Source organism: Camelus ferus, chromosome 26 (assembly GCF_009834535.1).
Source record: "Camelus ferus isolate YT-003-E chromosome 26, BCGSAC_Cfer_1.0, whole genome shotgun sequence".
In the NCBI taxonomy this organism is placed as follows: Eukaryota; Metazoa; Chordata; class Mammalia; order Artiodactyla; family Camelidae; genus Camelus; species Camelus ferus.
The window spans coordinates 13,977,407-14,113,787 of NC_045721.1; the positions used below are offsets into that span (position 1 = coordinate 13,977,407).

A 136,381-nucleotide genomic window follows, 5' to 3' on the forward strand; every position below is an offset into this window, starting at 1 on the left:
CTTAAGAACTGCACTTGGAAGGGAGGGTCCCCAAATCAAACAGACAGAATAGGGTACCTGTTCTACACGGCAGGTGGGAGCTTCCAACAAGCTTCAGGATTCCAAAATGCCTTCATTGAAAGATTTGTTGCAAAAGGCTAATGAAAAATTAAAGACACAAAAGGTCCCTAAAACAAAAGACAATAAAACTGGCGTGACTCTTATGGCTCCACTCCTTCCCGTTACTTGAGTACTCACTCATGTGCTACTAATTCTCTACCTGAATTGCCTTTCTACTCTGAAGACTATTAAACAGTTACCTTCTAAAGTAAGGACCCCTCCCGAAGCCACAGGTGATCCTCTTTTCATTCCTTGATCAAAGACCAAACCAAGGGCCATAGTTAAGAAATTTTCCAAACCCAGAGAAGGATCCCCAAAAGTTTCCTGAAGAATTTAGAGTCCTTATTGAGGCCTATGACTCTGGGGTGCCAGCTCTTTATCAGCTTGCTCACATGCTGGTCAGAAGTGGGGAAGCCCAAAGAGGGATGCAGGGAGTAGAAGGGCAGAACCCTATGAAGGTATTTGAGATCCTAGTCTTCAACACACTCCCCCTACAGACCAGAAAAAGCACAAAAAAACCAGCAACTGATATTTCAAAAGCCATTCCCAGAGTCTTCCCTGTCCACGCTGATTGGTCTATTATTCAAACCTGCACTCAAAAGAAAGATGAATCTGTGGCCAACTTTAAAGCTAGTCTGGAGGCTCTCTTCCCACGGCATTCTGGGTTTCATATGATAAATGATGTCACCCAACCTACTCTAGCTGCCCTATTTATAAATGGATTATCTCTTGAGGTTCATGGATTAATTAAAGGGCAGAAAATAGGATGGGAAGCCATCAGTTTGACTGAACTCACAACCATACCTGAGCACTTGGGAAGAACCTTGGAACAAGACCATAAACCAAAGTGCATCAAGTTATTAGCCTAAAAGCTGAAACAGCTTCAAGGCAAGAATGAACCTCCCCAACTGCACTCTTCTAAGGGTCCATCATAAAAGTGCTGGCCTAGGGGTCAGTGCCTTATTTGTAATCAGCTGGGACACTGGAAAAAAAAGATTGTCCTCAAAGGTTTTATGCCAATCCCTCAAAATCAACTCAAATACTCTCAAACCTACCCTCAAAGGAGGCCCTCCATACAGGCCCCTCCCAGAGATGATGGGACTCCAAGGGATTGTTCAGTAAATCAGTTTATTCCCTTAAACAGCCAAGGGGAAACTAAAATGAAAATGATGGATTAAAAGTGAACACAGATTATTAGCTACTCCTTTCATCATAACTGGATTGGGTCATGTGATTTGATTTGGCCTAAGGGACATTAGTAAATGTGACACAAATTAGAGGCTTAATGAGCATTTGTACTTTGGGACTTGTCCTCTTCGAACTCTGTCCTGAGACCACCCTGATGTTAAGGAATCAGTCTTACCTCAAGAAGGAAGAGAGGAACCATGTGGAGGATAGAAGCGATCCCTTTAGCCCACTGTCAGCACCAACAGCCAGACGCGGGCATGAGTCCCTCTTGAACCATGCAGGATGTCCAGCCATACTCTGATTGCAACCACAGGGACATGCCCCAGCCAGACTAATATCCAGCCAACTCATATATTGATAACAAATAACAGAACATTCTTTGCTGCAGCCACTCAGTTTGAGGTGGCTCATTAGGTGACAATAGCCAGCAGAAGCATCATCTCTTCCTCTCTGTGTCGATGGCCCTACCTGAGGCTCACCAAGTCCTTTGTGGGTTTTAGAAGTAGCAAGATAACCAATCTCCCTAACTCTTATATCTCCTCTTCCAATTTTTCCAAAACCACTATCTTTATTACATTCACATATAATCATATCCTTCCTATACTTAGAAACTTTCAATAAGCACATTGCTATGAATAACTGCCAAACTCTTTAACATCTGTAATGCCCTTTATACTTTCTATCCAACTTACTTCTCACCACATCCACCTTCTACTCCTGGAGGATTTTGCACATGGTTTTACTGCAGCTCTTACCATCTATTTACATACTATCTCTGTATTTAAGCATTTGTTCCACCATCCATAGTAACTATAGGTGACCACAGTACCTAAAACGCAAGATGTTAAATTACCTCTTATTGAAAGAATACTGTACAATGATCAGAAAACTTGGTTTTATTTTCTTTTATTTGAATTTCAGTCTTAAAAACAAGGCAGCTTTAAGTCCATTTTACTGATGAGGAAACAGATTAATAAAATTTATGAGCCCTGCTCAGGCCACTAGGTCCTTTACTAAAAGTGTTGTTATCTGTTATCTGATTCCTTGCAGAGCATGCTTTGCCCTAATTAACTACTCTGTATCTACAAAAACAGTATGTATTTGCATATTTTGAAAAAGAAAATTTAAATAGAAAAAATTACTCTATCAAAATCAAGCCGCCAGTGCTTTATAATTCTATGTAATATTTCTTTGATTCCATGCTATAAATCTACAGTGAATCCCTTTCCTTCAGCTGAATGTACAGTTGCATGGTAATAAAATCTTTAATTACTGTTTCTCATTATGGTCAGCCTTTAAATAGCCCAACCTCCTTTTCCAGTATCTTCAGAGAAAGCTTATCATTCCAGTAGGGTCAGCTTAGCAAAATCAACATATTTAATCTTCCTGTGTAATAGTTGGCTGAAAGCCAGTGGAATCAAAAGGGCAGGTGTGAGCAAAAGGGAGAAAACAGGCAAGTGCAGACGAGCACAGGGGTACAACAGCCCTTTTATAGATGCAGCAGAAAATGTGCTCTATTCTGTAGGAAATGAACAGCTCTGATGGGCTGAATAAGCCACTGATTGCTTCTCCCACTTACTTGATTGTGACCTTGGCTCTTTTACTTCATTTCTCTAAGTCTTGATGAACTTGTCTGGAAAATAAAACTAATTATGCCTGGCAAGTTTTGGTGAGGGGGGGGAGTGGTTAGCTGAAATAGTACACATAGAGCACATTGCACAATGTCTGGCATATAGCAAGTGAGCAATAAATTGTAATAATTATAATTGTTGTCATGTCTGATAGTAAGATTTTTTAGGTTAAATAGAGTAAGTGTTCATGATCAGTACTAGAGTGTTGAAATAACACTCCCAAATCAAAGCTATTTTGTTAACTCTGATAATGTTTTATTTAGAAAGTTAGTGTTACCCTAAGTCAAGACTGGGAGGAATAAATTAGCCAGAATGTATAAAATACGTATGGCTAACCCAATCACATGACAAGGTGAATGAGATACCATGATTGATTTGAACAATATCAGTTCAGATCCTTAAGAGGCTTGACCATATCACTGAAAAAACTAGGATTCCGTGAGCACTGGGGAAGTAGCTGTTAGGTAGTCGACCAATGGTGCCTACCACGATTGTCTCTACATCCTTTCTCTACTTCCTCATCTCTCTTTCGCTCTTCAACCCACTCCAATATAGTATCTGTCCCTCTTGTTCTTGAAGTCACCTCCTAATGTGACCATAGACTCCCATGTTCCCAGATGTAATCCATACTTTTGAGCTCTCCTCTTATTTGACAGCTTAATAACATGCAACACGGTCAGTTGCTTCTTCCCTCTGGAAAAGCTCTTTTCTCGGTCTGTGTGATACAATACTGATTTTCTTACCTAGCATCTCCCTCCCTCTCTCTAGATGACCCTTTCCTTTTCAAGAAAGGAAATTCAAATTCATTAACATCCAGCTTCAAGTTTCACTATCAATAATGAATGAAAAATCTCTAATCCAATGAAATCCAGTGTGTACCAATAAGCATGTAATAATAAAATCCCTGTATGCCTTTATAGACCTCTGTCTTGTTCTTGATTTTAATGTATTAGACCGCTTCAATTAATCTATGTCAATTATTTTAAGGGAAATAATATTGGTAACATCGTGTCTTTAACTTCTCAAATAGGAAATCCCCATTAGTGTAATAAATAATGTATTTGGCAGGAAACTGGAAGGCACCTTAGTCAAAAAACTTCCTGGCTGACAATCACACAAAACTGAGACCATAAAGCATATCTTAAATGTTTCAGCACTTGGATTTTCCTAAATACTTCTTTTAAGTTCCTTCTGAACAACTTGCACAAAGATCAAAACATACTGATTTCATCATTGCTGGCCAAAATCATAAAAGAAACTTATAAAAGCATATGGTATATTAACCAACTTATGAATAACAAAATGTTTCATGACTTTATTGAAAAGAGTCAATAAGATAAAAGATTTTCCTCATTTATGAAATGGAGAGATTGAACTAGACGAAAGCTATCTTCAAGCTCTAAAAATTCTAATGTTTTTGTTCTCAGGTTAAATAAATGGAACATACAGTACTATATAGTACATATTTTCCTCTTCTTACAAGTTTCACCATTTCTGTAGTTTTACCTTATATTTATTAATGTGTAGTGTATTGAGCTGATTGATATACCAGAAGATGTTGGTTTCAGCCATGCCTCTCTGAGAAGTGAAAATACAAAAGGAGAACATTGTCACCGCTTAGCTTGAACAAACAGCTCATTTGGAGGACTTTCTGCCACCCTATCACTCTCTCCTTTTATGCCCCTCCTCTCTGTTCCAATCCTACTAAACACACACTAACACACATCCCATCAGGATATCCTTTATGGATAAAACCATTTCTGATCTGTTGAGGGCAACAGAAAGCATCCTCAGGAAACACAGCATAGAGACCACCCTTCCTAGAATCCATTTCAAGTATCTCCCCTGACATCTCAGCTAGAAACGCTGCCCTGTGAAGGGAATTCATTCTGATCCTGGTTCATAGCCCTTCAGAATGCTGCTGAAAGGGAATAGAGTTAAAGTCAGATCAAATCAAAAATGCCCCTAAGCAAGTGAGAGATTCCAGGAATGCCTGTGGCTGTCCAAGCTGTACCCTACCACTTGAACCAACAGACCATCTTGTTTGAGAGATATCGGGGGGGGGGGGGGCAAAAACAAAAAACAAACAAACAAACAAAAGAGCCATGTGTAATTTATGGGAAGTCCCAGTAGGTAAATCACAACACTGCCCCCTGTGGAACTGGAGCAAGGTCACACAATTTGCAATAGAAAATATATGTCTTTTGAAATGCAACCCTTGACATGGTACAAATTGAAAGCCTGATTATGGGACACCAAGTGACCATATGGTTTCATGAGCTGAATCTTCCTCCACCCATCAACTCAGATAGCCCAGACTCCTGTCACCCACCACGATTGCACCAGCACCTCTTCCTCAACATAATCCCATCGCCCAGAAGGGGGATTTCTGAGGACTAGCTGATGAAGGGAAGGATGAAAATTCCCAAGCTTGGTTTACAGATGGGTCAGCTCAGTATGCGGATGCAAGCCACTGTAACCTAACTCAGTGGAAATCCTCCCAATTAGCAGGGTTTGGGACAATGCATCTGGTTTTCTACTTCATGTGATAAAAGAAGTGGCCTGAGATTAGAACACATAAACCAGATGTAGTCTGGTTAGCTGATCAAGACCCTAGAAGAAAAAAGATTGGAAGATCAGAGACAAAGAGGTCTGACATAAAGCAATATAGTATATGGATAAATGGGAGTGGATATGAAATGTCAAAATCTTTGTATTAAAAGTTAACATCAATCCAAGAGCTCCCGCCATGGAAGTGGCACTAAACAACCAAGTCGATAGAATGACTCAGTCAGTTGATGACAGCAGCTGTCATTTATCAGTCCAATGCTGGGACAATGGATATATTTTAAAGTGGCAATGGTGACAGAGATAGAGGTTAGGCATCAGCCCAGCAGCATGGGCTCCCACTTCCTATAGTGAATTCAGCTACTGCCACCTCTGAATGTCCCACCTGCCAGCAACGAGCAAGACCAAGGCTGAGCCCGTAACATGACACCATTCCTTAAGGAGACTATCTGCCCACTTGATGGCAATTTGTCTACCCTAGGCCCCTTCTACCCTTAAAAGACCTGTGACTGACTCAGATAGGGGATAGACATTTTCGGTATGGATTGCGTTTCCTGCCCAGGGTCTCAGCCAGTATCACTACCCACGAGTTTGCTCCACCCGCACAGGATCCCACACACAGCAGAGCAGGCATGAGAGTAGGTCCACGACAAGGGGATACACCAGTCACATCACATTCATGTAAATGGGGATTTGAACAACAATGGGTAGGCTGTTATGGACATGGAGATTTGTTGTCTGCATGCCTCCGCAAGGAAGGAATTACGGCTCCCACGACCCTGGTGTTGTCGGCCCCTTCAGAAATTGCCTCTGCCACAGAAAGCTCTTCTTCCTGTGGTGACCCACACCCAGCAACTGATCCAAGCATGAGAAACATTTTCAGCCAACTCATCCCAGTGAGGTAGGGCCATTTTAGCTTCAGAACTCAACCAGAATGGCCAAGTCTGCCGTTACGTCTGCATCACTGCTCAACTTCTCCTGCCCAATTTTATTTCCTTGACTTTTTTCCACATTTGTTTTTCACAAGAGCAATGCACCTAATGAATGTCCTATTCTCTAAACTCAATCTCAAAGTCTAAGAGAACCAATCTGGATTGTATTTTCTGAATGAATCTCAGGGCACAGAGTGAGCCATGGAATGTCCCAGAGCATATTAATATCTCAAGACACTTTTATGAATCTATAAAATGCCCTGTCATGGGTATATATTTTAAAATTTCTCTTATACTTGGAGCCTTATGATAACTAGAGTAGCATATAAATAAATTCTCAAATCTCTTTAGCTGATACACATAAAAATGTGCATAACATCTCTTTGAAAATTCTAAAAATTTCACAGGCAAAAATAATCTGAAAATGGACCGTAGACCTAAATGTAAGAGTTAAAACTATAAAAAAAAGGAGAACACATAGCCGAATTTCTTAGTAACTTTGGGTTTGCAGAGATTTCTTAGCTACAAAACAAATAGCATGAACAAAAAAAAATTCATAAATCAGACTTCATCAAAATTTAAAACTTTTGCTCATCCTGTTAATAAAAGAAAAGATGTCACAGACTGAAACAAAATATTTTCAAAATATATATTCAAAAAATGTATATTTGAATATATATTCAAAAAGGACGTACACCTAGAATATATAAAGAATTCTAACAACTTAATAACAATATGTGAATAACCCAATAAATATGGGCAAAACATCTGAACTAATGATTTATTAAAGAAGATGTACAGATGACAAATAAGCTCATGAAAATATGCTCAACATCATTAGTCACTATGGAATTTAATTAATTAAATAAAATGCATTTAGATGCAAATTGTATGCAAATTAAAACTACAAAAGGTATCACTAGAATTTCCAAAACTAGAAAGATTATTCATACCAAGTGTTGATGAACACGTAGAACAACTGGAACTCCTATCTGATGCTCTTTTGAATGTAATATGGTACAACCACTTTGGAACACCAGTTGGCTGTTTATTACATATACAAACCAACAATTCCACACTAAGTATTTATCCCAGAGAATGAAAAATATATGTTCATAGCAGTTTTATTCATAATAGCCCTGGAATCAACCAGATGTCCATCACAGCTTAATCTTTGTGTGTGTGTGTTGGGGAGTGGATAATTAGGTTTATTTAATTTTTAGAGGAGGTACTGGGGATTGAACCCAGGACCTTATGCATGCTAAGCATGCACTCTACCACTTGAGCTATAGCCTCCCCACTCAGATGTTCATCAACTGTTGAATAGATAAACAAATTGTGTTATAGCCTTACAGTGAACTCAGCGATAAAAAGGAAGTTACCTCTGATATATCCAACACTATGGGTAAATCTCAAAAACATTAAGAGTTCATAGTGAATGATTCTATCTACACTAAATTCTAGAAAGTAAAAGCTAATCTGTAGTGACAGAAAGTAGATCAGGGGTTTCCTTGAGTTGTGGGTGAAGGAGATAATGACCACAAATGGGCATGGACAAGCATTCCGGGCTGATGGCAATATCCTATATCACAAGTGTAGTGGAGGTTACACAGGTATAAATATTTGTCGAAATCCATTAAACTCTACACTTAAAATCTTTACTCTATGTGAATTACACCTCAATAACATTTTTAAAAGAACATTTTAAAAATTGTTTAAAGTATGACCAAAAGAAATACAAGTGGGCACTTGAACAATTATTTCTATACCCACGTTCATAGCAGTCTTGCAAAATATCCAAAAGGTGGAAACAACTCATGTGTCCCTTAACAGATGAATGTATAAACCAAATATAGTATACACATACAATTAAATATTATTAAAAATCTGATACATGCTACAACATGGATGAACTTTGAAAACTTTATGCTAAGTGAAATAAGCCAGTTACAAAAGGACAGGTAATGTATGATTCCACTTATTTAGGTTCTTAGAGTAGTTAAATTCATAGAAAGTAGAATGGTAGTAGCCAAAGGCTGAGAGGAGAGGAGAATGGGAAGTTAGTGTTTAGTGGATCAGAGTTTAGTTGGAGAAGATGAAAAAGTTCTGGAGGTGAATGGTGGTGTTGGTTGCACAACAATGTGAACAAACTCAATGATACAAAACTGTACATTTTAAATTGTTTTAAAAGGTAAATTTCATGTTTTGTATATTTACCACAATTTTGATAAAGGAGTGGTAGTGAATATAATATATGAGAGGAAAAATTGGACACTCCTTTGAAATGAATGCTTTATTTCTGTGGGTGGGAAAAGCATGAAAACCAAGATTGTCAAGGAGTAGTAGCAGAGCAAACCCAGCCATGGAAAACCGACAAACAAGGGATCAAGGTGATTAGAAAAAAACAACTCCAAACAGCGACCATTCTGAACAACAGGGTAGGGGAACCCAGCAATCCAGATGATTATCTTTATGCTGAAAGGCAAAGAAATGGGCTTCTTAAGTCTCTCCCAAAGGGTTATGTTTCTACTCCCAAAAACTTTTCATGGAAGCATGAACTTCATGGGCAATTGCTGGAAAATTGGCTAATGGAAAGATCTGAATTTGGATTGGGGCCGCTGCCTGCACAACAATTTCCCTGTGGGCTAAGACAAAAGGTCATTAGATTTGGAATAGCATCCCCCAATTCAAAAGGGGAGCACTAGCAAGTTGCTAAGATTCCGAGATCAATAGGAAAGAAGAATCAGCTAAATTTGCAGGCACGGCAGCCATGGCAACAACCTTGGCAAACCTTCCACGCAGATAGCAACAAGCCACTTCAAAATCACTGGGAGCTGAGCCAAGAGACGGAACAGACACCAGGACTTCGTAAATCCTAAGGATAAACTCCCCGCACATGAAAAACAAAGGACAATTTCCAAAGCATCTCCTTTGATTTCTTCTGATCTTTCTTAATTTAAGAACCCTGGCACTCAGGCCCATCTTTCAAAGGGAAGAACAAATTGCCCCAAAGTCCTTAACATCAGGTCCACTAGATCTGCGTGGAGAGACTCTAAACCCTGAAACTTGTTTTCAACAAGGGATAATATTCAAGAATATCAGGGACTTTTAAATACATGATCAAATATAACATTGATTCTGGGAAATTTGAATATATGGAGAGAAATTATTTTAATTATTGAAGGATATGGAGGAGAAAGTAGCTGAGGTGTGATAATGGCTGGACACAGAGGACCAAAGATATTCCGGGGTGGTATCTCCTTTCCCTGAGGGTGTAATGGAAAGGGGTTTATTGCAATTCTAGGGATGGAAAGAGCCTTCCAAAGGTTAAAGAGTAGGACCATCAATTGGGCACGCCAAAAGGGAACCTCCAGAACAACACTGTTGCAAATGTGGAACGGTAGGACTCTGCCAAACTATATAGCAGGGATGTTGAAGAAACGGGGCATAACCCCACATACCACTTACACTTTTAGCTCTGCTTTGACTAGTCCAAAACATAGATAGACATTGAATCAACATTTTAGTAATCTGTGGTCACTGATGTAGCAAATGCATTCTTTTAGATCCCTGTTCATTTAAGTCACCAATATAGTTTGGCTTCATTTGGCCAGAATTATACCTTTATTTTCTTACTATAAGATAAATTCTTTAGCACTAGGTTATGATTTCGTAAGGTAAAATTTAAACAGGTGTCCTTGATCTGATTCAAGTAGGAAATGTACTTATTTTATAGATGGCACATTGAGTAGCAGTTGGAAATAATTGTATTTGGAGCTCTGCCTCCCCTTCCTAGTTTGATGACTAGAGAAGATAGAACGATATAACAAAAACACTTAGTTCAAGGGCCCTTCACAAAACAATAACTTTTCTGGGAGTGTTGTTATTTGGAACAAACAAATTATGCACTGAATAGGACAAAAATTTTGTCCTTGAAACTCACATCACTAAACAGGATGCAAAGAAAGTAAGTATTGACACATTGGGGTATTACATTGAAGTATCGTCAGTGGATCACATGGCTTTCTGGAAGGCAGGTTTCTTAAAGATTACAGAGATGACTTCCTAACCTCTCAGCCCATATAACCAAGACATGACCCCCCAGTGGACTCTCCAGTGATCCCTTGACATGGGAGCATTAGCAAGTCCCTAAGGAAATGACAGAGTTGTCATGTCTGTCAAACGGTGTACCCATTTTTTTGTACAAACCAGTTGCCAGCCACTTACTAGTCCATAGCTAAAATAGAGCAACCCGAAGAAAGCTCATCAAGTCCTTTTGCCACCAGCATGAATTTGATTATATCTGATACCCAAGTGGTCTCAAGGGAAAATGGGCAAATGCGATCTCTATTGTTAAATGGAAGCAGTAGACCTGGGGTAAAGTAACGCCCTTCCCAGCCACGTGCTGCGCTCCTGGAAGCCAGCCCTAGGTAAGGGCGCCCTTACTGATTCCCAAAGTACACTGCTGCTTCTGAGAAACACTGTTCTTGACCGCAGCACTCTTCAATCTGACACTTCCAAGACAATTACTTTCAAATGCCACAGGATGTGATAGCCATCCAAATCCCAGTTCAGGGGCTTACAGTGTGATTGGAAGTCGAGTCTTCTTCAATTTAGTGAGTTATCTTCTCTGTAATTGCTCCCTTCACAATGATTACTTCCTTCACAATACCACCTTGCATATAATCCATGCCCCATGGCAAAGGAGATGGTCCCAAAGGACTAATTGTATCCAATCATACAGGGCAATTTCTGGGACCTGTGGAGAACCCTCAACCAGGAAAGAGATCAAACTGTTCTATTTTAGCAAGTAGAAAAGCTAACTGATGCTAATAGAAGTTGATTTATATACATTTTAAGATTGTCTCTGTGTGATTAATATATCAACATAATTAATAAGAACAATAGAACACTTCCAGCAGCATAACGGTGTAAATTAAATGTTTCTATTTATTGGGTAGAATATTCAGTAAATGTTTGTTGTGACAAGTTCAAGGCAATGCACCTGCACCATGTAACTGGAACATTCCATTACAGGTTGACGAGGTTTTGGGCATAAGAATATGAAATAAGATGACCATTTAGAGTCTCCTTAGATCTATTTGGCCCTGAGGTCATACCGAGATTAATCTGACACTACCCAAATATTAAGTATCTTATGGCATTTGGAAATTTTGTTAAGCTGGAATAGAATTGTATTAACATGCCTGGTCCCTGCAGGAAAGTCAGTTCTGCCAAGAGAAGGGGAAACTCTAACAATACTATAGCCAACCTCACAACACTCACAATAGGCTCTCAATAGGATTTCTAAAAGAATTAAGCCCTAAGGGACCCATTATGTGTAGTGCATTAACTTGCGTTCTGTATATCTAAAATGGTAGCAGATATGTTCCCTGGGAGAATTAAGAAATACTCACATTATTTTCTATAGGACTTAATTCTCTCTTAAAATCCAATTGAAAAAACTAACCAGTCAACATAAATCCACTCTAATGAGTCAGATAGCAATGTTTGTGCCCCAAGAGCTAAAAAGTTGGGCAGAGAAATCACAGGAACAATGAAACTTGCCCTACCATGATTAGAAAACAGTGGAAGGAAGTGTTTTAAAATGAATTATGTTACACACTTTCTAAGTCCACACTGGAAGGCAGACTGGTACTAAGTATAAACATTACCAGTTTAAAATTGTTCCTTGAGTTCCACGTTAGTATTTACACATTCACGACCATGTAAAAGAAAGATAACTGTTAAAGAAGGTAGCTGTCCAGGTGTGACCTGCAAAATTGTTCTGTTCAACCAGAAGTGAATGGTTCACTAACTGAATTAAATTATGTAGCTACCTCACTCCTTGCAACTTCTTTCGTGCTTCCTCTGAGCGCTACTAAGATGTAGTAGGTTTGGTTAGTAGACTCAGCTTGGGAACTTTGGAATAGTGTTAGTTGTAGGTTCTATGCAAAATACGTTTTTTTAAAAGAACTAGGGGAGTCATGCTAGACCCCTTCTCTCTCAGTAGGAAGAGACAATTCTAAAACTGGGTCAAGAAATTCGACCCATGAGAATGCAAGATTCAGTGACTCGTGAGTCTTCTGAAAGTTTATAAATCATTTGCTTCCATCATATTTTGTATTTCCAATTATTACAGGTAGCTATCACCATAAAAATGTTAGATTATATTCCTGTCGTATCTCCAAAAAAGAAAGTTTGATTGAATAATGATATTCATTGTGAGCCATCTTTGATCAGTATACTGTCTCCTCCACAGTTATAAGTTTAGACACCAGCCTTATTTTACAAGACTTGAAATACTTGCAAAATGCTTGCTTTTGGACACATACTTTGAATATAGGTGTCAAGCATTGAACCAGAAGTTGTTTTTTACTTTTATTTAGAAATAAGTGTAAAAATGGGAATGATTTTATTCTGAAGATTATTAAAGTATCACTGCTGAATCATTTTTTTACTATTTTATGTATATATAAATAAACTATATATATATATAGTTTGACAGATTTGTCCTTTAACCAGCCCCGCAGGTGGTTTTGTATGTACATTAAAGTTTGAGAAACACTGTTCTAGACTAGTGGGTTCTTAAAAGTATGGTCTGCAGACTAACTGCATCAGTATTACCTGTGAATCTGTTAAAAATGTAAAAATTTAGGCCCCTCCCCAGACGTATACACAGAAACTCCAGGGCTGAAGCCCAGCAATCTGTGTTTTATCAAGCCTTCCAGGTTGGTAAGTGGTGGCAGCTGCTACCATGATGATTACCACATCCCCAGTGATGACTGCTACATCTAAGGGTGGTGACGCTGACAGCTGCTGCGTGGGAGTACATACAGCTGCAGAAGGGTCTTTAAGAACCTGAAGGGTCTGTATCTGTGTGGCTTTGTAAATGTGTATGTGCCACTCTCCCAATTGGTCACTAAACTCCAGCCGCAAAGCTCTTTCTCAACTTAGGGATTCCAGACTCACTGTTTCCTCTTCCTTTAAGGTTCTTATTCTCCTCTTAGCCTGGCTGACTCTTTCTCACCCTCTAGAGCCCATCAGAAATGCCACCTCTGTAGAGAAGCCTCTGACTTATTCTATCTAAATGTGTTCTATCTTTTTTTCTGTGTCTGACCCTTGTTTTTCTCATAGAGCACATTGCAATTCACAGTTATGATGTCTGTCAGTTTCCCCTCCTAGACATTAAGCTGCAGAAAGCAGGGCCCACCTCTGTCCGGATTACCACATTTTCCTTAGTGCCTAACGGTATCTTCTGCAGAGTAGGCTTAATGACTATTTACTGAAAAATAGAAGATGTAAAGGAAAAGATATCAGACCCAAACAGATATATGGTGCCGTAGTATTATTAATAATGGTGCCAGAAAGACTAATTCTTTCTGTGATCATAGTGGGTAAAAGAAATGGGCTTTGCCTTACTAAATCAAGAAAAGAAGTAAGCATAAATTGCTTATAATGTCCAATAATTTCCAGCATTAGAAGTTCTCTAAACACCAAGTTTTTCTCTAGGAACTTAGAATTTTGTCATTTTAGAACTATGTTATATAAGTAGAATAACTTCACCTGAAAAGGAATGAAACCAAAACACTAAAATAAAAATATTTAATTCCCTTTTTGAAAATGTGTTGAATTCAGTACAAATCAATAAAGTATTTTTCTAGGCCAAAGAAACCAATGTTACATTTAGAAGGCAACTGACTGCAAAAAAATATATAATCTATGCTATACTTTATTTTCAAAAAGAAACTCAAGATCTTGTTCTATGTTGAATGTGTAGCAATAATGATGTCTTCTTTACAGCCCAAGACATCACAACAAAGTAATGGCACAATAAAGGAATTTTTGTTGGGGCTTTTTTCTCTTTGTTTTATCTTCATATACCAGTAAAAAATAGACTCTTTAATAAATAAATATATATAATAAATATTTGCAAATTGAAAATGTATAAATAGGTCCATCCTTTTTAAAAAGTTCCGTCTTGGTGTGGCACGTTTCATAGTCCATGTTTCACCCAAGTTTTTCACATGTAATGCCATAACCTGCAAAATCCTAGAAGGTCCTCAGAATTTATGTAGCAATAATATTGGCCAACTATGTCAATCCATCTCTTCAACATGAAGTATCTACTTTTAACGTAGCTTTTAAAGTAAACATAATCCAGAGAAGCGAGGCACCAGCAGCAAACTAGGTGGGGTTCCCATTATCCAGAGTTTAACAGATTTCCAGCTTCAATCTACTGGTAAGGACTGAGCCAGTGTACCTACGGGAACTTAATCCACTTATAAAGAAAGATCATGATCTACTTCAAGTCAGAATATTTTTTGTTTGTTCTCAATTTTGTTTCCAAATCCAGTCTCCCAGTGGAGTATAGGCTCCATAACGTTCTGAATGTCTTCCTGGGTTATTATTTTATGATGGGAACTGTGATAAGAAAGAATAGTCATGTTTTGGTTCTTCAGTAAAGACATTATCACTTTTCAACTGTACATCAGTAGGTCCTTGTACAATTCAGGAACTCTTTCTGGATCCACTGGTCTAGGCAGGAAATGTGTAAATTTCTGATGTCTTTTGGACCTGGCACCATCTCTTGGACTTCCATCTTTGTTAAGTGCCACAAAATACCTGCGGCCAGTGTCTCCATGTTTATATATGTTGGATGAATACGTATTATACCAGTTCTCTTCAAACTGCTCCCTGAAGATGCACTCAGAAGTCAGCTTCTCCTAAACAAGAGAAGATAACCACCATTAAAAATATACATCTTTAAAAGAATTTCCTTAGAAAAGTCTCAAGTCTATATTTTTATTTCTTTGTCCATATCCTTGTCAAAGAAGGGAAAAGGTTAAAGTGCTTTTTTTGCTTCGTTCTGTTTTAGTTCTCATGTTATCTGGAATTCTTTCTCTCAGGTGACTCCATCCAGCAGCAAAGTTCAAAGAACTTCAAATGTCAATTCTCAATTTTATTTTCAAATACTTAGTAAGCGTTCTAAACTTGCCTGTGCTGCACGTTATCTCCCTTTCATCACCATCGCCACCAAATACACCTGTGGTTTATCTTGTTCCATCACTAGATGCCAAAGTTCTACACGGCAAATCTCTACTATCTTCTTGAAACATTTCAAGACCTTGCTCACACTCAAATTCCTAATTCGAGATCATCACTCCAAATCATGTATCTTCCCTTTATGAATTTACTGTTTGATGATACAATCCCCATGATTAACTGTTATCTCAATGTTACTATTAGGTAAATGTAGTAAAAGCCCAGTGATCGCTTGTCTTTTCAAGGTGGACTGTATATTATCCCCAGGGATAGACTACTGTTGCTTTTTTAATCCAGCACATACATGAAGAAGGAAGATTTACCTGCATGTTTTGCTCTTTCAATTGCAAATCTGCTCTTATGAGATTTACGCAATGCACTGTATCTCTTTCTTCTGAGCTGACAGAAAGCTGGGAGAGGGCAAGTTTTGCCCTTACAAAGGACGGATATTAAGTGGAGTACCATTTACAGAAATACAAGAACCAATTTTCCTCAGGGTATATTGAGATTCTCACTGTATATTGTGGTCTCAACTGAGATTTTAAGAAAAAAGAAGGTACCAGATAGTGTCAGCTGCTATATCACAAAAGGTAAATTCTCTTTGGAAACAGCTACGGAGACTTCAACTTTAAGAAGGGATTTCATATGAGAGGATTGGGGGAGAGTGGCACACATCAACAGTTTAACAACTTTCTTAAAATTATGTAGGCAACTGTCAACAAATAAAAGAAGGTTACTAGTGAAAGACAAGGATCTACATCGTACTGCAGGTCGAGTTTTACATTATCCTGTTACTCTAATTCTTGTGCTGTTGTTGCTGTTTTGTTGTTAAAAAAAAAAAAGAAAGAAAGAAAGAAAAGAAAAAAAAATTTAAGCTGATGAAAATTAACCTGAAAAGTTTACTTTAAGTTCCATATTTAAAACATTTAAAGTAGATGTACGGATGTGTGCACTTATCCCCAGCGATGAGACTAACATTGCCTAATGCAACTCTGAGTAAGCACATGGCTACTGTAATTGTCAAGACTACACATATGGTCCAGCTAGGGTGGTTGCCGTTTCCTGTTGTTGTTTACAGTATCCTAAGATTTCATTCACTCATTTTCTATGTGCAAAGGTCAGCAAGTCAGTGATGTACACTAAGCTATGAAGGTAATAATGGGCAGAGAAAATTTACATTAAATGAATGTAAAAGTGAAAAGAATCTAACATGGCAGGAAGAAAATGTTCCCGTTTTTCTGTCTCTGGTCCCAGGATAACGGGCAGAAAGAATTAGTGTGCTGAAAGCAGTAACGGTTTGGGGTTTAAAAAATGAAAGTGAGTTACTATACTCTCACCCACACACATGGAAACTTATCAGGATACAGATTTTTAATTTCTACATAAGTAAACTTATATATGTCCTCTGATATGCATCATTAGTAAACTCTTTACTTAAAAAGAAGACAGTCATTATTTTGTGAATTACAAAATTAAAAAATAAATACGTACTGATCCATAGAGTTCTCCTTTGTCATTCATTCCAAGGTAAAGACCACTGTCCACACCTCTAATACTGACCAGTCCCACTGCCACACTGATGAATTCCAGGATACCTGAATTTATAAATAAAACAATGATTTGTATTTATTAAAGGACATACGACTAGTGAAAATCTTCCAAATAGTAGTAGATCAACATTGCAAAATAAAATGATGTATGTGGAAGTCCCTTGTAAACTGAACAGTGCTATACAAATATCTTATTATGATGAGCCTCCCATTTTGTAGACTAAAAAAAAAACTAAAAAGAAAAAAATTGTTCATCATGATACAATGTTAAGGGCATAAAATCTTAAACCAGACTGGGTTTGAATCTAGTTCAGTAACTTACTGGTTAGTCTGACTATTATGTCACTTGTCTTCTTTTAATTTCAATTTCTTCACATGCAAAATGGGTAAAAGGCTTCCTTACAGGACAGTGGTAAGGACTGACACATTTAGGCTTTCAACAAATGGAAGCTATTATTATCATAAATCAGTATATAATAGAGGTACTCTTAGTTCTCCTTGATTTCATTAATTATCACCATATTCTACTCATTGTTTTGCTTTATATTTGCTTACTATGAATCAAGAAAAAATTTTTCTAGCAACAGCCAGTATACCTTATATGGGTGTATTAGCACTGTGTAGCTTATAAAGGGCTTCTACTTTTACTTTCTATCCAGTCCTCAAAAACAATCTCCTAAGATAAGTATGGAAGATATTATTATCCCATTTTACGTACAAAGAAACTGAGGTTCAACCAGTCTTGACTAGCTTAAAGACATGATGCTTGTAATTAATAGAACAGATACTTGAACTCACATCAACTGAGCCCTAATCCAATGTTTGTGCTTCAGAACACTGTTTCTTGAGGACAAGACAGTAGTTTCAGAACTTTATAGATTATATAATGTGCTGTTTCCTATCACTTGATTCTTAAAAATAAATGTTGTTCAAAGAAGTAAAAGGGCTTTATAATTCATGAAATGTGATAGCCAAATATGAAGAATTTAGCATGCAAGTAGATTTCACTTTCAATAATTTTCCAGAATCATTTCCATTTATATATAGGAAAATTAGTATTAAAAATTCTCCACTTAGTACTCAATACATGATAATAAAACAAAATAAAACAAAAAAACTTAATGAGTCCCTCTGCATCATTCTTTTTCTCTGCACACACTAACCTTTGGACTAAAGTCCTTGTTTTGTTCTTCTCTTTAGACTCCTTGCTGAAAAAGTATATAAACATTCTTTGTATGCTTGGAACTGCCTTTCTCAATAGCTTTCTACCTTCACCCCTTCACCCCCTCTTAAGCTCTACAAACAGCATAAATGTGTACCATTTAGACTGACTCTTGCTCTTAAGTCATTTCTTGATTTATCGTACAAGTTCCTGTTTGGACACGTGACTTCCCAAAGCCAAAGGAAAGTATGGAATCTGGCTACTTGCATATATGGAGGGCTTTATTCTGTCCAGATCCTGGTTCACTCTTTGGCAGAAACATGGATGCTTAAGCTCTACACATAGATTCTTAAGAGCTCAAATGAGCTCTTTCAAACTATTAGGAGATCAAGTAGAATATTAGAGCTAACAAGGATCTTACAGCAACAAGATAGTGCTAAATAGTCTGTAAGCGGCTTGAAAGAGTCAGTGTCCCTAACGGAGAGCCTAAATCAGGGAGAAGATAAGATATAGCAAGAAGACACAGACCCCATGGAATAGCCATTATAATGACTAATATAGAGGTGGGAATTAAAGGAAAATTGGACTTACTGCCAAGCTCATTATTGAGTGATTCCCGTTAGAAACAAAAATATAGACCCAAAACATTTTTGGTAGGAGAAGCTACATTAATGGAATTTCATCCAGGATATACTTACAAATGTATAATTACTTGAAGTTGTATTGAATGGTACATTCAAGTTGAAAAGTGTACTGTGGCTTATTTGTAACTTAATTCTCTTTAAGTCTCTGATTTACATTAAGATGCTCTTGCCTTTCAAAGAACAGGAACCGATTAACTGATTAGAATGTATAATAGAACCAGTTATCTAGAACAATGGAATGTAAGTTTCATTTCCATATAAACCAATTATGAAACAAATCTTAAAAAGTATCCATTTTTCTTGCAAAACTAAATGGTAAACCACCTATACATTAATACTCATCTTAAAGTAATGCTGTTATCTTGTCAAAAATATATAATTGTAGAAAGAGAGGAAAATTACATATATTCTTGGAATAATTATTTTCAGAAGTTACAACTTTATTAACTTACTTCCAAAACTTCACGTACATATAACTGGATCTAAATAATTTTGCAATGGCTCATGGGGGCTGATGGGAAAAAAGGTTATGTGTTTTTCATGTTCCTCTTAAAGATTTTAGCCACACTTTTAAATTCTGATCCTTTTTCTCCTCAAGGAAATAGTATACCACACAGTAATTTGTAATCATTTGATTCTTAAATGAGATTTGACAAGTCTTTCTTATTTATAATATGAGGTGGCAACTAAGCTAATTCCTTAACAAAGAGTAGACATGAAAAACTTTCCTTAAGAGGTAATCACAGATTTTAGATAGATTTTCTAATGCCCAGTGTCCCATAAAAAGACTTGGAGGTGCTTTGTCTTTCTGGTATCATTTTCAAAGCCAGCCCTTTTAAAAATCATAATAAACAGGTGAGTCAACCCACAATGCAACCACATCAGACAAATCTATGGAGAATAGGGGAGAATAAAGGAAAAGCCTTTAAAGGAATATGTTTGATCTCAGGCTAAACTTTTTTTTAAGGTAATGATTCCATGTTTACGTATTAGGTAAAATCTTCCTACTGTACTACTATGGAGAAAAACTATTAGAAATACAGAGCTAACTCAGAAAATTATTTAAACCTCACTGGGACCTTTTTGTTTATATTCAGTTAAAACACAGTATTCTGAATTTTTTATTTAAGCGTGGCCAAATTAGTACAAATTATCAGAAGTGTTGTTTACTTTAACATCTCAACTAGCACATCTTAGGCTTTTTCAAAATTCTTTGATGACACAGAAATGAAATTTTTAAAGATAAAAATCATTTCATAATTAATCATTGAAGCACAAGGGAAACAAGGGAAATATAGAGAGAAGCATATAATATTATACACGTTGAACATACACTTCCTTCTCACCTATACTCCCTTGGAGTAAATTATGATGTTTCAGCTATCAAAGGCCACTAGGATGCACTGTAATGCATCATAGAGGTTGTTACTCCTTTAGGCTACCAGACTACCCTGGGTCATCTTTCCTTTGTGTAACAGTAAATGTTTTGTTCCGATTATGTACCCTCACACCATAGACTGACTCAACCCAGCACAATATCGGTCCAAGTCATATTTTTGCAATTACTAAGTAAGTATACAAAATTTTAGCCAAAAAATTCTACTAAGATGGTAATTCTAATATGCAACATTTATTTACTAAGGAATGGAATAAAATACCAGTTATCAAGTCTATAAATACTTACTAATCTCTTTCCAGAGAATCAATCTTACAAAGACACACAAAGTGGAAGAAGCAGCTCTTGACATTGGGGAGATCACAGCTGAATTACAAGTGTTTTAAAAGTAGAATTTCCAAGGTTACACTATGTATCACAGAGTGGGTGTGGGGGGGAGTTTGAATATTACCTAAGCTTAATTTCTACCTTCTCTGCTTATAGACATTAGCACATTTGCGTTCATCTCTAAATCTTTCTGATAGCTAGAGGGGTTTTCTACAATGAAGGGAGTGTAGTAATTCTTAAAGGCAAGAGAATTGAGCCACCTGGTGTCAGCACAGTTCTTTAGAATCTGAATCTCAGCCTCCTCAATTTAGAAACCACTTTCCGAAAGTGACCCCAAGGTTGGCCACTAGGTCATGACACTCTGGACTCATAGTCAATGGGAATTTGGAAGAGATCAGTGGGAGCTGCAAACATATGGGTTTTAAAAAGTTAATTTTCTAAGCCTTTAAGTGCTACCAAATGACCACCACATGCTCATTTCTACATCTAGAGTTACAAATGCCCCTCAAACCGAGATTTACACTTGTCCAAAGTTTTAATGAGTACTACAAGTCAGAAAAAGAAAGCCAAGTAAGAACAAGGGATGAGGACAAGAGAGAGCCATTCAGAGATGAGGTTCTCAAAGAATTCCAGTGCTAAGTAAGGAAAAGGAAAACTGACACCATGTCGAGCCCTTTCATATTGCTGCTGACAGGTAAACGGTATCATCAAAAAAAAAAAAAAAAAAAAAGAGAGAGAGAGAGACAATGATTCCTTCTAATGATGCCCCAACTTTGACTCCTTTGAGAACGCTGGCCAGTAAACTCTAATACGATGAAAACTCCCACAGTGTGGGAAAGATTTTGGGCCTTTAGAACCGAAGAGCATCTCAAACGGACACCTAAATTAACCCCATCATTGTACAGACAAGAAAACTAAGGCTCAGACCGGTGAGGGCACTTGCTAGTCACACAGCTAGTTAGGAAGTAATTAACAGTAGAGATCTTATGGGTTTCCCAATCTAGTTTCTTAACAATCTGCCTTAATAATCATTTGGTATTTTTTTTTCCCCTTTTAACCCTTTGTGCTTGCAGAAACTGCTGGAGGTATTCTGAAACACGTCCTTTGTGTTCCCACCCGTATCTTCTTTCCCTTCCCCACTTCCTCTTACCTACGGTCAATACCAAGATCTTTGCTTTCGGATTTCACAATTTCTAAAGAGGATCTTGGATTGAAGGACTGGGCATGCTCAGTAGCTGGACAGGCTTTTTTTTTTTTTTTTTTTTTCTCACCCAAACTTTAAGAGCGCTGAAAACTGCAGGCAGGTGAGCCTGACTGTAGCAATGGTGTCCGCGGAAAGTTAATGTTACCTTTTCAGGTGAACATTTACCGTTCTCCAGGCAGATTCGTAAATGCTCACATCCTTTGAGCAGCAGCCACGAATGGGTTATCAACTGCATAGCTGTAGGGCGTGTTTAAAAAGAGGCGGGAGGCTTCCTGTTGTTAATTTTTGTTAAGTGGACGGTACTGGGGGAAATGTGAGAGGAAGTAGAAGAGAATAATAGGGATTTTCAAAATAAAAACAAACAAACATACTGCCTGCGAGGTAAGGAGTGCTGGAGAGATGTGACTCCGAGTCCAGGTCTCGGTGTCCCAGGCAGCAGGAAGGGCAGGAAAGCCAGGTGCGCGCGGAGCCCCCACGTTTCCCCCTCCCCCGCCCCCAGCGTTGGGGGCAGCAGGCCTGCTAGCGACCGAGGGGGCCAGCTAGCAGGAAAAGTCCTCCGGTCCCCAAGCTGGCCGTCCTGCAGCCCCAGCCCGCACCTCGCACTGAAAGGGTCCCGGGGGCTCCCGGCGCCGTGCAGCCCTGACTCCCTCCGCCGGCGAGGAGGGAGGCGCGAGGGGAGAGGAGCCGGAGCTGGGGGGTGCCAGTACGTACCGAAGAGGCTGTGGTCCTGCCTGGTGCCCTGCACGCTGCCGTCGGGCAGGATCTGCAGGTGGAAGCCGGTGCGGCAGTAGAGCTGCCGGCGGCGCAGGATGCCGTGCAGGTGCGCCAGCTCCGCAGCCCCGGGCCCGCCGCGGGCGCCCCGCTCCGCCGCGCCCCGGCGCTCGCCCAGCAGAGGCGGCCGCTCCCCGGCAGGAGGCAGCAGGAAGTGGGAGCCCACCTGCTGGCCCAAGCCCTCCAGGCCGCCCAGGAAGCCCCCGACTTCGGCTAAGGGAGCCATGGAGCGGCCAGTGGGAGAGGCGGAGGTTCCGAAAAACAAAAGATCACCAGTAAAAAAATGTAACAGGAATGGAGAGGTGAATGGAGAAAAATTATAGCCAAACAAGCGCAAAAAAGTTAAGGCCCTGGTGACTCCTGCGAGGTCGCTGAATGGACTTTGCACTGAGAGCGGGGAAGCTTTCACTGTCTTAGCGCGATCTTCTTTCCTTGGGTAGGTGGGAGCCGGCTGCTGGCTCTGCAGAAACATCTATTGCCGCCGTGGCCAATACTAGGACTGGGCCTGGGGCTGGGGCTGGGGGCTGGGGGCCGGGGCTCCAACTCAGCAAAATGATCAGATCAGAGTCCTGTGTACATACACACCGAATATATATGCGGGTCCTCTTGACATATGCTAATCAAGTCCTTTCATGCGCGCTGGGGAGGTTCTGTTTGAAATCTTAAACCGGCCTCCTCTCAACACGTTTTTGCTCTTCGGAAGTGACCAAAAGGGGCCCTTGACGGCTCTCTATCCGTGCAGTCGCAAAAATCATTCCCACACTTGGCCACAGCCAGCCAGCAACTTCGGGGAGGTGCAGTCAAGGCCCCTCTTTGGGTTGTCTTTGGAACAACCGTGATGCTGTTCGGCTGCGGCAGTGCCGTTGCCTTTGATGTGAGCTCCTTTGCGGTGATAGATCGCTGCTAGCAGGAGCCCAGCTTGGCAGGTATATTGGAGAAGGGAAGGGGGGAAGGGAGGGAACTGGTTCGGGGGGCGGGGGTGGGGTGGGGTGGGAGGAGGGGAATGGGTAGGAGGAGGAAAAGGAGAGGAGAATTGGACTCCTTGGGAGCCGCTGGGAGCCTGCAGTGGACAGGTGCAAAGAAAGGTAAGAGAGGGAGAAGGAAAAAGGGCGTTACCTGAGGCTTAGACCTGTCCAGACACACATGAAAGGAAAATCAAAGCTTTGACAGTTTAACTCACTAATTTTAAAACACTAATAAAATGTACAAGCATTACTCTTTTCTTTTATCATTTAGATGGGGGATTTTCTTTACATAATCAAGGTTAGGTTAGGAACACACATACCCCCCTTCCCAGGTTCTCTTTAATGTTTATCTTTAGTCAGATAGCACGTGATATAACCAAGACTGCTTTATATCTACAAGGAAGTTTCAAATTGTATGCTACATTTATGGACTTTTAATTAACATAATATAATAACAATATAATTATGAATCTAGGAATTAAACATAAATCCAAGTAGGATGAAAAGAGATGGTTTACATTCTTATATTTGCCACAAATAAAAATGAATACCTGTAATAGTGATAATAAATGATGAGTGACCTCTGGGCCCTTATCCAATCTGAGAGTGCCTCCCTGTTCTTAGTTGCATTTTTTTTTAAGAGTATATTTCTCTTCACATTTAAATTATAAGAACAACTAAATGGTGTTGATTCTTGACGTGTTTTTGAGAGAGAAGTTGCTGGTAAAATATGAGTGCCTGTGCATAGTTGTAAAGTCAAAAGTCATTGAATGGAAGGAGTTGGACACATGCCCATTTAAAACCTAAAACTTTGGTTTTGTACTACTAGTTAAATTTAAGATCTTTAAGTTAAAAAATTTTGGAGGCAGAAGAGTTGAGCATCCTTTGGCAGATTTATGCTTCCCCTGAGCAAAGTTTTAGGGAATCACTGAAGATTAGTTTTTCAGTCTTGTTTCATGGCCTGTTTAGCAAAGGCCTAAACTTGGGAGCGCAGATGGATGTGACTGCTTTATTTTATTTGCTCTAAAGAGATTTTTTTGCTAATTAATTGGCAGGTGCTTTAAAGTAGGTAAAGTTACACCTTTTCATCACTCTGGCCCTAAGTACTGACCCTTGTGCAACCAAGTTATAAAAGAGTCCTTAAAGCAAGTGATTTACTGTTGATAGATATGAAATAAAACAAAAACACTGGCTAAACACAATAAACAGATAAATTACTTCAGAAATGAACACAGCTAAGTCTGTTTTAAAGGTTATACCAGGTAAATGTCATGTTATTTCAACTTTCAAATAACAGCAATCTGTCTTGTGGTAGGACCCCCAAATCCACCATAATCAAGATTTCAAAGCACATCTGTGTAAACATTATCACATCAGTGGAAAACATCAACCAATGAGCTTTTACTTTGAACCAAATCTTCTTAATTGCAGTGTTAAATCAAAGAAAGTTAGATCAAAGTTGTGTGAATCTCATAGCGGGATAACTAAAGTAGCCAGTACATACATTGATCACTTTTAAAGAAGATACTTAAAGGTTTAAAACTAAGATCAAGTACCTTTTAATAAGGTTTGTTTCAAGGTCTAACTTCTGTACAATACATAATGTTGTTAATTACGCCACAGTGGATATAGAGCATCATCACTTACTCCTAGAGGTACCAGTTTAGTCTATAAAATATCTCCTCACATGAGCACTTTAAGTCCTGCTGTGTGATCTGTATCTCTGAGACTGTCTCTTGTATTTTTTATATATATATACACACATACATATATAAGACTTAAATTAGAGAAATTTTACCTATAGTCATGAAAGCCCTGAAACTTTAATTATAAAACTATCATCTCTTTGTACAACATTAGCATTTTCAAGTCCATTGCCTTATTTGATCACCACAAAAACGTTATGAAATAGGCACCTTTTACTTCAAGAAGGGAAAAAAAATAAAAACTGTCCTGGTTTCTAGTTCAGGGTTTAGTCCAGAGTCCTAGGGCAATTTTCTTAAACTCTCTAAATGTTTCCTCTTTTGTAAAAGAAGTGCAATATAACTCCTGCCTGGTTCGCTATGCCAAGGGTTGGTATGAGACATAAATGCAAAATTATCTAGGAAAACGGTTTTAAAACTATGACATTTTCTATGTATATAAAATGCTAGAAACCTTCCATTGTTGGGAAATTTTTCTTGTTATAATTTAGCAAATATAATTCATTTGAAATACAAAATAAATCTTTTTTCCTCAGACCCAGCCTCTGCTGTGTAAGTTTTGAATGGTGCTTAATGCCATTTTATAAAGGGCCAGAATAGAAACAAAAAGATAAGGATTTCTTTTGTTTGCACTAGTCATGTGACAGGAAAAGATAACACTAAAGTTTTTTTTTTTTTGCACATGCTGTGATGATATCATGGGAAGTTAAATAATTTTGAAGAGTGTTTTACAAGAGTGCATTATTCAACTTTTAAGTATACACTGCAATCTAATCAACTTTACCTATGCTTCCTAGAGACCACACTTGCCTCGCTGTTGTACAAATATGTGGTACAATTTCTACTTCCACAAAATGTAGTTACAGTTTTCCAGACTACATAATTCCTATATAGCTTTTCAGCAAGCATGGTGCGATGAATCTTTGTTTTTATAGATGAAAAAGGAGTTAATGCCTTTTGATACTTCCATATGTGTTTAACTTGAGAAAAAGAAAAAGAGCTTATCTAAAAGTCATGACTTATACTCTCAAAAAAATAAAAGTACATTTGCCCAACATACCTAATATTTGTAATTACAAATTATTGGTAACAACATAAATTTCCACACATAGGAAATAGAATGAATAAATGATGGTACACTCACAGAATGGAGCATTATATAGCTGGGAACTAAAGACTAAGATAACTCTCTATAAACTAACATGGAATATTTCCAATACTATTAACCAAAAAGAACAATGTTTTAGCATGCTTTATATATAGTGCACACCTTTTCTGTAAGAAAAAAGAAAAACAACTTTTACATGTGTGTGCTTCTTTTTCTCAAAAATAAACGGGATGGGTAAATCAAAAACTAATGAAATTCATTATGTTGTTAATTGTTGATCTGAGTTGGATGTGAATGGAGTCAAAGAGATGGGTATTAGAAGAGTTCTTTGAGGACTTTTTGTAGAGTTTTGACTTTTAGAGGAATGTTAATGTTTTAGATTTTTTTAAGTCAAATAAAATAAATACTTTTATTTGGGGAGAGGGAGGATGGAATAAAACCAGGAATAAATGAACCTAACTGAATTCAAGTGCATAACATAACCACACAGAGGGAACAATATTCAATATCTTGTAATAACCTTTAATGAAAAAGATATGAAAACGAATATACATATGTCTATGTATGACTGGGACATTATGCTGTACAGCAGAGATTGACACATTGTAACTTCAATTAAAAATGTATTTTTTTAAAAACTAAGTAACTTTCAAATACAGTTCTTTTACTATATAATAAAGGTCTAAAGATTAAAAAACATATGAGCTCTGTAGTATTGCATTGGAATTGCACTTATCAGTATTAATACATAGTGGGGGTGTGTGTATGTGTGTATCCTAGCTCTGTCCACTAAAGGAGCCTGGAAGCAAAGATACACGAAGGGCAATTGATCACACTTAGTGCCTAGATCTTAGTTTCTCAATTCAATTTCCCACTAAAATGACCCACTGATCCCTGGAAAATTTCTGGTTCTGGGACTGAGAATTTTTTTTCTTTTTCAAGACTGTTTTTAGAGACATTTTATGTTCATAGCAAATAAGAGGAAGGCACAGAGATTTCACATATAACCCCTACCCCCACACTTGCATAGCCTCCGTCATTATCAACATCTTCCACCAGAGGGTACATTTATTGCAACTGCTGAATATATACTGATGCATTATCGCCCCAAGTCCATAGTTTACATTAGGGATCACTCTTGGTGTTGTAGGTTCTGTGGGCTTGGGCAAATGTGTAAAGACCTGTATCCATCATTATGGTGTCCTACAGAGTATTTTCACTGCCCTGAAAATCCTCTGTGCTCTGCCTATTCATCTTTCCCCTTCTCCCAAGCCCAGGCATCACTGATCTTTCTACTGTCTCCATAGTTTTGCCTTTTTCAGAATGTTATATAATCATATTCATACACTATACAGCCTTTTCACAGCTAAGGAATTTCTTTCACTTAGTAATATGCATTTACACTTCCTTCTTGTCTTTTCATGGCTTGATACCTCACTACTTTTTAGCACTGAATAATATACCATTGTCTTGATGTACCAGTTTCTTTCTCCACCTACTGAATTTGGAAATTTTGGTTGCTTCCAAGTTTTGGCAATTATGAATAAAACTGCTATAACATCCAGGTGCATGTGTGTGTGGACATAACATTTTCAACTCCTTTGGGTAAATACGAGGAACTGTGACTTCAGGGTGATATAATAAGACGATGTTTAGTTTTGTAGGAAAATGCCAAATTGTCTTCCAAAGTAGCTGTACAACTTTGCGTTCCCCCCAGCAGTGAACAAGAGCTCCTATTGCTCCACATCCTCACCTGCACTAGGTATTGTCAGGGTTTTGAATTTGGCCATTCGAATGGGTGTGTAGTAGTATCTCAATGTTGTGAAGGGTCTCAGTCTGCATAAAATCTCAAACCTTGAGCAGCATAGGTTGGATATTTTTTGTGGATCGTATTACACTTTGAAAAAGGAATATTAATTGACCATGAAGTCACATAATCTACAGAACCAAATTCAGGCAGAATGAAAACTTGATACAAATTGAACATCTTCGCTATTGCCTACTTAGTTCAGGAATGTCAGCTGCTATAATCCAGCCCATTCCTCACTTTACCCACCACAAAGAGCAACAAGAGTAATAAACAACAACATAGTTTGATTTTTGCCTTGTATTTTTTTCTTTCCAACTCACCTCAAAAGATACAGGCAAGATATTTGCCACTCAATGGCTATGAGACCCTGGGAAAATCACACTACCTCCCTGGAGCTCAGTTTTTCCTTTATAAAATTGGGATAGTAAAGTTATCGTATCTAACTTGCAGAAGTACTATAGGAATTATATGGATAAATGTATATGAAAATTCATTAGTGCTATAACATCTAAATGATTATTCTAATGACGATAATCATTATCTACTTTCCCTGGCTTTTGTTCCACTTAATATTCCTTGTTCTGCTCTAAGTTGCAAGAGAAAGATGGTTTATAGGATTTATAGTCTCATCCAATCTAATGGCAGTCCTTATGTGGAGCCCAGAAAAATGATTGTTATGCTTCCTGCAAAGAAATTTTAACTAAGAGTAATTTGAGATAAATCTGAAAGAAATATACTTCTAAAACAAGTTCTTTTAGAAGTAGCCACAGCATCTGGCTAACTATGTATCCTTCATTTGTCTTTCATAAGATCTTCCATCATCATTTGAATGTATCATAAAATTATAATGTAGTATTTTCTATTGTTCATCTCTTGGAAGGAATTTGCCAGTTACCTCAACCAAACAGCTTCATTTTACAGATAAGGAAGATGTCTTTCAGAGAAATGCCTCCTAGTTAAAGGAAAAATCATAATTTTAATTAAAAATACTTCACATCCATTTCCAATGCTGTTGCCACCAAATAATGCTGCCAATACCCAAATAGTAGTAAAAACTGATTCTCTAGAGAAACTGAAGTGTATGCCTTTTTTAGGGGGAGGGGAGGTAATTAGGTCTATTTATTTCTTTATTTTTAGAGAAGGTATGGGGGACTGAACCCAGGACCTTGTGCGTGCTAAGCATGTACTCTACCACTTGAGCTATACTCTCCCCCTATACCTTTTTTTAAAATGTGGTTCAAATTAATGTTATTGCTCATACACAATACTTTATTTGGTTGCTCCCAGAATCAGCAATTGAATAGTAGATTGGAGGAAATAACTACGTTTGGTATTTTTTCATTGCTTTATTACCTCCTCACTATGGATGTATTCACAAATGCCATGAAGCCTCTTTGTTTTTAATTTCTCCATTTTCAAAGTAAATAAACAATATTTTAAATTAAATGTGCTTCATCCTACTGAAACATAATGCCACACAACCACTACAAGAATATCTTATTATGATAAAAATGAAAATCAATATTCAAATAAATTGAATTTTCAGAGGACATAGACTTGCCATCTGACTTTTTTAAATGACACTCTTTCAAATTAAAAAAAAATACATTCATAAAATTTAGGAAATCAATAGATTTAAACAATTAATAAATTTGTTCATTGTTTCTCCTTAGAATTAGTTAGAAATACAATCATAACAGGAATGGAGATACAAGTGTTTAGTTTTTCATTACATCAATAATATGGGTGAATTACATTTCCTTTAAAAGTCAGGAAATGGGAAGGTAATTTATAAAATTACCTTGAAATCTCACGTCTTTCAAGCGCAATAATGGATAAGAGTCACGAAAGCCTTATTTACCTGGTTTTCTCCCCTAATTAGAGGTCTGTTTTTGCAGAACTGGAGTCTAACTCCAGGCGAAACCTGCTCATGAGGGGTTTAGCCAAGTGGTAGATGGGTCTTCACCCCTATGGGAAGGAGATCTGGAAGAAGTGGACTGGAGAAGACTGAAGGGCACTGCTCACATTTGGCACACAATTTAGGAAGACATACATATGTCTCCATTATGGTCACCCCAGAGTGAGAAGATTAGTACCTGGGAGCCAAGGAACCCATTTGTATGGCGAGGTGTGACTGGGGCTAGTGCCAGCTATGTAGGTGATGCATTTGCCTGCAGCTTGCCCTGAAGGCAGGTTAGAGAAGCTAACACAAACAACAACTACACTATTGGATGCTAAAAATACAGTTCATAATAGTGTAGTTATTGAAATACATCAGGTTTACAAGTAGCCTGGTTTGAACGTTATCCTAAGGAGAAATACATTCATTATTGCTATCTTCACACTAGAATGTGTGCTCCATGCAGGCAGGGTCTTTGTCTATTTTGTTCATTAATGAACACAAGGGCCTACAACAGTGCCTGGCATGCTTCTTATAATTGATCAGTATCTGTCAGTTGATTGATATACACTTTAAGACTTCTCAGAGACCTGAAGTACTTGCTTTGATGTTTGTATTTATTTTTCTATTTCGTGTAAGAATGGTTCTAAGTCATAGAATGTTTACTCAAAGATGTAAAATTTGATTTGACTATTAGACAACACATGCACACTAGGAAAAATATCCTGCATCTTAAAAAATAATCACCTCTGGGCATAAAAGCCATCCTCTGAGAAGGGAAGTCGGCCACAGAGGTGCAGGGCTGGCAGGTCTCTCATGGGGCCAGCCACTAGGGGACACCAAGGATATGGGCACATTCACTGCCAGACCCTTGATAAGGCCAACAGGGACCTTGATAGACAAGAAGGAATTCTGCCAAGTTTCACTTCTCCAGCTTCTAGTCATGCTGTTGGTAAATTCCTCCTGTAAATCTCACTTCCAAAAATGAAAACAGAAAAACAGCACCATTATGGAGAGGAGGTCCTTGGCAAAGGAAAAAAAATATAGGAAAATGGTGAAAATGACCATCATCTTGATGGGGAATAAAGCACAGCTCAGCAGATGCCGTGCAGCTGTCAAGACACCGTGGAAGTGTTGACGCTGAAACTGTTTGACTCAAGAGCTTCCTGCAAACAAGGCTATGAGTTTCTAGCTGGCAAGGAAATTGGGAAATGAGTTCAAGGACAAGCTGCTGAGTCAAGTAAATGAAATAGCAAGGAACTGAATTCGGAGTGGTCTGCGGTCATACAAAGCAAATAAAAAGAGCATTTCTCCTTTGAGAACTGCGTCATCCACAAATCTGCATGTACCAGAAAATACAACATAAAAGACACAAATGCAACAGCAAATAACTGTTATGTGGATTGTTTCTTCCTAGGTTTTTTCCCCCCTCGTGGTAGACTAAACCAGCCTTGGAACAGGAGGAGAATTTAGGAAGAAGTTCTATCTAAGCAGAGTCCTGTCAGGGAGCGGAAGCTAACAGAATTCACATCAAGTCATTCCTCCTGGTAAGACACGATCCATTCAGTTTCCTCCTCTGTAGAGCACAGGTCTTGGACTAGATTACCTCCATGGCCCCATTCAACCTAACATTTTATGATTCTCTATCCAAATTTCAAGGCATAATTTAATTGGAAAATAGAATTCAATAAATTTGCTTTAAAGACTAATTTTCACAAACCTATTTCTTCAAATTACTTAAATTCCTCATCTCTTAAAACCAGAGATATAAGGAAGATAAGCATAGTTCTAATTATGAGATTAGATAAAATACTGATATTTTAGCAAAACAAATATGAAGATAAAGATATTTTTATATTCACGAGCTTCCAACTTCTGAAGTTCTTTTAAACACAACACAATATTTCTGTAGATGTATCTGCAAGCTCCCATTGTTATGTAAATGCTATATAATTTATAATTTTGATGCTAAACATAGTTCATTTATAGTATATGTAAACTGTCTTTCAAAGTGTCTTATATTTTACTAATATCACATTTAAAAGTCAACTAAATTTCAATACAAAGCTGCAGAGTGGTGTTACCACCTTCAAGACCTCTAGTTTCACCTTTATCTGCCTGGTGGCCTCGTCTATGTTCTAGTCAGATTTAATATCATATATCGTACATAATTATCAGAGATATATTAAAAGCAAATTTAATTTTAAGCTACAGGCTGGACATAAGAAGAAAGGAATATTCACACCATGTTCTGAAATTCATTTCTCATTTGTTTCCACTTTTAAGAGACTTAAATGATGAATTACTCTGTTGGTTCAACTTTTAGCTCTTCCTCCTTCATTTCATTAATTTTCAGTTTGAGAATGCACCTGGTTTGGAATAATGACCTTGAGTTTTGTATATTGATTTCATCACTGTTTGATGTTCCTTTTTATTTAAAATTCTCTTTAGGGATGAACTCTTCACAGGCTCATAGGTTGTTTAGTAAGTAGATCAGTGTAATTACTAGCTCAATGATTAATTCTGGATATCATAGAATACAAGCTTCCATTACATAGATTTTGATCAAAGCATTTTCCCTGAAACAAATACTACACACGATAAAATCCTAATCAAACGTGGTTTCCATGTGTAACACTGGGAGGATGGAGGAAAGGACTTTATTTTTGAACAATTTGTTCAAGGAAACTCATGCACCTGGTGATGATGTTAGAGTAACTCATTTAGTGGTGCTCTATAAAGTCTTATCATCAAGTGAAAGTTTCACTTTATTTCCCTTGATGTGGCGCTCTGAGGTTTACAGGTTCCTGACCATAAGATTTGAGACGATCCTGAAAACAATTGCAATCATTTCAAAGCACAAGACTTTTGATATGCTTCAGTTGCCAAGAAATTTATGAAGACCCATGTTTTCAGACTTCTTGCTTTTAGATCAATCTCTCATGTTTGAGGCAAACTGATTTATTCTAAGAGAAAAAGATATTGCATAGTGACCAAAACCACTTGATTATTACTTTGGCTTAAAATACTTTCTTAGAACAAAATACGAATTTTAAATGTAGTAAATTTAAGTATTGTTTAGATGTATAAGAATACTATGTTTTAAATTTGAAATAACATATTTTAATCAAACCTAAAAATTAATATTAGCCTAAAGCAAGACCTAATTACCTGGCAATATCAAATGAAGTTGGTCCCTAATAGGTATCAGCTGTTAAATGCACCAGTTTTTTTAACCAGGTAGCTGCAGACTTAACTCTAGAGTAGTCTCTACCTGGTTCTGGATAGTTAGTTATACTCACCCAGACCTGAGATAATTCTTTAATTCCACATCTTTGGAAAACAGATATAATTCATTGGAAAGACTGAAAACAATTCCATAGCAATATATGTATGCAGGTTGATTGAAACCAATCAACCCCAGGAAGAGAGGGAAGGTTGTTAACCCTCTTCTTGACTAAAGGATGGGTAAATTCAGTTTGCCATTTGTGGCTAAAGGCAGATTCTTAATCCTGGTCTCTTTTGGCTTAGTTTTATGTCCTTTTACTGTTTCCTTCTTGTGTCAAACACTGTTCTTCAAGGGCTCCCAAACTCTCTCATGGATATGGTAATCTCCAAGTACCAGACAGCAGTGTGCTGGAGCCTGTTTGTACTAGCTCAATAGAGCTGATTGTTAAAATTTCAGGCATTTAGTGAGCCAAGTTGTAAGAGACATTATTCAAAAATCAAATTATAGAAATTTACAATTAGATAAATTATATTAAAATCAAAGGTGATAAGTACTAAAAACTCATCACTTCCCAATTATTTCACTGTTCCCATTATGTCTTTCCTATGTGTACAGTGGAAATTCTATCTAATGACATGCTGCTGTGTATCTTTTCACAACTCTGCAATCAGTAATATCATGTTGGTAGCTCGACATCCGCTACGGGGGGAAATGTTTATACCATGAAATCTGCAAACACTGCAAATCAGGACTCCCTAGTTTCCTGCCCCAGAACAGGCTGTAAAACATTAGGAGAAGCTGTTCTATTTTCCAGAAACTTCTCTTCTGTATGACTCCACCTGCTGCATCCCAGGCACAGCCGACTGGCGTAAGATTAAAAAATTAACAAAGATTGAAAATATCCGTAGGCTAGACCAAGCCAATACTTTAGACTGAACTAAGACTCACAGAGATTGACAAAATTAGCAGCCAAGTCATACTCACAGCAGTATGTTAGAATAAATGTCCTTGAACTCTTCGTTCGTGTGTCTCTAGAGCTAACCTGGTTCCCCCACTTTCTTAAACCTAATCGAACCACTTTTCCCTGATTTGAAACAGATTTTATCCATAAAATATCTCTTTTATTTGAGCTAATGCAATTTCTGTTCTATTCCTTGCAAATTAGTCTGTCTTAAGGAAAACTGTTTTCAATTCTTTGTTCTGATTGCAATATAGAAACTACATGGATGTAAGGCAGAATATGGGGGCTCCAGTCCTAACTGCGTGATGAAGAGGAAATTCTTTCATTCTTTTCCTCACCAGAAAAAAATTTAAGGTGTGTACATTTTCATGGTTTTTAAGCCCTAAGATTCCACAGAGATGCTTCAAGCCTGGCTACGGGAGTTTAAAGAGAGGCTTTAAGTGGACAGGGACCCTCTCCTGTTTTCAGAGACACTGCTGTTATTTACTTTGTATTTTGGGGCTTCTATGTAAGATTTCTTTTGACAGTTTCCACTTAGGACTCCTCACCCCACCAAACAAACAAACTTCAAAAGGTTAACAATTTTCCAGACTAAGCTGGCTCTAAATTTTTTTTCCAGTCTGCTGTAAGACTGCTTTTTCCAGTCTTCTACGGGGTAAATACAAAATGTTCACATGTATGTTACAGAAACAAACGTGTTTCAGTGCTTCTGTTCCTCCTATTATTTCCATTATCTTCTTGTATTGGAGAGTTGCAAACAAGCCACAGTGGTCCTAATAATGCAGCTTAGAACATCTGATACCCTACTTCCAACAGACATACTCATCCACCAAGGCACTTTTCCCTGTAAATCCTGGACCTGGTCTGAAAATTTTGCTAGGCACAGTGTTCTGGGTGACCCATACCAATCGATTGGAGTCGGCAAGAAATGAGACTTGTTTGCCATCCCACTAAGCTTCTGCACGGATGCACACAGACTTACCTTATGCTATGCTTGATTTCTCTAATAGGTCCCTCTCGGTGCTGAGCTTTCCATCTGTCCTGAAGGCTGCCCTTCTGTTTCGTTATCTGCCCTTAAAGCAATTTCCCATCCAACACCTGACAGTCTGGGGTTAGAGCCAGAGACAAGGGTATATTCTGGTTGCACTGGGCCTTACCACCAGATACCTACTGGGCCTTCCCATATGGACATTTCACAGGAGGAAGTGCTACAGGTCAAAGAAGGTAAAACACTAGGTCGTTGCTTAAAATACCAAGTTCCTTTTGGTCTTTCCTTTCTAAATAAGGAAAATAGCTAATGAGCAGCATCTTATGGATTTTCAGGTACTAAAAGACTTTTAAAGATGCTTCTTCATTTAATCTCTTTAGGCTATATCAAGATTATCTACCTTTTCTGTTAGTCTCCAACTCTTCAACCAATTTTTGCTCTTAACTCTTTACAAGCTCCACACATTCCTTCTAAATTGTACAGTCCATAACTAAGCAAGTTATAACACACTGTAGTAAATAACGCATTTGTGTAAGAGCACTAGGAAGATCTATTTTTATTTTATACAAACTTTTAATTGAAGTATGACTTACATCAAAATGATATACAAATTGTAAATGCATAGCTCTATGAATTTTCAGAGTGAATACACTTGTGTAATCAGCACCCACATCAAGAAACAGAACATGAACAAAACTCCAGAATCTCCTGCCTTTTCCCACTTCTAGTCACTACCATCTGCTCAGAGAGATCACTGTCATGATTTCGGATACCGCACGTATGTGTGTATATATATGTTGCTGTTTTGAACATTCTAAATAGAATAATACAGTCCTTTTATGTCTGTCTTCTTTGATCTACATGCTAGTTGCAGTTCAGTAATTTTCATTGCTATATGGCATTCAATTGTGTGAATATATCACAATTTTTAAAAAAATCCAGGGCACTGTTGATGGACATATGAATACTTTCTAGTTTCTGTCCAATTACAAATACTCCTCTATATTTCTTTTGGTGCACATAAGTGCTCATTTCTGTTGAGTATTTCACCTAGGAATGAAATTGATGTCATAGGATATGCATATGCTAAATTCTAGTAGTTACTGCCAACAGTTTTAGAAAGATGATATTATTTATTTTATTACCCAAGTGCCATGTTTGTATAATGAATAATCTATATATTACTCCCAGAAGACAGTTTCTGAAGACAGTAGAAACTTTAATCACTATCAGGCATGAAAACAGGCTATGACAAGTGAGAAACAGTTCACTTGTTTTAGGCAGGAGGCTTTGCTGTTCCTTGTTTCCCCAACATGTAAGAAAAGAAGTCCCTGCCACCAGAGAGAGAATAAACACAACAGCAAGAATCGGAGTGAGACACTGTCAGCAGAGACCCTGGAAATCATATAAAATCAGAGATTATATAAACCAGATTGGACAGATGTAATGGTCAAAGTGAGATTTTCACTGGTCTTGAAGTTAAACAATTAAACGTGTACAGCTGGCAGCTTCGTAGTGTCACCAGTGAGATGTGTTAGAATGAAAGGTATCAAAGTCAAGCCACTGACTTTTGTCCATGGAGCATGCTGAAATTCCTCAGAGGACAAAAAGAACCAGGTGGAAGCATATTGCTTTAAGGCTCTAGATCCAGCAGAATTATGTCAAATTATAATATGGAAGAGGATGGCTTCAAATCACAAAATCATAAAATCTGTTTCTAAATCAGCCCTTCTCCATGACCACAACCTTTCCTTGCCAACCTCTTGCTTTCTCTTTTTGCCCTTTCAATTGCATTAATTGCATTTTAGGATGTGTTGCTTTCTTTAGTTTATCGATTTCTTTAGCATCTGATGAGCTACTTTATTTCCTTTCTCCTGATTCACATTCCCATCTTGGCCCCTCCACCTCTTCCTCACAACAATAATAAATTCCCATCTTCATTTAAAAATATTGAGGTCCTACTATGCACCAGCAGTTGGGCCAAATACATGCTCTGGCTTCATGGAGCTTAGAAGGCTTTGCTTTGACTAAGGGAAAAAGGCAGAGTGCAAACCATTGCCAGTAGAATTGACATAAAAGATAAAGGAAATTAGGCTAACTCTATATCGATCTGACAATATTACCTGTAATTTCAAAAAAATTTATAAATCCCTAATATCATGTTTTTTAAAAAAAATTTCCCTTTGAGAATTGAACTCAGAAAAATATACAGGTGATAAAGGAATCAAGTTATTTTTATGTATCTATAGTTACAGAGCATTAAAAGTGAGAAGAAAACAACTGTTCTTAAGGAAATTTAGCTTTTAGAGGGGAGGTACTGAGGAAAGTTAGAATAACTTCTGCCTGTAGAGTGACCTTTTAACCAAAGCTGTCTGAGTACTTGACAAACCTAAACTCAGTACCTCTCACAGAAGAACTTGGTTTCCAGTGACTTGCAGGGGCTGTATTAAATTTTTTAAAACTAGAGAGAAATCATATATATCATATATATAAAGCCATGTTGGAGAACTTCTGTCACTTCTCATTGTATTACTTCCCTAATTCTCTTTAGAGCTACTTGGCTTTTAATGCAGAACTAATAAAAATTCATCAGTCTGTCCAATATTCTGCTATTAGGCCATGCTGGAAGTGAATGAGAAAACCCGGAAATTGTATTCAGCTCAAAGTAAATAATTCCAGAAGAACTGTGATATTTATCCAGAGAATAAATGCTTCTGTGGGAATAGCAAAATTTTCCATAATTTAGAGAAGGCAGAAATCGAAGGAATCTTGGTGATAAAACAAGGAGCTACCACCGAGTCCTCCTTATGGCACTGGTTATATAAAACCGGCAGGCTGAAAGGAAAAGAAATACAGAGATGGTATCTCAAAATAGACACATTTTGTTCATCTGTTATAGAAGACTTTTCTATTTACCACTTTTAGCGGCTTTAAGGAAGGATAATTCCATTAGCCTAATTTAAAGCAAGATGAACTGAGATGTATCTGACAGATTACTTATAGGCAAGGGGTTAGTGAGAAATGGGACTAACAGGATCTGGGCCCGAAAACCTCATTTTGTTCGCCTCTGAAAGCCCTCAGGCTTCGTGAGAGTTGCCAGGATCTAGCCCCCTTGTGACTGCAGCTAACGGAGACTACTAAATTTAGTTGTCTACACCCCTAGACCCAGAATATTTTAAGGCCTCCTTGGAAACATTCCAGAAACGTCTTTTTTAAAAATATTAACGCTGATTAAAAAACAGCATTAGCCTCACCCCATCAAAAGACGCAGTAAAAAAAAAAATCCTTTGACTTAATTTGTTATTTTTATGACATGAGCCAAATTTTAGATCTCATTTTTGTTGAACACCTTAAGATACAACTGCAAATTATTCACGACCTAGTGTCAGCAGATCAAGATACCGTTAGGGGATGGGACTGTCTTAGAGGGGTGCTACCTATGATCGGGGACGCACCCAGCAAAGCAGAGGTGAATGGTCAAGTTAGCGGAGAGGCGCCCGGACATCCGCGCACCCGAGGTCCGGGCTCGGCTCCGCCGACCTGGCTGTCGCCTGCGGTGTTGGGTTCTCGCGCAGTCAGGTGTCGCCGTGGGCGGGCGCAGTTATTTATGACTGCGGGGTTGGCTGGGAATGCGGGGCCGAGGAGCAGCTGGTGACGCCCGCTCCTCCCCAGGCTCTCCGCAGCCCGAGACCCCCGGTCCCCCTAGCTGAAGGCCGCCCGGAGGAGGACCCCAGGCCGCGCAGTTGTAGGGGTCGCTCTCGGACAGCAGAGAACCTCCGCGCGCCGACTTCTCGCGAGGTTTCGGGCCCCCTCCACCCCCTCGCCCGCCCCCTTTTAGCTCCCGTGCGGGCAGCTCCCGCTATGGCTGCGCTGAGGAGGCTCCTGTGGCCGCCGCCTCGGCTCCCGCCTTCGTCCTCGCCTCACCATCCCTTCCCTGGGCCGTGGGGGCGGCCTGCAGGGGTGGCCCTGGGCCCCCCCGGCCGGCCCTTCTCCTGCCGGGAGGAGGAGGAGGGGGCTGTGGCTGAGGCGGCTTGGAGGCGGCGGCGGCGCTGGGGGGAGCTGAGCATCGCGGCCGCGGCCGGCGGGGGTCTGGTCGGCCTCGTGTGCTACCAGCTGTATGGGGACCCCAGGGCCGACTCCGCGCGGCCGCCGGCCCCCGGGCGCCCCTCCGAGAGCGCAGCCGCGGAGCCGGAGGACCTGCTCCGCAGCCGAGGGCTGCTTCCCATCCCGGTCGCGGCTGCCAAGGAGACGGTATGTGCGTGAACGCCTGCGCGCGCCGGGCCGGCCCGCAGGTGACGCCCGAGGGTAGGCCGCCAGGTGTTAACACCTGAGCGCGGGGAGGGACGGTGTGACCTCCTGCGGGGTGCGCTTGAGACTGTGGGCCACGGTGACGCTGGACACTGGAGATTGTCGTAGTGTGAGCTCTGCGGCCGCAGGTGGAGACAACCTGTGAGTGAGAACAAACAAAATCTTCTAGGCCAGGCAGCCGCGGGTCTGTTCACCCAGGTGTTGGGAAGACGTAGATGATGCTTCACGTGCCTTGATGCGTCACATCAGGACCTTAAGGGTAGCTGCAGCCACCACGTGACCAAAACCCAAACCCAAGGCAAAATAAAACAAAACCTGACCCAGAAGAAGGCAAGGGCATGGCAGGCAGAAAGTGGAGGGCTGCTTACGTGAGAGGAAAGACTCCCAGGCTGGGTCAAGCAACAGCAGGTGATCCAGGGGATCCAGTGCAGTAGGAGTGAACTGAAGGAGTGAGTGGTCTAAGGTCTTAAAACCCACTATATTGTTGCATGGGAGTTTATTAGTCCCAAGAGAGGAAATGCCAAATACGTGTAGCCTCACCATAGGTCAGGAGGAATGAATGAAGATGTCACCAGACTGGAAAAGAAAAAAGAAATGTATTCAAAACGAGTATGTTCCCTCCCTCCCCCCTGCTAAAGGCAGATACTCTTAAGTTGGGACAGTAGTGAGAACATGGATAGGACAGCAAAAGTAGGAAACTGAAAGAAGCGAACTCCTACAGAGGAACTTCAGAAGAAACTGTATAAGTATCATTATGTAGCTGATAACATAAAGCTGAGTGTAAGGCAAGAATGAGTAAAAGGGCACAATGTTTTGTCTTATCAGTATATTTAATAAATGATCATGTATGACTAGGAGATTCACCTAGGGAAATTTTTCTTGCACGACCAGAAGAGTGTAAAGGAGTTAGAGGACAATAATTTAGAAAAGAAGCAGCTATTCTGTTTTTAACTTTAATGAAATTTGTATACCCTTTATTCTTTGCCCAGATAGGCAGCGGTGATCTGATGTAAGTGCATCAGTTCTTTTGGTGGAGGTTGTGATGAATTTAGGACAGGGAATCTATTTTATGGACCTTCTAGCGGCAAATCACAAATACATAGAACAAAATATTTTAATACAATTGAGTGCTTAAAATATTAGCAAATATCCTCAACCTTCATCCCTCAACCCTCACACACATAGACACATTAAGCTTGTGTCCTGATTGAACAAGTCAGAACTGTTAATCAACCTTAGGTATCTGGGAACAGATTAGGCAGATAGGGAATATTCAAATGGTATTATCTTTTTTATGTTTTTAAAATGAATTTTAAAGTTGGGAGACAGTATCATGCAGTTTTTAAAAGACCAACACTTAGAAAGCTAGGACTCTGGATCTGTCACTTCCTAGTTGTATCATTGCTTAATCTCTTAATGCCTGTTTCCTCATCTGTAAAATGAGTTAATAGTGTCTGCCTCATAGACCTAGGAGAGTTAGAACGGCACCCCTAACATGTAGTGAGTGTTCAGTAAATGTGTTTTATTTTTATTTTATTCACTTGTTTACTTATTTATTGTCTGTGTTATATACTCTTGGACTATTGCTTATTGTTTATAAAAATTCCTGTATGTTGTTTTAGAAGTCTAATAATACTAAAGTCATGTCTTACCCTTGCCAAGTCTCCAGTTGTACATTATTCCTTTTGTATTTCACCTTTTCCCCCTTCTGAAAACTTTTATAATCTTCTTTTGGTTCTTTTGAAAATTTTACAATAATGAGCTTTGGTATAGGCATTTTTTTCATTTAGTGTGCTATATACTTACAGGTCCTTTCAATATGGAAATTCATGTCTGAAAGTTCTCTATACTTTTCTTGTATTATTTCTTGGACAGTTTCCTCTTCTTTGTTTTGTTGTTTTTTTTTTTTTTTCTGGAATCTGTATAAGTTTGAAGTTACACTTCCTGACAGATCTTAGTCTAAATCAAATTCTAATCTTTTCAAAATTCCAACTTTTAAATCTGCGTGTTTTTATGAGGTATACTTGTTATCTTCCAGCCTTCCTATTAAATATTTTATTTCAGCTATCCTAATTTTTTAATTCAAAGAACTATTTTGTGTTCTCTGATGTTCATGTGTTATAGCATTCTATTTTGTTTTATGGGTGCTAAATTTCTCTTTTTATTGTAAGGATATTAATAATGGGGTTTTTTTAATTGTCTTCTACTCCATGCATTGTGTTATTTCTTCCAGATTTTTTTTTTATTTTAATTATTCCTGTTTGATTTTCTAAGTTTTCATTTTCATATTGGAGGTTTTCCTCACCTATCTGTGGTTGTTGCTTTTCCATATTTGAGAGCCAGTCAGAAGTTCTTTGTACATGAGCACGCCTTTTCGTGTGGTGATCTGGGCTTTTCATTAGAGTAGCATTCAAATGTCAGTATTTTATGTCTTTTTCTCTGGTGTCATTGAGCTTCTTCAAAGAATAGGTGAGGTGGGAGGAGCAGGAATCTTCTGGCTTCAGGTGCAGGGGCACATATGTGTGAGAGCATGTGGGCTGGGGGAATGTCCAGTGATGTGCTTACACGTTGTTGTCTAATCCTCTCTTTTCTGCCCCACCAGTTATTCTTCCTCCACAGCTCCTTGTGTTCCCTGGGCCTTATCTTTTCTGGTGTCTGTCCCGAAATCAGCTTACTTCAATTGGGCCTCCTTCTCTACAGTCCCTAGGTAGTGCCTCTGCTCCCCTGGGTCAGTTATCACTCCTCCAGCTCTTCTTGAGCGTTTTAATCTCCTCTCCTTTTCTCTTTCTTAGTTCTTGTATGTTTACATCTTTTAAATAATTCCTTTATTGTGATTTTTATGTGGTTAGGGGAGGAAGAGGTTGAAAGAAACTTAGGAGGTCAGCCTGCCATTTATCAGAAATGTTTTAAACCTGTGTTGCCATTTCATTTTTTATGCTTATTTGATTTCCCTGAAGTGGTAGAAGTGATTCCTTTTGATGTTTAAAACTATAGCTAACAACCTTTGATTTATGCAGCCTCTTTTAAGCAACATTTCATGCTGAACATAAACCTAGCATATAAATTAACCTGTATGTGTGATGAGAATAATATAACTCTTGGGAGTGAACAGCAGTAACCTGCAGACATACAGTTCTGTTACCACAGCCTTGAAGGTTTTTGTTATAAAGACATTGCCTCTGAACTTCCTCCAGAAGGCCTTCCCTGACTCTATAGATTTGTTAAAATACCGCTGCTTATCCTGTACTCCCAGATGATGACTTTTTGCAGTTAATTGTTAATTGTCTGTCTTCTCTACTTATCCTAGCCTTTTAAGGAGTGGCGTTGTGTTGGTCTTGATCATCTTTATATCTTCATTGCCTGGTATGGAGCCTAGCCCTGGTAGACAAACGATAAATATTTGTTGAATGAATAAGCCTGTGCTAAATATTTGCATGGGACGTACACGTTGAAAAGATGCAGCCACGTTCTGTGAGAATTAATAGTTTTATATTTTGTTCAGCTAAAGTAGTTATTTATAGCATTAAAATTGGGAAGACTTCAGTCAAGGTCAAAATTCCAGGCTTTGGGAGACTGAATCACGTGACACTGTATTTATTTTAATTGTGCAAGTTTGGCTTGCCAAAATTTTTCAGTGAACTTGGCCTTGAACTTTATTAATATTATAAAGAGATGCTGACAAGATTCTGTTTAGAATCCTGCAGTGTTAGTCTTAAAGTGTTATTTTTATTAGTGGAAAAAAAATCTTTGTTCTAGAGCTGCCTTTTTGTTTCAGGTCCAGAATAAAAAAAAACTATTAGATTGTTTAACATACTTTAATCCAGTATTTTATGTGTTTTATGTATTAAACAGAACACATGATCTACTTTATGATTTGTTCAACTTAAGAAGCTTTAACCCATTTAGTTTTACTCTCAAGTGGAAAAGAGAACAATACTTTTATCTCTGTATACTTCTATAATAATTACCAGTGATCATGCATTTTTAAGTTTCTTTCACTGTGTACCTTTTCCACCTCTTTCTAAGGCAGCACATTTGAGGACTTTTGAGGTTCTGTTCTTTCCAGAATATTGAAGAATTTGCCAGATGTGTAAATGTAGAAGAGTCCTAATGTTTTACTGAGTCAGGGGAGACGCACAGATGTGAAATTAAAGATACGTTAATTCTGTATAGAATAGCACTGTTGTAGAGGAAGCTTAATTAGGTGATCCCCTCTTTTGGTTTCCTGAATCACCTTATGACATTCTACCCACATCCCTTCTAGTGGCCTGATCATGTTATAGACTCACATATAACAGAGTGTAGGGGTTTTTTTCTAAGTAAATCATAGAGTAAAATTTGGATGAATTTGGAAAAACATATTTCCTCTTTCTGGTTATACCAAACCAGGAGGTAAAGAAATGAATGCACCTTTTTTCTGGGTCTCAAGGAAAGATAGGTACAACATTTTATGGATGTCCTTTTATTCAGATTGACGTTGGAAATTAGGAAATGAAATTGCCATGACCTTGAACTTAAATTAAAAAAAAAATCTTGTCTGTAATTCTCTTCCAAAACTTAGAAATTGTCAAATAATGCACAGCAATGAGTTTGAATGAAGTTGTATAACAGTTTTTTCTTTTTCTTCTTGTAAAAGCTCCTCGTTAAAAAAAAAAAAAAGATTAAAAACACTGAACTGTATTTTGAATTGGAATTCAGATAAATAGTATTTGAGTTTAATGTGACTTCCTAATTAATTCTCACATTCTCACATATAATTCTGTTTGTGTAACTTTGATCTGGACTGTTTATAAGTACTAAGTAAAGTAAAATGTAGCTGCCCTCTTACTAAATATATAATTTACCTCTAATAATTTATGAGAAATAGGTGGCACTTTCTACCTGAAGGTTAAAGAAGACATTTAGGATCATTAAAAAATTATATTAACCCTAAATTTTTGCAGCTTCTTTGAGGGAGATTTCATTCATCCCCCACATAACACAAAAGCCTTGTATTTCCTAAGATTTTAATAAATTCTTATTTAATGACCAAATGAATGAATTCTAAACCTGGTATTTTTATTATTACAGTTCTTCAGAAATCTGTCCTTACAAAATCGTCTCATCCATGCAAATTTGTATTTGACTTTAGGAACTGGGAGATAATCTAAACACCTGAACACAAGGTAGAATAATAGATATATTACCTCATTGTGTTCTCTGTGAGGACTCGTGATTAGACACTGAATCATAACATTAATAGTAGATGTGAATTTAGTAACTAATTACAATTTTATAAGATAGCAGAGTGCATACATTATTGGTTTCCTTTCCTCTCTCACTCTAAGCGTATGAGAAGACAACAGATTCATCCTCTTTGAAGTTTTTAGTCCTTTAGTATCAAATGATTTGATGTTTTCCTTATTTTGAGATATTTGCACAAGTAAAATTATTTATCTAAATTGTTGACCACCTGGTCCCATACCAGTTTTCAGAAGTTGCTTAGTTGCTGTCAGCAGATGGCTCCTTTAACCCCTTCCCTCTCCACTTCTTTTTCTTTTAAATAACATGTGTTGTGTTATAGGCCTTAATGTGCTGGAGAGTATTATCTGGTCCTGGAAAAGTATTATAGACGACCATTTATGTCAGAGTATGGGATTCTGTCTAAATGATTAATATTTTAAAATACTTATGTGTCAGTTTCTCTCATCTTCATAGCCACAAAATCACGATTTGTGTATCATGTCCCATTTGGAAATAACACATTTCAATTCACCTATTCATTGATCCATTTATTCATTGAATACTTGAATACTTTTTTCAAGGAATATTTATTGACGTATAGTAGGTACTAGGGATTTCGTTGTGGATGAAAAAAATTCATGTCCTTTGTAGTTTATATTCTTGTAGGGGTACAGAATAATTATAAAATGGTAAAGTGATGTGATGGGGAAACTAGAATATACCATTGGATCATGCAGGAAGGACATATAACCCTGACTTGAGACCTTATATGAAGCTTCTTGGAGGAAGTAATATCTTCATTGAGACTTGAAGGATGAGTAGGAATTATTAGGTAAAGAGGGAGGTGGGGGGGATGAAGAAATATATTCTAGGTAGGAGGGAAAAGCATATGTGAGAACAAGCATAGTGTGTTCCCAGGACTGAAAGGTCACTGGATGAAAAACACTGAAAGGTCAGTGTCTTTGAGACAAGTGTGATCAGACTTTAGGCTGGAAGCAAATCAGGTGTTATAAATCTTAAGAGTAATAGGGAGGCATTGACAGATTTTTAGCTATGAAGAAGATATAATCAAATTTGCATTTTAGGAATATCATTTCGATTGGATGGGGAAGTTGAGGGAGGAATGCAATGCTGAAAAGCAGGAGGCCAGGTAAGATGCTGTTGCTTCTTAGGTGAGAATGTTGGAGGGTATGATTCTCCATATTCTTTCATTAAAAAAATACATGTCAAGCAGTTTTTAATGATAACATTTCTTTAGACAAGATACGGTTATGGCTTTACTAGGAAAATGGCAGTGAAACAAGTTGCTGGATTGGAGAGATTCAGGAGGTAGGATCGACAGGACTGGCAGCTGATTAGATTGTAGGGATGCGGGAGATGGGTGTCTAGGATAATATTCAAGTTTTTGTCTTGGGCAATTTGGGTGTATTGCGCAGCAATTCACTGAGACTGAGTCCTCACGAGAGAAAAAAAGGTTGGGGTGGTGGACATGGATGATGAGTTTTTAACTTGCACAGTGGAATCAAGGTATCTTCGGACAGCTCAGGGGAAGTTTCTAGTTGTATATATAGGTCAGAAGCTCAGGAGAGAACTCTGTAGTATAGATATAGATTTGGGAATCATCAAGTGCTGAAAGTCATAAGAATGGATGACATTGTTCAGAATACTGGAGAACGAGAGGAAAGCACTTAAGGAGAGAGCCCTGTTTAGCCTCAGTGATTTAAAAGACTGACAGAAAAAAATGGAACTCTGCACAAAGCTGCCAAGAAAGATCTAGACAGATTAAAGAAAGCCAGGAGAGTCATGGAAGCCAACAAAAGATTTGCACTTCAAATAAGAAGTATCAGAATGAATGCTGCCAGAGGAGGTCAACAAAGATGAGAAATGGGATGTGTTTGATGGTTTTAGCAGTCATGAGGCCCTGGGTGGGTGATCTTGGTGAGATCCTGAAGGTGAAAATCAGATTATAGTTGGGTAAGTTGAGAGTATAGGTGAAGAAAAGCTGAGGTGGACAAGGTGAGGTAAGTGTTGACAACCTTTTTATGATTTTGGCCATGAAGAGGAGTAGCGAGGACAGTAGCTCAAGGGAGATAGAATTGGTTTTTTTTAAATGAAGACTTTTGAATATAATTTAATTTCTGAAAGAAAGAAGAGGAATGCTGAACCCAAAGGAAAGTGAGGATAATTGATTTGCTGAGGCCCAAGTTGGAGATGGGAGCTGAAAGTTAAAGCACAAGGGTAGAGTTTACTCTTAAGATTGATGCCATACCCAATGTGATTTGGAAAAGGATGGGAGGAGACAGAGAGCATACATGTCTACAGGCAAGTAGACAGAGGAGTTCCTGCCCGATGGCTTTTATTTTCTTGGTGATGTAGAAGGTGATGTCATTTTCTGGGAGCAAAATAATAGAAATTTGTGGAGTAACCATGATAGATATTTGGGGGAGAAAAGAGGATTGAAATAGCCACTTAAAACAAAAAAAAACTAGAAAACCACAAAATCTTTTATTTGCAGTTTTAAATGTGAGTTTTTAAATGATAAAGTGAATTTTTAACGAGCTCATGAAATGTAGTTTTTCAGTGAATATTTTTGTATGGTCAGAACTTTGGCTGTTCTAATTCTTGTTTATGCTCTCTCTCTTTTTGAGATGTATAAACCCTAGTGATATGATCTAATTAGTACTTTTTTTACCCATGATGTAATATTTAACTTACATAAGAAATGCACCAACACCCTATAGATTTTATTTTATTTTATTTTGTTTAAAATTGATGGGCAAGTTTAAACTGGAGTGTATTAATGCTACTGATTTCCTACAAGTATTGTGCCAAACTTTGAATAACTTTATTTTGTATAGGGTAAACACTCCTGTTTGGAGAAAGATGTGTTTTAAAAAATTGAACAAGTTTTATTTATGGCATTATCTGGCATTAAAGAAAATGCCTAGTCATTTGTCTACTAAATAGGATTTTCTAGATATATTATTTTCTTCACTTTCCTCTTTTAGTAACCCTTTATTCCTTTATCCTCTGATGTATTGATAGATTAATGTAAGCTAAGTAAAATGTGGACCCTTAGTGCTGTATCATTTAATTGACAGGCATAGGGTTTGCTCATTAAAGAGTTATTTTTCCAAATTGGAAAAGTAGAATCCATGTTTTCTGTATTTTTTCCCGTTCAGTAGCTTGCATTTTATCAATTTTAATACTTCACTCTGCCTCCATAATTTAGAATACAGGAAGTGTATATAAAGGAATTTCAAATAATTTCATTTTTTTCCTGCTTTCTAATAAGGATGATACCTATCCAGTTGATGCTGTAGTATTGACTAGGTGAGAGATCTGGATTATTCCTTTCCCTGGAAGGGATATAATGGATTATTCAAGTTGCTTGCAACAGTTCAAAGTGAATTTTCCCTAATGGACTTCATATCAGGTCAGAAAGCCTCTCATAGGTTAGGTACAATTTAAGCTAGCTCCACCCTTAAAATTGGTTCCATTCAAATAAGATCATCTAAACTTCTTCCAACCACTTTAAATGTGTTATTACTAATCTAAGATGGGATGCGACTTGTAATTCTCCATTTACATTCAGTCTTGTCCTCAGGATATTGAGAAAGATATTGAGATGTTACTGTCATCAAGCTCGGTGATGGAGTCCAAAGTCCTAATAGACAGCTTTTGGACTCAGGTTTGTGGTGAAAGGAGATCAGTGTGACCCGAACTTTACCACCTTTCTCTATTTGATCTTTGTTGTCACATGGCTTCCTCCAGACTGCTTCCTATCCAATTAAATGGGTCACATCAGGATTTTATGTTCTCCTAGTAAAGAATACAGTCTGGTAACTTTTTGGTCTAGTTCTGTGTAGCTGTGCTATCATGTATGCCTGTCATGCTCTCCTCTGATCTGCCAGCCCTGGTGTTTACATAATCATCATAAAAGTCAGGTGGGAGTGTTGATTCAAGTCTTTTATAACACAGACTTGGTCAAAGTCAAGACATCCTATTTGGGGAGTAATGTTAAAATCTATACTCCATACTTTGATTTAATACTCTGAATTTTATCAGTCCAAAAGTACAAAAGTACTATTGTGAACAAAATATTTAACTATCAAAAACATCACACATATATATCACCAAATAATTAAAATCTAGAACTTATCCTAATTATTAAAGTAGTAATTTAAAATTTTTTATAAAACTGTAGGCAAGGAGGCAAATTTCTCAAGATTCCTGCCATTTGCTGGTCACTTAGTCAGATGGCGCTATCTAACTGCAACAAAGACTGAGAAATGTGACCTTATTCTGTGTGCTTTTGAGCCTAGCTAAACATCAGAATTCTCCCTCTAAAGAAAAACTAGAGAATGAGTAATAGTTATATGTCAGTCTTTGTTAGTTGTGAAGTATCTTGTGTTGAGAACATTGCTTTTAAGTGAAATGAAAATACTCAGAAGTAAATTAAGGAATGCTCATTTAATAAAATCAAGTGGTTTAGACTTCTGGTTCTATCTATACAGCATGCTATATAAATCTATCATAAAAATATTTTAAACATCCTTTTAAATATCATACCATACTTTAAAAAAGTTAAAGAAAATTGCCAGGGGCAGAAATAAAGAAGAAACTAATAACTAGAACAGCGTGAGCTATGGCTTACATTGGGGAGCAATGAGTCTTTATTCATGGAATTCCAGGGATTTGGATTTTAATGCCTCTGTGGGGACAGGAGACAAGACCTTGGGAAGTTGGACGGAGACACCACCTTCCTGAAGCCAGAGCCCTCATCAATAGAATGGACTGGAAAAAAAATCAAAAAACCTTCAGCCCCCTCAGTACAAGTTGATGACAGGGAAACCTGAAGATGTCTGCCTGGGCACTGTAGGAAAAAGGACTCTCCTGAGAATGTGTAAAAATGGTCCCACCCTATTTCATATGGGTTTAGAGTTAGAACTTACATGACCTATGCAGAGAAAAAGCTGATGCAGCTGGCAGAAAGAAACACAGAACTTCTTTGGAGGAAAATGCTCTGAACATTCATTGGGCATATGTAATTCCTGCAGAGAAGACCTACAAGAGGATAAGCTCATAATCCAAACTACAAAGTGTATTAAATTCTGTGAAAGAGAGTCAGCAAACTGAGTGATTAGATTCCTGACAATTTAACAATAGGGTGATTTGATTGAGTCTATAAATTAAGTATATTCAAAATGATTAAAGACATAATGAAAAATCAGTATGAAAAAGAATAGGTAGATTACAATAGAAAGTCAAATAGAACTTCTAGAAATGTAAAATATAGTCTTTGAGGTCAGATAGATTAGGCAGCATATACCTTAAAAGGCAATTAGTGATCTGGAAGGTAATTTTGAGAAACTACACAGAATGTAACACACTTTTAAAGAAATGGCAAATACTAAGGAGTGTTAAAGACGTGGAAAATAGACTGAGAGGGTCTAATTCATCAAGTAGGGGTTACAGAGGAGAACAGAGAGGATGAGAGGCAGTTTTCTAAGAGAGAAAACCTGAACAGTTCTCAGAAAGGAACAATAACATTAATCCTCAGATTCAGGAAGCATAAACAGTCCTGAGCAGGGATAAATAAGAATAAATCTATATGTAGTCAGATTGTAGTGGAACTGTAAAATTAAGATGAAGAGAAACAGGGCCAAATTCCTACAAAGGAGTAGCAGTTGGTCTGACTGAAGACTAATCTATGGCAGTGGATAGAAAGCAGAAGACAGTAGAGTCTCTTCAGAAAGCTGAGAGAAAACAAGTGTCCCTAGATTTCTTTACCTAGGTAAGTTATTATTTAGGAATGAGGATAAAATCAGTTCGTTTTCATAAGACTGAGAGAGTTAACCAATCTTTGATCATCATTGAAGGAGCAAATATCAGGAAGAAATGAACATGAAAAAGGGTGGATTTCAAGAAGCAATGGTGAATAAAGAAATTAGTAAAAATGGGGGTAAGTCTTAAACATTGACTACATATTACAACAATAATTATTATTATTATGAAGGTGGATCTCAATATTGGACAACAATGATATGCAAGATAATAGAGCTTGATTAGACTTGAACTGTTCTATGTGGGAAAGGAAAATGAAATTAGATGCCTACCCCGTGCCATAATAATCCAAGTGGATTAGAGTCCTTAATGTAATAAGTAAGGTCTTAAGATATTTAAAGAAATGTACATGAAAATAAAATGTTGGCCCTAGGATAGGAGGATTTTCAAAACAAGATAAAAACACAATCTAGAATGGAAAATACGGCTACATTTTACTTCATTAAAAGAAAACTATCTAATAAGTACAAAGAAGTCTTGTAATGGAAGAAGATACTTACAATACATAACCTTGCAAGGAATAAGTTTTCAGAATATACGGTGATAGTCTGCAAATTAATAAGAAATTGACAGCACAATAGAAAAGTGGACAAACGGTGTGAGCAGGTAATTGAAGAAAAAGATATTCAAAATACCAATAAACATATGAAGAGATGCTCAACATCACTAACAGTAGGGAAATAGAACCACAGTGAAGCACTGTTTCTTACCAATTAAACTGATAAAATTAAAAATAGTGATAATAACTGTGAGCAATGGTGTGGAGCAATAAAAATTCTCACACTCTCCTGGTATGAGTACAAATCTTTGGAAAGTAGATTGACATTATTTGTTAAACTGAAGATTTACATGCCTGTCACTCAGAAACCCTGTCTAGATATAAAACCTTGAGAAACTGAAACGTGCACAAGGAGACATGGTTAACAATCCTTTTACATGTTCCTCATTCCTCCATTTCTCATCCCACAACAGCCCTTCCGAAATGATGTGTCCCTCTCTACCTGCTGCACATCCCCCCTTTGCCCAGTCTCCAGCAAATGGCCTCCGTACTTCATGGAGGAAGTGATCTATCAGAAGGAAATTTGCTCAGTTTATTACTTCCTCTCAACTAAATTTGCCTTCATTTCACCCTGTCTTCTAGTTGCGTAGTAAAGAATGAATCTTCCTGTGAGACTAGAGAAGGGAGTTTGGAGATTGCAAGTGGGTGCTCGCTTTGTGATTTTTTTTTCCCTTGCAGTACCCAGTGGCCCCAGAGATGGAGCCATTTTAGCTGGTGACGTAGGGTGGTTACAGAATTTTGTCCTTGAATTTTGAAACTGAAGTCAGAGGCTTTGAGTCTAGGTTATTCGATGGGCCATCTACTTGAATGTTTTAAGTTCTCCCTGATAGATTTGGGGTGGTGAGGAAACCCATCATTTAGGGACCCAAATTGATAGTGACTCTGCCATCTTCAACAAGTGGCTTTCAAGGTTCCAGGGTGTCAACATCCCAGTTAGCCTGAAAGAGGTGGGTGGGTGGGAGAGGGGGGAACACATATGGGAAGGTTTTATGGGCCAGGCCTGGACGTGACACATGTCACTTCTGTTCACATTCCATTTCCTGAACTGAGTCACATCTAGGTACAGGTGAGACTGGGAATGGACTCTATCTGCATGCCTAAGAAGATTAATTACTTCATTAATACAATTAATATATTCCTCTACCACCTCTACAACTACTTCAAACATTATGCCCTTAGCATTTTAATTCTCATTGTAAGAACTGGTAACATCCCAAGTTTAAATAGGAATTTTAATCAAAACTGTGTGTATCACACAAAACAACATTATATGTGCAGATTTTATACTATCCTTGGGTAGTCCTCAGAAAAATCTCAGTCTGCAAAAATAAATCTGAACTGCCTTGATAAAACCTGAGGAGAATCTGCTTCTTACCTCCAGCTTTACTGTTTCCTTGTGGTAGGGGAAATTCACTGGCCTCAATCTCCATAGTCATCACCTCTTTGAACCTGATCTAGAGCCATTTTTCAGATGTGTGCTCTGTAATCTGCTGGGTATTTATGAGCTTGTTATGGTTCCTGCAAATAAAACACTCTGCAGTTCTGTCTTGAGGGCTGGTAAAGAACTTACTCTATTTCCTAGAGCATCAGTATTTTTGTCTTTCATAGGTAACTTTCTGGACGGGAATATTTCACACTTTCTGTTAGATGATGAAACTGAATCTCCAAACAATACTTTTTAAGTGTAAAACCTTCAGAGCTAATTTAAAGACTACGTATTAATTATGCCTTTTAAAATGTTTATTTCTCAAATGAGATATGGTGTGTAAAGAAGTTCAGTTCTAGTTCTCTGCCACTGTCTGTCTCTGTGACAGTAACTAAGTCCCTTAACCTTTTAGGGACATCTTTCGTCTATGAAATGTCATAGGTTGGGGTCATTGATTTGAATCTGTACGGTCTGCTTAAGCTGTATAGCTTATTAATCTCAAAATCACTTTATTCTTTCTAATATTTTATTTGGTTATTGTTAGTAGTTGCTTTAATTTTGTTCCCATCTCTTAATCTCCTCCAAACTTAATTTTTAAATCTGTTTTATAAATTAAGACATTGGTTTTATAAACTTTGTCCTAGATGATGCCTTTTTGGCTTTCATTTCTATTCAAGTGACATTTAAGTTCTTTCAGAAAATTAAATGCCAGTGTGATGGGAATAAACTGCCAAAACGAGGTAATATTCTGTGATCTTTAAAAACTTGTTTATCCTTTTCAGTAATAGTTTCTACAAATGGAGAATTGATTCATTACTTTTAAAATGTTACACCTTTTGTTAGTACTTTTTTGGTACTCTTTTTAAAGTTACGTTTGCCAAAGTTAAAAAATATAGAGAATCATATACCACCGCTCAGAATTAATAATTGTTACCATTTTGAAATATTTGTTTCCCTTTTCAGAGATAAAAACTTACGAAGTGTGCTATCTTTTTTAATAGCAGTGTTGAAGAACACTGGCTTTTAGTAGAGTTTCTCTTTACTTTATCAAATTTGTTTTTATCCTAGAAACAATGGTTAATATAGCACTATGGTTAAGAGTGTGGTCTGTAGAGTCAGAATCCCTAGATTGGAATCCCAACTCCTTCACTGAAGAGCCTTGTCAAAGCTAAATAATTTTACATGCCTCATTTCCTCATTTGTAGAGACAGTAGTAGTACCTACGTTACAGGATTATTAGGAGGGCTTAAAATAGCCAGACACATAGGAAGGTCTTGTATATGTTAGCTATTTTTTTTTAATTGTAGCTAAATAGGGACTTTGTGTATGGATAGCAGCAAAGTTACTGGGCCACTTGTCAGATCATTGCTTCAGCTCCCAGTCTGCCTTGCATTGCCCTGCCAGTGCTGCTGCCGCTGGAAATTACTCACATTTCTTCTTCGCCAGAAGATGGTGGCAGTGACCCTGCGGGCAAAGAGGCTTCTCTCTGACTCTGCTGGGCCTCTGTTCTGCTTATTCCTCAGGCAGCACTGCGGATCTTCAGTCTGTTCCTTCAGTCAGGGGCCAGTCACAAGACAGGAACCACACGGTAATTTGAACAGATAAAGTTTAATGAAAAGAATTGTTAACTATTTACAGGGGATTAGCTACCAAGAAGGAATTCACATTAAAAGGAATACCCTAGGGCTGAGAGAGCGAACCCTTGGAAGGAGCGAAGTGGGAAGGGCAGCTGCCTCCTTGGGTTGGGATTCAGCTTCATTGGAACAGCTAGAGCTTTTCCAAGTTGCCGGCACACCAGCTCGGACTGGCAACCTGGAAGCCTCCTGCTGGGGTGTCATTGGGCCAGTGTTGGCAGACCGGGAACCAGGGGCCGGAACTGGCCTGCCAGACACCCAGCCCTGCCGCCAGCTCAGGTACAGCAGGCCAGTGCTAGTTGGCGGGCAGGGAATGTCAGGTTGTGACTAGCAAGCAGGAGCCCTCTGCACGGGGGTACAGGTAGGTCAAGGAATCTAAGACTGATCTTATTTAATGCTTTTTGTTTGGCTGTTCACAAATGATCCAAAAGGGTACAAGGGTACATAGTGAAATCTCCAAATAGTCAAGTTCTTCCAGAGAGTGAAATGCCACCTTGAGGGGGATGACCTGCCAGAACATTTTAAAGCCCTCTGTAAGTAAGTAGAGAAAAATGGCAGATGGGTCACTCTATGGTTGGTGTTCTGGACTGAATGTTTTATGTCTCCCCAGAACTCATACACTGAAACCCTAACCCCCAGTGAGGCTTCCAAGGAAGTAATTAGGGTTAAATGAGGTCGTAAGTGTGGGATCCTGACCTGGTAGGATTAGTGTTCTTATCAGAAGAGACAGCAGAGAGCTTGCCCTCTTTCCTTCTGTGCCCACACACTGAGGAAAGGTCATGTGAGGACATAGAAAGAACCTGGCAATCTGCAAGCCAGGAAGAGAGCTCACACCAGAAACTGACCCTGCTGGCACCTTGATCTTATGCTTCTAGCTTCCAGAACTGTGAGAAAATTAATGTTGTCACTTAAGCCATCCAGTCTGTGGTGCTTTGTTGTGGTAGCCCCAGCTAACTAAAACAGTTGTTATTAGTTACTAGCTTATTACAGGTAAGTTCAAGGTGATTCATTTAGGGGAAAATAGTCCAAACTATTAATGGTGTGTTGTGTTTCTTTCTTTCAGTTGTAATCTAGAAAAGCTATCTTGGAGTGATATGCATCCAGGCCTACAAGCCAGTGGCTTAGTGCAGAGCTAGAGATTTTGTCATTAAGGGTTAGCCATCACTCTCAAGAAATAAATAGAATACCACATATTGTATAGTCTAGATGTTTGGAGCTGAGCCATGAAGATTGGGAGAAAGGTAGTAGCACATACGGGAGCCACAAGGAAATGCCAGGCAACTGGAATAGTTTTGTCACCAAGGACATATTTAGAGAACCTCCAACGCGGAGGTACTGAGCTACCAAATTTTATCTGTGGAGCTGAGCTTCCAAACGCTGTTTCTGGACCCTGCTGATTTAATAGAATACACACTTCATAAACTGATTCTGTTGGGCAGGGGAGAAGGAAGTGTTATCATTTAGTTTTCATTTAATGTTTTCAGTTTGCGGAGTTAGTATTTATTTGTCCACATTACAGTGAAAATGCTAAAGTTCAGAGATGATTTTTCCCAAGTTTACCTGATTAGGAAGTGTTGAAGCTAGCATTTGAGCATAGGCCTGAAGAATTATAAAGCCCATGCACTTTCATCTCATTATACCAAGCTGTCTAATGTGGTAGAACTCTGGATGGGGTGTCATGACGCCTGGGTTCTGGTCCCAGACTCATTTGCGGTCTGTGTAGCCCTGATAAAGTCCTCTCTAGACTCTAGACTAAGCTAACTCTTCTGTAAAATTGAGCTGATATATGTTCTGTTTGCTTTTTTAAAAATAACTTTATTTGTTTTGTTACTCAGATCCTTTTTCTTACTTGGTTTTTCCACTTAACCTATCCATTTCTAGTAGAGAAGTGCTGACATCTCAGCCATGATTGTGAGTTGATCAAGTTACATTCTTTTAACAGTTTTTCCATCATAGAATTTTAAGCTATTTTGTTCATGTGTGTAATATCTTCTTGGTGAATTTTTCTTTGTCCCATATAATGCTTTTAGTTCTTAATTCCATATATTTTCAAACATTCTGAGTAATGTTTGACTCTGACTCTTGTAAGGAACATTTATAGCTTTTTAAAAAACACAGTATGAGAAGTTGCTCATTTTTAATGAAGGAGTCTAACCCAGTCATATTTATTGTGTTTATGGACATGTTTGCATTCATTTTTGCTGTATTATGTGAGCGTGTGTTATTTGTTTTTCTTTATCACCTGACATTAGACTGGTCCTCTTTTTCATTATCGTTTCTCTTCCTTAATGTCCTATTTCTAGTCTTCAAGTAGTTAACATATAAATTTAACAGCATATATATACATTTTTAATATATACATCTGAGACTCAACAATATAAATCAGTATCAGAAAATTCCCTATTCCACAAAAGACACATCGCTGGACATGTTTTACTATATCAATTTTCCCACCCTACATTTTCTGAAGTCAGCTACATTGTTAGTACCAGATAATTATTATTTTTTTACTATTATGCTTTCATTTTTAAGAGGATCATTATTTAACAGTTAGAGTAAGTTTTACATCTACATTCACTCATTCATTCAGCAAATATTTGAGAGGTTGCTACAAGCCTGAAACTCTTCTAGGCACTGGGGAATCAGAAGCATACAACCTACACAAAAACTCCCACCTCTGTGAGATTTGTATTCTTGCGGAAAGTTAGAGATATAAATTTGGATATGTCAGTATATTTTTAATATGTAAAGGACAGATGAGATTATTAAGGGAGTAACTGTAGATTCAAAAAAGAGAAGAGGTCCGAGAACTGACTCTAGGGCTGTCCTAGCAAAAGTACCAGGAAGGAACTGCCAGGGGGGATAGGAGGGAAATAGGAAAGTGTGGTCTTGGACATCAAGAAAAATTATTTCAAGGAAAAGAGAGTTCTTAACTATGTTAGATGCTGCAAGATGAAAACTGAGAATTGACCTCTGGATTTAGCAGCACGGAGGGCACCAGTGACCTTGACAAGCAGTGTGAGTGGAGTGGCGGAGGGGAGAACTGCTGAAGCAGAAGAAACCGAAGACAGGAAGTGCAGGCAGCCTTCTCCACTAGCCTTGCTGGGAAGAGCAGGAGAGAAGTGGCAGGGAGGGGCGAAGGTGGCTCATTGGAAGAGTGGGACAGGAAGCTTCCCAAGATGGGAGAAGTGTGTGTGTGCTGAAGGGAAGTAGTAGAAGAGAGGAAAAGAGTGAGGTAGGAAGGGCAAGGGAAGTTATTGCCAGAGAGTCCTTGAATAGGCAAGAAGAGATGAGTTGTACAAATTAAACCACTGATTACTGCCTCCTTAGAGAGATGCTTTCACTTATCTTCATATCAGATAATGAGATGATACATGTGAAAATACTTTGTAAACTTGTAGAGAGCCTTATAATGTAAGCTAATAGAACAATTCAAATGGAGACTTTAAAATAAGTGGTCAGTTACTTTTTTTTCCTATTTGACCTAAGCAAGGGAAATGCTTATTGGCTGGTCTTCAGCTGTGTGTATTTCCATATAGATACATGTACTAAGCATCAAAACGTTTCACCTAGAGGACTTGGGATTTTCCCACACTGAGAATTTGATGTTTAACCTTTCGACCACCCAACAAGCAGAGAAAACATTACCCCTTTTATCTTCTTAGAGCTTTTAAATAAGCCTGAAGCCAAATGAGAAAGCCAAGTGTAATACTTCCATGAACATCTTTTTAGCTAGAATAAAAATAGATGTGAATAGAATGTCATGGACAGCTCATTAGATTCTTGCCCAAAAATATGAAGTAGAGAACTATATTCAAACAATACTTGCTCTTTATTGTTTTATAAAAATGTTGGTACAGTTGCCAATATCAGGTAGGGCCTAATACCGAATGTTCAACTTCCTGCATGAAATCAAATACATTTTTTAATCATTCTTTACTTTTAAAAACTAGTATTGATTTGATTTAATAAAAAATGTTTTCACAAGAAGCTAATAAGGATGAGTAATCTAAATAATTTTGGTGAATACAAATGGTTTTTATTTTTCCTCCTTCTTTTCTTTATTCTCATGTCTCTATTTCTCAGCTGCTAAAAGGTAATGCATTATGTGGTGATCAGATAATTGATATAATTGTTTCAAGTTACCTTTTTAGTGTACTATCAGCTTGTAGGCATCGGTTTCTCTAATTGTCAACTAGTGAATCCTCTATCTGGCATTTAATCTTGCCTTCCTGGGAAAACCAGACCCCACCATGGAGTAAATTTTTGAATTGCTGACCTGAAGTAACATGAGACTGTGCCTTGGCAGTGAACCTTTGCCTTCTGTTGTTCATAAGGAGGATAATGATGTATTCTGTTGCCTGAGGCCCTGGTTTCACTACCTTAAGAAGTAACATCTAAGTACTAGTTGCAAAGGTCTGAGTTTGGAAATTCCAGAGAAGATAATTGCATTGATATAATATTTTTATTTCTTTTGGAAAGATGAGGTAATTTTAAAATGTAACTTTTATCATTTCTACCACTTCTTAAAACCACTCATCTTACTTACGTCAACATGACTTAGAAGATTCACAGAGTTCCCTGAAAATGACCATTACTTATTTTTATGACTAAGTTATGTATGTTATTTTATAGGTGTGCTTGAAATTTTTATTTCCATGTATATATACATGTGTATATTCCATTTTTGTAAGTAACAAAACTGTGATTAAAGAACTAGAATGAAGAGTGTTTTTTTCTCAGTAAAACAGAAAAAATGGTTTTCTAAAGCTAGAAAGATTCCCTAAACATTTTTAGCAATATTGAAAATAATGTTCAGCAATTCCCCCAAAAAATTCCCTAGAAGGTGTAAAATGTAATTTCCTAAAAGCAGTAAAGTGAAAGGCAAATTTAAAGTCTTCTACCACTAGATTTCTGTCATTTCGTTTTTCTGCTGTGACACCTTATGCTTTACAAGTGAGTAAATTTATATGCCACCTCTGAGATCCATTCTGGATAGATTTTCAATAGCAGTTTTGCAAGATCTTTTTGATATGAAAAATTCCATTTTCTCAACCAAATTTGCAACGTCTAAAAATATTACAGTGATACCTTATCTTTAATTACAATATCTATATTTTCCTATCTGGTGAAAAATAGTACTATAGAAAAAGTTAACTTATCTAGTTAGACTATACCCACCTGAAGCCAAGAAATCAGAATTGTATTACATGTAATAGATTATGTTTGTCAAAATCACACGTGCTATTAGTTTCATTATTTTGAAGTTTGATAATACTTTATTTTCAGAGTGATTGTACTTTATTAATGAAAGAAATGAAGTTGTTGGAATTTAAAACTTAAGTTTGTATATATGTATATTAATTTTCAGGTAATTTTATATTTTGTTTCTATTACTTAGAATTTTGAGTTTTTAGTTATTTTAATTAGCTATTTTGAGGATAGTAATCTGTCACCAAATTTAGTTTAAGAATAGCTAAGTTGTATAGTAATAGAGCAAAAATTTGAAGACCGTGATCTTTTTACGTGTAAATGGTTCGATTCAGTTTTTGTAAATTAAACTATAGGACAGTAATGACTGTTCCACCTCCCCTAGGTAAGTGGGTAAGTTTGTGGAGGTGAAGCAGAAAACATCTGTTTACACTCGATATCTCTCAACATTTAAGATGAAGGACCAGATCCAATGTTTTCTTAATCTTACTGCAGTATTTTGTGAAAAGGTCAGGAGTTACAGCAGCATTTTGCCAAATTTGGAAAAACAAAGCGAGAGAGAGTACAAGTACAAACAGCATAAAATTTCAAGCCAACAGTGGCTGTGTCTAAGACGTTGGAAAGAAAGATACAGTGTGCAGAGGATAAAATGTGTGAAACTATCAGCCTAAGTGAATCACAGCAGTTTAGTATTTCCTGAAAAATTGGTGAAGTTTATTTAGAAGTGTTACCTCCCATGAGGCTTTTAATCTTACAGATGCCGTTTGTTTTAGAAGTGAATCTCTCCAAGTCTTTGTTAAACATATATGTAATTCTTTTTTTATGATCTTCAAATATGTCTTTTTTTAAACATTTTTTTATTGAGTAATAGTCATTTTACAATGTTGTGTCAAATTCCAGTGTAGAGCACGATTTTTCAGTTATACATGAACATGCATATATTCATTCTCACATTTTTTGCTGTGAGCTACCACAAGATCTTGTATATATTTCCCTGTGCTATACAGTATAATCTTGTTTATCTATTCTACATTTTGAAATCCCAGTCTGTCCTTTCCCACCCCCCGCCCCCTTGGCAACCACAAGTTTGTATTCTATGTCCATGAGTCTGTTTCATATATATAATTCTAACGTATTTCTCCCTAGTCCTTCATATTCTGTGGTCCTTGATGTCACCCTAAGTTGTTGTGACAGAGACGGCAAGCTGTTGACCATAATCTCTTCTCTTCCCCCATAATTGTTAGGATTGTGGCCTACGCAGTTCTTCGTTTTCCGTTATCTCTTGCACCTAGGTTTGGCCATGTGAGACCTAAGTTCTCTGTAATTGAATGTGAGCAGAAGTGATTTATACCTCTTCTGGTCCTCTCCTCACTAAAGCTTTAGATTCTCTTTTATTACCTCAGTCTAAATTCCTAGTGAGGCCTCTCTTCTGGTTGTCCTTCATTGCCACCTGACCTACACTCAGTAGCCCTTTACCTCTTTATTACTCAGTTGTCAATTATCTTTTCATCCATAAGCATTCATTAATCCACACATTTACCAAGCCTCTTACATATGCCAGGCATTCTGTTAATCACTGGTTAAATTCTTACAAAAGTAATAAATATTGCCCTCTTAGCAAATTCATGGTTAAATGGCAGAAACAGAAATGTAAACAGGTAAATGCATGCAACCCAGTGTGAATAGGGTTGTGATAGAAAAGCAAGTGATAGAATAGGGATATATAAAGGAAATAACTAGAATTTATCCAAGGTACAGGGTTGACTCTGAGAAGGTGTGATGTCAAAGTCTAAGGTAGGTACATTACTATAAGGGATGTGACTGATTAGGATTGATTTGGAGTAGCATCTTCTACAGTAGAGAGGGTGCGGCAGCAGAAGTTTTCTTGCAGATTGCTTTCCTAAGAGTCTGAGTAAAAGAATCGCATTGACCATTTGATATGGAGCAAAGATTATCTCCTTGGCAATAACTGCAAAGGTATCAAGGATTACCTCCAGAGAAAGTAAAAAGCTAAGCAGGAAATGGAAGTTGATCTGAAATATTACTAGAGTTGGCCTTTGCTCAGAGACCATTACAGTTCCCAGAGCTCATCCTAGGCACAGAGTGAAATTGTTTTTATCAACAGGTTAGGACTAGACTTTGGTTAGGGTTAACTTAGTTGGTTTCATGAAGTTCTAGCTGTAGACAACCATTGAATTTGATGATAACTAGCAGATCTCTATAGCAGATGGATTCTAGAATGAAGCATCAAGGAGACCTGGTAAGTAGCAGCTTAACACTGAGCACTGGAGTAGGGAGGTCAAATGCACTGTAGTTCCAGGGAGCCACTGAAGTATTAGGAGAAGATCTCTGTCACAGATGGACAGGTAGCAACTCAGGTACTGAAACTGGGAAATAAAGAATGGATTCCGACGATTGGAATCAAATAAGGAGCTCAGTTCCTGGTCCCAGAACAAGACAGACACTACCATCCAAATCCCTGGCCTTAAAGTCTTTGGATACCTCCAGCTAGGGACAGGATTGGTTCCAGAGACTAATGTTAAGCAACTACAAAGAGCACTTAGTTCAACTTCAGATGGTTAGAGAAGGAGGAAATCAGTGACACTATTTCAGTACCAGTGTTCTCATAGTAAAGACTCTAGTTCTTATAAAAACCAGGAAAACCATGAATTCAAGGTGCAAATAATATTAATTGCATTCAGTGGCTTAAGAAATTTTAATTAGAGCAGATTTTTAAGATTGATAATTAGTAAGCTATACTCCATGCTTTGACATGCTTCTTATTACCCAACAAAAATTATGTTTCCGTGGTCCTGCATTTAAGAGCTTCCTCGGTGGGTCTGCTGATAATTACAAAAACTAAAAACAAACAAACAAACAAAACAAAGGCAGGAGTACATGGAGAGAAAGGATTTCATCTTATAGCTCATTTTAAAGAGACATCTGCAGAAAAGATGGAACGTGAAAACTTTGTATTATGTTTAAAGAGATTCTTAGAAGCTGAGCTAGCCAGTCTTCAGCTCCACCTGTACTTTTGTTACCCTCCAGCCTCTTAGAGACTATTTCTCCTTGTAGCCATTATAAGTCTACAGCTTTTCTCTTTAATATTTCTTAACAATTTAAAGGCTGTCACTTCTTCAACTTCTCAAATACGTGTTTTTTAATTTGACTGTCATCCTATAGAAATTAGGAATTTTTTAAATCAACATGTATAACTCCTGTCAGTCTCTTCTGTGCAGTTCACAAGTTATACTTTACCACTTTTGAAAGGCTTATTTTTTAGGTACATAATATTGGATTGATAAAAAAGATTTTCATTTTAGCAATTAATGTTTTAACAGCTAAAGGTATATAATTAGAGATTTTTGCTTTCAGGTTAATTTACCCATTTACTTTAGGTATGTTATGCTTACTGATGAGTTTTAACTATATTGGCAATTGTAATACAAAAAATATCATTTACAGAAACTACTTATTAATGAAAGATGTTTAGGTTAATTTTAGGTTTTAGAAGTTAACTTTTAAAAGATAGATTACATAAGCAAAAAAGGTATTAAAATAAGTAGATTGGCTAGTGAATACAGGTATACTTGACCTGCTCCTTGTAATTTAAGGATTATACCCACAGATTCATGCCACTGTGCTCGAGGGAAATGGCTGTATTTGTTTTTTAAAAGGCTCAGAACATTAACATGATACAAGATCACTGTCATTGCCAAGAGGATTAGTAAACCAGTTTGAATATCATTTTCCACCTTTAAGTATTGGTTCTTGTTCTGAATGTTCATCATAGTGATATTCAAATTTCAGACGGTTTAGACTTTTTTAAACTTTGGAACGTTCAAAAGCAAAGCTGAATCTTTTAAAGGTCTGAATTCCTTCTGACCTTTAGTGGTCTACTGGCTTGAAGTTGTCCCCTTCCTCAGAGATTCTGGTAGGTCAGGTCAGGTGTCCTCAGCTGAACTTCATGGATCACTCGCTGCTTCTTGTCAATCTCCAAAACACTGTAAAGTTTAACATGGTTAGAACTATGCCACAGTAAAAAAAAATTATTCTTCATCTGTGACATTAGAGCATTCATTAAGAAAGTAGTCTCTTCGTAAACTACAGAGAAAGAAGCATGTAGACTACTGAAAGGTTTGAAAGTCGTTAGGTGTGATTAAACCAGTATTTGTTTCTGAAACAGTTTTAGATAAAGTAAGTAATCTTTCAATTGACTATTCTATAATGAATTCATTTGTATATAGTAGGCACACACCAAGTGTCTGCTGAATGACTGAATGAATTCACATTAGCTCATTAGTTGATGTTAAATATTCATCTTTGAAGCTAAAAATAGTTAAAAGAGAATGTAAATAATATAGTTTTGTCCAATATTGTCTGAGTTTTTATTTGGGGGTTTCTGTTTATGCTTTTACTTGCCCAACACATTTTAATTTTTGTTTGGGAGCCATATTTATGTTGTTATTCTGGTAGAATGGTAAAGAAACAAGAGGACCAAATGATTTCTAAAGGCCATTCTAACTCTAAACTCATTTATTTCCAGTGAACAAAGGAGACTAGGTAAACACCCATTCCTGATTTAAGGTAGGAGATAATTGTCAAAACCAATAGCAAACATTTCATTTAATGGCAGTTCATTAAAAGTATTCTCTTCAAACCATGGAACAAGACAGGAATGCTTAATGTTACTCATACTATTCAACATCATTTTCAGAAATTTAAACCTTTAGTAATCAAGACAATGAAAATGAAGTATAAATATTAAAAAGTAAGAGCTACAACTGTCACTATTTTGAAAAAACTTGTGATTATCTACTTAGAAAATCCAAGAACAAAGTTATTAAGATTAATGAAGGACTGTAATAAGTTTAGTTGGATACAGAACAAATATACTAGAATCAGTAGCTTTCCCATTCATCAGAAATAACCAATGGAAAATGTAATAGGAATAAAAGGTTCCATTCACAATTATACAGAAACTATGAAATGAATGAGTAAATCTACCAAAAATATTTAAAACTAATGTGAGAAAACTGTAAAGCTTTACTGAAAGACATAGTTGAAGACCTGAATAAATAGACATCCTTGTTTCCAGTTGGGAAAAATCAAGTTGTCCTAAATTACACCAGAGTTCAGTGTCTTCCCAAACAAAATATCAGTGGGATTTTTAAAACAGAATTGGACAATTGATTTCAAAGTTCACTTAGAAGAGAAAATTACATATCAATCACCACAAGTATTTTTAAAGATTGACAATAAGATGGAGTCTTGCTTTACCTAATGTCAAAAACATAATCAAAAGCTATAGCAATTAAAGCAGTATGATATTTGAGTAAGAAGAGACAAATCAGTGAGTGGAAGGGAATAGAAAATATAAAATCTGACCCAAGTGTTGATTTCCTCTTCTGCTCTCCATTCCATCCCATTCTGCTGCCAGAAGAGCCCACCCCTCCCAGGTGATGATAACTAATGTGCTTTAGGGTTAGGCCAGCTTACGGTGATATCATGGGAAAATTGTTTTTTACTTTCTACCAGTCTTTGGTTCATGTGAGCCGTGCCAACGTGTATTATTACGCTATGTGATTTATTACACTAAATTGAGCAGAGGCGATAGAGGAAGCAACACGACTACAGTAGCAGGAAGCCCTTTTAGGCACCCAGGCTCTGGTTATCTCTTTTATACATAAATCATATTCTTTTTTAGGATATATATATATATTTTTTTGTCTGGGACACAAACTATTCCCACACTCCTCCTCGCACCTTTTAAGGTGATAAATAGACCAGTGGGTACCAAACGCCATCATCAAAAATGATAGGTGCTTTTGCTAAGGCAATGAGAGGTAGAACTCATATATATAGTGGAGTTTTAATGAAAACCTTTAACTCAGATTTCTTCTGATACCCTTACTTGGGTGGTTAAAGAATACAAATTGTCCCACAGTTCTGCCTGTTTCTTCTTACCTTCTCTCAATATAGGATGGATTAGAGGCAAAAAACAATTGGCCATTACTATAAAATTTTAGGGAAGTAGTGAGTGCTAAACAAAGGTAGTAGCAGTGGGTGGGTGTGAGAAATTCAAAAACAACAGGCTTTGTTAATCGGTCATTAGTTGAAGTTAAGGAGAAGGAGGAGTTGTCAGCATTAGCTCATAGAAAGTGGATCAGATTCCAAGCTGCAGTGGTCAAGCAGGTTCGGCACAAACTGGGACAAACGACAGACTGTGCTTAAAGGGTGAAGCTTTGATGAGAAAACACAGGCATCTCATGAGCAGTAATGGCAGCACCAGGGTAGACGCAGAAGTCACAGATCAAGTCCATATTAGGTCACGGGAAATACGGGCAAAAATTGTGGTTCAGGATGTGAGACCTGAGGCATGACTTCAGATTGTGGTGCAAAAACAACTCCACATTGGGTGGTCCTCCAGGAGATTCAGTGGAGTTGAGTCATGATTGTTTGGGGCCACCTAAACCCAAGGAAATGGCTTAGCAAGAAGAAAGCAGAAAAGTAAACTGTGGTCACAGACAAGATTGTTCTCCCTGTCCTGAGAGGAAGAAGAAACCCGTGGAATGTATGTGTGGAAGGGGACTTAAGATGATAGATTAAAGAAAAAAAAAGATGCTAGATTGATTCCTGAGTATTCAGGGAGATTATTGCCGATTATTGTCATTGAGTGACTGTCTCCTACCCATGGTAGAGCCAAAGTAACTCCCCAATACAAATGGATTACCTGAGTATTGTTATTAATACACTACCGAGCTGGCTTATCTCTGGTACCAGGTTGCTTTATCTTTCTAAAGCACCATTTTCTTTGTGTCATTACTCCACTTAAGAATCTCCTGAGGCCATTTGTTTGCTGTCAGATTAAATTCCAGTGCTTTAGTCTTGCATTCAGAGACTGCTATCAGTTTACCTGTCCTTTTCCATGAATGCAAATCTTCTGTTCCAGGAAGATGATCTTTCAAATATGCCATGTCAACCTAGAATGCTCATATTTCTTCCTGACATTAAAATTCATATTTTCTTCTTCCTGAAGCTTTCTTATTAACCTCAGTCTGTTGTGCTTTTCTTCTGTTTACTCTAACTTGACTCATTCCCTTTTCCATGTTTGTACCTTTTGTCTCTCCAACTAGTGTTTTGCTTCTCCAACATAGATAATTGTCTACTCCCTAAGGGCGGAGACTATGTGTTCTCCCTGTTATCTATGCCATTAAAAACTTTCTTTTTAATTTTTTATTTGACTACTTGTGTAATGTTTTGAAAAGTCTTAGTCTTCAAAATAGTGGGAAAAAACTGACTCATTTTGCTTGGCTTTTCATATAATAAGGTGTAACTTAGAAATACAAAATGTAGTTTCCTTACTGAAGGTTCTTATGGTTTGTTTTAGTAGGACTTCTCAAGATATTAGATGTTTAAATAAGTTTAACAGTTTGTACACAATTTGCATTATGACTTAATATACATGAAGAGATAATAAAGAGATTAAGTTTGTTATCCTAAGTAAGGATTTTTTTCTAATATAAAATAACCTTATGAAATGTGTTGAAAATATAATTTTTATATTGTTGATAGTCGTATAAATTGCTGTAAAATCCTTGGAGGCAGTTTGATAATATGTATGAAATGGTTTTGTTTGACCAATCAAGTCTACTCCTAGGAATTTATCCCAAGGAAATATTTGTAGCTGTATCTGAATATTTTCAAGGCTGGTCATTATAACATTGTTCTACAATAGTAAATTACTGTGAATTACCTAAGTAGTCAACCACATGGAATTCATTAATTGTGTTATGCTACAAATATTTACTATGTAATATTATATGGTTATTAAAAATTGTCTACTAGACTATTTGGTGGCATGGAAAAATAGCCCTGATATATTAATAAGTAAAAAGGATCAGATTACTGAACAGTATAGTATAATCCCATTTTTTGCCAAAAAAGAAAGCAAAAAAATTTTATCTATGAATTTTTAAATTCTGTCTTCTAAATTATGTCCAGTAACTATGCATCATTTTTGAAATCAGGAAAACATTGTTTTATTAAAGAATTTGTTATAGTTCAGAGAGAAAATAAATAGTGAGAAATTACTTATCTACAAGGAAAGATCTTGAAATTAAGAAAAACAAAAGAGATCCCCTCCCCACCATATATATATATGCACTCCTAATTCTGTTCATCCTAATCCTAGGTAGAATTCAGAATGATCATTGATGGTAACTTGACTATAGTGATCTAGAGTTTGCAACTTAATTTCTAATCTAAGCCCTACCATTAAATGGTTTCTTTAGTGGTCACCATGAACAGCCAATCAGAGTTTCACTTTCTTCTTTTAGAAAATTAATAGACTACAGTGAATAGACTCCTAATTAAATAAGTAAACCTATCTAGAGAGCACCTATCATAGTAGGCATTCAGCAAGTGTTGGTGTTCCTTCTGAAGAAACTGCTAGCTCAGAAATTTAATGTTTTCTGAGAATGAAACTGAAGAAATGAATCACACTTCCTTCAAAGTGCCAGTTTAAAGTCTTCAAGACCTTAATGATATTCATTGTACGAGCCTTTGAACATTAATTCGTTTTATTCACATGGGTAATTATTTATAATATGATTAAGTTCTCCAGAAGACAGTCTTTTCACACTTTTTCACTCTGTTAATTCACTGTTGACATAATCGACAGCATTTATCTTCTAAAAGAAGGTGCTCCTTCATGCAGTCCAAATTTATTTGCTCTCTCAACTTCAGGTTGCTCTTGGCAGAACAGACACTGAAGACTTGGACCTCTATGCTACATCTCGGGAAAGGCGATTTCGTTTATTTGCTTCCATAGAATGTGAAGGGCAGTTATTCATGACTCCATATGACTTCATTTTGGCTGTTACAACAGATGAGCCCAAATGTAAGTGTATTTCTTAAGTTATCTTAATAATTTTGTAAGACTTTTTACTTCTCTCTTTATAAAAATGTAGAGCCATGTAAGTTTTTCAAAACAATTAACAAAGTAATATATTTCAAAAGATTACTATGATATACAGTGTCACCAGACAAATATTTCTTATAAACTCCTACTGGTATCTTTTTTCAGAAATTTTGGTTGTTTCTTCATTCTCAGTGCATTAAACTAAACACCTTAGTCTTGATATTCAGTATAATAGGCTCATATTCTGCCAAGTCAATGCTTATGTCAGACTGAACAGAATAACTCAGAGGATGGGCTTTGAATTTAGACCTGGACAAGAGTTCTTCCTGTATATGCCATGGCTCCTGCACTGTAACTGTAGGTTAATTGTTTCTCACCTGTCCCTGTGTTAGAGCAGTGGTTCTCAAGCTTCTTTTGGTATTATGTGCATTCTTGCAAAGTCACTTTAATGTCTCACTTAATGGAAGGCATCTGGATTCTCATATCTGCTTTTGTGTTCCGTCTGTTGCAGTGTTGTTTGTAGGAAAATGTCTTGCCAAATACCCAGGTCTAAATAACCATAATTTGTCTCTCAATTGTTCTTTCAAGTAAAAATTGTGTTCCGTGAAAAAGAAACTAGTTCAGTTCACCACTCAAATAGATAATCACACAGTGCTTTTTCTAAAGACAACCATGGTACTTTGGAAGGCAGCAGAAGTGCTTTTATGCACTGTTCCCATTTCATCTCACAGCGTATTATTCAATGACACGTACTCAAAGACACCTGTCAAATGCCAGGTACTGCACCAGGCATTGGAGATACAGTGGTGAGGGGAACAAAAGGAAATGTCCTCTGTCCTTATGGTGCTTACAGTCTAGTAGAGGAAGCCAACACTGATCAATGAAATTTTCAAATAAATAACAAATTATAACTGTGATAGTGCCGTGAAAGACAGTTTCTTGATGCTGTGAGAGTGTATTTTTGAGAAGTCAGGTAGCTCAGGGAAATCTTCCTTCGGGAAATAAATACCAACATGGAATATGAGTCTCATGAATAAGAGTTACCTAGGTGAATGGGAAGTTGGGAGTGGAAAATTTCAGCAGAAGAAACAACATGTCCTGAGGTGCCATGACAAGAAGGGATGTGATATATTTGAGTGAAGAAAGAGCTGGGTGGCTCTAAGTGCAGAGAGCAAGGAGGAATACAGTGTGTGGAATACGGGTATGTGGGGTGGGGCAAATCATTCAGAGTCTGCAAGCTGATTATTAAACATTTTTGTTTTTATCCCAAAAGTAATGGAAAATCATGGTAGTGGCTTAAGATTCAGAAGAATTTTAAAGATCTTACTGGCTCTATTCAACAATTCATGACTTTAGCATCATCCAGTTTAGCAGATAGAAACGAGCTCTGGGTAGCTGTACAAAATGAAAATTTTTTTAATATGCAGAAAGCAGCAAAAACAAGAAAGTTACATTAGGCAAAAAAGCGGGTTGGTTGCTGTGAGATTACTTGCCTTTAGGGGATGTCTGGGGTCTGTCAGGCAGATTACCTGACTGGTGCTGATCAGACAATTCCTTATTGACTTTTTAAGATTCCACATTTGGGAGAGTTGACACTGTAATTAGGTCTCAATTTGATGACGTGGGGCTTAGCATAAGCGATTCCATGTTGGGCCTGTTGTCCTGTTTTCAACAGGAGCATACCATGATTAGGTTGTGTTTTGAAAGATCTTTCAGGGTAGAGATAGACTGCAGAGGGCCAGAGTGGCCGTGAGCAGATTAGAGAGGAGACTCTTGTCCAGGCTTCAAAAGCTCCTAATGATGGTGGCAATGGTGATGACGGAGTGAAGAGTACCAAGGATTTCAGGCTGGCTTAGCTGGATGGCTTACAGTAGGGACCAGGTTTGAAGGGGGAAATCACAACATCAGTTTCAGACATGATGTAGATTTGTAAAAGAGGAGATATCAAAGAGGCAGTAGAATCTAGCTCTTAATCATTCATTTCAATTCACTGAAAATCAAGGTCCCAAATAATTAGTTGTTTGCTAATCTGCTTGAAACTCTCAAATAAATGCCTTAACTTAGCTCAGAACAATTATAGCCATTTTTTCTTCAGAGACAGAGTTATGGCAAAACCAAACCTTAAAATAAATCCTCGAGATCTAAAGTATAGAATGGTGACTGTTAGTTGATAATACTGTATTATATAAAACTGAAATTTGCTAAGGAAATCTATCTTAAGCATTCTCAACAGCAACAAAAAAGATAACTAGGTGATGAAAGAAAAATTTATAAAAGTTCAGAAATTAAATCTTCATTAATTTGGCAAATTGGTACTTCACAAATTAGCTTTTAATGAATTAATTTTTGATCCTTTGATTGTATCCATTGAGATCAGGGGAGAGGACTGGTAAGAAGTATGTATTTGGGACTCACCTGCACATGGTTGGTAATTAATGCAATGTATATGAATGGGATTGTCTAAGGAGGCAGTATGATATGAGGATAAAGGTGACAGTCATGATACAAAGGCTAGAATTTAAGTAGGGCTCTTTTTTTGAGGAATTTGAAGGCTATAGTAAGGACTGTTCTCTATGTTCCTTTGATGTCCCTTTCCTCCTTCCCTCTTTCCTTCCTTCCCCCTTCCTTCATGAAATATTTATTGAGTACTTAATTACCATGTGCCAGATAACCATATTCTGCCTTGGAATTGGTTGTTTTTGTGGTTTTTTTGTCCTTCTATATTACTGTAAGTTTCCTGAGTATAGAGACTTTGTTTGTACATAGAAAAGATCATTATATATAAGTAGATATATATGTGTTCCATACATTTTTGTGTAGTTGATTTTGCACAAAGTGGATTTTTATATTATTGTTAGCATAGATTTGATAAAAATGATTCATATATATCTTGGAATATCAAATGGTATTTTTGCACTAAATTCTATCATTTTTGTTAAACATATTTGAGAAGTTATTCTTTAAGTGGCACCTAATGATTTAAAACTTCATAGTTTGAAAATCTTTAATTCATTATCTTGTTGAATTTTTTCTTTATAATATATTCCCTGGAAGTCTGCTGCTGGATTTCTGCTTCTTAGAAATGACTTTAGTGGTGATTCTTTTGATAGCTATTCCAAAAGCATCACTTGCAGGAAAAAAACTGATTTCCATTATAAAAAATTAACAAAAGATATTTAACAACTACAAATTAACATTACTGAATTTCTAACCAGCACTTGTAAGACATAATTAAGAATCATCACTAAAGATCAAGATATTTATAAAAACTTTTTTTAAAGTGTAAGGTTTTAAAAAGAAATACCTGCCTTAAAATAGGAAATATGCTTCGTAGACTGAATATTAAATCATATACATATCAAAACATATTGAAGTTAGACAGACATGTTTAGACCTTGGCATTCAATTATTCATTTAAAAATAATAAGCCTCATGAGGTTTTTTTTAAGGATTGAATGATATCAATTGTGTTTAGTATAATACCTGACATGCAGTAAGCACTTAATAAATGTTGCTAGCTGTCATTGTCATCATCATCATTATCACTAGAGTTCATAGCTATTATTTTTTTTTAAATCTTTAACATAATTTTATGGAATCAACAGGAATAATGGTATGTTATGTAAACATTTGCGTAATAATTATAGTTCAAATAAATGTTAATTGGGATATCTAATTGTTGACTGCAACTTTGTGTAAATCAAGAAAATTTCTTATTTTACCCACTTAAGTAGAACCTAAGGGGAGAATTTCTTTCTAGAACTAAAATAAGTAATTATTTTCATGTAGCTTCAAGTATTATTTTAAGTTTTTAAAAATGTATTGTTAAAAACTTTAGACATATATAAAAGTATTAAAAATATAATGAACATCAACCTATAGCTTAAGAAATAATTTATGTCCCAAAGAATGAAGTCTCTCTTCACCTAAGTTATGTTTATATATGCAGTAATTTCATATGAAATAAAGAATTTAGAAAATCAGAAAATCCTTTGAAGAACAATCTTAATGGCTCTTTAGTCTTTATTAAAAAAAAAGCCGATCATACTGAACATGGTGACATGTCCGGCAGAATGAATATGTCTTTTGTGAATAACTGACCCTGGAAATCTCATAAACCCTACAAAACTCAAGAGTGTGTCTAACTTCCCCTTTTGATAAATAGCTCCTGAACGTTGCATAAGATCATATGAGTGTACTTTTGTACCATTTATTTTTCTTCTTTTCTTACTGCTATATTTCAAAAGCAACAGAATAATAAATATTATATACATTGTTGTGTTCATTATGGAAAGGAAGATGTCTATGAAACGAATGCATACAATATTATGATTAAGGTTAACTGCTGAATTCTACCTTATAGACCTGTGTTTTTAATCCCTTGATTACACATTTGCATATGAACTATCTTGGGTTCAAGAAAGAATGTTGTTGCTACACAGAGAAGAAAACTATCTTCATAAAAATCAGTTTGCTTAATTTTATAACATATTTATTCCCTTTTGATCTTAAAATGACTTATTATACTGCTTAAAAAAGAGAAGTTATTTAGCAAAAACTGCCTATCTTATAATCTTGAATTTGATATTATTTACATTAACTATGATTAATTATACAGAAATAGCCACATTGCCATGTAGAAAAATTATTGGTTGTCATTATTGTAATGTAGCTGAAATAGTTCACCAGTTCCTAACACAGCTGTATTGTAGGACTGAATCACATACAAACCTGGAGATAATTCTCTGGCAGGCATTCGATATTCACAGTGTTCAAACCTGACCAAAGAAAGCAGCAATACTGACTATGCATTTATTCCAATACTGTAAAATTTATAGTGTTTGAGGTCTTCAAGCATGTGAGGAGGAATCAGAAAAAGAAAGTTATCTCAGGTATTTTATTCAACTATAACCTTCTTAGGGAAAAAGAATGGAAAACAGGCCAAGAGTCTCTCTGTCACATAACCTGTTCTCTTTGTCTCTTTTTCTCTTTGCCCGTATCCTTCCCCTTTCCCCTAGAGAGACCTGACCTTTGAGTTATAATCAGAGATACTAATATCTCTAATTAGTATAGCTAATACAGCAGAGATCATGGGTAACACCTTAAAATTATAATTTCTCTATGTCAATATTTTATATTCCAACATATTTAATGAATATCATTATTTGTGTTTTAAGCCCAATTGGATATTGAACATAGAGTAAGTTAACTTACTTTATAAATCCAGAAATCCCCAAAGTAAGATAATGATTATGGAAAATATGTTTTCTATTCCACTGATATTATTTATTATAAGTGGTTTATAGTACATGAAACACATACATAACATAATATATAACATACATAGATCCAGATCTTGAGGTTTAAAAAAATTTTGCCTTTTAGATACAAAATTCAGTGTTATGAATTGTGATTATAAATGGTTACTGAATTTTGATATATGTTACATGAAATATTTAGTATCTAATTTTTTTATGTTTGTTTATTATAGTTGCTAAAACATGGAAGTCACTTTCCAAGCAGGTAAGTTAAAGCTCTTAGTATACATATGCACACTATATGTGCACACTACTTTTATATTTATTTATTTAATTTATTTATGTGATATATACATGTATATAATTTTTTCTGCACATTAAATCACACATGAAAGTGCATTTTTTTACCTCCCAGATGGTCAGTCAGAAAATGAAAAGGTGAACAGTTTCAAGGGTTGGTGGAGGTGTGAATCAGTGGTGACTCTCATGTGCAAGTATAAATTGGTTGACCCACTTTGGAAAACAGTTTGGCTGTATCTACTAAAATTAAAGATACATGTGCCCTATACCTAGCAGTTCTACTCCTGGGTTTAAATTCTACAACAGTGCATGTAGATGTACCTGATAAAGTTAAATTTGACTATGCCCTGTGATCCAGTAATTTCACACCAGTGTGTATACATAGAGAAACTCTTTCATATATGCAAGAGAGGTTCACAGGAATGTCTATTGATTGTTCCAATGGCCAAAAAAACTGCAACACAGTATCAAGTAAATACAGTGAATACTATACAACCGTGAAAATGAATTATAGTAATGCTTTAATTAGATGAATCTCAGAAACATAGTGACAAAGTAAGCAGTTCACAAAAATGTAAGATATAATTCCATTTATATAAAGCCTAAAGCTGGGGCAATTTTATATAAATTCCTTTTGCATTTTTATATGTATGATAAACTTCAATATAAAATGATGAAACAGTATTATAGCATAGCAATATAGGGACCGTCCTTAACCAGTTAAAAGGAGAATCCTCCAAAGGCCTACAGCAAACATCATGTTTACTTGTGAAACTTTGGAGAAATTCTCTTTAAAATTAGGTGTAATGCAGATATGTCTGCTATTACAACTACTGCTCACTGTTCTACTATAGTATGGACTGATGTAGTGCATTAATTTGCTAGGGCTGCCATAACAAGAACCACAGACTGGGAGCTTAACACCAGAAAGTTATTTTCTTACAGTTCTGGAGGCTGGGAAGTCCAATATCAAGGTGCTGGCAGGGTTGGTTTCTTCTGAGATCTCTGTCCTTAGCTTGTAGATGTCTGTCTTCTCCATCCATCATCTTCTCTTGTCTTTACTCTGTGCACGTCTGTGTCCTAATCTCTTCTTAAAAGGACACCAGTCATATTGAATTAGGACCACCATAATGACCTCATTTAATAACCTTAATTATCTCTTTAAAGGCCCTGTCTCCAAATACAGTCTGAGAGTTATGACTTCAATGTGAATTTGAGGCAAACACAGTTCGGCCTATAACACATAATACGACAAGGGAAAAAAGAGTTTCTAAGGATTGGAACAGTATCAAATAATATGATTGAGAGAAAAATGTAAAAATACATAGATTTCAAATTTATTCAAATTTAAAAATTTAGCAGGGTTGCTGCTAGATGTAAGATCAGTGAGCCAAAGTTAATGTTTCTGTACCAGCAATAGCAATTAGAAACTGTACTATCAAATAAGCTACCTTTCACAATAGCAACAAAAACTATTAGACACTTTGTGTGTTTAACAGAAGATTTGTAAGATATTATATTTTTAAGATATGAGTAAATGTCAATCAATAGAGAAATTACTAAACAGTTGTGAAATAAGCGTATCAACGGCAAATGCAGTAATACAGAGCCAAAATGAATAAATACATTTAAGTGTACCAGAGTGTATCAACAGGAATAGACCTAGAAAACATAAGGTTGAGCAAAACAGCATATTGCAGTATAATATGAACAGACTGTTCTGAAAGTGCAAAGACCTTTCAGGAGTCCATGAGGTCAAACTGTTTTGTTACTAATACTGAGAGATACTTGTTTTATTATACCCTCATTCTCACAAGTGCATGGTGGAGTCTCCCAGAGGCTGCGTAGTGAGCGATGATACCATCACTCTGAGAGCTCGTAGGATATATGCTTGTGTATTTTTGTATTTTAAAAATTTATCATTTCTATCTCCACATGCATTAAATATTGATAGAGATAACTCACATAAACAATATTTCTGTTGGGTCCATAATAATTTTTAAGAGTATAAAGAGTTACATTTCAGAACTGCTGACATAGACAACTGCTGTGTAGCCATTAAAATAAAAATGAAGAGTATTTGGAAGAAAAATATGCCCACGATATATTAAATACAAAGAGTAAGTTACAAAACAGTATGTAGAAAATGATTTAATATTTATAACAACAACAACAAAAATACTATATAAATATGCCTAGGTATAGAATTAGACTAAAAAGATATTAAATAAAACTTTTCATTGTGGTTAATCCCTGGATTACCATCAGTTTTTATTGTCTGCACTTACTAATTTTCCTATAATATTTAAACTATACAATAAGACAAAATTGTACTCATTTAAGAAAATTGTATAAATCCTTTAAAAGGCAATTCTTATTCTAAGTAAATGAATTCAATCCAGCAAATATTTGTTTAGTACCTGCTTGTAATACTGCAATATAATTCTGACACTAACCACCTAGAATTAGTGTCAGACCCACAGATTTAAGGGCCAGTCCCCAACAAGAATGCCCCCATGCCAGCTGCAATTCAAGGGTCCCCAGGTCACCCACACTTCTGACCACCTGCCTACAAATCCAGACACAACTCCCCTCAAGTTTGATAATTTGTTAGACTGACTCATAGAACTCAGGAATGTTCTACACTTAGAATTTCAGTTTATAATTATTATAAGGGAACAAATCAAGGCCAGCCAAATGAAGAGACACAGGACAAGGTCTAGGCGGGTTCCAAACACAACTTCTGTACCCTCTCCCCATGGGATCAGAGTATGTCACCCTCCTGGCACATCACTGTGTTCACTAACCTGAAAGCTCCACTGAGCTTGGTGTCCAGAGTTTTTACTAGGGGTTCCAATATATAGGTACAGTGGACTGAATCACTGGCTACATCACTGAATTCAATCTTCATTCCCTCTCCACTCCTCTCCCCAGAGGTCAGGCTAGCTCAAAACCCCAACCCTCTAATCACATGGTTGTTCTTTTTGAAGGTCAACCCCCGCCTGAGTCATCTCTTTAGCCTAAACTTGGGTGTGATCCAGGCATATAGAGTCTTCCTCCCAGGAACCAGGGACGAAGGCCAGTCACATTCTTTATCATATGACACTGCTACATATAAGAGACTGAGCTAGGCACCGGGAGTGGGGAGATTGCAGCCTGAGTGGAAATACAGATTTGAATAAAATTTAGAAGTCCCTTAAGTTAACACAAGACAAGGGAGATCAGTGTGTCAATTGAAGGATCTAGACCTGAAGAAACTAAATTATTATGAAAATAAACTGCTTAGAGTCAGTGAGGATATGGCCAGTCATTTACTAGTGTGTGACCTCAGGTGAGTTGTTTATCTTCTTTAAGACTCAATAAAATATGCATAATGAGGTGTTTTGTTTTGTTTTGTTTGTACTAGCCCACTGCCAGGCATATAGAGGGCACTCAATAAAAAGTAGCTATGATTTTTTGGTCTCTAGCTGAGTTTAAGTAGAAGAGATGGAATTGAATACATGGAAACAGTTAAAATGGAGAAAGGGAAGTTAATATTTATATAATAGAGATGTTATAAATTAAAGTTTATGAACTGTACTCAAAATGATTTTTTAATCTCTTACTCTACCAAAAATGTTTGAGTTTACTGTCATTTAAACAGTAAATAACCCAGCTTCTCATCATTAATCACACCTGAATTCTTACCTCTGCACCATTGCTACCCTACGGTCAAATACTACTGAGTGCCTGGTGGCATCTGTTACCTGCAGTGCAGAAATTACACGGTGGAGGAAATGAAAGCAAGGATTCACAGATGGGCTTCAGGGAGTCTGTAAATCCCCTAAAAATACCTCTCCTGCCTTTGGTATCCCAGGGATTCCTTCTTTATCTGCTAACTCAGCTCTGTAATGAAAAAGGTGGTTTATAAATGTCATAGAGCTTTTTTAGGTACAACTACATTGGGAAGCGTTTGTCTAAAGTAATGTTCAAACTTGACAGTACATAAAAATCACCTGGAGATCTTGTTAAAAATACCCATTCTGGTTCAGTAGGTCTGGGATGGGATCCGAGATTCTGCATTTCCAACAAGCTCCCAGGTGATGAGGCCTGGGCTATTATAGGGGAACCATACTTTGAATAGCAAGAATCAGATCTGGAAAAGAAGTGGTTTCAAGTGTTTTTTTCAGTATGTTCTTAGCAGACTAATTTTTTAAAATTTCAAATTATGTCAAGTTGTCTCACCAAATCCTTTAATAATTTTTTCCACTGTTAACCTGATTATAATTTTCACTTAGTTATTTTTAACGTAGTATGTACAATAAATTCAAAATCATTTTAGTATCTGAGCAATGAGTTAAATGTTTAAATTTTCCAAAATAGTTCCCCTCAGCTTGATTTAAAAAACAAAAGAAAAGCTGAATAATAAGCAGTTGAAGTTTGTGTTCTTTACTGAATATTTAAGTTAAAATTAGAAAAATAAATTGCAACAGTAGCCATAATAACTCAGTACCCTATCCTTTCACTTCCTCTGGTGTCATCATTCTTTGAGTCACTATTAAAATACTCTTCATTCCTTCCCAATATAATCCTGCATCCATTTACTTCATCTACCACAAAACCCCTAAATCCAAGAGGGCTACAGAAAACAGACAGTGTGTGAAGCCTAGTGGTCTTATCCTACCTACATTAGGAAGTCTGCCGTTTCCAGTGGCTTCCATGGAACCATCCTTTTCTAACTGGCTCCAGAGCTTGAACTCACTGTTTATCTTAATTAGATTACTTTATTTGTATACATATATAAATATATCTTACATATATTTATCCAGTTATTAAATTTGTCTGAAATTTTTGGTAGCTCTAATTGAATTTAATATCACATCTTTATCACTCATCTGTACATTTAGACTCTGGGCAAATACTGGGTTTTGTGGTTGAATGAACCACAGATACAGAATAGGATATAAATATAGCCATGTCTCAGGTCTTCTAAGTGGAGAATTTTTTTGCATAGGCATTTAAATATTTTTGGTCTATTTTATAAGTAAATGGTTTACCTATTAATAATCAGTATTATGATACCTTATGTCATAGGAATTGAATCAAATGCTCTCAGAAACACCACCAGTTTGGAAAGGATCATCAAAGCTATTTCGAAACCTTAAAGAAAGAGGTAAGTTAACTTTAGTATTTATGCATTTTAATATTGACACTATATTATTTATACTACTTATACATACATATTTTCCTCATACTTAAATATTTTTATAATTACATATGTGTGTGTATGCATAGAGAAGAAAAACACCAAAATATTAATAGTGGTTGTTTCTCAGTAGTGGGATTAAGAGTTGTTTTCAGTTTTACTTTTTATATATATTATACATATCTTCCAAAATTTTTTACAAAAATCCTCTTTTTTAACCATATTGAGAAGTGTAGGTTATATTTACCCACAGGGAGCATTTTTCAAAATACTGATCTCCAAATGTCTGTTTTTCTTCTTTCCATTTACTTCCAGGGAATTTCAGATTTTCCTAAATTTAATCAATATGAAAAACTTCCTGGATATATCTTTTGCCTGCTCAGTTTGAACACGTTTCTTTTAAAAACAACACTCACTGCAAAATCCACCTGTTTCAACTTAGTGTATTGTCCACATCTATATATCTAAGTTAACTTGTTAACTCATACATGTCCTTGCCATCAACTTAGCTTTTACTGCAATTTTCTTTTACAGTGCCCTTTGTGTACTAATTAATAAAATCTCTTTAATCCTAAAAAGGAATGTTTCTTAGAAATAGATTTTTATATTAAAGTAAAAGAATATACAAAATAAAAATATAAAGCAATTATATAAACTTACCTTTCTCTTTTTCATCAATTTTAACTGATATTGGTTTGAAAATAATATATTTACTCTAACATGAAAATAAGTACTTTAAAGGAGTAGTTATAATTTGTGTATTTTTATCAAAGTAGAATTAGAAATTCAAATTGCTTCCACCTGGTTATCATGAACTCTGAAAGGTGGAGGCATCTTTAATTGTAGGCTTTTCATAACTAGTGTTGTTAAATATTTACGAAATCTGGGCCATGGTATCTTTAGAGCTCTTAGAGATTTTTTTTCTGGAAATTATCTTAAAGATTGCCATTCAAATCTTAGGCTGCAGTGATAGGATCAGGAAAATTCAAAGCTGCAGAAGGATTAGGTAAATTGGTGAGCTTAAAAAATATTTCCTTAATACCTCTCATGAGAAGATACAAATTGGATTGAATATAATCTAAAAAAAATAAGTGTATAGAAGAAGAAAATTCTTTTTAGTTAGGGGAAGGTTAAATCTAGAAGCCATGGATTTAGGCAAGTCCTAATCCTACTTAAATTATATGCATATTTGCATTTTTTTTCAGGGATTATGGTCTATTCCGAGCTATCCAGAAGAACTATCTGCAATGATGGAAATATTCATATGGTAGCCACTAGCCAAATGTGGCTGTTAAGCACCTGAGATGGGGCTACTGTATCTGAGGAGCTAAACTTAATTTTATTTACCTTTAATTATTTTAAATTTCAATAGCCACATGTGGCCAATGGCTACCCTGTAGAACAGTGCAGATCTATGTCATAGTGATGAGATTTTCAAGGTAATCCATGTACCCAAGAAGTTTTAGAACCATTAGTTTAGGTGAAATAGAGAGTCACAGAGAGCCTTGCCTTTTTTATAAAGAGATTAGAGGAATTTTAAAGCTAAGTTTTTAGAGCTATTGAAGATTAATTTACAGATGAATTTTATCTGCTTAAAATATAACCCAGCAAGAAAATGTTATGCAGTTTTACAAAAACTTAATTGGTTTGCAGCATTTATAAGAACGTGTATTACATAGATTTAGTTACAACAGTCAACTGTAATGCATCATGATATAGGAACTACATAGTGTAATGCTTCCAAGGAACTTCCCTTAGAAATTTTTAAAATTGAATTTTCAAAATAAATCTGGTTGGCATCTTTCTTATTCTCTTTTTCTAAAGATCACAGCATTCCTATAGGCTTAGTAGCATTTAATATTATTTTATTTTTTGACCCTGAGTGGCCTTAAATCAAATTGAAAGGTTAGTCTAATATTTTTCCATTTTTGTAATTAAAAGCATTAGGAATCTACAGTTCATGTTCAGTAATATTTTCTCTTCTCCTTGACCATCTTTATTAAATTATACTATGAGTTTTTCCACTTTGTTTTTCTTCCCTGTGGATTACGCCACCTCAAAAACCATTTAACGCTTCAGACAAGTGCCTACCATGATAATCATGATCAGAACTCTCACTGTTAAAGTAATCATTTTCTGAGGGGAATCTTGAGTTGATTATCCAGTAAAAGATGTACAGCAGTTACTAAGCTTCTTTATACTAACCAGCATCTCTGTGTGTACCACCAAGTCAGTTAGAACAACAGTAAGTGAGATGGGATTGTGGAGAGAGCCCATTTCCAGATTTTTTTTTTTTTTTTTGAGGTATCCCTATGGAATCTAGGTATTGTATCTTTATATGCATTGACCATTCCAGAATCTTTCTCCCATAACATTCATGGCAGCCAACCAGAACTATGTCTATAGGTCACAATGTTCTAGTATAAACAAAGGAAGGGAATGCTTTCAGGGCCTCCTGGCTCAGTCCCTTCATGTCTTCTGACAAACTGCCTGACAGTGGCTCCTCTTCTCTTTGTTTTGTAACAAAGAGGGTAGCCTCAAAGGACATCAGGTGAAATGGAGTTTTAAACTACACAATCTGATTATTTAAGCATTTTTTATACCCTTTTACAAACATAAGGACAGTCTGGTATCTGGATTAGTGTTATTGGCTTATACCTGATTTTAATTTTCTCAGGATCCACTTGGAAAGTCAGTTAAGCCATTAATTCTAGTTTGAGTGTTAACAGTCCAAAAGCAAAAATTTGAGTAACAGAATGTGTATTTTTACCTACTCCAAACAAACTCCTTTTAAAGTTTGTAATTATGAGATTACAGAGAACTCAGGATGCAATATATATAAAATATAAGCTACTTAATTAAAATGAAACTTCTGAGATTACATTTAATAGAAGCGTTAAGCTAATCAAGAATAATAAAAAGTCATAACTTGAGAGCAGAAAAATGGTAGCTATAGAGTTGTGTTTTTTAAATGCAATACAAAGTCTAATTTCTAAGCAAGAATATCTAAATGTTTTATTCATTACTGAGAAGTAATTAAGCATTTTACAGTGTTAACCATTTCCAATCTTTTTATTTTATGTTAGAGTCATACCTTGAAAACTAGCAACAAGTTTAGGAGTTATAGCTGTATCTAAACATTATTAATAATTTTGGTTTTTTGCCAGCATATCTGGAAGCATTAATGCAAATTTTGTATGCACAGAGGCATGTGAAACAAAGTAAAATTAATTTGTTGCTTATTTTGCTATGATTTGATAGTAACAGCTTAGTCTCATGTAAAACAATATTTAGCATCTTTAAAACTGTAGGTTCTTTATTAATATTACTTCCTGCTGTTACAAGAGTAATATTTTACTTGATAAATATGAAGAGAAAGTACTATTTTATATATAGCATAACTAATACTATTTTTCTTCTAGGTGTGATTTCTTACACAGAATATCTTTTTCTTTTATGTATTTTAACAAGTAAGTGTACTTATTATACTAGTCTATTTCTGGATGCAGTTTTCTTTTTCAAGCCTAATCTTGGAAAATAAATCTTTCTTAGATTCTCTTACTCTTGAAAATCAGTTTAGGTCTATCCATACTTTTTTGCAAAATTCATGTCTAAATGCCAGCAGAAAATGTGAAGCATAGCACTGTCAAGTGTCAAAACCATAAATATTACTGTGGCTTATGGCGTAGCAATAAAATGCTCATAAACTGTGACTTTAATATATATCAGTCCTTGTGGTTTAGTCCACAGGGGAGCCTAAAGTTCAGGACGTTGTAATGATTTGTAAATTTCCTGCTACACTCATTTTAAATCCCATTTTCCTCAAGACTAGGGTGAAAGCATGAGTCTTTTAACTTGTGAGTCTATCAGAAGCCCCATCATGTATCCTGAAACAGCTTTATTATTCTCTTCCTCTCATATACAGCAGTTCTCATGAAATATATGAAGGGTTTACTAAGGTGTTCAGTTAAACTTCCTTGCATTTAATGGAGGAACTTACGTGCTGCAGTTCACCATACTCCAGCCACCTCACATTTCTATTCCTTGAATTCTCACCTCAGGAATTTGTACTTTCTGCTCCCTCTACCGTCAGTGCTTTTCCTCAAGATGCTCATGATATTAAAAATCATCCAGGTTTCCATTGAAACGTGAGGGCTTAGAGAAGCCTTACTTGACCATCCTCCCTAAAATAGCTCCCTCTTCCATCTCTCCCTTTTTATCCCTTTACAGTGTTTTATTTAATTTGAGGGGGAGGCAATTAGATTTTATTTATTTATTTATTTATTTAACAGAGGTACTGGGAATCAAACCCAGGACCTGGTGCATGCTAAGCACACACTCTACCACTGAGCTATACCCTCCCCACAACAGTGTTTTATTTTCTTCATAGTAGTTAAACTATTTGAAAGTATTAGGTTATTGGTTAACATGTTTTTGTCTGTCTCCCCACACTTAAATGCAAGGTCCACGATGGTGAAGATCTTATCTTTTTTGTTTACTTCTGTAACAAGAAGAGTGTCTGGTATGTGGTAGCCTCTCATAAAACAATTGGCTGATGAATGAAGAAAGGAATGAATAAAGGAATATGATTAATGAAATTTCCAACTGTGGGGATTTATGGAGATGCGTGGAAACAGGAACATCAATAAAACTATGTCATTAGAAGCCAGTCTTAAAATTCCAATACTTCTGTGATTACAAAATTCACAGTCACTGTGTTAGTCTGAATTTAGTTACGAATGATATTATGTTGGAATTCTGGTGCAGGAAGTTTGGGCAATGTGCATGTGCATTTCAAAAAGTACTGTCTATTTTTCCCTTGTTTTTTTTTTTTTCCTCCTGGACCCAAAATGATTTAAAGTGTTGCTACTGAAGGAAAGCAAGTATTGTGCAGTTAGTAATAGGGCTACCTGAGGTTGCCCCAGACTGGGAAGTCAGTATGATGATTTGGGCCCAGTCAGTGATGAATGCTGCCATGGAAATTAGAGGAGCGGGTGCCAAGGAGTGTCTCAGAGACCTGTTAAAAAGTTATCTTGTTAGCTAGAACAAGTTTAGATGCAAAGTTAGAAGTTATAGGTACCTAAACCAGCATAGTGATAGGTATGAATAGAACAAAACTGATTAGGAAAGCCACTTGTTGAGCTGGAACAGGGTTGGTTTAAGGGTAGTGGAAAAAACACATATGGTGGGTTTTGCTTCTGACAGATGGCTTAGGCTCTTTGGATGCTGTGAATCTTCATTTGGAGTTCAGGACCCATCTTAGAAACTTCTAGGAGTTTGAACTGAAAACTTACGGGTGTTGTTTAGATTAGAACCAAGAAAAAAGTGAAAAGAGGGCTAGCATGAAGTGGGCTAGATAATCCATGCTATCTGACTATAGTTTTCTCCTCTTTACTTTTTATTAGTTTAACTTGATTCTCCCTTCCCAATAGTGCTTGGAAGGACTTCTTTATATGTGTATTTTCAAGATCTTTATAAAGCTTAAAACTTGGTTATCAGAGATGGTATAACTTTTTATTTCTTTCTCAAGTGAATGATTATGGATGTCTAGATTCCTAAAATACATGCAAAAAAATGAACTTGCATTAAAGGCTGGCTTTTGTTTCTATTATTTTCAGAGACAGCTATTACCAGTTACGATAGTAGTAGGGCTGTGTGCTTTGCTTTTGCTGGGTTCAAGATTTCACAACAGGTAGTGGCAGGTGTATCTGTGGGAGGTCCCTTTTTAAACTTTTTGCCAGTCATCTCAAAAGAGAAGGTCAAATGTTTTGAAAAAGGCATGTACACTGAGCTCCTTTTTGAAGGGCACGTTCAAGTTTTGTTCTGTCCATGTTTTCTTCTTTATGCTTTAGAAGTGAAAAGAGAACAGGGATTGAACCTCAGAAGGTTCATAAAGGTAAAGCAGTTCATAGTGTGTGAAAGTCTATCTTTCTCAGAAAGCCATTGCTGCTCCTCTTTGGGGAGAACTGGGAATTAATTATTTAAGCCCTCTTTATTTTATAGCTCTGTGTTTGAAGCCCCTAGAAGTTTAAGCCCAAATATGCAGTTGCTCATGCTTGATATTTTTTTCCCTTAGGTCATTTCTGTTACAGTTTTCCCAAGATTTTGGACTAGTCCATTGTGTCGTATTTTTATTTTTTCTTCTGCTCTAAGTAGCTAACATATTGAAAATGTTCCAGATGTAATGAGGTGATGTTTTCATTTTAAACAAACTGACAGACCTTGGATAAGAAAGAAATACTTAATTTTGGAAGGAAGGTAGTCAAATTTTACTGTCAGTGCTGCACAGCAGGTATCAAAGTAGATTTAAAGTGTATTATTAATGCTGTTACTAAGAGTGCTAATATATGAAGCAGAAATATATATACTATTATGTAGCTTTTATTATATTTCACTAATGAGAACATATTGCTTTTAATTGCTTGGTTAAAATATTTCTGTACAGAATATGAATAATTGTTTACAACTAATATAGATTTTGTACTTTAAAAACATTTTTCCATTTCACAAATACTTTTCCTGATTTTTCCGGCAGAACCACACGCAGGTTTTAGAATAGCTTTCAACATGTTTGACACTGACGGCAATGAGATGGTGGATAAAAAGGAGTTTTTGGTGGTATGTATGTTATAGGCTGCATTTTTTAATAATTAAATGTTGCTTAGTTTTAAAGATGAATAATACCATGTATTATAATAGCTAACATTTATTGAGAAGTTACTATGTGACAGGCAATGTGCTGAGTAATTACTTGTAATATTTACTCTGCAAAACATTCTTCTTATAAGACCTATTGATTATACCTTAGTAGAACTGGAGAAGAAAATAATGCTATAAGGTAAGCGATTATCTTCAAGTTCCTAATATGGAAAACAAAGCTTAAATAATTAGAGAAACTTGCTCAAGGGGTTATACATGCAGAGTCCATGTTTCTACCATAATGCTCAGTTACCTGAAAGAGACCTTAGAGGTCATCTGGTCCATCTTCGTTTCATCTGTGAGCAAATTCGTGCCTAGTGAGGTTGGGTGACCCGTCCACCAACATAAAATTAGTGTCTGACAGAAGATGGGCTCAGACCCAGAGCCCCTAACTTCTGGTCCCATGTTCTTTATACCACAGGACGCTTCATCTCTTTTTACGTGTGTGCCACAGGCTCCACGTCTTTGTGTCTTAGAGATAAAGTAAAACTATAATTTCGTATGTTTAACGTTAACTATGGGTTGCCAGTCCCAACGGATGCATTTTCTTTTCCTCACGGAAAAAAATTGGTGTCAGAAAATATATTTATAATAGTTTTAATGTTTTTGGTGGATGAAGCTAACTATTTTCTTTGTTTTTAGATTATACCTAATATGGGCGTTAGGTAGGTACTCAGGAACTCTTGTTGGATATTTGACCTTTGATTGGTTTTCTTTTCAGCTTCAGGAGATATTCAGGAAAAAAAATGAAAAGAGAGAAACTAAGGGAGATGAAGAAAAGCGTGCAATGCTGGTAAGAATAATTTATAGTAGTTTCAGGTGGGTTTTCTAGGTAAGAAGTATTTTATTCATGCTGAGAAACAGTAATTAAAGACTGTAACTTTGGAGCTATCTCTTGAAAACTTTCTAGATTTCTTATGTAGAAAAATTGCTTCAGTATTTATATGCTTTGATATCAATATTTATATCAAGTATTGATATTAAATATCTGTATCCATAATCATATTCATTAAATCATTTTCATCCATGTTGTTGTTATCCATGAGATTTGAAGGGTATATCACATAAGAGATTAATACAGATCATTATGCATGTGAAAATTTAAAGGTGAATTGCAAAGATTTAATTATAAATGTTAGTAAATTTAGTGATACTATAACAATATGAACGTTGGCACAAAAACAAGGAAATAACATGTTTTTTTGCATTCGTAGAAATATATATTATAGATTCTTCATCTGGGAAGAGTAATGTTTTCATCTTATTCTGAAGGTAGAGCAACATTTCCCTCCATTTTCCTATTAGTTTCCTTTCTGCTTGTCTCAAGTATTTCAGCCTGACAACATCCAGGTTCACATAATAAAAATAACAAACAGGTACTGAGACCTCACTGTTGGACACTATACTAGGTGCTTTGCATGCATTTTCTCATTTAATCTACCCAACAGTTCCCTTATTATCTGTAATTATAGATGAGAAAACTGATAGTTGGAAAGGTTTAGGACCTTGTCCAAAATTCCATAGCTATTTAATGGTGAAGCTAAGATTTGAATCCATGGCTGGCCAGCTCCCACACCTGCACTTTTACCCACTATAGCATATTTCTTCCTCTAGTATTTAGATAGCAGAAACATGGTGAATTTTGTTGGCATGTGAATAACTGCTTCATTTGCAAATTAGTGGTGTGAAATAGCTTAATTGGTCTACCAGGAATTCAAATAATTAACTTCAAAGAGTTGCAACATTTTTATTATTCTCATTGTTATAAATAAGACTATTAGGTTTTTTTTTTAAAACATGGGTTATCTGTAGCAGATGGGTGTCATATTTAGTCCCAGTAGATTTATGGAGTATGTATTTATATTTCTATTAATAAAAGCAGATTATCAGGATTATGAATACATATTACTTCTTAGGATATTTGACTATGATATATTTATCAGTATTTGTTGATCCACCCCCAATAGACTAATTATGGAAGACTCTTAATAAAAGACAATCTCTGTAGATAATATACTGAAGGAGTAAACAATTATTTTAATTGTGATCGATTAACCATAATTGACTGGATAGACAAATTGTTAATAAAATATCATTTAGGAGGTTAGATTATCTTAAAGAATCTTCTGGTATACCTCACTGATAAAAGCAGATAGTATTTCAGTGGAAATAAATTTAACTGTTTGTTTATTTATACTGATTCCAGAAAGGATTTATGGGTCTTCCAGTACAAATACAATGTTATTCTAATCATTAACATTTACTAAAATACTGAAGTCGAGTAACAAAGTAAGAGGAAAGGGAATAATAACAGCAGACAACCCACGTTGAGAAAAGCTGCAGTGTCAGCACAAAACCTGGCTCTGAGTTTCATTGCAGCCCAGGTAAAGTAAATTTAATACTGATGATTTAATGCAAATAAGTTCATAACAGTGATACAGTAATAAAACTTCATTAACCTGGATTACTCAGGGAAAGTCTGTCCAAACTATGATATCTAAATTATATCAGCATACCCTGAATTGTATTATTTTATATGCATACATGTAAATCAGTGAAGCATTCTCTAGCAAATATCTGGGGAAGTAGACTTGTTTTAACTATAAATAACTTATAAGAAGTATATAACTTATTTATATGTAAAGGAATGCTTACTAAATTCATTGATCTCCACAGGTACTTCAGACATATTTATCTTACATGGTTTAATTAGTGCTGCTAAAATCTCATTTATAGAATTTAACTACCATAACTATTTCTTAAGACAATTCAGAAATAATCTTTAGTACAGCCTCTGAACTAAACAACACCCTAGGACAATACAGCGCTCTACAAATTATCGTTACTATGTTTAACAATAATGCTAATCAGCGGTAACTTATTCTTAATAATTGTCATGTTTTAAACAATGCACGTGTGAACTGATGAGATTTTTGAGTTTTGAAGCAGTTAGAGTTTAGCTTATAGTGAAAATATATGGATTACATTAGAGAGACAGTGCAGCACAGGCTCAGGAATCAGATTTTCAGGGTTTGAACATTAGCTCTGCTGTCCATCACCTGGGTGACCTTGAGCAGGTTCCTTAAGTTCCTTTGTCCTCAGTTTCTTCATTTGTACCATAATAGGAGTAATGAGCACATGTGATTGTTTTGGGGGTTAAATGACCTAAAACATAGAGCCACTTAACAGTATATGAGCTATAATAAATACTCAAAAAGATCGGCAAATTGTGAAACGTAAAATTCTCTTTTAATTAGTAGAAACACACAGCTACTTTAAACTGAATATTCACATACCCAAATCAAAATTAAATCAAGACTAAATTTAAAATCCTTACATACCAAAATTAAAGTAACTATGCTTCAGAAGGAAAGAGGGAAATGAGCATATTTCTCAGGATACTTTCTATGTGCTAAGCTCTGTGCTATATCCATCATAAGTAGCACTCTCACTTAGTCCTCGTTACATTTCTCTCAGGTAAGTATCATGCCTTTGTATAGCAGAGAAAGCCATCTGAGAGAGAGAGGTTCATTCGCTGCCTGAAGTCGGGGCACTCACCGGAGCAGGACAGGATTCCACCGTAGGTCTCATGCCATTTCCACTGCCATGCTGCTGCATCCAGACCTTCCCCTTGTCCCACATGCAGTTGCTGAAGCATGTCTAAATAAAGCTGCATACTCTGGAGGAACATGTTTTACTCAAAGCAGTAGTTCTAACAAAATTACAATGAAGGTGGTTGAAATGAGCACAAGTTCATTTAATGTTTAATCATGTGAGATTTTAAAAACTTTGCTACTCATCTTTAACATTTATCCCCCTTGTACTGTGTGTGTGCTCTATATAGAATATAGCATAATGATTTGCCCTTCCTAATTGATTATTTTGTCGTCTTTTTCTTTTTTTCTTTTGCTATACTTGGGTTCATTCTGAAATGTGACACTTCATTTGGCCCTTTGTGCTCTATGTCAGCGTCTTCAACTTTATGGATACCATTCTCCTACTAATAGTGTATGTACAAGACTTTAAATGTTCTTTATGTAAATAGCCCTCACCTGTTATACTTGATAATGTTATTTATATAAAGCCATATCTGCTATTGAGAATGTTTAGGACTTTACTAAGTATAATAAAGTACAACCAAGCCAAAAATTTTTATTTCCTTCCTAGATTAATGAGAAGACTAAAACTGACAGAGCAATTGTCTATCTTTAGCTTTAGATTAAAGTAAGGGAAAGGTGAGTGAACAACAACCAAAAACCCTGGTAGAATAATTGAAATTTTATATTTTTCAGTGGTATTTGAAGAGTTAAATACAATTTATGGAGCAGATTCTCAGGCTATGCTCCTGCAGAACACAGGTATTTTAAGAACTAGATCTGTCCATCTGATATACAGTCTTTTCTTAATTCTAATAAGGAGGATATTAATGGATAGACTTTTCTAAGTTTTCAGTACTTCTCCCAGATGTTTTTAAAACCTTTGACGCCTGCCTGCTGCCTATGGTCTGTACAAAAGTCTGGTATAAGATGACATTTGATATGTTTAATATATCACTGTATCGTGTTGTTTCTCAAAAAGGATTGTAATCTTCAGACTCTTCTTTTCCTGAAAAAGTTGGGAGTTCTTGTAAATAATGTTCCAAATGTACTCTTCTTACACGCCACTGTCTCCTCTTTCCTTTCCCCTGGGAAGTGAGAGCTTGGTGGTTAGCCTAGCTACTAAACAACTACGGACAGGCCATGGCCCCTTTTGAGTATAAACATGCCCAGTGCATTTAATTTCCCCAGGGATCCTTAAGCCACTTAGAAGGATCCCTCAAATTACACAAATGCTCCCCAAGAGAAGCTCTTAGATTCAGGGTGGCCGACTCAGTACTGCCCTGCTGCGAGTGTTCCAGACGTAGTGTCCAACTCGGGGCCTGCTGCCACCTGAATAGCGTATTTCATCAAAAGTCCGAACTATAAAAACTCATGTGTTCTAGATTTAAACATATACTTCAAGCTGATTCAGCATAAAATAAACCTACAATATCTCGTCGAAGTCACAAGGAATGGTCCTAGGGTGGGTTGGAAAACAAGCCAAGTCCCATGGGAACCTTATGACTAATTGTTTTGATCCCTTACAAGATACTTTAAATTTTTTTCTATAGAATTCATTACTGTTTTCCATGAAATAAACTCCACCATTTTCTTAAAAATTTTAAAAGATTTCTTCTATTAATTATTTCAAAAATATATAAGAATGTGCAAGATGAAAATCCCACAGATTGTAAATGCCATATGCCATGTGAAACTTAATAAATGTTAGTAATAATTATGAGTTTGTTTTTCTGATTTGTCATTGCATGAGCCATTTTTCCAACTGTGGCAATTAATATTTTTCCTTCACACTCATCAATAATTTTCACATAGATGATTATATAGTCTTTTAAAAATGCACTTCAGAGTAATACTGTTCAAAGAAGATAGGTACTAATACAGCTCTAGTTTAAGTGACATACACAAATTGCAGTCATTCACACTGAGAATATTGAGAAGTGGATTCAAATTACATATTTCATTTATATTATGCTTACTTAATAGGAAAGTATTTACATTTTATTGTGGTAATGTATATTTTATTTCACTGAAGGCATCTTTTTTCCATCTACGAATATAAAATACAGATTTTAAAGTAATGTAACTTGTTGTCATTTTTGTCCATAGTCTTAAATGGATTACATGATTTTTCAACTCCCTTAGGAGTTTAGTTGGTTATATAAACTGACTTTTTTTCCTATAATAGGAAAATTTTGGGTCAGAAAGGAATGATTATTTTCAAAAACTTCAAAGCAAACAAGAAAAATGTATTTAAAATTAGAAAAAAATTCAGACAGCCTGAACATTTCTATGAAATATTGATGTATGTATTGTACAAATATATTAGTATAATGCTATATTATACTAATGCACTTATCTGCTAGTGTCCAGAATTACAGATCAACTGGAGGGATGAAGTACCTAATCTGAGTATAGTGCGTGGAGCTGAATATAACCTAAGATTCTACCTTTAGGAAGAAGTTCCTTCAGAAAAGGTGGGGCCTTCTGGATTTATCTGTAAAGAGAGGATCTGTGGCCTCTATAGTAACCTGTTACAAAATTTAATCCCTCCTGTAGCAGCTTCTGCCTGTGTTCTGTCAGCTTATTTCCTGCTGCAGTGTAAGGTTGAGCAGACTCCTTCGTATCCTTGAAGGTGGTTACCTTATAGCCTTTTCTATGCCAAACAACCCTGATTCTTTTCCTATTTCTCATATAGTCAACTCTTGATTATCTTACTACAGTAATAAAAAGAGATATGAAATATTCAAAAGAATAAATAATACAAAAGTGAAACATGTTTGACTTTGACATGCTTTATATTTTATAAGTTTTTTAAAGATTATCTTTATTATGCTAATTTCATTGTAGTCCAGAAACATACCAGTTTTCATGCATTTTTTGGACATGTGTTAAACTTGTTTTATGGACTAAAACAATGTCAGTATTCATAAACGATCTGTTTTTGAAAAGAATGTGTATTCTTCAGTTTGAGGTACAGGGTTATAATATATACATATGACCAAACACATTAATTATGTGTTTTAAATCTCTATCCTTACTAATGTTTTTCTCTGCTTGATCTGTCAAATAGTGTGTTGAATTGCACATTACAATGATAGACTTATTACTTTCTACCTATAATTTTTATTTTTTATTTTATATATTTTGAAGCATTGTTATTACCTTTATAAGAATATCAATTACTTAAATCATCTTAATGAATTAAATCTTCAATTGTGTACTATTCTTAGATCTCTAGAAATGTTTTTGTGTTAAAATCTATTTTAGTTGTCAAAATTAATATACCACCTCTATTTTATTAATATTATTTTCTATTTTATGTTTTTTATTGTCTTTTTTTCTCTAGTGATGAAGAAACTTTCCCTGATTTTTAAATATGTATTTTAGTTCAGAAATTTACTGCCAATAAAATTTAAATGGAAAATAAAATAAAAAACAATAAAAGTTTAACCACCAAATAGATAAGGAAATAAAGCATTTCCTTTGCCATGCCCTAAGATGCCCCTTCATGTCTCTGATCATAATCCCTCCTTTTCCTCCAAAAGATAACCATGATCATTACTTTTATGTCAAACAGTTCTTTGCTTTGCTTCGTGGTTTTACCACCTACTTAATGTATCCTAAACAATATAGTTTTGCCCATTTTTGTACTTCATACAAATGGGATCATATTATATGAGTTTTTCTCCATCTTGCTTCTTTGACTCAACATAATGATGGCCAGCTTCACCTGCATTATTGTATCTGGCCCTAGTTCATTCACTTTTATTGCTATAAACAGTAGTTCTCAAATGTTTTGGTCTCAGGACCCCTTTACATTGTTGAAAATTATTGAGGATCCAAAAGAGCTTTTGTTTATGTGGGCTTTGTCTGTCTATATTTACCATATTAGAAATTAAAACTGAGAAAATTTAAAATATGTATTAATCCATTTTAAAACAATAAAAAAACTCACATTACCATAAGCACTTTTTATGAAAAATAACTTCAAAAATGTAATGAGGAAAGTGGTATTTTATATTCTTTGCAAATCTCTTCAATGTCTGACAATAGAAGACAGCTGGTTTCTCATAGATGCTTCTGTACTCAGCCTGTTGGCAGTATGTTATTTTGGCAACAAATACTATCAGTTGTTTCCTTTGAAGTGACAGGCTCACTTGATTCATTTTCCAAAAAAATGTCTGCCAAATACCAAAGGCCAGATCACCATAGTTTATCAATTGTTCTTTCAAGTAAAAATGATGTTTCAAAAATAAATTAATTAAAAAAATAAAAGTAAATAAATAAAAATGATGTTTCATGAAAGAAGTAGCTAATTTACCTTGCAGCACAAACCATCACACAACTTTTTTTCTCAGGACAACACAGCACTTCATGAGGCAGAGCGCTTTATGCCGCCTTCCCTTTACACCGAGTTTTAAAAAGATGTATGCTCAAAGATCTAGTGAACAAAAGTATAAGTTTTATTCTTCAGCAAGTACATTCTTAAGTGAAACTTTTTTTTAATGTGAGTTTCTGGAACTGAAGGATGTAGCAGCTTCTGAGGAAGGTAATGACTTTGGTCTCTGGGGCCGCTGCTGTCACTGGACTTGTTTTGCTGCGATGTGCTGTTGTATTACACGTACGACTAATGTACATGTATATTTTGTATGTTGTACAACTGCTCCAGCAATTTTATCCACCATTGCTTTTGCACCAGTACATTTGTCAACATAGTACAAAAGGCAAATAATGTCTTTTAAGATGCTTTAAGAAATACCTATTTTCTATTTTGGCCAATTTTTTCAGTTATTCCTCCAAGAGAAGGTTGGCACTGTTTTCTAGCCTGTCTTTAATGAAAGCCTGGTGTATCATTTTCGACCTCTCTCTTTCCTTATACTTTAGGTGTGTCTTTTTTAAAAGTATATTTTGTGTATTTTATCAGTTCTTTTTTATCTGGATTGATAATATGTGCTTTTTAATTGGAAAAATTCAGTCAACTTACGTTACTGTGATTAATTTATTTGGATTTATTTTAGCCATTTGATATACTGTTTTTTCCCCCTTTCTCACCTTCTTTTGCATCAACTGAAGTTCATTTTTCCTCTTGTTATTTTACTCTGTGTTAGTTTAGAAGACACACGCCATATTTCTATTCTTTGTGTAGTTATTCTTGAAATTTTAATAAGTATACTTAAAATAATAAAGTCTTAGATTAGGCCATATCTTTATTCTCTTTAAAATAAAGTTTTAAAGTGCTTTAATATCATTCATTCCCCTCCTGATATGGGTACTTGAAACTGCACAATGTTTGCCCTTGTCTTTTTTGAATTCCACAAGTTAGACTTCTAAAATATGTACCATCTGGGTTTGTTTGGAATTACTTACGTATTTGCTGTTCTTTACTCCTTAAATCCCTCTTCAATCTCACCCTTTCCTAAATCTCATAATCTTATATTCACAAAGTATATCCTCAAGTGATGATCTTCTGGTAAATTTTTTTTAAAAACCCACTCTCTGAAAAATTTTTGCCCTTATTTTTTCCAGATTTATTGATATATAATTGACATATAACATTGTATTGGTTTAAGGTACACAACATAATCATATATGTATATATCATAGAATAATTTCCACAATAAGTTTAGTTGACATCCATCACCTCACATAGTTATAATTTTTTTCTTGTGATGAAAATGTTAAGATCTATTGTCTTAACAACTTCCAATATGCAATACAGTACAGTATTGCTAACTGTAGTCACCATGCTGTACATCCCCAAGACTTATTTATCTTATAACTGGAAGTTTGTACCTTCTCACCACCTTCACCCATTTCTCTACCACCACCACCACCACCACCACCACCTGCCTCTGGCAGCCACCAATCTCTTCTGTTTCTATGGGTTTTTTTTAAATTGAGATGTAATAGGTGTATAACATAGTTTCAGGTGTGTAATATAATGATTCAATATACGTATATATGCCCTTATTTTGAAAGCTAATTTTACTAGATATATTATTATAGGTTGACATTTATTCTCAGCAAATTATATCATCCTAGTCTTCTGGCTTCTCTAGTTGAAATTGGACAGTCAGCTGTGAGTCTTAATTATTTTTCTTTTGTAGGTAATCTGATTTCTCTCTGGGTGCTATAAGATTCTGTCTGCCTTTGATGTTCTACAATTTTATTACAGCGTATCTTTTTGCTTTTATCTATGGTGAAATGTATTGGGCTTCTCAAATATGAGGGTTGTTTGCTTTCATTATTTCTTGACTATTCACTGGCAATATCTCTGAATATTGCCTCTTTCCCATTTTCTCTAATATTGCTTTCTGGAGCTTCCATAGATATTCATGCTCTATTTTATGTCTCTTAACTTCTCTTTAGTAATTTGCCATTTTTTTTTAACTTTTCACACTGCATTCTGTATAATTTACTCATATTACCTTTCAGTTCACTAGCCATGTACAATGTGATATTAAATTTCATTGGTTCATTTTTCACTTCTAGAAGTTTGATTTGGTTCTGTTTCTGATCAGCCTAATAATTTTTGGTAGTCTGTTTTTCCTGAAAAATCTTGTCAGATACAGCTTCATATTCTTTAAACTTATTAAACTTATTTTGTGTTCCATATCTAATAATTTCAATATCTGAGGTTGCAGCTCAGATTCTGCTGTTAGTTGTTTCTGCTGGTTCCTACTTACGGTGGCTTCTGTCCTTTTAAGTTTAGTAGATTCATATTATGAGCATGTATTTGCTTGAATGTGTCTGCGGGGATTCTTTAAGGGCTGGGTCTTTCCTGGGAAGATTTGTGTGTATGTGTATGTTTCTGTGACACTTGGGGGGGGGGGCTGCAATCCCATGTAACTTTTAATTACAAGTCTTAGATTATGGTTTTTCAGGCCACAGTTGTTATAGTGGCACAGATTATAAAGATACAGTTTTCTTTTGTTTGTTTATATTTTTCTGTGTGTGTTTTTAAATATCACTAATAACCAAGATGGTTTACTGCCTGCTTCTATGGCCTACTGTTTTGGAGTTTTTTCCCTAGTTTGCCTAATCTCTGAGTATATATAACCTTCCTCAGACCCTAACTTTATGTAGGGTATTTGCCTGTCTGGACATGGACAATTATTCTGCTTACCACAATGATATATTCCCATCTTTCGGGGAATAGAAGTCTTTTGCCCCAACTTCCTTTTTCTTCCTTTCTTCCATCTTTCCTTTCTCCTTTATTTCCTTTTCTTTTTTCTTTCCTTCTTAGTTTGTTTGAGCTGCTATAATAAAAATACCATAAAGTGGGTGGCTTATACAGAACAACATTGTTCATAGTTCTGGGAGCTGGAAAGTCCAGGAGCACCTAGCCAGCAGATTCAGTAGGGTGGCTGGTGGGGGCTCACTTCCTGGTTCATGGATGGCACCTCTGTGTCCTCACAAGGTGGAAGGGTACCAGGGTGCTCTCTTGGGCCTCTTTTATTAGGACACTAATGCCATCCCTGAAGGCTCTGCCCTCATGACCTAATCACCTCCTGAAGGCCCCACCTCCTCCTAAAACTATCACCTTGGGGATTAGGAGTCCAGTACATGAATTTTTCAGGCTATAGCTGCTTCCTTCCTTCCATCCTTCCTTCTTTCCTCCCTTCCTTCCTTCCTTCCTTCCTTCCTTCCTTCCTTCCTGTCATAAATGTCATGGAATGACTTGAATAGGATCATGCTTTGGCTCAGCCAGAAAGGCATATGGAATTCTTGACCAAAACCATAAAGCTTAAGGAGTTGTACTAATAACAGACTCTAATTGTAGGCAAAAAATATATCAGACTTACAGGGCACAGTACATTCAGGACATCAGTTTGCCTGTGCCATCCCTTTTTAAAGTTCTGCAAGAAGTCTTTGCAAATTTTCCTACTTTTTATACATCGTGATATCTGTCCCATAACCATTATAATGCTCAGTTGTATTTGGGCATTTTCCCCTATTAGTCTTTCCTGTAACCTGTGTGCATATATCCTGCTTTTGTGTTTGCTTTGCATTTCTTGCTATTAAAATCTATTCTAGTTTTTATGGCTACTTTAAGTTTGTTTTTAAGATCCTATGACATTTTTCTGATATTAAAGTTTTCTACTGGTTTTTCATGTTTTGAAAATTTATTCTTAATTTCATCATTTAAGTCATTAATTAAAAAAGTAAATACTGCCTTCTTCACAGGCACAAATATAGGAATCTATGACTGTGCCAGGAAAAATCACTGATACGTTAGCTCTTTTTCCCTGTCAGTTGTTTATCATATATTTACTTAATGCAAGGCATGACAGCAGTTGCTGTGAGAATATTGTCCCTTCTATCAGAAACTTTATAATTTAAAAGACTGCATCAGATAATACGAAAACAAATATAGCCAGTTACAATAAGTGACTTAAATATTCTAGCATAATTCAATATTTGAAGCTAAATGATCCATGGGAAATCTTTCTGCAGGAGGGTACTATTAAGCTGTAGATCTAAATAAGATTTTATTTTAAAAAGTTGTGTACTACCCTGGTAGATTAAACACAAATTCTTAAAATATTTTAAAATACACGAGAGCAAAAAGAAAATAAAAAATGTCCTAATCTCACCATTCAGAGATAATCAGTTTATTTGACTATTCAAGTTGATCCTTGAACAACGTGAATTTGAACTTTGAGGGTCCACAGATGTGGAATGTATTCACTAAATATACTATGTACCACACAGTCCAGGCTTGGTTGAATGTGTAACCATGGATATAGAGGGCTGACCATAAAGTTATACGAGAACTTTCAACTATGCTGGTGTCAGAGCCTTTAACCCCCATGTCATTCAAGGGTCAACTCTATTTACTTCTTTTCCATGCTCAGAACATGTATTTTTACTATAGAGAGCCATGCCAATATAGTTCATCAAACTAATTTTATCCTTTCATATATTGTAAATATTTTTAATGCCATCAAAGTTTGTGTGTGTGAGAGTGTGTGTGTGTGGTGTGTAATGATGTGCAGTGTTTGGAAATAGGGGAGAGGCCTCGCTTCACAAAGTGACTCATTCCTGTTACTTTCCTAATAACAGTGTAATGAGCCTTCCTTATTTTCTAGTTTGGTAGGTTTAACAATCCCTTTCTTAATCGTATACTAACTTTCTAAGTTACAATTTAAAAATATTTCCACATTCAAAATATTTAGACAACTTTGCAGGGTATTTAATCGAGTTACCACTTATTGAGATTCTACTACCTCTATATAAAAGAAGATGAACTGTGTTCTACACTCAGCTAATTTTTCTTATTTTCTTATTTAGCTTTATAACTGCTTGGTTAAAGCTTATCTAATTACTAAATGAGATGATAAGTAGCTTCTTTGTCATATTGCTGCATTGACACTTATTGTAATTAATATGTCTATGTCACAGAAGTGATTCCTGCTACCTAATAACTTTTTATTCAGATTTTATTAAAATGTGAGAAGTAAGGCAGTGTTTTCTAGATCATAATATTTAAACATAGATCTTTGAAATAATTCCCAGATGCTTATACTTTTACTAGTGGCACGTGACTTTTGAAAATTAACACACACACAAAAATAGAAATTCTCTCATCATCAGCCATTCACTCCTAAGTACCTCAAGCAGCATTTTCTTCTCACAATAACCCAAAGAAGACCAAGCCTAAGAACCTATGAAATCTTCCCTGATAAGTCCTGACAGAAACCGTGTTTATTTCTGTTTGAAGAAACCCAAGTTAAGCTTGCAGTTCTACATTTTCATATGAAAATTAGACTATACTTCTTAATCTTGATACGGCCTTCACACCAGCCAATACTGAGATCGAAGCCAGTGTTCTGTCCTTGTAATAGGCCAGAAAGTACCTTATCTATTTACAATAGATACACTCAGCAAATCTCTGATTAGCTTTGAGTGGTTTACCTTAAACTTGCATATTGCTTTTTGACAAGTTCTGAATTAATTTAAATTTAGTTTCTCTAAAGTATGGATATGTCACTTTGATTCTTTGATGCACTAATAGAATATATGTTAGCCAACAATCATTCACTTTTAAATTAAGCTTAATTTTTACAGGTTACTGCAAAATTACCCTAAAAATCTTCTCCAGATGAATTTACTTCACATAAGGTGTGAATAAAATTTTTATTTCACGCTTTCTTAGAAGTTATGTATGTTTCAGTAGAGGGGCATCGGGGGAGGGGTGAAGAGTGTGATTCTTTTTGACAAAGCCACATTGTACTTAGAAATAGTGGGTATATACCATTTCACCTTTGAAAATGCCCTGGGTTTACCAGCAGTGTAATATAATACTGTTGTGAGCAGCAGAAAACAAAAAAGGTAAGCTAATGTGTTTTCTTTTCAAGGTTGGTTAGAAGAGATTTAAAGAGTATAAATTATCATTCTTTGTGACTATTCTTTAGATTTCAGTTGTGCTTCTTAAAACTTCTACAGGTACTTAAATCAGATGTTGAGGAACTTGTCTCCAGAAGCTATTGGGACACACTGAGACGTAACACAAGCCAAGCACTCTTTTCAGACCTCGCAGAGGTATAATTAAACTTCAACCAGGTCCTGGTACTTTTTGCCATTTTGTTCATCTAGTCCTCGTTTCATTTTAGAGTCACAATGATGAAACCAAAAATATATTTTCTGTTTTCCCTTTTCTCCAGTAAAGCAACAGTTCCTGTATATAAATGGTATGTTTGAATGTGTCAGATCTGCTGGCAGGGGCTACAAGGTTACCTGTAACAGTCTATATTAAATTCACTTGTTTGTTGTGGGAAACATGACTTTCCAACTTAATTAAAAGGACACACTGTTATTTTTCACTTAAGGATCACTTTCAGGAAATTTGAAAATGATGTTTATAGTTTCACTGAGTCTTTTAACCTTACAATTTGCAATGTTACATGAAATGCTGAAACTTCTAACTTGGTAAAAGATTGCTGAAGCTTTAGAGTTACAATAGATTTAAAGAATCCAAATCCCTAATTGTAATAGTGATGGCTTACAGTCAGTCAAGGAAGGGAGGAATATTTTAGCTTGACATTGTTTAGGATTGCCAGTGCATGGAAAATTAAAAGCAGACTGACCATTATATCATTCATTATTGGTTTTGAATTCCATAGAGACCCTTACCTTTTTTGCTGTACTCAGGTGGACTGCTCCCACCACCCCACCTTCATTATGCCTCTGTTAATAGGGATTTGTCATTTTTAAAAGATGTGCTGTGTCTTGTAAATTAAATACTGTGCTATGTTTCCTGTTGAGAATATTAGAGATGGCTGTTAGTCTTACCACAAAGGACTTTTCCGTCAATACTAAGAGATGTATTTTTCATTATCTTTTTTCTCTTTAAAGTTGGCTCATTCCTTTTTCTAAAGTTTGACTTTTAAAAATTACACTTGGGGAGTGAATATAGCTCAGTGGTAGAGCACATGCTTAGCATGCATGAGGTCCTTGGTTCAATCCCCAGTACCTCCATCAAAATTAATTTAATTTAGCTTAAAAGTAAAAATACAAATTACACTTCAGAATAGCTAGAGAAGTAAACTGGAATCAGGTGTGACTTCTGTTATCCCACATGCAGTGTTACTCAATGGACACCTCTAGACCAGGGCAAACACTTGGAAATGTCAATTTTATCACTTGTGCTCAGTTTTAAAATCCTAAAACAAAGAAGGCATATTGCCCTACTCTGTCTGCAATATGTAAATATGATATAATTATGACCAGTAATTGACCTTTAAAAACTATCTTTTCAATTTTAACTATTTTCAGGTGTGAAGTAGTAATAGCTATTTTATTTGCATATATTTTAGAAGGCCTTAATTCTGCAAGCATTTACGCAGGCACATAGTAGTCAGGGCCTAAAAGCAAGAGCAACTGGGGACACTAGTCATCAGTCCCTACAAGCCAACTGTGCCCAGCTTCAGATTGGCTCTGCCCACACTAGACTGTCCACCTCTCAGCCTCCAACCTATCTTTAATCTCACTTAACGCTGCTGGAAATTCTCACAATTAGACACAATCTGCTTATTAGATGTTGAATTTAATTTAATCTTGGGAGGTTTAATATCAGAAGGCCAGTCAGCTCTTATATGCACTCAAAGATTGCAAGATTGTGTAAGCTCTCCTGAAGATGTTCATCGCTGTCTTAGATGTGTGCTAGAGCTGGTTTATGGCTTCCCAGGGCTAATTGTGCACATCTCTTCTGTGACATCCTGTTGGTACTTTCAAAGCAGCGATGACAGGAGTATTAATACCATAGAAATTGCAAACACTAAAAGTCAGGCTTTTTTTCCCCATTGAGAGCCAATTTACTAGCATACCATTGGCTGTAATCAATCCACACTATTATCATAAGCTGCTAAATTAATGAACTGACTCAAACATCACGAAAATTTGATGGAGAGGAGAAAAGGAAGAAATAAAACCAAAATTTATATTGTGTTTCTAAGTAAAATAATTATTGGGGGATTATCTCTGCTACTACCCTCCCACATTGGAGAGGCTAATTGAGAATTAGCTGTAGTTAAGTTAGAACTCATTATAATTCCTTATAGGTTACTATTGACGCCAGTGTAACACTGAATTGTTTATAGCATTTCAGGATTCAAGTTAGTTAAAAAAGAAAGCTTAGACATCTATTTGTATTTCTTTGTTACATATTTAAAATAAAACTATTGAGATAAAGCAGTTCTCTTTGCATAATGTAGGTAAATTTGAGATTAGCCTTTCATATCATTATTCCATAGCTGTTTCTAACCATAGATTTCTTCAGTTATAGTAAAAGCATGTTACAGTGAAAATTTGAATATGCCACAGCTGATACCACTTTCTAACCAAAATAATAGATAATAAATTCATAGTACAATATAAGCCCCCATCATGCAACTATTGAGTAACAGTCTGTGGGTACCCAAATTATAGAAACTGTTTTGAACTTAATAAGTGAAATTTAAAAGTTTTATTTGCTTTAGCCTTTACTAATCCTTAATAAGTTTCAATAGATGATTCAAAACCTTCACTAACAAATCAAGAGTTTGAAGATTTCCTCCAGCTCTTGGATAGAGCTTGATAAGATTATTATCACATAGTAATCAATAAAAATATGTTGAAAGAATTTCTTAAAACTCTTTAATAAACTTTTCATTTTATGCAAGTTTAATGTTTATTTCATTTTTGATGAAGTCATTTAAAGTAATTTTTAATCAAAACAAAATTAGATAATGTCCTTTCATGTAAATGGCCAATGGGTTCTTTTGTGGCTTTTTCTTGCTTTGTTATGAAAACACCTGAATTCGTTTTGTTTTAACAATAAGCACAAGAATCTAAGGGATAAAGTCTCTATTTTTGTCTCAACTCGCCTGTGATTTAAGTTATATAACACTGATAGGCTACCAGGGACACTGGTATGGTTTTCAGTGACTCCCAGCAGTACTCTGTTTCACTGAATGGAGGGAAAAGTTTTCACCATTTCCATTTTCCGATTTTTCTCTTTACTGTCAAACTGTTCCTTATGCCTCTATGGGTCTGGATTATCTGGATAAGTGCAACCTAAGTCTAATAAGATTTTGATGATGAAAGACTGTAAATGAAGATTTGCTCTGCTCAGTGGGCATGAGAAAAACTCACTGAATGAGGTCATTATTTAAAACCTGTGTAAAACAAAGCCATCTCATTTCAGTGCATTATGTCTCGAGGTAAAGAACTAGAGCCCTAGAGAAAAACATTCCATAATTACGTTACCTGAGTTCACTAAATTTTGGTGTTCCTGTAACCTCTCAGTTAAAGGCTTTTTTTTTCAAGATCTCTATACAATATATGTGTAGTTTCAATAACGAAAAAGAAATGAGTATACCATGTAAAAATTTTTTTTGCATTAAGCTGCAACATTGTTACCTTTTCTACCTTGTCTAGTCCTTTTTCAACTTCCTGGAATATACTGATTTGACAGAAATAAATGATAATAGCTAACATTTATTGAGCATTGACAATACACTGGTTATAGTACTGACTTAACATGTGTTTTCTCATCCTCACAACAATCCTTTAGGGTAAGGACTGTTGTTATTCCTGAGGATTATAGTATCATCAGTGAGATTAACTTCCGAAGGTCGCTTAACTATTGAGGAAAAAAGTCAGGATTCAAAGCCAGAAGTCTGACTCTTGAGTTCCTCATCCTGTTTGCTCACCACACTACTGCTTATTCATGAAGCAATAACTTTTTCTGAAACTGCATCCCCCCTCCTCTTAGCCACGTGGCGCCTCTTCCACATTCCATTCCTCTGGCTTCCAGATGGAGACCCCTGTTCTGCATGCTGACTTCTTATTGGCTAGAGCCTCCACTCTTAGGCTCCATTTAGGTGTCCTTCCTCCCCCTACTCAATTATGCTGTTCCTTGGATAGTAAACTGATTAGACTTGATTATACACAATCACAAAATTAACATGTAATCTGTAATTAACATGAGATATCTTCCTCCCCCCACCCCCCCAAACACAGAGGTCTTAATGCTTTTGTCCAAAGCATCTGAGATTACCAATAAAAACATTTATATATTTCATTTACACTCATATTCTAATTTTATCTTCAAAATGGTTATTATCAATAGGGTTTTTCCCATTTTACAGATAAGCTGAAGATCAAAAAAAGTCAGTGAACTCTGGTCTTCTGAGTTTAAATCCTGTCCTCATTCCATCACATCAGTCTGCCTTCTCAATCGGAAGCTACTGGTGAAAATGGCAGTGCCTTTTGAGCACTGCTCAGAAACTACCCTAGTCTACTGTCACATATGGGGCCGTGAAAGCCTGGCACCACGAATAGTCTGCAGCATCCATAATAAACTTGTTGAAGAAGGTGTATTTGAAAGATAGCACGTGACACCTGGCATCTTGGCTGTTATTTTTTCTCAAGTGGTCAGATCAAATCACTATCAGATCTTCAAAGAAGTTGGTTGTATCATAGGGAACTTCTCAGTGATTCCAGCTCCTGAGAATACTTGGAACTCGTCAGCAAACTGAAATGAGAAGTAGTAGACATAGCCAAAACCAATTACCAGGAGGTTACATGCTAGAGACTATTTAGGAAAATCAAAGTAAAATTACAAGTATAGACCACATGGATGATTACTAAAGAATTTAAATAATTTGAGATAATTTAAAGTAAAAGATGTCCTGCATGTTTTTAAGGGTCTTAAGGCGAGCTATGAGTAATCAATGTAGCAGAGAGATCCCTTTAGAAAGATTCTTGGACTAAAAGAGGGCATGTTGGAAGGGAGAAGGCCAATCAGAAGATGTAATCTTTACAACTCTACTCTAGTCATCAGAAGGGAAGAATCAGATTTGGTCTAGGGAGAAGGAAAATAAAGACCCAACAAATGTGAAGGATAAAATAGCTACCTTCATGAAAGATTGGGAAGGGGGCCATGAGGAATCAAAGGGTTACCAGATTTAGTGTGTGGAAGATGGTAAGATGAGGTTTTCTGTCAGGGAACTTAGAAGACGACTGATCCTTTGTAAAGAAGTATATATTTTCTATTTCTCAGTGTTTCCTATGGAGCGGTATCAGGATTCTGGTCAAGAAGTAGTATGTTTCAAATATGTAGCTTTAGCTGGACATTTGCAGCTAGTTTTTACATGTAGAAATGGTAGTAATTATTTCACTTCTTATTTTTCTTACATATCCCAGGATAACACATGGGAGAGTTATAATCACTTGAATTTTATGATTTTTTATAACTGAGTTTATAAGATAGGTATGAGTTAATGGCCAAGTGAAGAAGGAAGGAAAGAAACAGGAGGAAGGGAAATAGAAGGGGAAGGAGGGAAGGAAAAGAAGAGAAAACCTGTAAAACTACATCAAAGTAAAAGAAGTAAAGAAGATTTTCATAGGCCATTTAGCTCCCTAAGGATGATGATTCAGCTATTTTAAGAATATAATTGTTGGAACTTGTTTATCAAGTTGAGTGGGGAAGGGAAAATTCTCTGGAATTAATTTCGTATCCATTTAAAAAATAATGTTAAGAGTCTTCTTTGAAAAAAAGAATTATAGATGATGTAAATTCCAAGGTAATATTACTATCGTTTCTCTTTCAAAATACACTATGTTCTATTCAAATTATCATAAATATGTATACAATAGGAAAGGATCACAGTTCAAGGAAGCTATTTCGTGAAGCTTGGGACTGCTCCTTTGCCAGCCCTGTATGTTCAATGCAGCTGAGGAATTTACCTCTTTCGAACATCCTAAATGAGTGGGTTTTTCAGGCTGATTAGGAAAATCCACACTAAATTATTTAAATGAAAATAAAATATTTCATGATTACTAAAGGATTTCAACTCTTTTAGATAATTTAAAATATAGATACCTATATGCATAATTTGAGGTTGAAAACCTCTTAATATAATCATAGATTTAAAATTTTTGAAGATAAAGATCAATTTTATCCATACTTCTATTTTCTGTTTTTGAACTTCATTTTAACTGTAATGGCATTTTAAAATACAGTCTTATGCTTTTCCTTCTAAAGTTAATAATTCTAATGTTAATATATTTATGTTCCTTGGGGGATATTGGGTATCCCTATTCTGTTTTATTTCAGCTAACTTTTAAATTGTGATTTTTTTTTAAGCGTGCTGATGACATTACAAGCTTAGTCACAGATACTACACTTCTTGTACACTTTTTTGGAAAGAAAGGAAAAGCTGAGCTCAACTTTGAAGATTTTTATAGGTGAGCTTAATTTTTATATTTGTATTAAAATGTTAACATAACACCAGAAAGGTCTGTAGGAATCATTTAGTGCAGTGATACTCACCTCTTTGCTGCTTTCATCTTAACTAAAGATACTCTCTGTAACAAATACCTACTTCCATCAGTACCTGTATACCAGTGGTTCTATCGATAAATATAACAGGAAATCACTGAATAATTTTTTAAAAAGTCTGGATATCTGGATTTATTATTTCCTATATTTTCAGAAGAAAGAATGTTACCAATTCCTTAGTCTCAATAAGCCGCAATAATAATAATAGTAAGCAGTTATATAGTGCTTACTGTAGTGAACACTAGGCACAACATATTAACTTCTTTAAGTCTCATCACTACCCTGCAGGGTATTTTTGTTATGCCCTATTTTACAGATGAGGAAGCCAAAGTCCTGAAGGGCTAAGTACCACCTATTACCATCACTGTTTATCTTAATGTTTCTCTCTTTTCGTCATAGATTCATGGATAACCTCCAAACAGAAGTTCTAGAAATAGAATTCCTTTCCTACTCTAATGGGATGAATACTATCAGTGAAGAAGATTTTGCTCATATTCTTTTACGATATACAAATGTGGAAAATACATCAGTATTTTTGGAAAATGTGCGTTACAGTATACCTGAAGAAAAGGTAAAAATCCCCATGTTTGTTATTATCTTGTAATTATATAGGTCTATAAAATATATTGTCTTTTTGTTAATTCTTCTGCTCCTCTATGGATTAATAGATACTTTGTATATATTTCATCCTTTTTCTCTCTGCCTTCAGTGCTCTGGCTAAATTTTTACATTGATTAATTTAAAATTCTGGGTATTTTTCTTACATATGCTGAAAACCCTTCAGGTTATTAGCAATTGTTTTATGCAAATTATGAATACCATTTTTAAGAGAATTCTGGTGAGCTATATGCTTTGACTATTATATAAACATCACCTCATATAAAACAGTTTTACTGACATCACATCAGTCACGCTTTATTCATTTCTAGAATACCCTTAGTAAAAGGTCCTTAGAAGATGGCTATTGATGAGTGAATGATCTTATCAGCAGCTGAAGTGAGGTTTTTCAAAGAGTTTGGATGGCATGAATGGTTAAGAACCGGGGACAACTGATTGTCTATTTGTTTAGTAGCAAATGTTTTGTCAGCAATTCTGAGTGGCTGCATTATCTAGTGGTATTTGAATGCATCATTGCAACCCAATAGAACTGGTGTTACAAGTACCCCTTCAAGCATGGGATGTTTTGGATATATTGACTTCTATTTGTGTTTATAGAAGGATCAAGATAATCTATCCAAGAAAAACTTGCAAATGGTTTGACTTTGTTTAAAATGGTTACACTCTGACTGTGCTAACAATTCTGTAGGTCCCCTAAGCAGTGAGGAAAAAAGGACTTGATGCATTTGAACATTAGCTTATATAATGTCTTAGGGATCTTTTATCTGTTTTACATTGTTGAGCTGAATTTTTTCCAGTTCATACACACTTCCCTAAAAATAAATATTGGAAATTGTACTGTTTTGTCAAGCTGCTAGTGTTAGCTGTTATTCAGAGCCTTGAGGAATCTTTTTTTTTTCACCCAGTGGAAACTTATAAAAAATCCTGTAATTCAAAAAGTTTCAATTCTAGGGTAAGGAGTGTAGGGAATTCTTTGTACTATTTTTGCAACTTTTTTACATCTGAAAGTATTTCAAAATAAAAAATTTTCTTTTCAGTTAAATTCAGCTTCTGTTTATTTTGTTTGCTTGTTTTTGTTTTTGTTTTCATTATCTCATCAGTCCTTGCCACCTCCACCCAAGTCACCATTCTCTCTTGCCTGGATTATTGCGATTGCCTCCTAAATCATCTCTCTGCCTCCAACTTTGCCTCCATGTGATCTGTTCTCCATTTAGCATTTAAGGAAATGCTTTCTATAATGATTCAGATCTCATCATAGTAACCTCCCATGTTTCTCCTTACCGTGGGCCCCAGGGCCTACACAGGCTGCTCCCTCGTTACCTCTGACCTCACTTCCTCCCATTCTCCCCCTTCCTCGCGCTGCCACAACCACACTAGCTACTGTACAGTTTCTCAAACCAGCTAACCTGCTGACTCAGGGCTTTTGTACGTGTTCCCTTCTCTGCCCAGAATGCTTTTCTCTTAGATACACACATGGATCGCTACGTTATTTCCCAATGACGCCTAACCTTCCAACCTATTATATAAAGAATCGCCTATTATATAAGTAATACATAGCCTATTATAAAAGTGATAACACAGTAGATGAATTATAACTCTCTCCCTTGACATTCTTTATTCCTTCTTCCCTTAATCTGTTTTTATTTCCATAGCCTTATCGCCTTCTAACATACTGTATAATTTACTTATTTTCTTTTTTTTATTGTTTATCTGGATAAACAGTAGAATTTACTTAATTAAGTGTTGTCTGTCTCCCCTACCTAGAAATATAAGCTCCAGGAAGGCTGGTATTTTTATCTGTTTTATTCACTCATATCTTGACAGTACTTAGAACTCCTGTCAAATGAATTGAGAGTATTTAAAGATGTAGAACTTAAAGCTTTTCTGGTTTTGTGAATTTTGCCTACATATATATCCACTCACTGTGAAATGGCTGATATGCCAGGTTATTTATTATAGTGTTGTTTATAATAGCAAAAGATTGGAAGCTACCTAAATGTCTTTCAATAAGTTACTGGTTAAATAAATTATGTAACTATAGCATGGAAAAAGGTGCAGCTGGAAAAAGACTAAGAAAATTCTTTATGTACTAATACAGAATGAGCTCTAAGATATAGTAAATGAAAAAGAGCACAGTTTAGAACAGTGTGTATAGTAAACCACCATTTTTTAAAAAGATAGCCTGGGCTAATTCTGGAAGGACCCACAGAGCTAGAAACATTGGTTCCTCCAAGGAAAGGAGCTACATGGCTAGGGGACAAGGGTAGGTGAGAGGGAGATTTTGGGTCGTATACTCTCTTGTGCCTTTTGAATTTTGAACAGGTGAATATATTGCCATATAAAATAAATCACTTTAAAATGTTTTAAATACCATGGGACCAGGAGAACTTATCTAGGAGAGAATGTAAACAGAGACTGTAAAAGGGAAGGGAAGAAGGCTTCTCACAAAAGCCACATAATGTAAATATTAACAAGCACTCTACTCCCGTTTTCCATGATATCCTCCTGGTCTTCTAATAATTATTTCAGACTTATGTACCTCGAGCAAAGATAACAGTTGCACACACTGGAGCACTCTCATGGCTATGGGCAGAGCACAGTATCAGCCAGGACAACCAGTGTAATTATGGTAGCAGTTTGATATCCACAGCATTTTCTGATTTGTCTTTTTATTGAATTATGTCTATTAACTATCTCGGTTTTTGCCTAGTTATGCCTTGCCACAGTTCAGTCCAAGTGCACCTATGTATGCATGTTCGTATCCTGAGTGACATATTTCAATAAGTGTATGTAATTTTTTATTCTTGTAAAGTATGCATAACATAAAATTTTCCACTTTAACCATCTTAAAGAATAAAATTCAGTGGCATTGAGCACATTCACAGTGTTGTGCAATCATCATTACTACTTGTTCCAGAAATTTTTCATATCTCAAACAGAAACCCCATACTTACTAATCACTCCCCAGTCGTCCTCCTCTCAGCCCCTGGCAACCACTAATCTGCTCTCTGTCTCTATGGGTTTGTCTCTTCTGGACATTTCACATAAGTAGAATCATACAATATATGACCTTTTGTGTCTGGCTTCTTAAACATAGCATACCTTTTTCAAGGCTTATCCACGTTGTAGCAAATATCAGCACTTTCTTTTTATTGCCAAATAATACTCTGTTATGTAGATAGTACCACATTTTGTCTTTTTGTCAGTTAGTGGGCATTTTAGTTATTTCCAATTTTGGCTATTCCAATAATACTGTTAAGAACTTTTGTATACAGTGCTTTATGTGGACATATGTTTTCAATTCCAGAGAATTAGGTATATACCTCCGAGTAAACAGCTGGGTCACATGGCAATCTTAATGTTTAACATCTTGAGGAATTGCCTAACTGTTCTCCAAAGTAGTTACAGCATTTTACAGTACCATTAATGATATATGGCTGAGTAGGATTCCGTTGTATAAATATACCACAACTAATGTATCCAGTCAGCTGTCGATGGACATTTAGGTTGCTTTCATATCTTGGCTATTGTAAATAGTGCTGTTGTGAACATTGGGGTGCATGTATCTTTCTGAATTAGAGTTCCCTCTGGATATATACGCAGAAGTGGGATTGCTGGATCATATGGTAAGTCTATTTTTAGTTTTTTGAGGAATCTCCATACTGTTTTCCATAATGGCTGCACCAAACTGCATTCCCACCAGCAGTGTAAGAAGGTTCCCTTTTCTCCACAGCCTCTCCAGAATTTACCATTCATGGACTTTTGATTGATGGCCATTCTGACTGGTGTGAGGTGATACCTCGTTGTAGTTTTGCTTTGCATTTCTCTGATAATTAGTGATATTGAGCATTTTTTTCATGTACCTATTGGCCATTTGTATGTCTTCATTGGAGAACTGCTTGTTTAGGTCTTCTGCCCATTTTTGGATTGGGTTGTTTGTTTTCTGTTATTAAGTTATATATTCTGGAAGTTAAGCCTTTGTCAGTCACATCATTTGCAAATATTTTCTCCCACTGCATAGATTGTCATTTTGTTTTGCTTATGGTTTAGTGTGTATATATTTTTGATGTGATAGATTTTCAGTTATCATCATGATTTTATTTTTGTTAAAATGTAAGCTTCTTTTCACTTCATTTCTAACAATTAGGACATACTCTATTCAAGTCCCAGTGGTTCATTACAGAAGTGATTCTGGGAGTAAGAATGTGGAGGGAGAAGAAATGACCATACTCCTCTTTCTCTGCAGCTCCCCCGACTGTCCTTCCCTTGCTGCTGTTAAGAATGGATTGCTTTAAATAATCTCCATCAAAATGATATGCCCTGCTTATCAATTTACAATTTCATATTTCTAAACACAAAGAGTATAATATACACAAAAGAATTACTGTGTTGTTTTGAATTTGACTTGTCTTTGCAAACATAAGAACTCTATTTTGAAAAATCTCAAGGTTCAGATGGAGAACATTATATTCTATCATTCTTTGATTTGCTTTTAATTTTAACCTCCCTAAAAGTATTGACATTTTTGTTTACACTTTGCTTAAAAATATCCCATCCTCTTGTTTTTCACTTTTACCATCATTAACCTGTCACCTTGACACAGAGACTGTTGCTGGGGCAACTGATTACAGCACAAACTGATACAGAACCAGAGCAGTGGCCGGTTTCCCTGGTAACAAGCTCTTCACATCAAGACAAACCCCTTCTGGCTCAGTCTCCCTAACTGAGGCAAATAGTTCTCTCTGGAAAAACATGGCAATTGGGATCAGATCACAAACCAGAATCCAGAGCTGGAGTGGCCATAAATGAATATAAAGAAAGAGAAAGAGAAAAACTGAAAAGACAGGATTCTCCTGAAAGCAAAGAGGGTTTGTAATTGAAGTGGAACCAATAGTATCAAAATTTGACATTATTATTTCAGTAACAAATTGATCATAAATATTATTTTGATAATAAATCACTTACTCAGTGGTTGGCTTATATGAAAGTAGACGCTCTGGTTCTTTGCCCAGCTTTCCAGTGCTGCCTCATTAGTTTCCCTTCCCCTGAGACCCCAGTATTAAGGTCAGAATTTGTCAAGCCCAAACTCATGGCCCTCTGTTCTTTTCTATTTACTTTGTCTCTCAGTTTTGTTCATTTTGCCAAGGAGAACGTGTTCATTAAATGCAGCTCTTCATATCCAAATTTGTATTATCAGAGATATATTGTGCTTATTCAGTAATTGACGTAATAGCAGTGGTGACCATTTCAGTTTATGTAAATGACATTTCCAGAGTCCTTTCCATGCTCCTGCCCAGAGGCCTGAGCTGGGCCCCCCAGAGCTGAGTGCAGAGTCATTGTGCTTCCTCCTGCTGTTCTGGCAGCCTTCCATGGCAGGAACAAGTGAAAATACACTCCCACTGGCTTATTCGACATTCCAATTTTGCATTGTCATTATAAAGACATTAGTGACCTAATGCAGAAATACATTTAGGGAATACATGTATGGGAGAAACTGATTTTAGGGTCCCCCCCCTACAATGATCATACTTACTTTTAGGGTTTAAAAAATTCAGGCCTGAAATCAGGGTTTTCAAAATTGAAACTTTTTAACTTATTTTTATTGTAGCATGTTTTGAACTTTATGCTGCTATGATAGTGTTTTAAAAATATTTTCACCTAACATTGTTCATCGTAACATTACCCAGTGGAAATAAATCTGAGTGAATTTTACATTCCATTTGGAAAAGGTTTACAGAATGTGCCCTGGAAATATTTACTTACAAGATATATTGCTGATGCTTGATCTATTTATTTCTAGTAAGTGTAGATACTTATTTTAATAAATTCGGCAATGCTAAATATATTTACATGTATTCTCCCAATATAGGGTATTACCTTTGATGAATTTAGGTCATTTTTCCAGTTTTTGAACAACCTAGAAGACTTTGCAATAGCACTGAATATGTATAATTTTGCAAGTCGTTCTATAGGACAAGGTAAGTAATAAACTTTTAAAAATTAAAAGCAAAAAATAATCCTACACTGTTTCTAGGGACTTTGACAACAAATTAACTAGATATATAATATTAGTCATCAATTTGCCTGCAAGTTTGGTGTATACTTCCAGAGCAAATTTTTTTTCCCTAAGCAAAATTTAAGGAAATATATTACATTTTTGTATTAAATTTATTATTGCCCTTCCCTTCATATTATGGAGAAAGGCTAATGACTAACAGTTCAAAGAGGAAGACACCTCATGGCTGCTTGGTGACACTGAGGGATACATGTCTACCTATAGAAGAGCCAGCTGGTTGTGCCTCAGACAGCATCACAGGATAATATTTATAGTGTTTACCCACACTGCCTGCTGGCTCAGAAACCTGAATTTTGTCAACAGAGCCACCTCTTGGCTCTGGACTTAAACATTAAGCGAGTTTTAAGAATGATGTATAAAAATGACTGTCAATTTTGCCTTATTTACCAAAAAACACAACTGCCACTGAATTCAGAATGCTGTTGTCCTCAGGACCAGCTCATTCTTTCCCTGGAGGTAGACTCACAAATCAAGTCCCCTCTCCGGGATTCAGTGCCTATGACCACTTTCCCTTCCCCCCTGGCCATATCCTTTTAAAATGTCCTTACCATAGGAGAACTTTTCTGTTTGTATCTTTAAGTTGATTTCCCGTGTCTGCCATAATCTAACAAGTGCTAATCCCCCAGCTTCATCTCAGAGCACAGTCTTGTCATTTTCTTACCAAGTTCTGGGGAGAAGGCAGACTGCTGCCCCTAAGTGCTCATGATGTTTCTCTTCTCCCCAAAACACAGGTAGCGAATCCCTTATATGGCTTCATTGACTTACTCACTGAGTAACAGAAACCTGAAAGTTTTTCATATCCCACCCTTTGACTGGTCTAGGTGTTCAAATAAGGCATCTTCTTATCTCAACACATTTTAGTGTTTGGGTTAAAACCCAAACCTTTGGGAGCCCTGCCTTAACAGACCAATTTTTACTGCCATGGTAAACCTACTTGTCAACCTTAAAAAGAAAAAAAAGTCAGTATCTGCTTACCTGGTTCAGAATGGGAAGTTGCTCTTTTACTTTGTGGAACTGGGAAATGAAAAAAATCACTCTTGTAGGTGCTAGGAATATATGTCTCTCTCTCTTTTTTTTTTCTCTCTCTGTTGCTACTTCTTGCACCTTAATTCAGGTTATTGCCTCTTACAAAGCACTACTGCTGTAGCCACCTCAGTGATATTCCTGCCATTACCCACCTTCCTGTCCAGTGTTTCCTGAACAACCCACAGAATTCTCTTTCTAAAACAGACTAACCTTGACACACCTGCTATGGAAAATGCTTCAGTTTCCCAGTTGCCTGTTGAAGAATGTACAGATTCCTCGCCTCCCAGTCCCCACGCAGAGCTCCCCAGCTCCTGCGTGTCCAGATGGCTCATTTTCTGAACATGCCTCATAGTCCTGTCCTCCTCCTGCCTTTGTTCATGCCTGTCATCTCATCTGCTATTTCCTCTCCTCTCTACAAGCGGAAACTATCTGTCCTTCAGGGCTCGGCTCAAATACAAAACTGCAGCCTTTCCTAATCACTGTCCCTCCCCTGCTCCGCACTGCAGCAGAAGTGGCATTTCTGCAGTCTCACAGCACTTTGTTGCTGCTTTTTGTGTGGTCCTGTGTAATGATTAGTTGGGCAGGTGTCTCATCTCCCACCTGAACTGTAAGTTTCTTGAGAACTTACTCACTTTAAGAACTCAGAAGTGTCTGTCGCTGATGGTAGGTGTTCATTAATCATCTACTGAAGATGAATGTGTTACAGCCTACCGTACAGCTACTGCTTGGCCCTCTCAATTAAAACCACAAAAATTTTTGTTCCCTAAGAGACAGCATGACTACTGAAAAGTGATATGTTACATAAGATCATGACCCATGTTTAGGAAAAAACTTCTTTTATAACTTGGCTAGTAATTAACACATCTTATAAGAATAATGTTAATGGTTTGCCCCTTTTCTATATCATTTACCTAGATGAATTTAAGCGTGCTGTCTATGTAGCCACTGGCCTCAAACTTTCACCACATTTAGTGAACACAGTCTTCAAGATTTTTGACGTTGACAAAGATGATCAATTAAGTTATAAAGAATTTATTGGAATTATGAAAGACAGACTCCACAGAGGATTCCGGGTAAACCTATAAATTTCAAGCCTATTGATATCCTTTTTAAAAACTGAAAGAAAAATGTCCATCTAAGTTTCAGAAATAACTTTCATAAATTTTTTAAGGATATAAACATGCAGTATTATATTTGAAAAGAAAAAAACTAAGGTCCTACCTACTTTCAAAAACAATTTGAGGTGATAAAAGATAATACTTTTTAAGATGCAAAAATCAGTTTTAATTTCAATAACTTATTTTCATATTCAGTTAATGTCTTCTCAGTTTGTTGGGAGAAATGTTGCCAAATATCTTGTTTACTTCAGTCTATACACTGGCTATTCAGACTTGTTAGTATACAAAGAAATATCACTGTTTCTCATTTTATATGATGCAGATTTCCACTAGGCAACATGAGGTTCTTAAGTCACTGCATATTCAGTGCTTTTTATATGGAAAATGAGGTAAAAAAGAAAAATGGTTTCTTCTGTCTGTTGAATTATTTTTTTCCTGTTAACACCTTATATGCAAAGTAATTACAAGAAATTCAATGATTTTCTTCCTCAGAAATGTGTTTTAAAGAATGAAATGTAGCATGAATCATTAAATGTTTACAAATTTAATGCATTTGGATATACCGCAACTGGAAAAGAAAAACAAATTTTCTATTAAGATTAACAGCTAGAGTATTCAGTCTTACCTCTTTGGTAAGAGAACCCCTAAAGATTATACATTTAAAAAGAAAAAAAATTATTTGTACAAGAAATCAAGATTCATCTTAGACAATTTTTTTTTTTAAGATTTTTAATGGATTTTTAAAATCCAACATGTCTTGATAAAGATACTGTGTACTTAACTGCCACCTAGTGGTTACTTGTTAACATTTGCAGTGATGGCACAAATACCTAAAAGGGCAAATCTTGAAAATCATTTCTTTTTCCTCAAATATTTTAGAGCAGCAAGATCAAATTAAAATATAAACTAGCTATAAGTCTCTGGCACTGTATTTCTCTCTTAGGTGTTATATATTTTTATTTTTGATTTATTTATTTATTGCATCTCTGTGACCCTGTAACATTTTATTTACATTTGCATACTTTTAATCCTCGTTTCACAGGGTTATAAAACGGTTCAGAAGTATCCCACTTTTAAATCCTGTCTGAAGAAGGAACTTCATAGCAGATAAGTATGTTTAGGGTCATAAATTATTTTTCTATTATGACATTTAGGAAATGGCTGAAAGAAATAGAATTATAATTTATTTTTAATTTTTAGCTCACTAACGCAGATTTAAGAATTAGTCTTTTAATGAATTTATTTTAGACAAGTAATTCAGTTAAAGAATAATCATTATAAGAAAGCATTCAGTTGCCAGTATTAAGTTGTGATCTAAAATTGAACTGGATTAAATAGTCATCTGACTAGAATTTTCATAGAGTGTCCTGACTGAAAAATTTTCTGTTTAACCTGCAGTTCTGTACCTGAGCAGATACAATATAATGAATCCAGATTGGGTTTTTATAATCTAGGCTCGTTAGCATCTACAGAATATTTATCACTATTTTTTAGGATCATGATTCCAAACATCTGCTACAATAATAGAAACTAATTTTTTAGTTATTTTGGGTGCCTGGCACTATACTAGGTGTTCTTCTATATGTAGTGTCTCATTTAATCCTTACAGGTAGATATCCCATTTAACAGCAGAGAAAATAGAGGCTTAGTGAGTCATTTGCCCAAGATAACTTCCTAGTAAGTTGCAAACCAGGATTTGAGCCTCCTTTTGTGTGATGCAAAACCATCTTAGTTATTATTTACTACACTATCACCATAGAATGAAATAGTTGAGGAAGATACAAGTGATCGGTTCAGTTTGTATCAAACCAAAGAAATATCTCAAACTTGTTGCTGATCTGCAAATAAGGGATTTGTTTCCTCTTTTTTCTTTTAAAAGTCAGTTGCATCCATAAAATTTTGGTCAATTGTGTGTTCTGATTAGATCTTTGCAGTGAAGATTTTTTTCATTTATATGTGCTTACAAATATGTATTTCTTGCTGTTTTCCTCAAGCTTAACACCTTTATATTTGTCTATAGCAGCATTACTAAAATCATTCCATAAGATATCAATGCATGTTATTTAAAAGCAAAAAAAAGCTGCTTAGAAGTAAGTATGAGAAATAATCATAATAAACATGTTTCATAAGTTCCTTTCCCCTTAGAACCTATCAGATCTTAATATGCCACTACTGATTTGACTCTCTAAAAGAAAACCAGGGTATTTGGTACTTTGCAAAGTAGCTTTGAAGCCTAATGTTTTGTGGAGCCCATTTAGGGAAATGCTGGCCTAAAATGTTTAGTTGTAAGTAGGCTTAGTTATTTATCTAAGGTGGTAACTGTTGTGATTGGGCTAACAAAGAAGTCAGGTCTTCCTAATCTCTATTTTGAGGAACTTTATATTGCCCTGTAAGAAGTTAAACATTTAAGAAAACAGTAGGACTGTCCCATTTATATGTCCATATCGGTAGTGTTCCCACCAACTTGTGATACTGTCACACTGATGCTATTGATTCTATGTAGTAGGACACAGAACCATAGATAACAAATGACTACATAGATTCTAGAGCTATATAAGAGTGAGAATTAGACAAGTAACTAAACAAAACACTGAACTTTTTTTTTTCATAGCAGAGTGAAAGTAGATTTATCCAAGGAGATACACACTCCATAGGCAGAGTGCAGGCCATCTCAGAAGGCAAGAGAGGCCGCGAGGTGTGGGGGTGTTTAATTTTTTTTTTAACTGAAGTACAGTCACTGTTTAATTTAAAGTATATAGATAGAGTGCCGGCCATCTCAAAAGACGAGAGAGAGAGGTGGCCAAAACACTGAACCTTTAAATTAAAGTCTTAAGTCTTAAGTGATTGAGTCTTTGATTCTATGTTTTCTGTTGGGTGTTTTGTTTTGTTTTGGTTTGTTTTTTTCTCCATAGCATACTTTACATGTGTTTTACTTGCCTTTTCTGTTGGGTGTTTTTATTATGGGTCTTACTGTTTCCTGTTATCATAATAATTGGTTAATGCCATCACCTCTGAATTTCATCCTAAATAAATACTACTTTTATGTATTACATATGTGTATTTTTTTAATTAGGCACTTCTAAAGCAAAGTTTAAAGGATTATTATCTACTTGAAAATGCAAGAAGCAAAAATTTCAGAGAGCAGAAGCAGGTCTGAGATCAGAACTTGCAGAAATGAAGGAAAAGGTGAAACACTAATTGTAATTTTTTCTGGAACTGAATTATTGAACATAAGACCGATAAGCTGCATCTTCTTACTAACTGTAAATGTTAAGTGTTATCATGTTGAGCTTTTGCCTTGATTTACTGAACTCTATGCACTTTTTCATTCCCTTCAGAAGTATATAGATTCTTCCAGCGACTATATAAGAATGTATTTAAAATTTTTTTAATTTATTAGAAAGTTGTCTCATTTCAAAATAATGTATCATTTCTGGAATATAGATCACTTAAAAATGAACAGCAACATATTTCCTTTGGTTTTGGACTGTGAACTTACTTTTAGAAAATGAATATTCCTTGAGATTTATCTTAGGGCCCTTAGAATTGTTAATAAATCTCCATCATTTACCAGGTCTTTAATTACATTGAAATAATTTTGAAACACAAATAGAAATTGAACTACTATACAATATGATGGTTTATATTGTACTTTTAACTTTTAAAAGTCCTTAATTAATACATATTGTTGAATCACGTAAAGTTCTTTTTTAAATTTTTGTTTATTTACCAAAGTCAATAGAATGTCTAGTATTCTTTTATGTATACAGTAAAGAAATTTAAAATGTAGATTTCTTTTCCTCAAAAAAGTCATACATTGAAGGTAGAAATAGTGGCAGTTTTTGTAGCAGTGGTCACTGTTATTGTCATTATTGTTTTAAACATGATGCAGCTCCTGATGGCAGATGGTATATGTTAATAACACTAGTAAAAATAATACCTTAGGCTCTGTAACTTATTGCATATTTTTAGTACATGTTGTAGTGTCAGAATGAGAACCATAAAAGACTAATATAAAATGGTTTAGAAGACTGATGTATATATCAGGTAGAAGTTAATATTTTGTTTCTTGCAAAAGGACCACATGCAAAAGTAATGCATAACAACCAGTAATAATGAATAATTTAAATCTAATTCATTATTTCAAAATAGTATATCTTAAAAGAGAAAAGAAAAACTTTCTATTGAAAAACAACAAAATTAGATTTTTACATGGAGGAAACAATCTGATAGTATTTAATGGAAATCTGTTCAATTAGAAAAGTATAGTTTATAAAAGGATACTATACAAAAATAGAACAATGAATTTAAATTAATGTATTTATTATATGTGGGAGATAAGTTTATTTATCTTCTTTTCTAAGATGTATTAAATATAAATTGCACCTTCCAACACCTTGCTTTTGCATATGAAAAGAGGAAATACTGACTTTGTTTTTATAAGTTATTAAATGTAAAATTGGTAGTTCTGCATCAGCCTATTTATAAAGTAATGTTATTTCCAAGAAAATGTTGTTAGCATTGACAATGTATTTGTTAGACTTTTTACATTCTTTATCTGATATTATTTATTACATTGATATAGAAATATATATTCATTAATTTGAGGATTTCATACAGTATAATTTACTTTCACCTGCTTTGAAGGTTGATTTAATTGATTGACTAAATGAAAATATCTACCCTCTCATTTAACATCCCCCAGCTCTATTTTACCTTATACTGAATGCTCTCAATATTATGTGCTACCTAAAATAATTGAAAAAAAATGCCACTTACTTTTATTTTTGACTATAAGCTAGATTATTTTGCATACATGGAAAAATTGCTATCTAGAACAGTCCTATAAATACAGATTAAAAACTGAATATGCTCATTGGGATTCTTTATAATTCTGTCATTCTCCCAAGGAATACTACATACGCAATCTTTATTGCTTATCACAGTGAATGGATATTCATCATTCATCATTATAAGACTGCAGCATAATATTAAAATCTAAATAAATAAAATATTCTGATCAATTAAAACGGAGTAGAGTAGTAAATTATAGTGATTCTTCATATATTACCACTCTTGAACTTTATCACCTATAAAATGAGAGGTAAAAATATGTCACTGGATTGTTGTTTACATCAATTTAAAAACTTTAAATGCTCTGAAAATAGTAACGTACTAAATTACATGTATGCTCTTCTCAGTATTTCCTTCTACAGACTATTCTTTGGAAAGATTGAAGCTACACATAAAATTTTAGTATCATACTCTTTACAGAAGACTATATGATAAAAGGTTTGTGGTAATTATCAGAATCATTTCATATTAAGAATTTCATTTAACTTAAGTTCCAGTTTATTGTTCTTATGAAATGTAATTGTAAAGTGGCCTGTCTTACATTCTTATGTTATCTTAAAATAAATATATCTGCTCTTGAATCAAGAAATTTAGTACTTTGCTTTTATGTATATCGTGGACTAATGTCTTTCTGGAAAATGTCACCTACAAACTTTAGAAATCTTTGTTGATTACCAAACCTTCATTGATCTTATGCCCCCTGCTATAGCAATACATTGCCAAGAAATTAATCTCATCAACACTTTTGTAAGTAAACAAATCACAGAGCCATAAAGCCTCTCAAAGTGTGTAATAGGAATTCATACATTATAGAATTATAGCCATTGGCACTGGAAGACTTTCAGAAAGTTTACATGTGAATGGAGTATCAATTTTTGCTTTCCAGAACCGACTGTTTCAATGGCTTAAAATTATTAAACCAACACTACAGCTGCCCTTGGTTTACTAATGTTGATATTTTGTAGGCATCATCTTACTAAGACAACTCCTAGAAATTTACCGGTTTTCAAAATACACTGCAGTAGTCCTCCCTTATCCATGGCTTCATTTTCTGTGGTTTCCGTTACCTGTGGTCAACCTGGGTCTGAAAATATTAAATGGAAAATTCCAGAAATAAGTAATTCATTAGTTTTAAATTGCATGCCATTTGGAGTAGCATGATGACATCCCACTCTGTCCTACCTGGGCTGTGAATCCTCCCTTCATCCCCTCTATCAGATCAACTGTCATGGTATCATGGTGCTTGTGTCCAGCGATCCTTATTTTACTTATAACGGCCCCAAGTGCAAGAGTAGTCATACTGCTCATTTGGATATGTTAAAGAGGACTTGCTTGCTTTAAGTGAAAATGTGAAACTCAATAAGGAAAAGAAAAGTCGTATGCTGAGGTTGCTAAGATCTACAGTAAGAATGAATCTTCTATCCCCGAAGCTGTGAAGAAGGAAAAAGAAACTCACGCTGGTTTTTTACTGTCGCACCTCAAACTGCAAAAGTTTCAGCAACAATGTGGTAAGTGCTTAGTTAAGACGGGGAGGCATTTAATTTGTACACTAAGGTATTTTGAGAAAGACCACATTCACATAACTATTATTACAGTATATTGTTATAATTGCTCTATTTTATTATTAGTCACTATACCTAATTTGTAAATGAATCTGCATCATAGGTATGTATGTATAGAAGAAAACATAGTATTTACAGGGTTCGGTACTTTGCATGGTTTCAAGCCCCTCCTGTGGGTCTTGGAGTGATGTATCTCCCACAGATGAGGGGATCTGCTATCATCATCCTCCTTTTTATAGACATACAATAAATTAACATTTTTACATAGTGCTTTTACTTCCAAAGGATGTTAAAATATGAACTATAAATACTCAATAAGTATAAAGCTAAAATTATGAGTAGTAAGAAAGCATTGTGGTTTTTTTTCTTTTAATTGGCAGCATTTGACTTTCTTAGTAGTTCATAAAATAATGGTGTGTCTTGCAGTCAATCACATCTTAAATTCTGTGAAATACTGTGTGATGAAAATCAATGCAAAGATGTAATTCTTTTACACCTTTATATCTTTATAATTTTCTTTATATTACCATCAGTACTTTTGGCACATATCTTAAAAACTGAGGAATATACCTGTAATTGTGACTATATGCATATAGTTTTACAGTGCTCAGATGGAGTAAAAAACATATTATAAAAATTTTCTGGAAAAGATAACTTTCGTCCACTATTGAAAAGGAAGGGAAGGACAAGTGTTTATGCGAAGTAGAGAGTAGGAAGAGAATGGAGATGGAATCTTGAATGACAGTAGACTTTAAAAATTGGGATTTGTAGTCAGTTTTTAGAAAACTAAATTTAAGGAAATGCAAATTAAATCAATAATGACAGTATATCCACTCACATACCAGACTGAAAAGATAGAAAGCTTTTATAGCATGTAGCGTTGGTAAGTGTGCGGGGCAATTGCTGGTGAGGCTATGACTCTGGGTGCAACACCTTTGGAGGGTAACATAGAAACAGCTCAAAGTTCTGATCTAGCACTTTACTTCTGGGATTGCAACATCCCAATATGTGTATTTAGAAATTAGCATGAAAGGGACCATAAGCTCATGTATTTAATGAGCTATTATTGAGTTGTTTGGGTGTTTTTATCATGTCTGTTTACTTTTTTCACAAAATCACATTTTTAAAACTTAGTACCTCAGTCTGGGGAAAAAATGGGACTAAATCATGAAGGTCATGTGCTGGATAGATTATTTCACCAAGTCCAGAGTTAGGTTACTTCTTCTTGAAGCAGATAGAGGTAGTTTTAAGAAAAAGAAAAGTGTAATGGTGATTGTGAACTTATGGGACTATCACATGCTTCAGTTTGGATGGCGGAGATGAGAAAGGGATTATTTGATATTGATATTAATGGATACTGAGTATCAGTGAATAGCAGTCACTGGATTTAAAAAGTTAAAGATAGCAGCCATACTGTCTTACAAAACATATTTTGGTGACATTTACCTAATGAGGCAAAGAACTAAACTTGATTAGTCTAATCCAGTATGACATTTGCTATTTCAAATTCTCAAGAACGAAGCAAGCAGCCTTGAAGGTAAGCAAATTAGTCTTCTAGCAGATTTTAAACTGTAGTAAAATGAGAGTTTAGGACAGAATGAAAGACAACTAATCAAGATATTTTCAGTCTGTAGTATGTAATGCTTTATTCTTTGCAAGCTCTAGGTGCTATAAGAGTTAAAACTTCAAGCTGAAAAATCTACAAAAAAAACCCACTCTGAAAATCTATACTTTTTTATGTCATCGCTCTTTGGTGCTAAGAGGTTCTCAAGAAAGTGAGTATCTTATGTACCAATTGTGCTGTAATATTTAATTACAGTGAGTGTACAGAAGATTAGCTCTCTCAAAGATTCTTTTGAAATCAGATTGGACATCAAAACTGCATTGTGCCCTGCTAAGTCAGCAAATTTAAGAAAGAGGAGAAGGTGATGTCAAGACTTATTGCAAAATGAACAAATAAAGGAATAGGATTTGCATGGTGTTCAGCCTTGTAAAGCATGGCCAAATGTCAGCCTTTGTTTGTCAACTTAAATATATTTCTCTAAAATTTATGAAGATTCAGTCTATGGAAAGTATCCTTTAGCTAGTATTGAATTTGAGAAATAAAGCAACACGAAAAATGCTAAGTAGATTATACTAATAACTCAGTTTTTCATAGTGATTAATTACCACACAAATACGTACATTAGTAATTCAGGTGTAGATATCTGTTGTCTTTTTTGTTATTTTTCTGATTATAATGTTAATACATGTGTTTTTGCTCCTGATACTTGAGATTTTAGAAGCTCAGAGGTTAACCTCTCCTCCACAATAGCTAGACCCCTCAGACACAACATACACTGAAGCATTTCAGGCCTCCAGGGATTTCTCCCTTCAAAAAAGAAAGTAAAAATAAAACTTAAAAAATACAAGAATTGAGCCCCAAATAACCAAGTATCTTGGATTCTGAGTTGGACTTGCTGGAAATACCAGGAATATAGGTGAGATCTCAGGCCAGAGCAACAGAGTTCATGGGTGCTTGAAACTAGAATGTTAGGGAGTCTGTAGCTTTGTGGAGGCGTAGGATTTCTCTGAAGCCAGAATTCTATACTGACAGTATATGAATGTATTCAGCCTTGAGACAGCAATCAGGTGGAGAGCCTGAATCTGAGGCCCCTTCCTCTAAGCTAAAACCCTCAAGGAGGTCCTGAATTGTCCTGAGACAAGCGTACACACGCAGAGAGATACATACATACGACTGGCTGAAACAGAAGAAACCATCCCACAAAACTCTCATAGATTACAAATCAAGCTTAACCTCTTAAACAAAGACTACCAAATTCACATAAGGCCTGCCACTATTAGAATCAGCAGAGACCATAAAATCAGACCCCAAAGAATGCAGTTGTTGGAACTGAAGACAGAAGGCATACAAACTATGAAATAACAAAATTGAGTTACAAAAAAGAAAAACTATAGGAATTAAACAGATACACTTACCAGGTAGAATTTCTGGAAATAAAATATTTAATTGCTGAAATCAAAACCTTAATCAAGAGTTTTCAGTCCAGTCGTGATTGAGTACCTGGTATTAAACTTATTGTTCTATCATAAACTACAGTGTTATAGAACAAACACTTCAGGGCTTTGATCCTTGCAAGGAAGGACACACATGTGATGACCTCTACATTCATTCTGGCTTGCTGTCAGAAAGCACTTTCAAAACTACAGCAGAGGGAAGTGGATCCCAAACAGAAAACAGGAGTTTTGTGGGATAGAAGAAATGAGATGAGAAAACAGCTACTGGTGGTCACACAGGGCTGAGAGACATGGGAGTTCAACTCAGCCAAAGTGTAGAGGCCTCACTGAACAACCCAAGAATTAAATTAAGGACATCCCTTAAGCAATAAGGCTACTCTCGAGTAAGAGTGATTCTAAACCCATCCTAATAAAACCTAAAATTAACCCTTGATAGGAGCAAGCTGGTCTGCCAGTATAGTAACTACCTGCCAAAAACAAAATTCAGTGCTCTTTCAAGGAAAACAATAAAATCCATATTTTTCAATAATGTAACATCCACAACATCCACTATACAGTGGACAAGTATATATGCTGAGCAAGACAATGTGACCCTTAACCAGGGGAAAGAGCAGTCAGTCCACAGAAACAGAAGTTTGAGTTAGTAGATACAAACTTTAAAAGCTCTTATAAATATGTTAAAAAAGGTTTAAAGGAAAAGATGGACATAATGAGAGAAGAAATGGGAATTATATGCAAAAAATTAAAACTATTAAAAAAAAACCAAATGGAAATTCTAGGATTGGAAAATACAATATTCAAAATAAAAAGTCATTGTATGAACTTAATAGGAGATTGGGGAAAGAGTAAAAAAGGATCAGTAAACTTGAAGGCAGAGAAAGACCAAGCTATCCAAACTGATGCACAAAGAGGAAAAATTACCGAGGGGAAGAAAGTAATAATGCATCGGTGACCACATAAAGCAGTCTACTATAAGTGTAATTATAGATCCAGAAGGAGAAAGAGAAGGGTGGAGTGGAGTGCAGGGGCGGGAGGTAGACAAATGCTCAAAGAGAAAATGGCCCCAATTTTTCCAAATTTGAAGAAGTGCATAAACTAGAGTTTCAAGAAGTTCAAAAAGCCCTATAAAATAAAACCCAACAAACCGTATAAAGAAACCTACACCAGGTCATATCCTAGCCAAATTTCCGAAAAGCCAAAGAAAAATCTTTTTTAATCTTGAAAGCATCCAGAGACAAAGATACATTATACACAGGGTTGGTGATAAGAATGCCTGCTGGCTTCTCATCAGTAACAATGGAGAATGAAAGATAATGGTATAACATCTTTAAAGTATGGAAAGAAAAAAGGAAATGCAACCTAGGCTACTACATTCAGCAAAATAACCTTTTAAAAATGACAGTGAAATAAAGATACCTTCAGATACAGATTATCAGAGAGCATGCAACCAGCAGACCTGCACTACAAGAAGAGTTAAAAGAAATCTTCAGGCTATTGGGCAATGAAACTAGCCAGAAATTTTTATCTATTCAAAATAATGAAGTTTGCCATAAATGGTAAATGTTTGGCAAATATAAAAAAATTTTTATCTTGAACATGTAAAAAGGCAATCAACTGTTTAAAGCAAAAATAATGCAGTGTAGAGTTTATTATTAAAATGTTTGGTTATATCATAAAGGACAGAAAGGAGTAAATGGAAGTATCTTGTTGTAAAAGTCTTACATTATAGTGCAGTAGTATAATATTCATTCAGTCAATGCATATTTTAATCCATGGAACCACTAGATGAAGTAAAATGCAATAATAAAAAGAAATCTTGACTAACCCAAAATAAGGCAGGAAAGGGGGAAACAAAAAAGAAAATTAGGATGACAAATAAAATAATAGCAAAATGATTACATAAACTCCAACCAATTAATAATTACATTAAATGTAAGTTTAATAAGTATTCCAATTAATAGGTATTATCAGGCTTATTTTTTTAAATAAAGGTAATCTATAAAAGATGTACTTAAGATATACAGACATGGATGGGCTTCCTGTAAATGACAGAAAAAAGAGTATCATGCAAACACTAACAATAAGAAACTGCATTGGGGAGGGTAATAGCTCAGTGGTAGAGCACATGTTTAACAATGCACAAGGTCCCCAGTACCTCCATTAAAAAAAAAGAAAGAAGCTGCAGCAGTTATATGAATGTCAGACAAAATATGTCAAGGGAAGGAGAATTGCCAGATGTATTCATTGGGCCAGTGTTTCAGTTCAAAGGTAACCAGGCAAGAGGAATTCTCTCTTTACTGGGGGAGTGCCGTGCCTTCGACTGATTGGATGAGGCCCACCCACATTAGGGAGGGTAAGATTTATGGCTTTCATTATCTGGGTCACACTTCTCATAAAATCTTTTCTAGATCCTATATATTTACTGTTGTTTTTAAGAGTAGGAATTTTTCCCATTAGATTTTCTATCTGATTACTCTTGGTATGTAGAAAGCAGTTTGATTTAATCAGCCACTTACCTAAATTCCTAGTAATTCTGACATCTTTTTTTTTATTTTAATTCTCTTGAGTTTTCTGTTGGCCAGTCATATTATATGCAAATGATAATAACGGTCTTTGTCATTCCTATATTATTGCTCTTATTTATATTTCCTGTATTACTGTGTTGATTATAGCTTCCAGAACAATATAAAATACTAAGAGCAATAGCAGGAACCTTTTGATTTCCTGTTTTAATAGGATTATATCTAAGTTTTCAAATGAAGCATAATATTTTCCTGTTGATTTCAGACAAATACTTTATCTCGTTAAAAAAGTATGCTTTATTTCCTGAATTTGGAAGAGTCTGGAAAAAGTAATGAGTGTTGAATCATCTCAAATGCCTTTTCAGCTTCTACTGACATGATTATACATTTTTCCAATTTGGTCTCCAGATGCAATATATCAGCTTTATAGGCTTCCTAATATTAAATTATTCCACATTATTGTAATAAATTCTGATCATGGTAGACCATTCTTTTTATTTCCTGGTCTTAGAAGAGTTGCCCTCCCCGTATCAGGTTCCTTACCTTTAAATTGGAGCTAGAAATTGTATCTGCCCCTGCTATAGAGATTAGATAATTCACATAAATTCATATATTACCTAGCACAATGTCTGGCTCATAGGGTAAGTTCAGCTACTATTACTATTATTGTTATTAGTTAATAGGCTTGAATATGTTTGGAGTGGGGCAAATTATATTTCCTACAGAAATTTTTTTATATTCATGAGTAATATATTTCTCCTATTTTCTTAAAGAAAATAAAACAGGCATTTTTAAATTTCCATGTAGGAATCATAGGAAGGAAGAGTAAAAGTTATTTTCTCAATATTTTATTTTAAAATTCGTGTTGTTTTTTAAACTTACCTCTTATGGCTCAGATACAAACTCCTTCATACCATTCCTGGGCAGGGCCGGCTTCATGGTCATGTGGACAGTGTAGGAGCACGAAGCCCCAGGACAGAAGAGCCCCACACTTGGGTTTAATGCCCTGCAGTTGAAATTCTTAATAATATCATCTTTGAATTTTTGTTTTGTAAGGGAAATCAGTGGGAAAACTCGAGCTTCTGCTCACACCCAGTCCTCCCTACTCCCAGGGATGGGTTCTTAGCCACCCTCTGCTTTGCCCAGCCTGACCCTTCCACCCTTGCCCAGCAACTGTCTCCACCCTTCAGCCCCATGGCAGGAGTCCAGGTATGGGTAGGAATGGGGAAGGGCACTCACACCAGACAGAGTCGGGGGCAGAGCACAGTGGAGGCCATCCTGCCCTGGACTGGCCGTGCCATGGTGCATTGGCTGGCAGCCAGCCAAAGGTCACGACTTGGTGGAGATGAGTTTACATCCCACTCCTAATTTGAAGACTCAGAGCTTTCTAACTCAGAGGCAGCAGTACCCTTGGGGGTTGCTTAGTCACTGTGGGTTGGGGTATCATGCCTGTGGGAAGGAGAAATGTCTGCCTGGACTTCCTCAGGGATGCTCCCCCACCTAAAGCCTGGTACATGAGTCCAGCAGCCACCATGAGCAAGTCCATGTGCATCCTGAGTCATGGGATAGGAGCTCAGGGCACCTGTGAAGGTCTACACTCACCTTGGAAGCATCCCCATGCTGGAAGGAGCATGCCCTTGGCTTGCTTCATGCTAGATGAACCTTCTCTTCTTCCTTCCAACCTTCCAGAGTCTGACCTGTGATACCTCTTCTGGCCACCAGGAAGCATTCTCAGAAGCTGTGCCATTAAATATGAATTATGTAATTTCAGTGACTTCACATAGGAGGTAAATGGTCTGATATTGCATTTTAAATAGGCATTGCACAGTATAAAGATGAATGGTAAAAGTCATGCTAATAACTTAGATTTTTAAAGTCTTATTTACTTAAAATGAACAGCAAATAAAAAAAACATCATGGCACATTGAGAGAGACCATGGAAGAAAGAAGAAAGCTTTATATTTTAAAACCTTAGCAATTTCCCCAACTTTGTTGAACAAAGAGCCCTGAATTTTCATTTTGCACGAGGCTCCAAAAATTATGTAGCTGGTCCTTCCTGGAATGTGGACATCTGGGCCACTGTGCAGGGGTGTCTGTGGGTTTGGTGAGATACAAGATAGTAAGAAACAAAGAAAAGAGTAACATTTTATGCTACTTGGAAGTGGATATTGATTTTCTCAAAACTATAATGGAAAAAATGGTGGGGGTTTTTTTTGTTGTTAAAACATAAGATAAAAGAATACTAAGATGCTAAGTGTGCTGCTCATGACACCCGAGGGGTATGGCAACCAGCATAGCATTCAGGCTCAGGAGAATTTGATGTCTAGAGAGCAGTTACAATGAACCATCTGACCTGACCACTGCAGTATCAACAATGTGGCTCAGGGACTCTACTTAACAAGAAAATTCGAAATAGGTTCACTTAAAAAAAGGTACAAAGTTATGCTCATAACTCCAGCAGAATATAAATTTATAAAGAATGAGTCATAGCAAGGTGTTAAAACATTTTAAAATTTCACATGAGGCAGAAAGTATTTCAGTAAAAATGGGCGTTTAAAAGACACACTGAAGTCCTGTGAGCTGTGGACTATGGGTAAATGACTGTGATAGATAACCTAGCCTTCGGACAAATTAAGGAAGAAAATAATGAATGACAGCTGGGAAGAAAAAAAAAAGCAAGAACTAGCAAATAATGAAGTCGGCTTTGTCTGTCTTTAATGCACCCAATGCTGAAAAGAATACTGGTCACCTCTGTAATAAACAGACACATCATCATCTTCAAACACAGAAGGAAAGGATAAGGAACAAGTCTTTAAAAGCCATTGCAATGGTTCTCACATCTGGTACTTCAATAGTTACTGTTGTGATACAGTGTCTTGCTAGAGAGGTTATTTTCATTCAAGATGAATATGTAGTTGATTAACACTTTTCAAGAAGCAATTGTCTGAGGTTCTCTGTACTTGATATCCTGGTAGTAGTTTCTCATTAAGGTAATTTGTGAAATTTTTCAGTTAGGTTCCTATAGTATGTTAAAAAATCGATTTGTTTTCAACCTTTCAACTAAATGAATGACTCAGTGTATCTGACAGGTGTGGACTTGCATAATTATAAAGCTAAATGATCCTTGAACAGAATTGAGAAAATGGGCAAAGACTAAAAGCAGAATTCAAGATGACATTATTTCAGAAAAGGACATATTGGAAAATATGCATAAACAGATGAAATACTTTTAGCTCATCCATTCAGAATGGCAGGGTTAAGCAGAGCCTCGTGAGTCGGACTTCCCAAGTTCAAATCCTGGCTCTGTCACCCTCACCTTTGCAGTTAAGCAAGGTTCTTTCTACACTTGCCACGCCTCAGCTTTTTCATGTATAAGATGAGCTAATGATAGCAGCTGAGTCTTAAGGTGGTTCCAAGAACTAAATGGGAAACTGCCTGTAAAGCGCTGACTTTAGCAAACACATAGTAAGTGATAGTTATTCTTCCCAAAATAATATCCCTATTCATTTAGAATTTGCTTATCTGTAATCATGTTCATAAACTTGACCTGAAAGATTAACACAAAAGTAAAACTTCATGGGCTACTGAAAAGTATAAAGTGGTATACTCATTAAAGTGGACTAAAAATAGTGGAAAGAAAATCTTTAAAAAATCTCTACTGGTAAATACGGCCAAACAGTTTAAATCGATCCTGTATATAGCTGCAATTCTATTTGTTGTCACTGTTTTCTTTCTTTTAATATTTCATTCTTTTTGTTTGTTTGTTTATCTGTTATTCTAATACTTAATTTTTTAAGTATTAAAAAATACTTTAATGGGGGATGGGGGTAATTAGGTTTGTTTATTTTTGGAGGAGGTACTGGGGATTGAACCCAGGACCTTGTGCCTGCTAAGTATATGCTTTACCACTGAGCTATCCCCTCCCTCCTGTTGTCACCGTTTTCATTTATTAAATTCTCTTGGTTTCCAGGCACCTACTTAACTTTACTGAATATTTTATGCTGTGCATGTGAAATATATAGTCCATGTACCTAAGACTATTTTTGTCTACTAATTTTCCTTGTTTCTAAAAACAGAAAAGAGGAATGCCTATGGCTAAAAAAAAAAAAAAAAAATTCTGTCAGCTCCTTCTGCTGATATTTCAGGATTCCAAATTATATATTCACATGATTTGGATTTTCCCACTCTTAGTTTTAAAAAAACAACACCATGAAGTTAAGTCAAAAGTTAAAATATATTGCTTCTTACAGCAGAAAATTGCTTCTACTGCTCAAAACTAAGTTGAAATCTAATCAACCTGAAAACCATACACACACACACACACATACATATATGTGTGTATATATATATTTTATAAAATGTATTTTTAATTTGGCTGCAGAGCCCTGTCACTCATATTCCCATACAAACACCTTTTTTATTTTTTAATGTAATATTTTCCTTTAAGAATTGGGAATAAAGCTTTATTCTTGTTGAAAAGCATTCCTCAGTCCTGTACTTAGCGTAGTACCTGGGATCTGGTGAATAACTGATACATGTTGACAGAATAAGTGGGTGAGTCTAAGAATAAAGGAATGAATAAAAGTAAGGCATATCAAGCGTGAAGAGCAAATATAGTCTTTGCCTGACTTGTACTTAACTCCTTAACACGTTTCCTAAACTGTCTCTGCCCTCTAATATTAAAACTAATAAATACAGTTACTCAAATACTTGAGAGTTTCCTAGTAAAACGCACATCCCAGAACTAAAGTGCTTCAGCCTCAGTGAAGTGAATTTGCCTCCTGTGATAGTAACTGCTGATAGCAGCAAACATATATTCATCATATATATTGTGCATATAAAATGCTAAGTACAGTATGCACATATGCACATGCTCTGTATGTATAGCTTCTCTTTATATACTGGGCACTAGGCTAAGTCTTTCTTTTGTTATTGAAGTACAGTTGATTTACAATGTTTCAGGTGTACAGCAAAGTAATTTATACATATATATAAATATATGTATTCTTTCCCATTATAGGTTATTACAAGATATTGAATATAGTTTCCTGTGCTATACAGTAGGTCCTATTTTTTATATATTTTATATTTAGTAGTGTGTATCTGTTAATCCAAATTCCAAATTTATCCCTCCCCACCCTTCCCCTTTGGTAACCATAAATTTGTTTTCCATGTCTCTGAGTCTGTTCCTGTTTCATAAATAAGTTCATTTGTATCATTTTTCAGATTCCACATGTCAGTGATGTCATATGATATTTGTCTTTCTCTGACTTACTTTACTTAGTATGATAATCTCTAGGTCCAGTTCATATTGCTGCAAATGACAAGGTTAAGCATTTCTTATACATAATCTCATTAATATCCTCAACAATCCTATGAGGTAGTGGACACTATTATATTTCCTGGCTTATATCTGAGGCTTAAAGAAATTAAGTCATTCCCCTAAAGTCAAATAGCCATTAAGTATAAAACTAAGAGTCAGACTTAAGTTTGTCTAATTCCTGAGTCAGTCACTCAGCTGCTGTGATAAATTTCTTACTGTGATACAAGAACACTGGGAGGTGGACAGAGGTAACCTCTAACTCCTGGAAGAGCTGTTAGTGATAGTCAATGGTTTGGTGAGAAATTTAGGCTAATGAGCAGACTGGAAAGAAGTTGTGGCCAACTAGGCAAGGGGGAAAGATGGGATATTAAGATACAAAACTGGCTGAGATACTGGCCTATATTTCAGGTCATAATATTCATCATTCAAACCAGGACAGCTGTGAAAATGAAAGGGGACTCATTCATAATTGCAACAGGATAACACCCCAAACTGGGACTATCCTGGGTAAACTAGGAAATACAGTCACCTTTCCCAAGTCTTGCTAACTTTTTCTCTTTTATTCCTTCTCCCCCCCCCTTCTTTTCCTTCTTCTTTTCTCTCTCTCTTTGTTCTCCCTATGTCTCTCACCAGCTCTTTCCTTAAGTGGCAATAATTGGCCATGATTATCAGGAATTGGGGTGCCCACTAAGTGCCTCATATTTGAACTTATTTAGACAAATGCTACAAAACAAATTTCCTTTGCTGCTGTATTAGTTATCTATTGCTGCATAAGAAATTACCCCAAAATGCAGTGGTCTAAGAAACATTTTATTATCTCACACAATTTCTGAGAGTCAGGAATTCAGGAGCAGCTTGGCTGGGTGACTCTGGCTCAGGGTCCCTCATGGTGTTGCAGTCAAGCTGACAGCTAGGTCTATAGTCAACCTGAAGGCACGACTGGAACTGGACGATCGACTTCCAAGCAAGCTCCCTCACGGGGCTCTTGGTTGGAGGATTCTGTCCCTTACCACCTGGGCCAACCCATAGGGCTGTTCATGACATGACAGCTAACTTTCTCCATGGCTTTCACAACAGCTAATACTCCATAGCTCTCAGATCTGTTCTCCGGGCTCTTGGTTCTACCACCTTAGTTATCCTTCCTTTGCCATAAAAGGCAGCACATGTTTGCAGCTGTGTGATTTCCTCCGTGGTTTCCCCACTTGTAGTAGTTTGGAAGTCTAAAGACCTCTTCATCACATACTGTCTCTGTCCCTGGCAGTCCGAGCTGGCCCATTTCTGTGAAGATAATTCTCTTTAAAACTTCTTGGCTCTCCTATGTACCATATTGGGGTTCTGTCCATTAGACAGATGCCACACTCACAGATCTTTTTGGGATGAGACCTTCCCTACCTTGGGCACCTGCTGAGACACTGAGGACTTGACTGGAGCTAGGGTATCCACTGCCAAAAGGACTCACTCACGTGGCTGTTGACTGGAGCTTGTGTCTCTTGCTACTTGGCCCCTCCATGGGTCTGCTCAGGACATAGCAGCTAACTTCTCCCAGAGCAAGTGATCTGAAGGAGAGAGGAGGAAGTCACAGTGCTTTTTACACCTAGTTTTTGAAGTTACCCACCATCAATTCTGCTTTATTTTATTCATTAGAAGCAAGTCACTAAGTCCAGTCTATACTCAAGGGGAGGAGAATTAACCTCCACTTCTTGAAAGGAGGATTATCAAAGAACTTGTAGATGTATTTAAAAATCATTTCAGCTGCATAATTTTGTTCAAACTTTGACTCTTTGATTTAATTCTATCTATGGGACTTTATCCAAAGAAAACAATAAAATATAAGGGAAATGCTATATGAGCTTAGCTATTTACATTGTTTATACCAGTGTAAAATTAGAAAACACACTTAAATATCCAGCAATAGAGGAATGGTTTGGTGAATTATTGTACTTCTACAGAACAGAATAGTGTGCAACTATTTAAAATAATTCTGAAGCCAGTATAGTAACATGAAAAACATCTGTGACGAAATATTTATAAGAGCAGAAAATCGTATGTTGAAAAAATATGCACAAAAAAGAGACCAAATGGGAACATACCAAAATAACAACAATGGAGAAGTCATGGGAGGTTTGTCTTTCTCTGTTTCCAAGTTTTCTTTTATGTAGCTGTTTCCAAAATTTCTGTTATGTATTTTTCTGTAACATATAATTCTGTTACGATTTTTTTTTATTTTAAAAGAGATAATTAAAGATAATACTGACTTCCTCAAAAAGGAATCAGTAGGTGTTTATGTATTTTTTTCCTATGTAGCAAAAACTAGTACGCTATATGCAGATTTACAGAGGGGTTGTATTAGTGACGGAAGAAATAGGGAAGAAATGACAACGCTCAAAAGTGGTAATTAACTGAGAAGAATTTAATTAAAGGAAACAGAGTATGGTTGGACACCCTAGGGAGTTAGGTACTCACTGGAGAGACAAAGGGAGAGAGAGCAGCTGTCGCCCACAGAAGCTGTGATCTTCCATGATCAGGTCTGGGGAGTAAAACAAACATCCCTACGTTATTCTCTGATCTTCTAGATCACCTGTCCACCTCCCACTGATTGAACCAACCTGAATCCAGAGTGGAAGGAGTTCTCTGATGAAAGGTGAGCCTCCCATAACACAAAGAAGGGCAGAGAATGGATGTGGAAGAGCAAATGGGAACATCCAGCCTGTGGGGATTACTTACAATAGCTGGGGGTGCTCTGGTGAGAAGACTCCGGAGCTCTTCCATACAATGTACACCTTTACACTAAAACCTGGCATCGGCAAAGTCTGAGGAATATACATTTCTGCAGCAAATTGTCCACGTGAACACATCCTCCCACATCTGCCGTAACAGAAAATCCAGCATGACTAATCTAGCCTACAGCTTGACAGAGCTGAATATACCCAATTACTCTTCAGGTCCCCCAGTTATTATCTGCTTAACCAACAGAACAGAAAGGATCCTGATGCCACTGGAGGAAGACAGATGACCCTGGGCTGGAAGGCTGGAGTTAGCCCAGAATAAGCACCTCTGGATGAGAAGCTAAATCCAAGATGTAGCTTTATGGACAGGAATTTGTGTATAAGTACGTGATAAATTTCTCCCTGTCCATCCTTTGAAATTACTTCTATATAAACCTGAGGTTGAAGAGTCCATAGTGTTGTCCCTTATCCCTCTGGTACAATCCAGCTGGCTTCCTACTCTAGTTTCATGTCTTTAAAGGAAGAAAGCTCCTAATACCATAAACCTAACAGTGCTTTTGACTTCCTATAACCTCTTGGTTTTTTGTTTGTTTGTTTGTTTGTTTCTGTAAAACACTACAGCTATAGAGAGGCAATTTTTTTTCTTGCAATTACAAACATAGAGCTTCGCTCATAAATATTCAGACAAGATAAAATGCCCAGTCAGCTCTGTCCAGCGGAACTTTCTGTGATGGCAGAAATGCTCTAGATCTTCACTGTCCAATTAAGTAGCCACTTAGCCACATGCTCTACCACTGAGCTATACCTCTGCCCCCTCCTTTAAGATGTGAAATTAACACTGTGTTCCAGTCAGTTCTTGGTTGCAAACACAAGGCAACACTAGTGAACTTAACACACACAAAAAATGTTTCTGCCAGTATACAGACACCCCACAGAATCAACAAGGAGCCCGGAGAACCCAGCTGGAGCTGGCACGGATGAAGTGGATGGGTCCTGCCCCCAAGAACAGCCTGCCTAGGATGCCACTGCTGGCCTTGGCCCTGCTGGGCACTTGCCACCACACTGCAGGCTTCAGTTGCCCTTGGTCACTCTGCTGGCCATTGAACTCTCAACTCCACAATGGCCACTTTAATAATTTCTAACTGAATTTTTGCCACCGTGTCACCACTGAAAGATCATGCCAGTGCACAGAGAGGAAATATCTGCTCACTTTTAGGTTTATAGGCACTGCTTTCTCCCCCACTTAAGGGCGAATGTGGATCGGTATAGACAAAAGCACTCATTTAAATGAAAAGTTCCAATTTTATTTGTAAAGAGATTAACCTTAGTGCAAACTGAAGAGAAGTGGAAGCAGAAT

At 36.1% G+C, this 136,381-nt stretch overlaps 2 protein-coding genes across 3 annotated transcripts; one reads left to right on the plus strand and one right to left on the minus strand.

The window, feature by feature from the left end:
- Positions 1 to 13,970: 13,970 nt before the first annotated feature.
- Positions 13,971 to 23,257, minus strand: FGF20 (fibroblast growth factor 20). The gene is made up of 3 exons (XM_032468549.1): positions 22,458 to 23,257; positions 16,955 to 17,058; positions 13,971 to 15,144 (listed from the first exon to the last, which is right to left on the minus strand). Exons 1-3 carry the CDS (start codon positions 22,987 to 22,989, stop codon positions 14,899 to 14,901), a joined length of 882 nt encoding a protein of 293 aa, XP_032324440.1. The 5' UTR covers positions 22,990 to 23,257; the 3' UTR covers positions 13,971 to 14,898.
- A 15,531-nt stretch (positions 23,258 to 38,788) lies between these two features.
- MICU3 (mitochondrial calcium uptake family member 3) lies at positions 38,789 to 120,458 on the plus strand. 2 transcript variants are annotated; one of them, XM_032468658.1, is made up of 15 exons: positions 38,789 to 39,432; positions 68,138 to 68,291; positions 73,804 to 73,835; positions 78,944 to 79,022; positions 82,478 to 82,525; positions 85,591 to 85,673; positions 86,476 to 86,547; positions 89,724 to 89,762; positions 99,803 to 99,898; positions 105,987 to 106,087; positions 106,581 to 106,752; positions 112,669 to 112,777; positions 114,817 to 114,974; positions 116,062 to 116,130; positions 118,093 to 120,458. In XM_032468658.1, the coding sequence occupies exons 1-14, from the start codon at positions 39,043 to 39,045 to the stop codon at positions 116,128 to 116,130; spliced, it is 1,602 nt and encodes a 533-aa protein (XP_032324549.1). In that variant the 5' UTR covers positions 38,789 to 39,042; the 3' UTR covers positions 118,093 to 120,458. The 2 variants fall into 2 exon arrangements, with proteins under 2 accessions (XP_032324549.1, XP_032324550.1); XM_032468659.1 differs by lacking the exon at positions 89,724 to 89,762 and having other exon boundaries at positions 38,795 to 39,432.
- Positions 120,459 to 136,381: the final 15,923 nt, after the last annotated feature.

Excerpts from the sequence above, each read along its gene's own strand:
- FGF20 (XM_032468549.1), bottom strand. The coding sequence starts at position 22,989 with ATGTTTCTGCAGAGCCAGCAGCCGGCTCCCACCTACCCAAGGAAAGAA. Across the intron at positions 17,059-22,457 it reads GCAGGACCACAGCCTCTTCG|GTATCCTGGAATTCATCAGT; the intron begins GTACGTACTGGC and ends TTATAAATTCAG. Across the intron at positions 15,145-16,954 it reads AAGGAGAACTCTATGGATCA|GAGAAGCTGACTTCTGAGTG; the intron begins GTACGTATTTAT and ends TCTCTTGTTTAG.
- MICU3 (XM_032468658.1), top strand. The coding sequence starts at position 39,043 with ATGGCTGCGCTGAGGAGGCTCCTGTGGCCGCCGCCTCGGCTCCCGCCT. Across the intron at positions 85,674-86,475 it reads ATAAAAAGGAGTTTTTGGTG|CTTCAGGAGATATTCAGGAA; the intron begins GTATGTATGTTA and ends TTTTCTTTTCAG. Across the intron at positions 106,753-112,668 it reads ACAGTATACCTGAAGAAAAG|GGTATTACCTTTGATGAATT; the intron begins GTAAAAATCCCC and ends CTCCCAATATAG.